At 39.3% G+C, this 126057-nt stretch overlaps 1 protein-coding gene across 2 annotated transcripts; it reads right to left on the bottom strand.

The window, feature by feature from the left end:
• Positions 1 to 6577: 6577 nt before the first annotated feature.
• Positions 6578 to 98135, bottom strand: cdh11 (cadherin 11, type 2, OB-cadherin (osteoblast)). Of its 2 annotated transcripts, XM_087850025.1 has the most exons (16): positions 97645 to 98135; positions 57588 to 57645; positions 39809 to 40223; positions 37802 to 37941; positions 36838 to 37132; positions 32944 to 33063; positions 31290 to 31457; positions 25529 to 25716; positions 17593 to 17706; positions 17338 to 17477; positions 16785 to 16921; positions 14846 to 14967; positions 14588 to 14705; positions 11061 to 11312; positions 9441 to 9592; positions 6578 to 9154 (listed from the first exon to the last, which is right to left on the bottom strand). In XM_087850025.1, the coding sequence occupies exons 3-16, from the start codon at positions 39957 to 39959 to the stop codon at positions 8789 to 8791; spliced, it is 2463 nt and encodes an 820-aa protein (XP_087706151.1). In that variant the 5' UTR covers positions 39960 to 40223; positions 57588 to 57645; positions 97645 to 98135; the 3' UTR covers positions 6578 to 8788. The 2 variants fall into 2 exon arrangements, with proteins under 2 accessions (XP_087706151.1, XP_087706152.1); XM_087850026.1 differs by lacking the exon at positions 57588 to 57645.
• Between the last annotated feature and the right edge of the window lie 27922 nt (positions 98136 to 126057).

Below are 126057 nucleotides of genomic sequence, written 5' to 3'. Positions count from 1 at the left end.
AGACATGTTCTTTTAAATCACTTAGTGGATCTTGCATATGGTCTGCTGTGTTTTACATGACTATAGTCTGTTATGTTGTGCAAAAGTGCATCAGGACTTTATTTATGCACTTTTATTTTGTTGTGAAGCACTTTGTGATCCTCGTCTTGATACATCTCATCATTAGGAGTTAATCGGTTGGCAGCGCAGCATCTTAGGGTCCAATACTAGAGTCATAGGTCTTGTGATGGAATTACAAAATCAACCTATGGTCTAGGGCAGCGGTCCCCAACCCCCGGGCCTCGGACCGGTACCGGTCCGTGAGTTGTTTGGTACTGGGCCGCGAGAGTTGAGGCTCAGGTGTGAAATGTATGGTTTTCAGGGTTTTTATTGGTTTTCAGCGTTATTTTGTTATCATTTTTATTGTTATCGTTTTTATTGTTAACTCGGTTTTCCTTGGTCTTTTCACGTGTGTTATGAATAAATCTTCTTTTTTCGGTACGGTACTAGTTTTATTTTGTTGTATTTATCCTTAAATACACCTTAAAGGCCGGTCCGTGGCGCAAAAAAGGTTGGGGACCGCTGGTCTAGGGTGTCCTGGTACCAAATGCACAGTTTTATGCTCGAAAATGATGGTCTTTTGTGGACAATCTGTGAATGGTGCAGTCCAACAATAGAACAACACGTATGCAATGAAATTCCCAAGCTAGGACAAAAAGGCTAGGAAGTGTGGGATGATCTGATATCGTCGTGTTGGTGTTGTTCCCAGATCATCATGAAAATGTTGTTCCAGGTTCAACATTGCAAGTGACCAATCACATTGTTGTGACGTTATTCTTTTGCGCGCCAAGCCATTCGTGCATTTATGAAATTTCAATGTTGCAAGGACAAGATAAAGGGAGGTAAACAGAGGGGAGAAGAGTAAAAGTGTGCAACGCCTAAAATTAAAAGCAGTTAATTATCGTGATAACGCATATCTTGCAATGTTGATCCTGGAACAACATTTAGTATGATGATCTGGGAATAACACCAACACGACGATATCAGATCATGCAGGAAGTGTGACCTGTTGTTGGCCCATAAGCTTTCCTCACTCAGGACCAGTTGGGCATAGGTAACCCTGCAGTACCAGAAGAAAATTGTCAACATAGTTCCTAGAAAATCCCGTTCACCATGGTAAAGTTATATTGTTGTTGTTTTTTTGGTTTTTTTTGTTGTTAATGAGGGGGGTAAGGTTTGGTTTTTGGACCAGTTTTTCAGCATGAATGAAAGTTTATGCTGAACGACTATTCAAACAATTTAACTGAATATGCAGAAGCTCTCTTAATTATCAAGGAACTGGTGGCCTCCCTAAATAACTAACTAAATTAGCATTTCACTTATTACCTTACTGACTGGCTGATGGGTTAATTTTACATGTGAATGGTTGCTTACTGTGTGCTTGTTTTCAGTGCATTCAAGGACATCCAGCTGATAGAAAACACTCCCCATGCACCTAACCAACTTACAGACGCCCTGGCAAACTGAATGAATAACTACATTACTGACTGGCTGTGTGACTGGTTAATTAACTTACTGTCTGTCTGTTTGTAGTGTACCCAAGGACATCCATCCAGCTTGTACACAAACTATTTCACTCACAGACATCTCTCCTCTCTGGAGTGACGGGAAGAATATTTCCCTGTTTACTCAAGTGCCACTTCATGATTAAAAACTAATCAGGCTTCAGCCAGGCTGGGATCCCCCTACACACTGACACAGAATGAACTGTAATTATCTTAACTGTGGAGTAAGAAGCGAGCGGCAGGGAGACATGAATAGAAAGAGAAGGGGGATAAAAGAGAATAAAGAAGAGGATAAAAACATAACTGTGAGGAGAAGGTGAGTGGTCTGAGCCAAAATAATAAAGAAACTGAGATAAAGCAGGGGTTGTGTCGGATGCCGGAATTTCTTAAAAGCAAGATAAAGGGAGGTAAACAGAGGGGAGAAGAGTAAAAGTGTGCGACGCCTAAAATTAAAAGCAGTTAATTACCGTGATAACGCATATCTTCTCACCTTAGCTCCAGCGTTTAGCCACACTGTGTTAATCTTGTGCAAGATTGCAACTTTATGTTTGGTTAAGCTGCAGATTGAAACTCAGCTCAAACATGTTTTCATCAGATATTTTTTCAAATTACACACGTATAGGTCAAAAGCTCATGTAAGAAGTTTAATGGTAAATGGGATGAAAGGGAAAAGATTATTTGAAAGCCTGTGAACTAGGACTACCACATTCAATGATTTGCAGTTATTTTTCCACTCTTCTCTCACTGAAGCTGCTGAATCATCCTTTTTTATTCCCACAGTGTTCAAATGACCAGGGTATTACAGCACAAGGCCTGCTGTGTGGAGACAAACTAAACGACAAGGATAACTACTTGAAATCAAAATTAGAATTATTTTTTGCACAAGTTACTCATCCCTGTCATTTGTTTTTATTTCTAGGGGTGTCACAATAACTGTGTATTTACCATAACACTAATGCTAGTATTTAAAAGCAAAGCATGTCAGTCGAGTCAATAATGCACACAGTCTGAAATTCGAAATAACTGTAATCTTTAGCTCATCCAGGCATTGGACCAATGAGCTAATGCCATTGAGAGGCAGCTGATGTCTGTATGTTTGCAATATACAAGAATTGCGACTTGTACTATAGTATTGATCAAAATGTAATTAAACTTACACACAATAATTACCTTCAACCAAAATGTGCTGAAGGTCACATTTGTCTTTCCCACTGATTTTAATCTTCATTTGTTTGTGCAATTCAGCCAATTCATGATAAGAAAACATTGATTTCTTTTGTACTTCACATTATATTAACCTGTGAATTGTGATAGATTGTGAGTCAGATGATTTACAAAACCAATTACGTTCAGTTTTGTTTTTGTCTACAGCATCACTTTGCATTTTATCCATATGTATTTGGAGTTTAATGAATTTGCCTGTTTTATAGATATTATGACATCTTTAGCATGCTTTTTTTTTGTGAGAAGTAACATAATGTACAAGTCTGATACATATCATATTTAGTCCTGTACATGTAAAGAACTTGGAGTAACAAAGCGTGGTGATTTAAAACCATGAAATAATAGTGAAGTACCAGCATTTCAGAATTTGCCACACCTTCTCCTTTCCTGTCTTTCATGTTCCATTTACAACTTAACCAGTTTGCATAGATAATTGCCATTAAATAAATAAATAAATATTTAAAAGGCAGAAAAAAGGAAAAAACACGCTGCAAGAAATGAGCTAATTCTAGGGTTATAAAATGCGTTAAATGGATGCAACATTTTGTCAGCTTGTGCAACACTATCTTGGATTCAGATCTCTGCTCTGCTTCCCACTGCTCCACTCTATGTGCACACTGAGCAGAGCAGTGGAACATGCACACAAACACGGCGAAACTGAGACCAAAGCAGAACAACAATAGAGACTAAGCAGAATTTTATATATATATATATATATATATATATATATATATATATATAAATAAATAAATAAATAAAAGTGAGATTGGCCAACAGTTTTACAGGAAGAGACTCATATTCAATGTACACAGGTGGCTGGACAGTCTACAAAAACGCAGGGCAGAGCCTAGGAGGATATTATTATTTAACTGCAATCAATCACTCTGCTTTGACTGCTGCTTCTGTCTTTTGCCCAAAGTGTGTGGCTCTGCAATTCTGCTAGCAGAGCTTCAATGTCCATTGACCATTCCTTAGTATATCAGCATGGTGGAAACAAGGGGTACCGACTAATGTCAGCATATTTAGTTTTCACAGTATAGGACTTCACAGATAAAGGCAAATTACTGCTGTACATCCAGGTGTGTGAAAGCAATAGCTCAAGAATCAGGCGATGCAGGCATTTGAAATTCATACAATTTCATATTATTATTTGTGCATCCACTAAAACTCTCTGATGAGTTTGAATCTTTTTCTTTCTTTTTCTTTTCTTTTTTTTTTTTTTACTGTCTTTTTATTATTTTTCTTTAAAGACTATACAGGGGGGTAGGGGTAACAACAAAACACAACAACAACAACAACAAAAACAACAAAAAGATAAATACAGCAGGTAGGGTACCAAAAAAAAGGAGTTTGAATCTTAGTAACCTCAACCTCAAAGTCAAGGTCAGTACTCTTAATCATCATCATACTGCACACATACTACTAAATGTATTTGTGTATGAAGCTACATAGGGCAATGATATGCTGTTCTTCTTATGGTTGTTTAAATTTCTAACATATCTGATTACATGCTTGACAAAGGGCACATTTAGCTCGTTTGCTGTTCTTTGTCTCTTTTCTGGAAAAAACTTTGAAGCAGTTGCCTTCATACATGGAGCTCCCTATGTGCCCTCAGCTCAGTATCCATCAGTTATAACAAATCAATATTTTTAGTATTTTTCTGCAAAATAGGAAAACATCTCTTATTGGTTTTCTAAATGTAAATGCTTTCTCTTCGTCTAGTCTAAACAGCTATCGATAACAAAACTGCATCTGCAACAACTGAAGGTATAACATTTCTGCACCAGACCTTTCCGTTCCACCCTTGTTATTCCCTGATCTATTTCCTTGCTTTTAATTCTCATCTTCCTTTGTGTCATCCTTGTGCCTCTCTCTGTTTTCACAGTATGCCCTCTCCATTGTTGCTCATCCAAAGTGCTGCCTGACCTTTCCCAGTGGTGCTCCCTTTGGAGTTGGTGAATGAATTCTCTCTATGTTTGTCTGTATATTTTGAGTGTATGTGTTTGCATGTGTGCTTGCCATTTGTTTTTGATTGAGAATAAATACAGTACTGTCTTTCCAAAGGTTGTGTTTTATTTAAAATAAAGTTCATCTTGTAATTTATGTTTCCTATTAGAGTAAAAAAGGTAGATAAAACAAGTTCATATGTGAGGGCAAGCGTCTCTAAGGGCAAGCGACTATTCACTATTGTATGAACTCTGTTCCATGCTCCGATCTGTCCTGCACATATCACATGCAGTTTGTTTTAAAAGACCAAGGGCCAGATTTGCTGTCTGTGTGCACACTAAACTTGAACTGAAAGGTTTGGTCACAGTCATCTTTGCTGAGAAGAATGCACATGTGTTTGTTACGAAGGTGAGTTTTTAAATGAAACTGATTTTTTTGTTTTTGTTTTTTGGTAACACTTTATTACACAGTGTATGCTAAAGTATGTTATTTTGTGCCTGCTGTAGCTGTGATAATTCCTGGAGCAAGACGTTATCAGAATGAGCACATAATTGCAGTGGGTGGATGGCTCACAGCTCTTAGTGTGGTGCCATAACTTTGTCTTTGTCCTGTAGTTCTTTACTGAGTCCTAAGCCTAAATGATTAGAGCTGTGCCTTGCATATTTCTAGTCCTCAGTGTCATAAAAGAACAAAAGTTTATGTGGAGTGTTGCTGGGTGAGGGAGAATAGTTCCCCCGTTAAAATGGCTGCGAGTCAAATTCTTCTGGTTGACTTAAATGAGTATCTGTGCGCGTAAACTGCTGTAGGAGAAAAATAAAAAATAAAAAAGAAGAACAATGTGCACAGTGTGCATGTAGGATGATAGCAGTAACTTCATTACATTGAACACTGGTCATGATAAGACCTTAAATGTTTACCTTTCTTTGGAAAAATACGGAGCTGTCAGAGTTATACAGAGAGTAGCAGCCCATGGTCCAAGGCCACAGACAGTATCCCTCATTGTCCAATTGAAGACTTTGGCTTTTATCAGTTCCCTTCAGTGGTGTCACATTGATCTGTATTGCCATGCATGCAAAATCTATACTTGTACTGTGTTGTTTTGATAAGCAGATTGCTCGTTCCTTGGTCAGGTCATTTTTGACCCGCTAATCAGGGGTGCTCTCGGCTGTCATGTCTGTGTTTATAAATTAGTGCATTGTTAGTACGTCCCATGACAGGACTTTACATTCCCATTAGTGTGTTTGGGACTTCATGCTAATTTGCTTTGTTTAGTCAATCTGACCTTAATCTTGCAAAGGCTAGAATGCACTGCTTTAAGTTTTAGGATGGGGTTCAGTAACCAATGGGTGATACTAATCAATTCCTGATAATAATGAATGAGGTCCAAGTGTTGGGCTCCAAGCACCATTGGGCTTAAGTGCATTGTTGATAGAGAGAGTTGTTACCATGTTATTACTCTTTTTTTAAGTTAAAATAAGAGAAGAACTTATGTTTGTGGCAGTGTGTTTTTCAGATCTGTGGTTTAGTATCAACTACATCTGTTTGTAGATCAGTAGCAAAAGTTGAGCCAGCTTTAGGTATGTCTTTATTAGGATTTTGCTGAAAAAGAACTGAAGTTGGTCTGAAGATATGTTTTTAATATGATGAGTAGCTTACAATTATGACTTCATTTATTTTCTTTTAAGCATAGAAATAATGGGTTTTGTGCATTTGACTCAAACTGAGTGGGTCCACACATGAAATGTGATTTTGTTTTTATATATACATATTTAGAAGACTACATGTTCCTAATGTTAAAAAAAAAAGAAAGGACTGCAGTTTCCAAAGTGAACACAAAGTTGACTCCCAAACACAGTCCAGTATCATTTTATAAAAAGAGCATTTATTTCAAAGTTGTTTTTTTTCTTTTTTTTCGCTTCGGAGATTGAAGCACATAGTAAAGCAACAGTACAATGTTCAGAAAATATAAGTGTGATGCTGTAACATTTTTTTTTTAATCTTTATCTTCTTAACACGTTTTTGTTGTAATACTGGAATATTCTGCATGTATACTAAAATAAGAACTTTTAAAATTGTACAAATTGGTACCATAAAACTTGACAGAGAATAAAAACGAGGCGTTCTCTCACTGCAACAAACACAAATTGCTAGTTTTCCTCTTGAACAGGGAGAAAGAACAAAGAAATGCCAAACAATGAAAAGAGAAACAAAAATGAAAGAAATGAAAGGTTGTATTGACACAGGCATAAACCAAGTCTGTTTAACTTTAAGCAGTAAATTTCTTACGGCAGCCTAAAAATGAGACTAGAATACCATGTAGTCTCTCCACGTTTAGGCAACGGTACAGATATTAAATCTGAGCTGCAAAGAGTTAAACCAAAATTTCTTCCCATGTAGCTGCAGCCAGTAAAAGAACAGTTATAATAATGATAACAATAATAATAGAAAACAACAATAATAATCATAATAATATAATAACATTAAAAAAAAGAGATTGACCAAGAACCTACACATTTAAAAAGGATGTTTTGGTTTCAGCCTCAGCAAATGTGGTTCTGAAAACATACTTATGTTATTTTCCAGTCTCTAAATAGCAACACATGTTGATACAACAGATGTTGCCGCCAACATGCCGTGCACGGTACTGGAAAAAGACACAATGCACATTTTACCAATCTACATTTACTGTGCTGGCAGACTCAGTACATCCCATCTAAAGACTGTGCGGGGCGCAGGTTGGATCCTCAAAGTGATATATCACGTCAGCACGTTGCTCTGTACACACCTAACATGGAGAATAGTTTGCTTTCTGAATATACGTCTCAAGTTACAAAAAGAAACAAAAGGAGAAAAAAAAAGAGAATGCACTGCGTTGCAAGAGTGTCTATTAAGTTTAAGGCGATTTTTAGAGCTCACAGGTTTGTACTCATTGTGACTGATCATCATCAGTGGACTCCAAATGACGAAGTGATCATTCGTTGGTAGACTCGGTATGGGGAGTGGTTGTTGTTGTGAGGAATGGGGACACAGGGTGAGGGCATGAAGAAGGGCAGCTTTTTCTTTTCAGGTCTTCTCTGCAGTGAAGAATGAAAACAAAGAATCATCCACAGTTTGAAAATTGAATCCTTGTTGAGTCTGTCTCTTTTGAGAGTAGAAAAATTGTATCTGTGTAGTATTTTCAGTCCTTGTGTGTTCCTTTGTCTTTGTGTAGCTACTGAAGATAGCATTCTCTTACTCCTTACTCTTGTTGTGTTTTTACCCCTGGAGTTGTTGTTTATTTATTATAAGGCCACCATACTGTGAAGATGCTGTGAGCATCTTCACAGTATCAACAACCCAGAGTCGGTCATGCCATCAAAACGACAGTACCTGCTGAATTCGGCACACACACGACACGTCGGCAAAATCATTCCATTTGATTTTTGACCCTACTAACACATCTGTACATTTTATTTCTATTTAATAACATCAGGCAGTTGCTGGAATCCACACAAGCTCTTCCTTTAATTAATTTATTTCTCTCCCTTCCTCTTTGTCTTTGAGAGATCAACAAAGGGGATTTTCTCCACGCCGAAACCTTTCAAGGGAATAAAATTTCCCTCAATAACCATAAAAGAAGAATGTGAATCCAGTCCACAAAAGTATATAGAACCTCTAATAAACTAAACATTTTGCTAAAAGCAAGTCATTTTGACCATACAGCAACGTTTTTTCCATCAAATTACTCCCAAACAGACAAATTGCTGACATAGCAAATCTCCCAGCCCTGCAATGTTCAAGTCTGTAGAAATAGAAGGTGGGAAAGAGACACAGAAAGGACAAGGGAGATTTGGGAAAACCGGGAGTGTTTCATGTCCAGATGTTCACAATGTGTCCATTGACAAATCATCTTGGAGGACTGGAGCGTTGCCATGGAAGGGGGAGCTGTTAACGTTTGTTGACTAATTGGCATGAACTGATCAGTTGGTAGTTGGTAACAGTTGGGAACTGGGGAGTGTTAACCCTCAGTTAACAAATCCTCATGGAATCAAGAAATCAGAAATCGGGGAGGCGTCCACTCAGTGAGACCACTGTTAAGAGTCTTCACCATCATCAGCATCATTAATGGAGCAGTCTTTGGTCCCGTACAAATCTGCCAGCTTCTTAAACCTCGGCCCCCAACTCTGCAGATAGTCATAATCCAAGTCGGACTCTGTTGTGACAGACTCGAGGGAACTCAATGACCCGGCCAATGATCCTCTGCCTTCATAGCCGTAGATCTGAATGGAGTCGTAAGGAGGTGCAGTCGGGTCACTGTCGGCTTCTGCAATTCGAGTCTTGATGAAGTCATCCACATCAACGCTGTTGGCTGCAGGACGGCCAATGCCGGGCCTGATGGGATACTGAAGTTCTGGTTTGATATCCTTTCTTGGCAGGAAACCGTTGGCACCATCTGGGTTCTGAAAAGTCGGAGAAAGAGAGAAAGGACACAGATGTATATTGCAGAGAATGAACAAACTTAAGAATTGTATTTATCTGCTGGCAGATAAGGTGGAATATTAACCAGATTTAAGTACTTGTAGGTTTTTAGTGTAATGTTTAGATGCATAAGCAGAAACTGACAGTCACAGATTGCTTTTGACCTGCCTGAGGCTGAAGCAGCAGACCCTCAATTTCCTCTTTTTCCCCATAGACTTTTATCTTTAATACCAAGATGGTTATTGCCACTCGTCCTCTCACCCTTACCTGCAGTGTGGCAATGTCGAAAGCCTCTGTGTCCTCCTCACCGCCTCCCTCGTCGTCATAAGTGATAATATTCTCCCGGATGTCTTCCTCCTCGAAAACTATCAGTGGCTCTTTCTTCTGACGCCTCAGTGCAACAAACAACACTACTATTGCTGCCAAATAGAAAACAAAAACGCAAGGGTTTATATTTCCATTTAATAAACATTTTACAAAAACCTTCATGATTACAGGTAGTAGACAAGTTAATCGTGAATAATTAGTGTGCACTGTGGGAGGTTGCACCTTGGACATTTTAATTCATATCATTATTGTATTATTTTATACACGCATGCCATTTTAATTCTAAATTGTCATCAACATGTCAAACTCGCCAAAGGTTTTCAAATGTGTTGTACTCTGTGTAAAATGCAGTGTAAATTGAGGTTGAAGAATCAGCTAATGGCTTGTGAAAGATTTTCTGTTTTGAAAGCATATTTATGATGAGATATAAGGCTAAAAATAGATGTGTTTCTATGTGTGTGTACTCTAAAGAACTGTCTTGTGTGCATGTGTGTTGTAATAAAAAAAAAAATTCAACCCAAGCAGACAGTGCGTGTATGTTATATATATATATATTTCCTGCGCATAAAGGATAACAATACAACAGCGACTATCACTGCTCTCTTATGATTGAGCTGCAGCTTTTCCGTCTGACACACACAGTAGGCAGCAAAGAGGCGGCAATGGAGACCAATTGAAGTGAAAGATACTATGTTTTTTTTTTTTTTTTTTTTTTAGTTGACAGCTGCGCTTGTTACTTGTAAGCACAATCAAAACCTTAGCGGCTAAAAAAAGCCTTTACCAAACTACCTTTTCAGCAGGCTTAAACACTGACAAAAGTGGTACTTTCAAGGTCTTCTATCCACCTAATAGGTACACACTGACTATGAAAAAACCTACAAACGCATCCCTGTGGCTTTGCCTCCTAAACTCTCCAGAAACCTCTGGAAAAGGCTAAAAAACATTAAAAGTCAAATGTTAATATTTTTCGTACGGTTTCTTTTTATATAAATAGTTACATATTAAAAATAGTTCAAATTAATTTAATAATTTGGCTGTGAATAATTGATCTTACTTTAATGGATACATTTTTATTTTTTACTGCACCACTAAAGTTCTTCATGTACTCCGAAATTTTTCAGTGTGGGGCACCTGTGGTCCTTGGACATGAAAGTAAATGTCAAGCCCTGCTATTGCAACATTTCCAAGTACAATGTGCGAACCCGCACTAAGTGATTATGCATGGATGGGGTATGAGAGTGATTCTGTAAGTGCTTATACATAAGTGATTCCTTGACCTCTACTCTTAAGAAGATCAAACGATGCAGCACAGTTTGAATGAGGAGTCAAAAATAGGAGGCGGCCTGAGTCAATTGCTGATGTTTCACCTCAGTGTAAATGTCAACCTTTTTGGTATTACTAGAAAGGTTTGCAGTTAAATGGCTCAGTCTATAAACACACCCTATGCAATTTTAGAGTGGCCTCCCTAAAATTTGATCCAGGAATGAATAAATGTCATATATTTTTATATTTTAGTAATTCCCCCCCCCCAAACTAACGATAAAGAATTTTGTTCCTTACCAAGCAGAATGACAATACAAGCCAGTATAGCTATCAGGGCTCCAGTGCTAAGGCCAGCAGGAAGGACGTAGGGCTCCACATTACAAGACAGAATTGTGTCTTTGCTGTCACAGGAGCAGACTCTGATGGTCAGGGTGTTGGTGCTGCTCATAGCGGGAATACCGTTGTCGTTTATCTCGATGGGAAGGTAGTAAACATCCTGGGTGAGACGACTGAATCCCTTACGGAGCACATAAATACTGGCTGTGCTGTCTGCAGATGGAGAGAGAAATAAGGTGGTGAATGTGATGAAATGATGGAAGGTTGTTCAACTTCCAAAGGACTATAAAAAACACATGCTGCTGAATGTTTTGGCTTTTATGTGCAAAAACGCACATAATCCACCTTTGCACACATTTTTCTTCTTTAGCATTGTCCACACACACAACCATTGCTGCCTGAACACAGCAGCCAATGAGGTGTGACTTTGATGACATTAGATTTATATTTAATAGTGGGTCCATTCATCAGTTCAAAAGTAATCAAAGACCAGTTATTGCTGTTACGACACCAACTTGCTGGCTCTGCCTTTGTACTACCCTCTTTTTGTCTGCCTTTTTTCCATCCCTCCCATGCCATCCTTTCGCATGTATATTTTATTACCAACAGAGGATTACACTATATGAGGCATTTCAGAGGCTATATCGCAGGAAAAACACTGTCTAACTTATACATTAAAAATAGATAACAAAGCCATACAGGTTAAGCATGTACAAACTACTGTTGTATAATAATAAGGTATAAATGCAGACAGATCTCCTCTTGGAGGCTAAATTTAGTATGAATTTAACCCTAAAACATACAAATTTTTTCAAGCTCTGTTCTACTTTTTTTTTTTATCACTGCATGTCATTTTTAATAATCCACCTTTAAATTTATATATTTACAATATAAAATCTTTGAGTCATGCAAAAAAATGTTACATGTAACTTCCAGTACATTACAGGAAAAAGAAACTGAAGATTAAAAAAAACTCAGAAGGGTTCATAACTGTATAATAATAAGGTATAAATGCAGACAGATCTCCTCTTGGAGGTTAAATTTAGTATGAATTTAACCCTAAAACCTACAAATTTTAGGACAGACAGCAATTTTTTTCAAGCTCTGTTCTTTTTTTTTATCACTGCATGTCATTTTTAATAATCCACCTTTATTTTTCCATCTTGCTTTGTGTTTCCTAAAAACCTACAGGTTATGCTGATTGTTCCTGAATTCATCATTCTTTTTCTTCTCTTTTCATGTTTCCCAGTTGTTCTTTACGTGTGATCAGGTGTAACGACTATCTAACAATTACACTTCCGTGAAATCTCGTAACATTTCCAGAGAGTTTACAGAGAAGTCAAATGGTAACTCACTGGAAGCTTTACTGTAGGTTTACAATAGTCATCCAAAAAAAATATGTTACATGTCACTTCCAGTACATTACAGGAAAAGGAAAAGGAAGATTAAAAACTCAGAAGGGTTCATAACTTCTAGCCAAAAGCTATGAAAGTTACTCCAAACTCCCCTCCCTGATAGAAACATCTTTCTGTTACTGATGCTACTGTCATTTGTTGCCTCCTGCCAACACAGCTACTGTCTGAAAGTTGTATGTCTGATGCAGTGTGCAGGTGCGTGCTTCTCAGTCCTCTGAGAGGCTCTGGACTCTTTTCTGTCTGTCTGCGTGTCTGTTACCTTGTGGTACTGAAAAGGTCACCCTTTTGCAGTGTTCTTCAATGATAGGAATCACACACATTTCAAGCTGCTCATTTTAAGAACACACCTAGACTTCTGATAATATAAATCTTAGTTCAACACATATCACATTTCCATTTGTTATTGCTTTGTACTTCAGTATTTCACAGCTTCTTCTATAAATAATAGGGCTTGTCAATATGTAATTTCAGCAGTGAAAAGGAAGGAAAACTAAAACGCATGCTACAACTTGCTGCAGCTGGCGAAATGAGTGAAGAACAGGAGAAAATCACAGAAAAAGAACATTTAGTTAAAAAGAAATGTATGGGTCTGTGAGGTGAGTTTAGATTGGACTCAGGCTCGGTTAGTTTGAGAACGCAAGAAATGCACGGGGTGCATTTCGCCTGTCTTCTCTCTTCTGCTTTCCCACAGCCATTCAGAGTGGGTTCGTTTGTGCATCCCACCCCTACTCTATTCAGTGAGGAGGCTGATTAAAGGCTACACATTACAGGTCTGCGGTGAGCCTCCACCTTACAGCGGAATTCTATATACTACTACATAGAGCAGTGCTGATGGAAGAAACAGCCCCTTTCCTGAGGAAATGAGACAGATACCTCAGATGAAAAATAAACTTCTGGTTTACTTGTGGTTCCTGAGATATTTCAAAGTCGAATGGGAGGCAGAGCCTTCATCTTTCAGGTTCCGCTTCTGTGGAATCAGCTCGCAGTCTGGATTTGGGAGACTCTACTTTCAAGATTAGTGTTAAAACTTTTCTTTTTGATAAAGTATATAGTTAAGGCTGGATCAGGTGACCCTGAATTCTCTCTTAGTTGCACTCGGTCTTTTTTCTCCACTCACCCTTTTCACTAATTATATGTTTATACACCACTCTGCATTAAATTACTAGTTATTATCAGTCTCTTTCACAGCGTGTTTTTCTTTTTGACCTGTCTTCCCTCCATGACCCTCAACAACATGTCGCAGCAGATGGCTGCTCCTCTCTGAGCCTGGTTCTCCCTGTTGTTCTTCCTGTTAAAAAGGAGTTTTTCCTTCCCACTGTCGTCAAGTGCTTGCTCACAGGGGGCCATGTGATGGTTGGAGTTTTCTGTATTATTCTAGGGTCTCCTACCTTACTCTATAAAGCACCTCCTGTGGCTGCTGTTGTGATTTGGTGCTTTATGAATTGAATTGAACTGAAGAAACACTGAAACTTCTCCAGTGTTTAATGTAATAAAGGTTGTTATGGGATTAAATAAAGGTCTTTACATACATACTATAGTCTCTCCAATTATTTTGGAGTGATTTATTCTTAAAATGTAATTTTACTCATCCACTTAAAATACCTGTATTTTCCATATTACAGTGTATTGAAACAACCTTTTTTTTTCAGTATCATGCGGCTTAAATCTATAGTAGTGTTCTCCGGATTACCTCATTCTCTTTTCCTTTTTTTCTCATCTTGCTCCCAGAACTAACAAAACTTAATTCAATCAGCTGGCCCCCGAAGATGTATGTACAGACGGACAGAGACCCCACCGCAATTAATACAGCCCGCAGGACATGTGTGCATTCATGTGCGTGTGAAATTCAGAGCACCTGCTGATTTCTACAAGGTACTGTAAGCCTCCATCTGGTTATGCTTTGATCTAATCTGAGTGAAAGGGGGAGAGAGAGAGAGAAGGAGACAGCAGATGAAGAAACGGTAAGACTGGCTAAAGAAAAGCATGGGAAGAGAAAGGGGAAACAATCAAAAAGCAGGGGGGAAAAAGCGAAGATTTGGAAGGGATGGAGAAAATATTTTAAAGGTCATCTACCTCTGTTGTCTTTGAGGGAAAAGTTATGGTTATGAGCAACTTCTGGAGCAAGGTTGAATGTGAAGTGTTGTCTGTAAGCCATCTCATCCTTGTCCACTGCGCTCAATGTTTCGATAACCTAATACAAACAAATTAAAATGCAATTGGAAGGAAACAAATGAATGTAAATACTGTTTCTGGATACATTTAGCTTCACCATCATCCCACCAAACACGTGCATTTTTTAAAAAAAAAATCATCTCACACAGAAAGCCTCACCTTTCCCGGTGCGACAGTTTCACACATGAGGACCTCATTGTTGGTCGCGAACTCTGGAGGGTTGTCATTAACATCTTTCACTTTGATGTTAACCCGCACTTTGGTGTCTTGGTGATGGCCCCCTGCATGTATAGTACACACAGTGCAGTGCAAAATCATCACTATTCTGCTCCATATAAAAATCCAAAGCAGTGTTAAAGTTATTAAAGCCAGAATGCCATTTTTATGTGAATTATTTGTGATCGTCTGCGTGTCTGCATTGTAATCCGCATTTGGCATCGAGTGAATGGAAAGACTGAATATTTTTCATCAAAATTGCCTGTCAATCAGTCAGCCACTCAGCCAGCTTTTTATTTTTTTGATTTGCAAAAATTATAGACGAGTTTCTGAGACATCAAGAAAAAATACAGTCAAACAGAATGGCACTCATCTAGTTGCAGCTCCCAGAAATGTCAAGTTATGCCTGCTGAAGATTAAATGAAGAAAAAAAAATGTGATGCAGACAGAATGATGTCTAAACAGCCAAAACAGACACAAATAATACAACATCCAGAATATTAACTCAGAAAGATGGAGTGCACTTTTCTTGCTTTTCATCTTTAAAAAAGAAAACCATCCATTTCAGTGCTGTACTGCCTTGCATATTTGCAATTCTAGTCAGTGTGATTTTCCACTACCCTGTCATTACTAGGCATTTATTTAGCTTCCCAGGGTCTGTGTGTGGTTAGCATAGCCTGCAATGGTCCTAGCATTGTGGGCGGCAAGTCCGTTTCCATCTGTCCGTCTGGCGTCTAGCACACCACAGGGAAACCACGCAGCACTCTGCTAGTTTGAGCCCCAACCACAGAATACCAGGGTGGGGCCTCTGTGGCTTGAGGGAGGGTTGTTGGGGCTAAAGCCAGGGAGGGAAAGCTCCGGAGGGCCTATGGGTTGACTGGCATCTCCCCTGTTTCTCCCCCACGTATGCACTACAGTCGACTGTTAGGGTGGAGCTCATAATTAAAAGTTATAGCGGTGCTTTAACTGTATTTACTTCTCTTTTCATTGCTGTGGAGTTTTCACCAAAAATCTAACTTTTATATAAAGTAAACTAAAAAATAAGCTCATTTAAAAAAAACAAAAAACAATTAAAATTAAGGAAAACAGTTTAGGTCTTGTTGTTGCCTTTTTTCTCTACTTGTTCTTTGCCCCTTATACATTTAACATTTATCAAAAGCCAGCTCAGTGTAGCAGATCTCAGTTTTCATTTCTGGCTAGCTGCATACACTAACATTAGACACATTCCACTGAGTTATAGATGGGTACACTTATCAGAATGATACCACTAAGTCTCAGCTGTAAAGCGTGAAGTCAGTTCACCCCCTCTGATTCCAGACATGTAATTAGTTCATCAAGATTTAGGCTTTTTGCTGCTGACAAACATAGCAAAAGGGTTAACTTTAGTCCCACCAAGAGGAGAAAAAAATTACAGCCCGCAGCTTGAATCCACTTAAAGTCTGTACATAAGATGTCATGGAGTGTATCCAGCACCGCAGGACGACAGCCCGGGTTTCGGATGCCAGCAAATGTACAGCCTGGTGGCTATCTGGGAATTTTCCATCTGTTTGTTCTTGTTTGACTTTTTCTTCTCATACTACATCAGCGTATGTGGTTTCAGTAAGAGAAATGACACAAAGGCTAAGTTCAAACACAGGGAGAAGCTCATTAACTCCCAGAATGGCTGAAAATCAAATAAAATTTGCACTTAGGTGTTGTTTCACTTCACATTCAGTTGTATCATAAGGGTGTCTGAGTCCAAACTGTATATTAACTTTTGCTATGCATATAATGATAATTAGAAGTGTGTCTGTGTAGGCAATATTTAACAGATCTATAGGGACTCATTTACCACACATCAGAATCAGCCCCAGTTGTCTTGTATTTCAGAGTGCATACATACCAATCTCTGTAGCTGACACAGATATATTATGCCAGGGCTGTGTTTCTCTGTCCAGTGGTCTTGTTGTGGTAATCATGCCATCTTCTGCGTTTATACTGAAGAACTGCTCTACATCTGTGTACCGAGGGATCATGTACCTACACAGAAAGTTAGGACTCATGAGTTATCGGCATTACACATACGAACTAATAGATTAAAAAAAAAAAATACTGCAATATGCAATACATATAGCATGCAGTGTTTTCATTTTGTACTATTTTGAGAGTCTGATAGTCTAAATCTATTTTTACAAAATGAGTCTTGTTATGCCTTTGTTGTCTTATTTTGCATCCTTGCTCTGTTGAAAACATCTTTAATAGATAATATTAAATAAAATATTCTACAGCCTAACATCTCTGAGTCATATTGTTTGCTCAGTGTGGCTGAATGAAGGCTGAAAGTTTTTGTTTTGTTTTTGTGATGTTCCACAGTGAAAAGGCAGTTTCTTTCACTGCTACGAGCCTGTCTCAATTAACGTGTTTGTGTGTTTTTATAGCGTGAACATCTCTGTTACCTGACAGGATTGTTGGCAACATCAGTGTCCTTAGCATGAACTCGCCCCACCGGAGTGCCTGGAGGGGCATTCTCCTCGACCTCAAAAGTGTAACTTGGAGCTATAAAGACAGGAGGCTCATCTGCATCCTCCACTGATATCTACGAGCATAAACACACAATAAGCAACAACCTGTAAGGAAGTTTCTCTGATATTTGTCTTTTTTTTTTTTTAAGTCTCAAACTCGTGTCATATATTTGTTGTTTTTATCTGTACCTTTATTGTGGCTTCATCTTTGTAAGGGCCCCAGGCAAGGAACTGGGGGTCAATGTAAGGGTTGGATCCTTCCACCTTCAGAGTGTATGACCTTTTTGTCTCAAAGTCCACCATCTGAGAAAAGGAAAGGAAATAGAAGCTATTAAAACAGCCCCCTCCTGTTTTTAACTGTAAACACTTGAAACCTTCTTTTTTTTTTTTTTTTTTTTGTCTTTTAATTAGTTTTATCTGCAGGAAAACACACATTACATCATTTGCTTTGTGAAGCGTATGTGCGCACTGTGCACTTTTAAGGCCTTGTGATAGGGGGAGCTGTTGCTGCACGAATAACAGCAGACACATTATTAGTTGCAGTACTACAACTATCACAGACCAACAAAAGTAAAAGTAATCCAAATACCAACTTTAATTTCCAGATGGTTTGCACTCTATGATATAGCATATGATATGATTATTTTGGGACCAGAATGAATCATTGGGTTGTTTCTTTCCTGGCTTTTTTTTATTTTTATCGCCAGATGAAAACAATACCTGTCTGCCTTTAATGAGCTGGGATTAGGTTTGGGATTTTGGGACACCACATGATAAAGGGAATGGAAAGCAGGAGATGAAGCTTCAATCTAAGACCAAAAGAACAGCAGGCAGGTGACAGTTAGATTATTTTATCTATAATAATATCATCTAAATATCCATCCTTCAGGTAGAGAGAGGTAAATTAAACCTTACTTTACCATTTAAAGTCACTGTCATTGATTTACAATACCACTGGCAAGATTTAATACGCTCTTATTGAACTCAGCTTCAGCTCACTTACTGAGTATTGGTAGAAAACCCACTCACTTTTAATAGCCTCGATTTTAAATTGATTTGAGTGTGTGCTTTGAGGTATTATGCTCAATGTCAAAAGCGTACATTTTCCTCACATCACATTTCCATTCAGTCATTAAATAATTAGCACATCAATTATAAAGCCATGACCCTCATCCAAATAGTCAGCCTCATGGTATGCATCTAATGAATTTTCCTCTCCATCCTACTGACTCCTTTTCTGATGTACAGGCTATATGCTACTGCAGGGGAAACTTTGGAGTCAACAAATGTGTTGGCAAGCATTGTATAAAAGCTGTGATGCCCAAGAGGTTTTCGCTGCTATTATTACGAGGACTCGTGTGTTGCCAACAGCACTTGGCTGTGACTTCATCTGCAGCCCCCTCGTAGCCATAATCATAGTAGTAACACTCTTCTGGGTATCATTGCTGTATTATAAACCCAGATAATAACCACTTTCCCTCGCTACTATTTTTCCAGCTGGTATGGGGACGTTAAACTGGCAAAGTCCCAGGAGCAAGCTTGATCTTTTCATTTTCAGGCTACCAACACTTAATGAAATCCCAGTGGGAGAGAGGGCTCATAAGCACAGTGTGAACCGTTAAAAGCAGAGAGAAGCTACTAGAGATTTATGAGGTTGACAAACTGGATGCTAAACAAGTCTACCGAAAGTAAATATTACGGATTTAAGCCGCTGATCGAAATGATTATCCTTTGCTGTGTGTTGAAGGCAGGCAGTCCAACTTATCGCGGCTACATTGCCGAATCTAATATCGCACTGAAGGGATAAAATCCAAATTGCGGTCCGTGATCCAACATGGACGCAGGTAGATAATACCTTCTCTCAGTGGATTCTTCCACACTCATTCAGTTGCAGTACTATTCCACTGCTGTTGTCAGTGAAGGTGTTTAGTGTGATGATAGGTACAATAGTAGTAGAATAGATGTGACCCAGTTCTTTCATTTTCCCTTTTGCGTCATACTCTCACAGTCTCGTTTGTGCACTCTCTTTTTTTTACCCCATATCCAGTATTTTCATTCTCTCCCTACTTTTGTAATCAGTGTGAGATGATAATAATAATAATAATTTTCACTATACTGTCCCCCCTTCCTATTGCCTTCTTGAAAACACAAGCAAACACACAGCTTCTTAATATTCTGTGGACTGGTTTCGTCAGGACACAGTTGAAAGAGAATAGCTGATTAAAGCTCATCCCTGTGTGTGTGTGTCTGCAAAGAAAGTGAGAGAATAGAGATTAGCGAAGGCTACTCTTGACGTGTGAGTCTGCACGCGTGCTCTTGTGTGTGCAAATGAGTGCCTTTAATTTTGCGTGGCACTGCCTTCAGGGGGCAAAAGGCATTGATTTCCCCCGAGAGGCATCAAGACCCAATAATCTCAAATGTGCACGTGCACGTACACAAAATTACTACACAAACCCTGAGCTGAGATGCCATCATCAGATTGAGAGGAGTGTAAGTGAGGCTAGCAAGGTGAGAGCACCTCTCATTTGTCCTAATGCTCAGTTTAAATCACCATCAGGCTATTAAGCTGTTATTCCAAGAGACACAGGGAACTGTGACAAAGGATGCGCATGTCAGTCAGTGGCCTTGCACACAAACAGCATTTAAATGGGCATGGAACTGTGATTAGCTCAAGGCCATAAACTGTATATAAGAGATTGGCACAGCTACAGTGACTCCAGACTGCTAATGTTAAAGTCTCGACATTAGCAGTCTGGCTGCCACTGCATTGGCTGTTGGAACCAGAAGTGACCAAATTTTGATCACAGGGCTGGGTGCTAAGCTAGCTTCATGAACTGTGTGGGTCGAACTCACAGACACATGCAACCACTAATTAGTGCTAAGTAACAAAATAAAGTACAAGACTTTCAGTCACCGAAACATAAACTGGTTACATGGTCTGCACCTTGTTATTTGTGGGATAATTCCACAAATTATACAAATACGGCAGTTACTGGCATTAGCATTGACAACACCTTGACAGCCATTGATGATAGCATGTCTTCACACCTGTCAATCAAAGTTTCACAGTTAAAACCGTATGTGTCTGTGCGGTTGTTATAAAGGGGAAAAGTATCCATGGAGGCCAACGTTATTTTAGCACCAGGCTTTAAAATCTGCTTTTAGTTTAGTTGGACATTTTAACCACAGATTGTAGATCAAAAACGGTCACCATGACATCACCCACTGGTTAGCGAAGTCCCATTGTGAACTCTCAAGCGGAGCATTTTTGTTGTTTGCTATCCTGGTGTTTCGGCGTGATGAGAAAAGGGAGGATCTGTCTGTCAAACCCAATGACAGAGCAGCTGTAGAGATTATATATCTTATCTCATTGGAGTAACTAAAAAGTGTTGCCGGGTAGAAAGACATTGTGCCTAGCATGCAGGTACTGTAGACCTATTTTGGATAAGTAATGGATGGAAATATGAGCAAAGCCTTCAAATGTTTCAATTTATTTAAATTCAGTCATTGTTTAAACAAATTCATGTATTTAAATGATTCTAATTTTTGTGTCACAAAGATTAAATTGTGTCTTTTTCTGTTCTTGCACACATGTATGCACATCTGCATATGCGTCTAACACTGCTGTTACAATGAGGTCACTTGTCTATACTTTCAGCTGTGTTGAGTAAGATGTTTGTCACTTTTAGCATTTCACAAGCAGAGAGGGTTCTTTGCGCTTGCTGTTGGATAAAGCCAAGCACATGTGCACACACAACTGCACCCACACAAACATAGTGCACCACTTTAGTGTAATCAGTTGATCTCATTTCTTTGATTGGAATCCCTTGCTTTTTTCTTAAAAGCCCAGCTAGGGCTGTAACATCTGTCCACCCAGCCAAGGGTTTCTAACAACTTCTTTGTGGGAATCATGGATAAAAGTGTCAGTATTTTTGACTGTTCCAGTCTGTATTTCAGATTCTCTTCAAATCTAATAATGCTCTCCTGAGAGTTTTCAGTCATAACCATGCTTGTATACTATTAGGTTATGCCTAAATTGTGAGTTAACTGCTTTGCTTCAGGGAACACGAATGGTAGCTATCAAGAGAGGAGAGCAGAATTATCACTCACTCATTTCTGTGTCTTAGTGACACCAGTGGGAAGAGTACTCCTAACCCTGGCAGTCTTAATGCCATCCTAGAGTTCTGACTTGGAAAGGATTCACTCATGCAGACAATTGTGAGGGAGGAAGAAAAAAAAAACATGAAACTGACTTGTATCGATTTATGCACACAGAGATTTTCCCACAGCATCAGTAAAAGCGAACTGCGGGTTAAGGGTGGCTGTTCTTTTAAGTAACGTCATTGCTGTCTGGATAGGGAATGCAACTTACCACAAATGGCATCGTAAATCATCCAAGCATATAATTACATATTTCAATATCAAGTCTTTTACTAAATTGGACTTGGTTTGGAATTTAGGAAGAAAAAAGTCTTTCTGTCCCATTCTGAACAAAGAGAGATTTGAGTGTACATTTCATTACTATTTTTCCTGACACATTAACAATATGACCATAAAGGCTTTTTCTTTTTTTTAACTGAGAGATTCAGGGGTCAGATGTCCTGGGAGGGAGAAACAGACTAGTGCAGCTCAGTGGAAGATTCAGCTCATAATCCTGACCTGAAGCTACATATACAACAATGCTTGTGTGTGTATATTTGTGTGTGTGTGTGTTGTTCGTCAAAGAGAGAGAGAAAAAGAAGAAATGAGTGAAATTCTGCGTGTCTGACAGAGCATTGTGTGCATTTCCGATGGCCGGATCGACGGGGTACAGTTGAGAGAATAAGGGACTGGTTGTGTGCAGGCATTAGAAAGACAGAGAGACTGAGAAAAAGTAATTGTGTGTGCTGAGCTGGATCACTGAAAGCCACAGTTGTACTGTGTGCATGAGTGTGCATGTGTGGGTTACAATAACAGTGCAGAAGATGAGCTCTGTGGCCTAGGGAAGCATGAAAGTTAATGCACTCTCACTCTCGCAGACACAACCATGGACTTTGGTGGTCATATCAAACAATATGAAACTGAAGGTTCAGGGAAGGAAATAGAACAACATTTCTGAGCTGCTTCAACCCTTTGCTTGATCTTTTTATTTCTTTTTTTCCCTTTACTTGGCTTCACTTATTTCCTAATGCAGTACTTCAACACACAAATATGGACAGTGGTTTAAGTCTGGCTTGGCTGAGGCTAACATTAAACTGCTTTTCCTATAGAAAAAGTGCTGACTCAACTACATTTCTCTGCTGGCAAATTGAAAAGTGTGCAATGACGCACGCATAGTTTCCATAAGAGCTAGCTGTTGAAGCAGCCACTGTCAAATAACAGACCTTTGACAAAACGTTCATTACCAGAAAGTCATATAACTGTAACCTGCAGTGTAAAAGGCAAGCAAAATAGAGTTAAATAACTTTCTAATCCGTTAGACATTTATATTTAACTGGAAATAAAACAAATAATGTTGAAAATGAGAAATGGCATTCTCTTTTTCCAAAACGTTCATTGCTTAAAAATGCTTAAAATCTATGTAAAAGACTGCATGGGTAAATAGTTCCAGATGAACATGTAATAATCTACCAATAGGAGCAAGTTTAGGGATTTCATCATCTAAACTATATAATATCATTAAAGGATTCAAAGAATCAAGACAAATCTCTGTAGGGAAAGATAACGTCAAAAACCAATAATGAATGGCCATAATCTATGGACCCTTGGGTGGCACTGCATTAAAAACAGGCACTGCTCAGTAATGGAAAACACTGCATGGGCTCAGGAACTCTTCAGAATTTCACTGTCAGCAAACACATTTGTGGATGTAACATTAAACTAAGTTAAAACTCAACTCAACCATGCAAAGAAACCGTTTATAAATAATGTCCAGAAAAGATGCTCCGATATCTTGAAGGACATTGAAGATGAACTCGGGTGAAGTGAGAAACTATCCAACTGTAAAAATAAAAGTTGAAAGTGTTTTTGGAGATCATGGAGGAGCACAAGGACAGGGATTTTGGGGCTTGTTATCTGCACCCATTTCTAAACCCAGCACCGGTGATAGTTCTGGATTACTTTATTAGTACACATGGGTATCTCTGTACTGAAGGAAGAACATACCAAAAGGCTAATCTACTACCAACTACCCAAACAGAAAGTGCTTAGTCTAACTTTTTCGCATGTATATTTACTTGTGTAAATTCTGCAGTAGTTTGCATAACATACTTCAACAGCCGGTAAGATGGAAGTAAAAATGTCAAAACTATGCTGACTCCAGTTTTCCCACTCCTCCCCTAGAACAGCTGTGAATGAGTTCAGTCAATTTTTTATTTTCTTTGGTTAACTACAGCCCTCCTCCAAGAATAATAGGAGATTGTACTGTGTTCTCACCTATGCGGCAAGGAAGAATATATTACTCCAATGGATTTATGAAAAAGCACCAACTATTAAAGGTTGGCAAAGAGTAGTGTTGGATCTAGTGCCATTGGAATATCTTACATGTATACTGCACTCAAAAACAGATCAATTCTTTAAGGTGTGGGAACCATACTTGAATTATGTGGAACCTGATGTTTCTAATATTATGTTACAAGGATTCTCTTGAGGGTTCAAACTGCAACGTACTACTGGGACCACAGGTATTGTACTGTATTGTATTCTCTCTTTATTTATTTATTTATTTTTTAGACGGAACTCAGCTGGTGTTCTGTGCTTAGTTATCAGTCTGTTTGTTTTTTGTCTTGTTTATTTGTTTTTGTTTTTTGTTTGTTTTTTTATTTATTTATTTATTTATTTATTTTTGGTTATGAATTGTACACTTTATTATGTTATGTAATTATGTACTATTTGTGAAAACAGAAAAACTAATAAAAATATATATTAAAAAAAACTAAAAAAAAACTAAAAAAAAAAAAAAAAAAAAAAATATATATATATATATATATATATATATATATATATATATATATATATATATATATAAAAATAAAATAAAACTACAGCCCTCCTGTGAAGGCACCATTATTACTGTCTAATTAAAAAGGCTTTAGAGGACCAAAAGATGATGTATTTCACAGGAAGTTTCCTTTTTTTTTTTTAGCACGACAGTATCAAACTGAACATTCTGATAAGATGCATTGCAATTCACTGCTTACATCAAATAAACATTCATCAGCCATTTTTTATTTGGTATACCTTTTCAGCTGCATGTAAAAGCAAATTGGCTAGTTACATGAGAGCAACTACAGCAGGTTGTCAAGACAACCAGCTAAAGTTCAAACTAAAATTCACAATACAGGGAAGAAAGTTGATTTAAGTGACTTTGAATGTTGCATGGCTGGTCTGAGACAGGCTGGTCTGAGTACTTGAGAAACTGTTGATCTACTGGGATTTTCCCACACAACCATCTCTGTGGTTTATAATAGTCGAAAAAGCCAAAAATATCCAGTGTGCGTCAGTTTCTGGGTTAAGATGCTTGTTGATGCGAGAAGTCACAGGAGAATGGCCAGACTGGGTAAAGCAGTCCAAAAAAGATTTGTCATAACCAAGGTAGTGACAGAATTTGGCATAGGCAACATGAAAGCGTCCTGCCTTGTATTAACTGGCTCAGACTGGTGATGGTGATGTAAGATGGCGAAGTTGGGGAATTATTTCCTCGCACATTTGCCTCTTAGTACCAACTAATTAGAACTTAAATGACACACCCTTCTTGAGAATTGTTGCTGATCATGTCTATTGCTTCGCCCCAACTTTGTGGTTTATCAAGTGATAAAATTAAAACAATCTAATAAAGTAAAAGGAGTTAACTCATAAACCCATGGGAATCATTTGAAAATCCACTGAGCTTCAAAATGAGTTTCACCCTATTGTTTGGTTGTCCAGACCAATGCGTTACTCCTTTGAAAAACTACTAAAAACCCCCTCTAAACTGTCATAATCAGCAAATACAGTTAGCATAGCTAAAGGGCTAAATATTTGAAGAATTAGTTGGGGTCTAAAGAGATGGCAAAATATTTAAGATAAGCGAGTAATTTCCATCTGATGGACCAAACCCAAGGGAGAAAATGCAGTTTTAAGTTGCTAAGTTTCTTTCTTTTCTTACCTTCTTCAGTTTAATCACAGCTTCTCTGGTTTCGGAGTCCGTGGTCAGTTCAAACATGTTGATTCCGTCTCCATCTATTAAGCGGTAGTTCACCAGCCCGTTGTCTCCAAGGTCGGGGTCTTTAGCTTTAAGACGGCCCACCTCCTCTCCTGCGACTTTATCCTCTGACACAGACATCGAGTACACACCTGGAATATAAAAATATGTGTGTCGGCTTCTTGGTGATGATAGTGGTGACTTTTGGTCACAGCTTGCTTTTGTATTCAACACTGTTCAATCCTTGGCTGGTTGCCACTGTGTTTACTATCTGAGGCAGGGTCAGTTTTGGAGGGCAGTGAGGGATTAACATGAACTATACCATCTGTCTCATATGGCCCAAAGGATATTAATATCCCCTGTAGTGTCAGGTGTGTGCGTGTGTGTGTGTGTGTGGGTATGTGAAGAAGCAGACACCTGGTTTCAAGAATGAGAACAGTATGACCATATGTCTACTCGCTCCCCTGTCTTTTTTTCCCTTTCCCTTTCCTTGTGCTCTTATTATCTCTCCCCTCAGTTCAACCTGAACCACTCATCCCCATTTCATCCAATTTTTCTTTAGCCTCTGCTTATTTTTTCATACACCCCCCCCCCCCCCGCTCTCCTCTCAGCGCTATTATCTTATTTATTTTCTTTTCCCAAATCTTTCTTCCTCTATCTTTTCCACGTTTTACTATTCTTGTTTGTTTTTTCTCAATTCCTCCTCGCCTCTTCTTTGCCCCTTCCTACACCAAGATTTGGGCATTGAACACAAAGTAAACTCTACATTTATGGGCTGTACACCGTTAGCGTGTTTATCCTGCTCGTCCAGGTGTGGCAAACTTGTGAATCATGAAATTCAGTCTGTCATGTGGCTTCTGAGCGATTCACAGGACTTGATCCATTCAGCCTAAATCCCCCCTGCCACCCTCAGGCCTGTTACTTTTTCCTCACATCTCCATCGATCTTCACCAAATCCCTCTTCTCCATCTTTCGTCTTCATCTCTGTCCCTGCTTTTTAAACTCCTCTGTGCTGTTTGACTCTATTTACTAAGATCTTTGCCCTCTTTATCTCTCCCGTGCTTCTCCCTTTTCCATCCTCCCAAATCTCGTCATTCATCCTCACCTCTCCTCCCTCATCGTTCCATTTCTCGCATCCCTGTCTGTCCTCTTCTCCTCCTCTTTTTATGTACCATTTTGGTTAAAAGCTCATTTCATCCCTATCCCCCCACTTTGCCCCTTTCCTCTCTCTTCTCCTGTCATTCTATTCTTGCTTTTGCTAAGTAGCTTAACATCAATGGCTTCTGGCGGCTGAGTTAAACATTGTATGACAGAACACACAGGCAGCTTGGCATACCTGGCTGCAGGCTAAAATGAAGCACGTCACATACAGGAAATGTACATTTACATTTAAAGATGACAGGGGAAGCAAATATGAATTCACTGAGTTCATTACTGCAAAAAGCCAGGCACAGGTTAGTCTCCCATACCAGAGAGAGTGAGAGAGATTTCGGCTACTGTCATTACTCCCACAGACTATAAGCTCATAAACCGGCCATGTTCAGATATAAACACTAATGAAACGTCTAATAAGTGTAATTTGTGTAATGACCACAATCTCTTGGGTCGGGAATTTTATCTGATGACTGACTTTAGAACAATGATGTCTTTTATTGCTCAGTGATTTCGTAGTCAGACTTGTGATTTTGATGTGTTGTGATATATGGAATTTAAACTCAGAAGCAAAGTTTGATGTCTGAAGAATTAATATGCCTGTGGTGTGGTTAACTATATTGTGGTGGGTGTGGACTGAGTTTGCAATTAAATAGTCTGTGCCTCAAAGAGCACATAAAGCCTGGGTTTATAAAGATTAACCAAATTGCATAACAGCATATTTGTTTAAACTATCAACAGTAATTCCATTTATGCACACGTTTGAAGAGATTTCTACTCAAAATAGTGTCACTCCTGATATTTTTATTAGTGTTTGGGCCCTTTATTTCATTTAAACAACTTGCATTTGAAATTACTGATTTATTAGAGCAGCAGAATACAGTTAGCGTTTGGGATTGGGGATTGACAACACAATATTGTCCCCTGGAGTCTACAGGTGGCTGCTGGGACTGTGGAGGGGTTTAATAGTGGGCAGCAATGGTGCTGACATGGCAGAGGGAGAGAAGGGAAACTCTGCAGCTTAAACAGGCCACCACATTTGGATAGGACACGATGAGAGTGGGGCAGATCACTATTGCTGTGTGATGCAATGCAGCTGTTTCCTGACTAAACTCGCTCAAAGTCTTCATAGCATTCGTGTTTAAAATGTTCTGCACACTTTGACTCGTCTTAGCTGACATAGACTTCAGCCCCCTGCAAGCCCACATTGGAAAAGCAGTTAAAAAAGTTATGCAATCTATTCTACTTAAATCTGAGAGAAGAGCTAAAACTAAAGTTCTAAGGTGAGTTTAATTTTTCCAAGATTTATGAGAATAGACAGTTCTGTAATAGAAGCCACTGAAGGTAAATGATGTGCAAATAGATATCGCCCAAAAGATCTTTCACCACTTCAAATGCCTTTTTATTATCCGCTTTGTTCTCCATTGTTCCTGTTCAAACAAGAATGAGAGAGAAGCGCTGCGGCTGACATATATTAACAGTATTTAACAAAACCATCTCTGTCATGTCAGCCTAATAAAGACTGAAGTCAGAGAGAGTTAAAGAACAATCAATTGCTATTTGCCTTTGTTTTTCTGCTCCTACTCCTGTCTGTGCTGTGATGGATTTTTCGAGGCTGCAAACGAATGACGCTTGATAATGAGGTGAAAAGAGAGAGAATTGCAGGGACAGAAAGTCTCTGAGAGAAAGAGATATCAAACCTTAGAGCGAAAGGAAAAAAAATACAGCAGCTTGAATGGAAGCTGAAAAGCTGCTAGACAACAAGAGGGAGTCTAGCTGTGCCATATATATGCATTATTTTTCGGTGTGTTTTTATCTTTTTTATTTTTATTCCATCTTTGTATCTGTTTTATTTTTGCTGTCTCTCAGACTCCGTTTTTGTTCCGTGACTCTTATCTCATTTTCCATTTTTTCTTCTTCCTCTCCTCTCTCTCACTCTGCCCAACTACTAAATAAGTAATCACTGTCCTCATTCACACCATCTGGGAGAATTTTCTTGCAGGTGGTTGTCCTGCTTTTACTTTTTATTTATTTATTTTTTGACAAGGGTACCGAGTTCCACAACATATTGTTATTTGGTACATTGTCTTGCATTGCAGATGTAAAACTGCCAGTGATGCACAGGCAAGTAATGTGGTTATTTAGACATAATGTGGCCTATGTGTGTGACTTGATCCTGTCTCTCGAATATTTTTCACCTGGCTCATGAAGAAAAGTGGATTGCAAAGCGCTCCATGGTTGGTAATGCACATATGCTGGCTTAAAGGAGATTATGGAGTGGGTTACTTTTTTTTTTTAGGTCAGTTACTAGTCTTTTGTTTAGAGTTTTTTACAAAATTTGCATTAGTAAATCAGCCATTTAAGGTTTTAGGCTCTCCCTTCATTTTTACACCATCTGTCACTATGTAAGAACATGTGGCATTATTAAAGAAACATGCATATGCCAGTATGGAAACTTCTATATATGCTTCTCGTGCTGGAGAAGAAGTGTTGCCTTTTGAGCAGTTTTTCACTGCTCATAAAACTCTCCATCTAAACTCCCTCAAATGTCCTTTTGTTGTGGTCTACAGCATCACATTTCAGCTTTGCATTGCAACACAGCTGTCAGCTTGTTATAATATACAGGAACCAGAGTGGTGGTTTTGACTTTCTCTCTCTCTGCATCTCCCTCACTGCTTCTGCTCATGTCTCTCCCTTTTCTTGCCCATTCAGCTTCTCCACAGGCTAAATCCTGATCCATCATCTCTTGTTTTCTCCCCATTTCTTCTCTCCATACATTCCTGAAGCTATTCTGCAGAATCTCTGCCAGGAGCCCTTCTGCTCAGCGCTATAGGAGGCGAAGGACAGAACGATGAAGGAAAAAAGAGCCATAGCACAAAATAGCAAAGTTGGATATAAGATGGAAAGGTGGACATGAAGGTCCGCTGGGAAGTGGTTGCAAAAAAGAAAAAAAAAAAGCATTGGTGTGAATCCTTGCTGAGGGTTAGGATGTTTCTCTTTGAGGAGAACCAGAGAGGTTAAATCGTTCTCTGAATATTTGCTATTTGGCCGTGCATGAGATGTGATCAGAAAGTTCAAAAAACCTTACCTGACATAAATTTTGCAAATCTCTCTTTCAACTTCTTCTCAGGCATCAAAGAAAACTTCCAGCATGGCTGCCATTTTTAAATATAAATTGCACTCTCTAGGTCCTGTTTTGACAGCTCTGTGCACTCTGCTGTTGCACTGTGGACCCCAAACTTACACAGATAGCAAACATTATCTTTTGTTTCCAAACTGATCTGAATTTTTATGGAAGATCATTGCTGCTGATGAGAGCTGGGTCTCCGAAGGGATTCAGTGAAAAAGTCTTGAGTTTCCAAGCCTGAAGGAAGCATGTTGGGTGTGGAACAAGACCCAGAGAATGCTTATCATTTTTTCAGCATTCACAGAGTTGTGCACCAATAATTGGTTCCTCGGGGTGAGACTGTCAACACAGAGTTTTACTGTATTGTCGTGAGGCATTTGGGGGAAACATTCAGAGGAAATGGTCTGAACTGTCGTGCATGTGCCATTATGTGCCAGGAAAGAGCACATTGAAAATGCAGGACTTGCCACACAATATTTGCTCACCGCTTGTCCCTGCTCTCCATATTTACCTTGCCATGATTTCATCCACTTCTGGAGATTTAAATCACATTGAAGGATCCAGCAGGATACTCAGAGGCACAAGCAAAAGGACAGGACATGGCAACCGTGCTGGAAATGGTACAGACTTTTGCAAAACTTGAATGGGAGATCATCATTATCCAAACGAGGTAAGGTTGATGAGTTTTAGAAGTCCATTTCCAAAACTTCCAAATCATATAGAATGGATTTACAGCAGATGGGCATTTTTTGAATTTGTACAGTATTAAATGGAACTAGAGAACTCACTATCATTGTACTGGTTGTGTATTTTGTCACTGAGGACTCGAAAAGAAAAGCAAATAAAATAAAATATTTTTTATCAGTTAATAGAATCATTGGCAGTTCTGTATCATCTGTCATACAGAGAAATAGATCCAGATAAAAATATAAACTTCTCATAAAAAATGTTTAAAAAAAAGAATTTAAAAAATATTCAAATTTTGTGCCTCTGTCTCCTTCCTCGCATCAAATCTACCGTTCTTCACAAATCCAGAGATCCGCTTTTTTCATTGCACTGCTAATATCTAATTCAACCAGTGCCCTAGGGAACTTCCAAAGACAGTCATACATGCCGGGGGATACTCCAGGATCCCAATAAAGACTTGCTTTTTTTTTTTTGCCTAAAGTTACCTCACTACTTTGTAAGTTGCAAACTAATGACACCATTGATGTGTATTGAATGCCCTTGCACTGACCTTTGGTGATTATTGCATAGTGCAGAAAAGGCTAGGAAGATGCAGACTGGAAGTTCAGATAAAGTGTAATAGCTCTGCTGTCATTTGGTAAAAGGTCTGACACTTTCACACCTCTAATGGAAATGCCTAACCCGAGGAAAATGATGTACAGCTACACAATGCAGTACATGTTATCGATGGATAACTAGAAAACGTAGGCGTTTACTCACTCTGTGGAAATTTTGGAGGGTTGTCGTTGACATCTGTGAGGGTGATTTTAACTTCTGTGGTCCCTGACAGCCCTCCCATGTGACCACCCATGTCTTTGGCCTGGATGACGACATCGTACTCCTGGCGGGCCTCACGGTCCATGTTTGGCAAGGCGGTACGAATTATACCTGAGCAGACAGAGTGGTAACATGACATTAATGCTAAAATAAGGCCTTCTTTTAGCCATTCTGGAAAACAAAACCACTGGAAGCTTGTGGGTGAGGTTTTATGGATTTTTGAATGATGAAAAAAGCAGCAGATGTCTGCATATCTACTCTTGTGTTGTGTATGCTACTGTACTTGTGTTTTGTCGCACCATGTACATCATGTGCATTTTACGTGATGTCATTACAAATTATTAAGAATTACATTAAGGAATTGTATACCTGTTGAAATTAATAAATGAAAATGTTAAACAAATTCCACTTTGAAAACACTATCATTGCTAAGTAAAAACTACCAATTTACAACAAATTTATTCCAAGATTCTTCATTTTGTAAGAGAACGCATCATCACTCATCATTTAAATAAATAAGAACTCTAGTAGAACATTTGTGAAGTCTTATTTTTATCTATTTCAAGCCCCAGTGATTTTTCTCTGTTTAATTCATCACCCACTACTCTCTTTCCATCTCTCTCTTTCTTTCTGCACATGTCTAGCTGCAGTGTCAGAGAGGCTTTCTGCTGTCATATTATGCCAAAAGTGTGTGCGTATGTCTGTGACAGCATGGAAAGCTGATAATCTCCAAACCAATTAGAAATGTGAGCTATGGATTTGAGCCAGTCAAATACCCAACACTGGTTTGATTAGCCAGATTTACTCTGCCCAAATCTCTCTGCCTCTCTGTGCCCTAACCACTCTCTTTCCATGAACTATCTCTCTGTAAACCAATTTCTCTCTCCTTCTCTACCATAACCTCTCACTTTCAGTTCTTCTTCACTCTCTCTGACCTAGCATAGCTCAGTGTTTGCCCTAACCTCTTTCCTTACATCCAATTTCCTCTTTTAATGCAAACCCAAATATTAGGCCTCAGCTCTGCAGGGACCAAAGCTGAATGTCCGCTGGGGACCTCTTTCTACAGCTTGCCTTCTTTTCCTCGCCAATTTCATTGGAAAGGATGCCTTGTTACACGATCCCTCTAGCACAGAGTTCTTGGCTTTTTACAGAGCAGTAGAAGATGGAAATGTGAAAGAATAAAAAAAAAAGTTTTGAGTTTGGTTTTTGCAACAATCAGTTTTGATGAGATGCCTGGCAGACGGCACTACAATATTAGAGTTTAAAGTCTATTGCATTGATTATTTTTCCTAATTAATTATATTCAATTTAAAATATTGTGACTGTTAAAATTTGTTCACTGTTTGTAGCGGTCTTAATTCCTATTGATTTGGCAGTTGTGCCCCCCCACATCCTAACTCCAGGTGATACAAGAACAACGTGCAGAGAAATAAAAAGAAAACGCATTGTTGTATCGTCCACGACAAGCTGTTTTTGTAGTTGATCTTAGACCTGTGTGCATACTACATCACTGTAACATCAAGGCCTTTGAGCCATTGTGTTTTGTTGTGTTGCAGACAATTATAAGCCTAGTTCAGGGTTTTGTTTGCAGCCTTACCTGTCTGAGGCTCCACAGAAAAATAGGGTTGTCCTTGCAGTATGCTGTACACCAGTCTGGCACTGTTGCCGTAGGTGGGGTCATCAGCATCTGTTGCTGTCACCTGCAACACTGACGTACCTACAGGACAGAAACACAGACATGACAAAAAAGTCAGGAGGAGATAGCTCTACCTTAGTGATTTGGTTCAGGAATGGTTTGACAAACAAGCTTGTCACAAAAATGTGCGCCGATTCACCTGCCTGCACCAGCCGGATGGGAAAGGGAATGAAAAACACTCTCCTGTCTCTCTGACACTGCGGCTGAACGGGCTCCTGTGGGGCTGGTCTCCACTATTATTTCTCTACATTTCATCATTGTCTGGTGGAAACATCCAGTCTCCAATTTTGGTGATTTTCATGTTTTAAATAAAACAGCATTTCCTCCGTGCTCTGACAGAGTTCAACAACCCCATGGATTTATGCAAACCTTTCAAAAGTCTTTGGATAATCTGAAAAATGCATGGTTGTTGAGCCCGAAACATGACAGTTTATCTTAGTCCCCCCCCAAAAAAATGGACATTTCACAGATATGTTTTCACCCTGCATCTGCATCCAGTAAATCCTTGTTAACTTGGCTGACACAGATATGCTGAGTAAATAGACCAAGAAAATTAAATTTGCAGAAGTGTGAAATACATTCTGTTAACTTTGCATTATTATTGAAGTTTTGCTTTTCCGATGTAACTCAGAAAGGTGGTTTCTTTTTTCGCTAGACCTGTGCTACTCGCTAAAGAAACGTAGTATTAAAAGTGCTTCAGACCTGTATCATTACCAGCTCTGATGAAATAAATAAAAAAATAAAAATAAAAACAGGCAAATAACATGTTTTGGGGTTTTTTGTCGCCACCCAAGTCCACATTTTCTTAGTTTGTGACTATAAAGTTATATTATTTTAAATTTTTTTTACACTATTAAATCAGGAAAATACAGAGCTGAGTCTAACTTCTTACTTTTACTTTTGTTGGTTTTAGTTTTATTTCATTTTTACATCTTTTTCTCTTTCTGTCCTTCTTCGATGGAGTGTAGGCTGTGAGATTAGTCAAGCAACTGGAGCTGCACTGCACGTACACCCAATACACCACACTTGTCACAAACCAAGCACAACTTCCCAATTTGGTGCTGTATTCAAACTCGTTTCATCTTTCCCTCTGGCATTTCAGTGCCAATACTTCCCTTCATTACCCCCTGCTGTTTCAACCCCTCCACCACCCCAGCATCCACCTGTAGGCCCCGGGGGGGATGTTCAATCATCCCTCTCCAATTTCTATGTTCTATTTGTGGGTAGTGATAAACTCAGAGCCTAGGCATCAAACTCCAACCGTAATCTGCTCCCGTGATAAATCAGTAATTTCTTTCATGAGCTTCAATATCCATGATGAATCTGATTACAACCTCCTTTATTTTGCATGAAGTAACCACGAGGGCCCACACAAGGACTCAAATATGTTTAAGAGCTTTGTGTTATTTCTAGTCTTGAAAGGAAAAAAAAAAACCCTCAAAACCAACTAAAGCTCAAACTCACACAGTTCATCTTGAGCCCAGAGGACAGAAGTAAAAGCTTTTGGTTAGCAAGATCAATTGAGAAAAAGTGAAAGTTGCAAAAGGTTACATAGGTGAAATGTTTTTTCATTTCATTTGTTTTTCCCCATAACCAAACAACCCCAGTAAATGCAGAAACTGTTTCTTTCAAGGACTAAAAGCTCAAAATGTTTGTTACTAAGTTCTTGCAACAGCATGAATTTGGCTGGAGGATTGGGTGCTTCACATCAATCATGTATTATTGAATTGTTCATTTGGCTTCTTTACAGCCTTTTTCCCACTACATCTTCTATTTTAATATTTACCTTTCCAGCTGCAGCCATGTGAGCACCACCATTGTTCTCCATGCAAAATTAACCAGGTTCTGCATAACAGAAAACTGCAATGAAATTTTATTCAGCATGGCTTTGAATGTGGTTATAAGTACACCGTGATAAATTACCAAGAATGATAATTTGAAAGAAATTGGCTTTTCTATCCATTCTAAGTCTGATATCCATGAGGCTACATAGACCTAGTTAGTCAAATTACAGCTTTTATTTCTGTTCCACTTCTGTGGTTGTGGCTCATGGCAACTGGTGATCTCTCTGTGCCAGACTTCTGCATTCAGGTTTCAGATTATGTAGCGGATGGGTGAAAAATAGCCTAAACAGAACTCTTTCAGACTTCTTTCTTTGGAAGTCCAGTCCATTCAGGGAAGGGATTTCTTATGCTTCCACTGTTTCAGGCTTTACCGCTGCCAGTGTGGTTCATTTCAGGTCAGTATCTAGAGGCTGAACACTCCAATACCACACAATTTTTGGAAAGAAAATCTTCCAAGATCAGAAGTTCTAAATAGGGAGGCTCTTAAGGGGGTGGTAGAAACTCTTGCCTGTGCCAATATGGTACTAAATAATTCCACAATTCTGCTTGTAGTTTGGCCCATCTTATAAGAAAAAAAAGGATTTTTCAGGAGTTGACCTGATATGCACTTCTGTCACATTTCCTGCGTTTGCATTCAGTGATTAATATAGAAATGGTGTTGTTTAGCAGAAAAATAATATGCAGACAAATTTTCAGTTCAACTACCAAAACTACTGCTAAATTAAAACTAAACCTTTTAGTTAGTTTAGTAAGAGGACTTTTGCCTCTTCTGAGAAAATACCTGTTAAAAGGCAAGGTTGACATTTTTGACGTAGGATTTGAAACCATTGCTCTGGTAATCAATGTCAAAACCAGGATTACATTTGTTTAATATTTATGCATTAAGGTTGTTATTAATTAGCTATTCTCAGACAACAACATATTTCTGTAGCCCAGGTATCATTCAACATTAATAAATGGTGGGCGATCGTGGCTCAAGAGTTGGGCGTTTGTCTTGTAATCGGAAGGTTGTCGGTTCGAGCCCCGGCTCCGACAGTCTCGGTCGTTGTGTCCTTGGGCAAGACACTTCACCCGTTGCCTACTGGTGGTGGTCAGAGGGCCCGGTGGCGCCAGTGTCCGGCAGCCTCGCCTCTGTCAGTGCACCCCAGGGTGGCTGTGGCTACAATGTAGCTTGCCATCGCCAGTGTGTGAATGGGTGGATGATTGTGTATAGTGTAAAGCGCTTTGGGGACCAAGTAAAGCGCTATACAAATACAGACCATTTACCATAAATGAAAACAATGACAGTGAAATTCTGTATTATATTTATTTATCACTTTGTATTTAATTTATGTCGAAATTCATTTGTGGTTGTTTTTGTTTTTTTTATAGTGAAGACTATTATATGTTTGCCTCAACTAAACAGTAGTTTGGGTCATCTCTGGTTTTGTTTAAATGTGCTATATTAGCACAAGGAAGAAGACGTGGCTTGAAATAGGGACGATGCCTTTTGATAGGCTTACAGATAAACCAACAAAATGTTGAAAAAGTCATATTTTTAGAGAAAGTCTCCAGTCTGGGGACTTTGTATAGATAGTCAGGCTTCGTAGATTTACAATGATATGGAGAAAAAAGACCTCCAAACCTGCTAAAGAACCGGTAAAGTAAAAAGTGGCCAATTGGGACTAATTGTGTTTCTTTATGTTTATCCATTATCTTTCTTTGTCACCATCCCTCACTCCTTGATGATGCTACAAATATTTTCCCAATATTGCGTGAATACGATTTAAAGTCCCCCAAATTGTAAGTTTTGCCAGCTGTACCAAACTTTTCTGAAGCTTTCTTACCAGCTGTAGATTTCTTAGACTTTTAAGCATTCTTTAATGTATCCCTTCCCTGTTTTCTTTGACTTTGTCTCAATACAAAACCTTGCTTCCCCCACATTTCTCTTAATGTTTCTTTTGCTACTTACCAACATTGGACATCTCAGGCACCCTGGCATAGTACGGCCCATGTGGAAACTCAGGAGGGTTGTCGTTGATGTCCTGAACTTTCACTATGAACTCTGATGGCGGCTCCAGAGGCTTATTAGTGTCTCTTGCCACAGCCTGGGCTGTTAACGTGTATTGGGCCTGCTCCTCACGGTCCAGAGTTTTTGTGGCGTGGATGTTGCCTGTCTTGTCATCAATGACAAAGATTGTTCCTGCACCTTCACCAGACAGGATGTACTTGATATTTCCATCGCCTGAGTCTACATCTGAGTGGAGCTGAAAAAATGGAGACAAAACTGAGTTTAGCTTGAATTACACGCACATATTTCAATATACGTGAAACTTGAAGAGAAAGAGAGAGGGACTAGCAGTTCCACATAAAGGCAGAAAGTCTGGTCAAAAGGCAAATTTGGAAGACACAGACTAGCTTGGCTGCCTGGCAGATGTCAGATGAGGTTGCAATTTCCCAAGTATACAAACTAAAGGGAGCGAGTGACTGGGACAGACAGGCTGGAAATGCTGCATGTCAGATGGGCAAACACTAATAAATTACTGACTTAAAATATTATTATAAAAATGAAGAATGTTCAACATTCAATTAAACTCTTGTTCTTCGTTTATAGCTCCTAGACTTTGAAATATGGTGCTCTGTAAACATCATTTGTTGTTTGTTATGAGAGCCGCTGCTCAGTTTGAGCGATGGTGTTGTTCTGGAGGAGTACCACCAATCATCTTCACCCTTGAATGAGAACATGACCTCTTTCATTTTTCTGTCTTTCTCCCATTCTCTCTTTGATAAATGCTAAAACCACATTTAAATCCTGCTGTCAGCTTGCACACCATGACTGCCACTGGAGGGCAACGTGGCTTTTAATTAAACAGTTATTCAGAGGCTAATTTTGTTTGAAGAAGGATTCTCTCTTTACATTGCACTGTTATACTCACCCTGCCCACCAGCACTGGGTCAGGTCCAGTGTACTCCTCAATGACAAAGAACTGATTCCAGACCCATCCTCGTTTGGACCTGTGGAGTACTTGGCCTTCCTTTCCAACCTTTTGTTTGTGTCTGTGTAGCGACAAGTGACCTACAAATACAAAAACACCAGTATACATATATTTATATATATATATATAAACCACATCTATATTTATCCAGTTATAACCAAAACCTTTTAGTTAATTTAATTATACTCCACAACATGTTTATTATGCATTGTAATTTCATGGTTAAACGTTAAATAGAAGGCCATATTCTCTATGTTATGTTGAATGAATTATCAGCACAACAGCTGTTATGTTATATTTTGGATATTTTGTTTGTTTTGTTTTTGTTGTGTGTGAGAGGGAGTAAGCAGAGTGGCCTGTTTTAGAAGTGTGGATCATTGGTTCAAATCCCAGCTGAAAAATGTGGGTGGACTGTATGAAGAACACATGCTTTAATGGGTCGATTTTTATGTGGAATCTTCGCAAGTCACTTAACCTCTTTTTGTTGTAGTGAAACTCCACAGTGGCTAGAAGGAGCAGTCTGTGGTTGCACTGAGCAGTAGCAATGTTTGAACATTAATATTTAAATCTTAAAGGGAAAATAATGAAGAAAAAAAAGATTGTTTTTGATCATAATTGCATGTTGGCAGTGTGTCTAGAGAGGGAAAAATAAAGAATGTGTCCAAAAGAACTTTTCATTTTTTTCAGGCTCTTGTGAGTTTCCTTGGAGTCTTCAGCTGTTGCCTGCAATGCTCAGCATACATCTGCACACACTTCCAGCACCTGAGATGGTGATATATAACCAAAACAATAGCATAATACTCTTAAGGATGTTTTGGTTAGTGTGGATAATCTGACCGTTAGCTTTATGGTTGCGCTCAAGGCCAGGGCCTTCTGATTATTGTCAAGTTGAGTCAGAATTGCAAGTTTTTAGATAATGAAACTCAGCTGACTTTATAGGCCTTACATTTTTATTGTCTTCTAACTTTCTCTGCTTACCTTTACTCATATTTAATACAGCTGAATTCAAATAAACCTGATCCTATTTGCATATTTTCCAGATTCTGTTGACAGATAACAGAGCAAGTATGACATAGTGACAGAAATGCACCCCATTATACCTAAGCTATTTCCAAGCTGCTGTTCTGCACTGCTAGAATGCTGATTTTATAACATTCTTGTCATTTGACAGATGCACCAGGCACATCAGTTTAAGACAATAACTACTCTGTGCTGTGATTTAGGAGGAACTTACATGTAAAATAAGTTACACAGATTGAATGTTAGAAGCGTCAGAACGTCTTTCTTTTTTCTTTTTTTCTTCTTCTCAGACACTCTTTCATGTCTACAAAAGCTGCCATGTGGTCCTGCCTTGTTGTGGAAGGGACAGCAGTACTAAATTTGCATTTAAAGCTACAGACTGTGAAACTGTTAATTTGGAATAAGGCTGAAATCAGGTATATACTTACTTGACAGAGTACCGAATTGGTTTGTATTCTGAGCTAGAACACAAAATGTTTTGGGGGTAATGTGTTATATATTAGGTTGATGAAATGGGTTTAATATGATATTTAATGATACATTAACTACAAGGCATAACTTGATAGATCACATATTTTGGGCTGAATCTACTGAGGATCATCTCGCTGGATGACCCGGTTATACAAAATATTTTGGAAGAAGCTCAGTGCAAACTTTAAATGTAGTGAGTTCTCAAATCCCTCATGTGATCCCTACATTTATAAAAAATGAATTATTTCTGTAACAATTGCTTTACCAAGACTGCCAAGACTTTGCAATGCCGCATGAAGAAATTCACAAAAGGTAAAAATCTGACAGATCTAATTGATCATATTAAAATATGAAACTAACACAACCTCTGAAAAGATGAGCAAAATGTTGTTTTTCAGAAGTTCACGGTTATGAATTCATGCTGCAAGATTACGTTGAAGCATTGCTTCGTCATACCTGGATGTCTGTGTCTGTGTCCCCTTTGATCCAAGGAAGCATTTCCTTTCCGAGTTCCTAATGCAACGCTACAAAGTGCAGAAACTCCCAGCAACACCAGGAAGACCCTCAGTAGCCCGAGGCCCTGCCGCTTCATCATCAGCGTTGCCATCTTGCCGAACCTTTGAAACTGTGCACTTTGCTCCGCCCCCTACTTTCTGATTCCTCTCAGTGGAGCTCTGCTCCCACTGAGGTGGTATCTTGCTTTTTTTAACCAAAATCTTGTTGATGAGCTTCCTAGTTCATTAGCTGAAATGGGGCCTGTTGTAGATACTCATCACCAGCTTGCCACGTCACTGCCTTTCTTCGTTTAGCTTTTCTGCCTTCTTTTTCTCCTCTCACAGTTTGTGTTGTCTTATTCTTCTTGTCAAACAGCCTGAAAGAGAGCAAAAGGAAAGCAGGTTTGGTCAGTGACACAAAAATAGTCAAAACAAACATAATATTTGCAGGCAAATATGGTTTGATGGTTTATTAAAATTCATGATTCCCAAACGGATACATTTCAATCAGACTAAATGCTCAGGTAAAACCTGGTCACTATTTACAGCTCTTTTGGATACACTGAAAGCATCATGCCATTTAATAGATCAGATCTATTAAAAAGCACACAGGTGATGACTCAACTATGCCAGTAGGAGTGATACATTTTTTGATTTGTCCATCTGTAGTGGTGAGCTGTAAAGCAAACTGCTTGGTCATTACAAGAAAAGACTCGATGAATGTCAGCAGAAAGCACTGACTGTAGTTTTAAAAAGAAATCTGTGGATATGAGAATGTTGCAAAGTACATTTAATAAGAGCAATGAAAAAATGTATTCAATCTTCACCTAGAGAGAGACTAGAGAGGACTGGATCTGCAGTGACGCATCATAGGTTTTGTTCTGCTGCATTTCTTAATATAGTTTGTCACTTTATTACACCAACAAACCAAAAGTTGAACTAATAAGTGATGGATTCAACTCAACTCCATTCATTATATATAGCCCTACAATAGACAGGTAGATTTTATCTGCAAAGATAAGTGAAAGTGTTTGTTTAAAAAAAGAACTGAACCACTCTACTTTTACTTGTGCTGCTATGCCATTACAAGAAAAGCTGGAGCCACTAGAATGCAAAAGGCAAATGTCATTTTAAGCAACCAATTAACACAGACGATAAATACAGCAGCTTTTTATCTGTTGTCTTCAGTTTGGTTTATGATGTTCTGTTCATGACAGAAGAGAGAAGGCAGTTTTTGAAGGTAAAACATTGAGGGGAAAAAAAAGGTCAAACAAAAGATAAAGTTTACTCAAGTGCAAATGTGCAAACAAGTGTGTCTAATTATTCTTCACTTAAGAAAATAATATCACTGAACTGAACCACATTAAAACCGCTTTTTTCCCAGCCAGTGGTTATATATTGATGCGCCATTTGCACCAACATGAGTAAGTCACCTGGCACACTTGAGAGGTGATTTGTGATGCAATTGCACATCGTCCGTGCAGCGATGCACGTAGGCCTACTGCTGCCTACTACTGTACCAGTGCAGTTCCAGTACCAGTTAGACTTTAGAGTGACTGAACTAGAGGTGCTAGTAATCTTTTAATTCTAACTGTAAATTCCGTACCGTGCTTCTTATTTTTCTTGGCATGGACCAATTGAGCAAAATTTGTATATGCACATGTGAATGTGTTTGTGTGTGGGTGTTTAATATTCAATAGATCAGTAGATGAGAAAATTCCCCCAGGGCTCATTGGCTCATGCTGACCACATGACCAGCCAACCAGGAAGTGTTGACAGTTAATCCCATACCGGCTCATCATCTGGCTAATTATCCTCGAGTCCTCTGATTGATGCACATATCTGTGTGTGGGTGTGTATGTATGTGTGTTTGTGCCTGTCTTCCATTTATTTGTAAAAGCCTCAGAGCTGTTTTTCTTTCACAGCTGCAAAAAATGGTGCCTTGATAAAAACATATCTGTGACTAAACCTGTGAAAATAAGGAATAATAATTCTTTAAGCTGAAAATTTGCCCGATAATTGCCTGAAAAAAATTCTTAATTGTACAGTTATAGTAATAAATAGCTGTAAAATCGAAATAAATAATGGTTGTTGACATCTTGTATTTAATAGAGAATAAGTTAAAACTTTAAAAACAGCAAAACAACAACAAAAACCCCGTAACTAATGAACTCTCGTTTGCACTCGTTGTGCAACGAGCTGACACCTGCTATGCAGAATCTATTAACAGGACCTCAAACTGTCACTGATGTGTCAAATTAAGTGTCAGCTTTATTTAACAAGTAAAAATAAATCAAGTCCAAAATAAATTGCTTTCCCCAGTATCCCGGTTCCCTGCTACAAGTCCGCTGTTATTTTTCTGAATAACTGTCAGATGCGTGTCAGGTCAAACAGAAGAAAAAAATAACAGACTAGATTGATAGCAGCAGACAGAGTGACAGCTCAGGAATGATCAGTGTGTATGCAAGCATGATATTGTGTGGTTTGCTTGGTGACAAATAAGTGATCCCACTGTCAAATTCAAACAAAGCACCTTTAAAAATACAGATTTTTTTGCAACTTTTCTCTCTGTTTATTTAGTTTTTATTTATATAATGATTTCAGATGAGTTTGTTGGAGCACCCCTTCAAATTAACTGAAAAATCTGTGGAGCTTCATAAAGTAGGTTCTTACCTTACATCTATTCAGGTATGTTGAGATCTGATTGTTACTCTCCTTCTTAGCCATTAGCTAGTGGTAGAAAGAAACAATATATTTGAAAAATTCCAGTCTGCACTGAAACAGCATTATTAAATTACGAATGGCACTGGTCTCATATTGCTGTCATCATACTTATGTTACAGACACTTAAAAATTCACATAAACCCATGTATGTCCTCCTCTGCATCTCTTGTATGTTGAGTCCCCCAGGGATCTATCCTTGGACCAGTTCTGTTCTCACTATATAAGTTATCCCTGAGCCACCTGCTTGATAGTTTCAAAGGCATATTATTACTATGCTAATGATACACTGCTGTAATTTTCAGTTGAGCCTAATAACCTCAACAGCCTTCCCTACCTTAATGAATGTGCTCTCTGCCTTTACTAACTGGACATCTTTAATTGCCCTTCATTGTAATTCTAGCAAAACTGAAGCTCTTCCTTTGACCCAGACAGTTTCTAAGGAGGTCAGTCAGTACTTTTACCCCCTCACGTGCCTTGGAAGTCATCGGCTAAGACCCTATGTGTCTTGGCCAACATTTGAAATTTGAACCTGAAATTTAAAAACTCATCAAGTATTGTTTCTTTCTTTTAAGAGACTTTGCAACTTTTGTTATTTTAATGTATTTTTCAGTCATCCCTTGACCATTTTCAGTTAGTCCAGAATGGACAGACTGCTAACAAAAATTAGCCAGTGTGCACATTACACCTCTTCCTGGTGTGCTTTAATGGCTTTCTGTAATAAAATCCATTTTAAAGTTGTATTCATAACATATAAAGCCCTATGTGGATAGGCCTGGGATATGAATCAGGGCTACTGAAACCTTATAACAGCAGTTGACCTCCCAGAAGAGCTCATCAAGGTCTTTTAATTGTTCCATGATCTTATTTTAAAACCAGAAGTTCTTCCGTGTTTGAGGTTGCAGCACCTAAACTTTGGAACAACCTCTTAGACTTGTAGGTCGGCTAAATGTGTGCTTTAAATGATAGCTGAAAACGTTTTATTTTAAATGTGTGCTTTTGTTGAAACGTGAAGCACTTTGTTCTTGAAAAGAAGTGCTTTATAAATAAAGTTATAATTAGTAGTAGTAGTATTTAACCAATGAAGCCCAGCTATCAGGGACAGACAGCATAGGGAAAATCAGCTCAGTGTTAGAGAAGCTGAAGCAGTTGGAAGGATGAGCTGGTACTGATGGTTATAAGGCCACACATTGGTAGAAACAGTACAAAACAGACGAGAAATGCATCAGAAAAGAACGCGCTCCTTGCTTACTTGTTCAGGATTTTAAATCCACATTGTTTGCAGGAAAGTCTGGACACAGATATCCTCTGAACAGTGTTTACAAAAGCTGCTCCGTATGCTAACCACCTTCATCATGAAGTTAACAGATGTGAAACAATCCTGTAGAGTTGCACTCAAAAGTGTACCAAACTGTTGCTCTCACACATTTTCCTGAAAACAAAATTCTCTCACTATTAATTTTTAGTAATTTTTTATTGGGAATAATTTTGTTTCTGTTTAAAATAATACTATTTCTTAAAATAAAACCCAAACCGTTCTTGAAGATTTGGAGCGCCAGTCTATTTAAAAATTAGATCAACTTCACAATTTATTGAATTTATATAATACGGCATGGCTGTACCTTCTGTGACTCATATTCTTTTGCTGTTTTCTTAAGTTTTCCGATATCTCAAAAGGCTAACGGTGCGAGACACGGAGAGAAAGCGAGAGAAGCAGAAAACGCAGCGCTGAAACAGACAGTGATAATGACTCCCCAGGGCAAGCATGCCTTTTGGCCAGACCGTTTCCTATGTCTAGAATACATGACTCAAGAGTCACGTTAGAATAGTGAACAGCATACTTGAGTTTGTGTGTGTTTGTATATGTGTGTGTGAACGCATATGCACTGTTCTCTTGGGGTTTGTAGAGATGCTGTTAATCCATGAGTCAAGTGTTTAAGTAGGCTACTGTGATTCATTGGCTAGCATGAGAGCGTAGCTCCACACGCTGTGTGTGTGCGTGTTTGTGTGAGTGTGTTGAATGTGTCACACAGAGGTCAGAGCATAGGGTTAAAATAAATCAATGTGACATGTCCTCACTCAACGGGGGGGGAGAGAGAAATATTTGCCTGCTTAAGAGTCTGAATATGTCTCTAAAGATGTTTGTATTTATATCTAATGGTGTGCTGTGAATGTGCATCTGTGTATATGACTGTCTGTGATTATGCAATCTTATTCATGTGGGCTGTTATGACTGAAACCCCCAAAGTGTGTTTACCATTTCTTTTCTTATAGTGACTAAAGTGAGCGGCGAGACAAACAGAATAAGTTCAGCGGTCTGCTTAGATTTTGCTCTTCTGATATTGACTTTTTGAAATTTGACTTGGTTTATTAATATTTATATTTCTTTACTTTTAACCAGAACTTAATATAATATGGAACACACTGTGTGACGATTAGGAGTCATATTCTTTAAGACTGAGATTTTGGGTCTTTTGTAGAAGTAGATGTTGAATAAAAAGTGTTTTTTCCCTCTCGCTCTCTATCGCCGTGCTCACAGGTTGTTTCTCCTGCTGTGTCTCTTTAGTCAGAGTAGCTGTACTGGCTGCCCTACTGGAATCACAGCCAGTACCTCCAGAACTGAAGCGAGGCACAAAAGAGATTCCCACCAAGTAAACAGCTGAAAGGCGACAATTACTCCACAGTAATAAATGTAAAGCAGTACTTTAAGCAGTCGATGCCGAAATCTTTAGTAACTAAGTAAATAAATAAATGAAAGCTCATTACTTTATCGAGTCATTGGAAAGCTTTACTCCTTTGTTGGACATTGATAAGTAAAAATGAAAACATAAACCAGGACAAAGACACAATTTCATTAAACATTTCCCCAAAACAAACCTTTCAGCCGCTGTACTTAATCATTGTATTGCTGTGTTAGACACAGGAGACTTGTCTTCGTAATGTCACCATTAAATAAAACCCGAGTATGTACTTCTTTTTCTCTCTGTCACTGCCTCTTCCTTTCTCCTCACACTCCCTGTGTCATTGTTTCTCTGCACTGTGCTTCCAATGCTTTCCCTCCTTTGTAAGCCAAACGTCGACAGCAGCATTAAAAGAACATTGGAAAACGTCTGTGAAGTATAGGCGAGGGGAAAAAATAGTTTGACCCCACTTTTTTTTCTCCTCTGTCTTCTCAAACTTTCCCTCACTGCTTTTCTCTCTAAGGGTCAGTGACAATAAAGGTGATTCATTCGTGTATGAAGGTGTATATACACCTCTCTCTAGCGTAGTGCACGGTGTGTGATTGTGCATGTAGCTGACAGCGTGGGTCTTTTCTCGCCTTTTCCTCCGTGTCTCCACATATTGCCTGTGCTGGGTAGGTGTAGGCAAACAATGGTCTCACTGTGCCTCGTGTGAAAAACGTGAACAAAAGGAATAAGACATACATGAGGGATGAAGGAGAAGGAATGAGATAGGTTTATATGTGCTGTATTTTCCCCTTTGCGGCAGCTTCCCTTTTCACATTGGGCAAAGCCTTTCAGCGTGGTTTTGAAAATCAAAAGCCGTCTGAATCATCGAAGAAAGAAAAAAGAAAAGACGCACAGTCAGGCATTTTTTAATTATTATCTTTGCATGTAAAGACAATGGATGTTGACTGTGACAAACTCTGTTGGCATGATGTTTGAAGTTTTAGCACATTTTAGCTGCAATGACTTGTGCAACTTCTATGTAATCCAGATGCAGACACGCATTCGTGAAGTTGCTGTTTTGGACTGACCTCGGTCAACAGCGGCCATCCCCGAGCTATGACACTAAAGGATTATGTCTGAATTAGCTAAGTAGCCGGCATGAAACAGAAGTGGATGCAGAATGTGCCGCTTGCACCCACATCACAGCCCGAAGGCGACATTTGTCCCTTTTGTGTTCTCACAGATACTGTGTCATTGTTAGTTCTTGCCTTGTTGGTGTCATTCGCCATGGTGTTTAGCCTCCTGACAGAAAACAAGGTGGCGTCCCAGCAGAAAACTGTGTCACCTCATTGCTTTAAACTAAGTCAAAGCAACATCTCTTAATTGTTTTACATTTGAATCGTTTTAGGTTCACACAGTTTCTGCTCCGCTCGATTGGATAGTTAACTGTGACATCTGTGTTATAGATGACGAACAATGCAACTTCACCCCCATGTGTCATCATTGCACCATGTAAATTAACATTTAAGGTCTTGCCTGAGGAGGTCCACTCAAGGACACCACAAAAATACAACAGTTGACTGTTGCCAAAACCAAACTATAACCACTGGACCCCTCTGTAACCCTGCACGCTATTCGAGCCAGATGTGATACATTTTTTTCCACATATATTCTGGGATGTGAAAGGGGGTCAAGGGAGGTTTAAAAAGAGATTTTCTCTTACTGTAAAAATCCACTCCTACTCTCCCATACAAATCAATCCCTTCACTGTGCTGTGGCAGACATAAAGCTTTGGACTGTAAAGTTTTTTTTTCCTCCTCCTTTCTTTTTTTGTTGTAAACTCCGACTCCTTGAAGTGACATATTCAACAAGGAGAGATTTGATAAGACAAAGTATAGATGAGATGAAACGGGACAGAGCGGGAGGAAGGAGGGAGACGGAGAGAGAAAAACAGCTAACAGAAACAAACAGGGTTTGTGTTTGAGTCCAACTGTCGTTTGAATTTTACACAAACTTTTGAGATGCTGCAAATATTTAACCCTGTTATTATTATTCTCCCCCAAAATGTGCAATACATTACTTAGACTACAACGTGTGATTATATGGAAACTGCAGATTACTGAGTGAGAGCCAAAGAGGTGAGCGCACAGAAAGCTAAAAGGTACAAAGACAGAGAGTCAGTGTATTAAAGTTCACTTTGGGGATCTTATTTCGGTTACCGGGTCTTTGTGGTCTGTTAAAAGCTTAAAAACAGAGCGGTGCTGAAAACAGACACCCAGCGTTTAGCTCACACCACGAAACCTGAGGCTTAATTGCCTTTCAATTAGAGGAACTAATAGGTGTGCGTGTGTGTGTATGTGTGTGGTGAGGCAATTACAAAGAAAGAGCTCCAAAGCTTTCTCAGCATTCACGAAAATAGGTATTAATGAGAGGCTAACAACTCTCTCTCTCACACACACACACAGAAAGGAGGCAGTCTTTGCTTTGAGTGTGTGTCTGTGCATGTGTATGTGTAGAGGCTGCTGATTTCTATTAAGCCATTAGTGAGATTCAAGTGCTAATTACCACCCACAAGAGCCCACGTTTGCCATTTTCACACATGTGCACATGCACACACTTGCTTTATGTACAGATCTTTAAAATCTTTAATCAACCACATTTCAACATCATTAATATCAAATTACTTGGAAAAGAATGAAGTAATGACTGTCCCGGCCCTATGAGATCCACAACGTGGATTTCTAAATTATATGCATTAGCTAATTGAATCATTATGTGATGGCGCTACGGTGCAGTTTATGTGATGCTTTCTTAACGCTTCTGCTTCATGAGACATTTGGCGTTAACAGAAAAGTCTGGGAAGAGAATGAAAGACATCAATCAAAGAGCAACAATTTGGATTTGATCTTGTGTGGCTTTTAACGAGCGAGTGGCACACAACACAAAGAGCGAGCGTAAGACGCATGGAATGCTGCACGGACCACAATCCCTGACGCTGATAATTCCACAGTTAGAGGTGCGTGACACAGCGGAAAAACAAGCATCAATGCACCGCTGGTAGATTTGGTAAGGATAAACATTAGTCTCAACCAAATCCTGTCACCTGGTATCCATCTCTCTGAAGCTAATGTGCTTCTTGTCATGGAGCTTTGATAGGTTTTTGATGGAGAGAACAGTCTGCAAAGGTTCAATTTCCACAGTGAAGCAGATCTGTTTCCTCTTGGAAGACAAAAACATCTTCCGCAAGGACACTGATGCCATCGTTGGGAAAGAGCTGAGTCACTGCGAATGAATATGGGCTCATTTTGCTTTGAAGGAATTAAACAGTGTGGCTCTTGGGGAGCAGCTTGTAAGAAAAGGTCAATGATCTGAGGAAAAGATTAGTAATATGTGTTTTTCTTGTTCTTGTTTGCTCTGGTATTGCTCCAGGAAGCAAGAAGTTAGAATATGCAATCACTTCTTTGTACCAGAGTGACTAAAAAGCCTTGTAAACTTTCCACTTCTGCCATTTCTTGTTCTTGTCAGCTGTGCTTTGACTTGATCTTTATTTTTTTTTGTGAACTCTTCCCACGATCCTTGTGTCTGCGTAGCCAGAAAGCCATGCAAACGACACCAGAGCAGGGCCATAAATTCAGCCACAGGCAGAGAGAAACCTGTTACCAATCTTCATCATCATTTGAAGATGCAGCAGCCAAAGTCTCCAATCATTGCTTTATGGCTCCCAATAACACTTCTGCACCGGATGTCAGTAACAGGTTTATAGGGGTACAGCTGAGTCATATCTTTAGACTAATTACAGAGAAACATATTTTCGATGCGCAGACTTCTGAACGGTAGGTTGTTGTTGTTTCATCCTGTCTGTGTCGGTTTAGCTTTAAAGCTGTAGAGAGCTCGTAATACTCGTAATATAGAAAGACATGGATCCACTTACTTTATTGGCATTCTCTGTGTTTTGACAGTTAGCAGTAGCACAGTTATGTTCATCAAGTTAATCAATACAATTAACTGAACTTAGAGGAATACATTGGAAGCTACAATAAAGTCGTGGTAGCGTGTGTTAATTTCAAGAATGAAATGAACAAAGCTGAAAATGAAGAAGAAAAACAATGTGCTGACAGCTCTGACATTTATTATTATTTTTTTTAATTTTTGCATTCAGCTAGCTAGCATCTAATTAAGTCTGATTCACATCCACAGCTAATTTATTCTGTCAAAAGAATTTTAGTTCATAAAGATAACACTCAGTTTACATGAAAACATTTTTTGTTTTGATTAGCATCCTCGTTTACTCCTTATCCTGTTAATTTGAAAATGATTATAAATCATGTGCAATCACAACATGTTTTCCGTGACGAGCGGAAGGTTGCGCTTTACATCGCTTCGACGTCATGTTCTGTGCATTTAAACATACTCTGTTCTCTGCTGCTTTAAATCACTTGATTCCTCCCTATCACGACAGCTGCCTTGTAGTTTGTTCATCAAGAGATAAACTGATTGCAACATACAATGAGAATTTCTCTCCCAAAGAGCTGATTGTGGTACCAATACAATTTTATTTTTTTATTTAGTTAGAAACATTCTTGTACATTAAATACTGAATCCATAGTTTTTGGGCACAGTGTAACAACAGCTGCTGCTGCTGCTGTCGACATCTTGCTTTTATAAAACAAGACAACAAATTTATAGAAGAAAAAAAATCATAACGGCAACATAAACAAAGGCGATAATGGGGTGAACGTTTCAGCGGGGTGCATCACTCTGTTGTTCCTGATTTGGCCTTTAATTTCATAAGGAAATCCTTCAGGGTGAAAAGAAGTTAATGACTCAACCAATCAACTCTCTCTGCTCTTCCAAATGAGCAACCAGAATAGACAGTAAAACAACGGGCGAGCTGATGAGATGCAGTTAAGCTCAAGGCAAGACAATGCAGTTCCAATTAGCCTGCTGACCACCGTTTATTGGCTATTGGTTTGCATGGGAATGCCCTCTTCAGGCTTTAACTTTGTGTCCCGAGTCCCTTTATTTCTGACATTGGGACTGTCTGTAAATACCTTGCAGTGACAACTGTGTTCCAATTGTCTCGGTAATCACTTATGAATGTGGTTTAGAAATTAATCTTTAATTAAACAACAATCAAATTCTTCCTCTCTATCTCGCCCTCTCCTTCTTTCACTCAGCCATTGTTTCTTATTGTTTTTCTTTCTATATTTTCCTCTGCTTCGGCTCACTACATCTGTCCCTTTTATTCCTTTCCCGTTTCAGTTTTCTGCCAGTCCAGTAGGATTCATTGTAGCAAAATATAGCTTTGCAATACAGCTCCAGAATGACACTGTAATTACTGCAGCAGACTTAAAAATGTACTCAGCCACAAAACATGAGCAGAGCCTCACAGGTTTGCTTCATTTTCATTTTTGTTTATCCAGTTTTTTCTTTTATCTCTCACTCGGGGAAAATGGCTCCTCAGACGCAGCCAGATATTTCTCTCGCGCGGCTATCAAACAGCCCCATTATTGTTTGCTATGTACACGCTCACATCTGGTTTAAGGGATTGAAGTACTTCAAAAACAAGTCATTGAGGACATCTGTAGAGGTTTAGAGTTCACAGTCAGACACAATCTACATCACAAGAGATTCATGACACTGTCACTGTATCCTTTAATCAGAGAGCTAGGCAAAGATAAGACAGATGAGTGTGATGGTGGGGGTGGGGGTGGGGTCATGTCAAGACTAACACAGAAAGAAAAAGGGACTAGTCAAGAAAAGATTCCACTCATTGTAAGAATAGAAATACAAAATTACATAGCTGCTGGAATAGAAATGGAAATGGGAGTAAACTTTGAGGAATGCATTAAAAAAAAGCAAGCAAAACTGAAACTTTGTGCCTCTCGCTCTATCTGACTCGGTTTCTTTGTGTGTGTGTGGTTTCTTTTCTCCCCCCCACTAAATGAGGAGGAGAAAGAGAGACAGGGCAGGAAACGGTGGCGTCTGGAATCGATTTGAGGCTAAAGGAAAAATAAAATACTTTGGATTCTTAAAGGCTTGAGGAGCAGGGACAGATGACCGCAAAGAAATGAAGAAAGGTAGGAGAGAGAGAAGAGGCCACATAACCACAAGTTTAAAAAGAAACCCAACATAAAATAAGGGGATACAAAGCTAGAATAAAGGATTTAGACCACTGCAAAAGATCTCTGAGCTCACCATAAGTATAGTGGAGGAAAAACTTGTGTTGTGTCTTTAAAGCACAACAACACAACGAGTTATACAAGACATTTGGAGAACTGTGATTTACACTCATGTCTCCCAAAAAGTTGATTCTGTTCAGTGAAAGAAACGTTTGTCGCTCTTCCAAGTGACTTCTTCAACAAATCTCCAACTTTGACAAGTTGGTGGTAGTGATAGAGTGAGCGAGTCAAAGAATGGGTATGTCCTAGGTTCTGTCACAGACTCCCGCAGCTGAGGAAGAAACATTAAAGGGTAAAATTGCTTCTGATATTAAGGAAACAGTAGAGGAAATATTTTATATGCACACATATGTTTAGGACACGGTATATAACTTGTGTGAAGGGAGTGAGGGTGAAGGTTGAATGGGAGAGACTGCGAGTAACCTGAGACATTGCTGCAGTGCCTTGAGATTCACTTTAAAACCCATTTCACACTACAGCTGTAAAACTGTTTATTTTCTATCCAATTTCAACAGCAGTGTGTAAGCATCCAGCTCTTTACTGTGACAGCTTCTGTGATCCACACACATGCTGATGTTTGTTTTGTGACAGTAGGATACAAACCGAGCTGAACAGGTGACAATGCAAAATGGAAAATAATAAACAATAATGATGAAATTTAAGGTAATCCTAAAGATAACTGTGCGCACGTCTTTGCAATATCTAATCTGCAATATTACTTTGAGTAGCTATAATGCATAGTTTTATAGTTTCTGTATATTTCTTTTGAATTTTTCAGTAAGCTTGATCAATTTATCATCCGAATTTAGCTATTTGATGACCTCTTTAGATTGGTATTTATAACAGGTAATAAATCAAATTAAAAAAATAGATAAAAGAGGGATACAGGAGAAACACCATTCAACCATGCAGTGAGTTATTTCGTCCACTAGAGGGCACTCTTTGCTGTTGATACATGCTTGGAATGACACAAACACAGCCATCGGCTGATCCGAGCAGAGCTGGCCAGATCATAACTAACTAAATAAATTAATGCACATAATAATTTTAGGGAAAAACGTTTATGTTTTGTATGTTGAAAGAAACAAATACTGGTATCGGGCTTAAAAATACTTCACTAAGTAAGGACAATCTGCTTTTTAGTAGTTTGGATAATCATTATGAATAATCATGAATAACACAATCAATGAGTTCGACTGGTAAAACTTTATCATTTTTTGAATGTGTGTTTTTAGTGGTACTGCATTATAACTCAACCTTAATTTTATATGTATACAGCTGAAGTTGTAAATCGGCACACTGCAGAGGACTACCGAAGCCGCCATTAACGGATCAGCAGGAAGCTAATTTATCTTATTAACAATGCTCGTTAAAGCCACCACAGCAATGAGTGCTGTTGTGTGTTATTGGCCCCGTGCAACAGTTACACAGCTGCCAAACAGTCGCAAATGGAGAACAAAGAGGCAGGTGAAAAGAACTAATACCGGCTTCGAGTCCGCGAGAATCAAGTAGCATTATGAGGAAACAAATAATGCATAATGGTAAGAGAGAGAAATGAAGAGATCAAGTGAAATTGCCAAGCAGTAGGGAGGGGGAAAAAAAGAGGAAGAAAGAGAGCAACTGAGAGGGATTTGTGTCCAGCTAGGTTAGCCATGTGTGCTAGTGCTTTGGCAAGCTCAACGAGTGTTCCAGCATGATGAATAGAGACTAAAGATATTAGAATATGAGACAGAAAGAGAGAGATATCAAAGGGAGCCTGAGAGGATAGAAGGTGGAAATCCTCTTTTTTTCCATTCTTCCCCAAAGAGAAATGAGAGAGTTAATCCTCGGGGGCTTACATTTGTTTTTTTTTCCTCTCTATCTCTCTGTATTTCTGTATCTCTGCTCCTGACATTTTCTCTGCTCCCTCCTGATTTTCGCTTTGCCTCAATCTCATTCTCTGCTTGTAGTTCTCAGCTCTGTCTCTGTTAACAATCATCCATATTTGCATCTCTTCTTCCAATCTTCCATATTCTTCTGTTGTTGAATTCCCCATTTCCCTGGATCCCTGTCTTTCTCTCTCTCATCCTTCTCTCTTCCCCTCCATCTCTCCGATTCCGTCCGGGATTTATGGGTTTATGATGCACGGTTTTGCACACATTTATCTGCTCATTCTTTCTGTTTCTTCTCACTCTTTTTTTTTTTTTTGCTCAGTTGTGTTTTGAGACGTGTGATGATGCTTATAGGATGTTTACACTCGATCTCTGCATGGTGTGCAGTGAAATGTAGTGACAGAACAAGAGAAAGAAACCGAGCAATGGAATGCAGAGCTGAACAGCTCAATGAGGAGCTGTGCGAGTTGAAACAGTTGTAACAGAGCAGTGAATACAAATTCAGGGTACAATAACACAGATAAATGCCAAAGCGGAGTAGAACGGAATTAAAATGAAAAGCCATCTAAGGTCTGTATGTAAGGGATCGGGAAAAATCTATTTATCTGTCATTTAAAATCTAAATCATAAAACTATGCCTCTGTCCGTCTGCCCATCCTATTTGAGCCACACATAATGGGCGATCTATGTTTTAAAAGCAATAAAAAAAAACCCAAAAAACACGACATTTGGGTCATAAAGTATTGTTTTTTTCTCTCGTTCTCGCGACAATCCAGTGCAGGTGGCTTTGTGATGGAAGGCTTGGTTGATCAAGCCGAGCCTGTAATCTCATATTGAAGGATAACTCCATTTCTTGCATCCTTTGAGCACCTAAAAGCAATTTCCCTCTCTTCCGAAATGCCATTTTCTCCTGATATTAGATCCCTTAAGCTTCAAAATTAAACATTGTTACCTGATGCAGTGTTCCCAAAGCTTTGATGATTGCATCATCACCTGTGTCACTATTTTATAAGCAATCATCAGTTGTCTGATTTTTCTCGCAAAATCACGCTGCAACAAAGAGGAACACCCCACTGCTCCTCAGTAAGAATTAGTAGGCACGCATTATTTGACCAACAAAGCTCTTTCTGTTTGTGTCTCAGCAAGCTCTCACACAGCCATCATTATTTCACAAGATTATAGACAAGCAGGATTCATATTTAAGCTTATTTTTCTTTATCGCTGAAAATGCTTGGTGGCTGAAACTGCAGAAATCGCATAACAAGTCTGCTGTGTCACTGGGAAAAAATGTCATAAAATGAAATGAGCAATTATGCCATTTGCTGAATAAATCAATTCACACACTCGTTTCATCATTTGTCACTTAGAGTCTCATCTAAAGGGGATAAAAAGCCCTCGCACTCTGTTCTAAAGCTGAGAAAGTCTGTCTCCAGGACTTCTGATACATCTTCATCAAGCTTGTTTTCAGCCATTAAGCTGATAGTGTTATTCAGAACACTCGCCAACAGTTTCCATAAAACTCAAACCAAACAAATCCACAACCATTACTCAACTCAAACCTTCAGTATTTTACTATTTTAGTGTGCAATATGGAGCAGCTTGAATACGGATATTTGATTTTGAACTTTTAGTTCTTAGTACCAGTCAAAAGTAGATTTCAGGTGTTTACTCACTACTTACTCACATCTCAAACTGTCACTGTTGCAGCTCAGTAGATCTCGGGAATAATTTATTTGCACGCTAGCTGTTTGTGTTTTTCTACAGGCTGGAATAGGGGTGTGCCTTTAAACTCTTCAGGTTTAGTATTTTATTGATGTGTGCTTTTCTATATCTGGTTCTCAATCAGTCAGACAGCTGGATAATCAATACTGGTAGAGGACATTAAAACTCTGCGTGTGTGTTTGTGTAAATCCGTAGAGAGAAATCTTCTCGTCCCGAATTCCTGCTTCTTATCTGTCCTCCCAGACCCCCATCAGTGTCACATTTTAAAGATATATGAGCCTGATAGTTAATGAGTTTTAACAGCATTTTGCAGCTCTACTTTACACTCCCGGGAATGGCTTATCAGTACTGGGTTACACCTACCGCTGACTCTGTGCTCACTGTGTTAACATTTATATTTTTCTCTGTTAAGAGCATAATTTGTCCAACTTTTATGGCTTCTTTTAAAAGCAATATGTTAAGACTTTCCTTCAAGCACACATTTGAGCTCTTTTGAGGAAAAAGGGAAATAATACATAATAATAATTGAATTAATCAGATGTCAGATGTACAGCTTCTGGTTGTTTTTGGGTGGTAGATCCTTGTATTTGTTGGGTGACATAATTCTCTTTGAATGATCATGAGCTCATGGCTTTTAAGATCCTCCAGATCAAATGTCTATTATACCCAAATGCACAACTCGTATAGCAAAAATGCTGAGAGGCGCAATCGTGAGCCCACTGGTGCACTTTGTGTATTGTAAACAGCAAATAAGTTACTTGATCAGAAAACTTTATAAATACATTGCGATGTAGATGTTTGAAGGAATTCCCACTTCAATATTTCATTTTGGACCTCATCTGCAATGATGCTGTTGTAAGCATTATAGTTTGTTAGTTTCTGCTTGAAAAACATGCATTTGAGTCAAAGAATGCGCTTCGTGTAAACAAAGCCAAAGTATGCATCAACAGCAGAGACTCTCGTGAGAAATCCCAACTAATACTTGAAACTACAACGTGTCTCATTGAACCTAAAACAGTTGTGCTGACGATTGTGCAGCAGAAGTTTGCAGCTCTGCTGCTTGACAAGATTAATTCTCCCAAGCCTCAAGCCTTTGGATGAGGCAAAGCTCTGTGGCTGCACTGGCGGTAAGCTGAAATAGAGTGTAATTTAGAAACTATCTCCCCGTATCATAAAAAAGCAAAACGAGTGAAGAGGGAAAATGAATGCTAGTCCTAATGTCCTGCTGTGTGAAACTGGTATGGAATGAGAAGAGGAAAAAAAAAAAAAGCAACTGAAAAAAATAGCCCAGGGCAGCCACATGCGTGGACATATAGCCATATAAAAACAGAATAAATTTGTTTTTTTTCTTTTAGAAGGAATAGGCAGAGAGAGAGAGAGAGAGAGAGCGAGCGAGTAAAAGAGACCTGAGTGTGACCTGAGAATCTTTCAGATACACGTTTTAGTGCAATTTCAGTTTCTTTTATTTTATAATGCTGAGCCACACATTGAGAGAACCCTGTCAATAAATTGTCATAGTGACAGAAGAGGTCATCTGGATATGTGTCTTCTATTATAGGAAGTGTGCTCAGATGCTGATTTAGAGGTCAAAAGGTTAAACATCCAATCAGCGCACAGCATAGCTAAAACCTTTTGAAACCAAGGCTCATAATGAGTTACGAGCATAATCAATAGTTGTGACTGGAGACACCGTTTATTGGAAGCCACGAAGCAAATTTAAGCAGATTGAGATGAAGGAAAAACTTTATGTCCAGTTTTAAAACCCATACAGACCCTGTGGTCCAGTAATAACAGAACAATTGGTTTGTCAAATTCAACTTTTGAAATTTATCGTTTTCCTTAACAACACTCCAAATAGGCCTTTTTCACCCTGAATATGTAAATGTTTTTAAGCCATCAGGCTTCTCAAATTGCTTGCCCTTCATCATCCACGGCATCTCAGTTCTTTTAGGCTTCATCAAATAATTCAAGCATTTGTTTTTATTGTTTTCGGGTCCTTCTGCATATTTCTCTTTTACCCGTCTGCAGCCTGCAATTGAATGATTAGACTGTGCCATTCTGGAATCGGCTTGTCAGCCTGCTAGCCACAGATAAGCACATTCACGATCGATTAGATCTGCCTTTAATCTATTCAACTTTTCCCAGGCAAATAGAAAAATGCTTAGTATGGAAGATGTGAGGTGTGCGATACAGTGACTTTCAGAACATGTGCCCAAAGGGCAAATGCATTGTAAGCTACATTTTCAGGCATGAGATCACATTAAATGTGAATTTTTACAAGTCCTCCTTAACAAGCTGCTGAAGGCAAATACAAGCTAAACATTTTTGAATAATTTTCTACTAATCATGAAGGATGGGGATCATTACTGAGAGAGATGGAGGCAAAACTGCAAAAATGTCTAAATGAAAGAAAGAAAAGAAGATGGGAAGGGTGGAAAATTAATGGAAGAGCGCCAGTTAAATGTAATGCTAAACAGGCTAGTGGGGCTGATGTCTTAATGGCACTCTACAAGCCTTTTGTTTTAACACACAAACACACAGACGTACACAATAGAGAAATAAATGTCAGGACGCACCTTTAGCTCATCACTGTGTTGAATACAAAGGCTTTGTTTCCCGTTAAGTGACAGAGATCTGCCAAAGAAGAGAGAGAGAAAATTTACATTATTAAGATGTAAGACCGGAGAGAAAGGAGCTGAAAGACATTACTTATTATATTGCCATGATGTAATTAGATATGTTTTCATTAGCTGTGCTGCATATTTCATCACATTGTGCATCAACGTATAGCTCAGGAGAAAGAAAAAGAGGATGCACATCAGAATACTGATGAGAAAAGAGGCAGAGAAGAAATACAGAAATAAGAAGTTGAACTTGTACATTTAAAATGTGCCTTTTGATGAAGCATAACCCAAAATAGCCGTTATTAATTTAAGCGCTCCACAAACAAGCTTCTCATAATCTTTACATGCTGAGAGTTTATTGCTGTTGCCCTTAATATATCCTGAAATGTACTGCAACTTGTGGCTACACATGGATGGAACGAGTAAGCGTAAATTAAAAATAGCAATTCAGTTGCTGACTTAACCACTTCTGTTCTAAACCATTGCCTGTATGTACAGTGCACCAGCCTGCAGCTGGTTTATGCGTTAGGGTTAGTATTCCTAAAACTTTGACCATAAAGTGTGATGTATGAGCACAGAGCAGACACACTGCACTTGCCTAACATTACAAACGAGTAACTTGGATCACTCAGTTCAGGTTTTACAGTTGTGTTCGTGAATTATTGCAGTTTATATGCCAAGGGGGGAAAAAAAAAAAGGGGGGGGGGGGAAACCCCCCGAAACATGGTTGGACAGCCCAATCTCACTCAGGTCATCAAATACTGTAAAAAAAACAACAACAACAGAAACCTCCACCCCCCAAAAAACCCTCCAAAACAAAACATGGAAGCTTGCGAGGTGTCCTTTGCTGTTGTGCCATTAAACATACCCTGCGGCAAATGGTGAGCCTGGTCCCATTCCCAGTTTGTTACATATGGGTTTCTGTTCAAGACCTGTGACATTTAAATGCAATGCTTTCAGGTAATTTTTCCAGCTACGTGGATCATTTTGTAAAGACGGTTCATTTAAAGCAGACCACAGCAAGTGAAAACAACGAGAAACACAATGCAAAGCACTAAGCTTCTAAATGTGACAAACTAGTGATTTATGCCACTGCCAACTGCCCTGCCCTTTTATGCAGAATTTGTTGCGCTTTCAAACAACACTGTTAGCTCCCTGCATTCAGTATTGCTGAATCCAAAGCACCGACACCGAATCTTTGTGACTCTCGCAGCTTCTTACATGGCAGCAATATTTGACACCTTGGGATGAAAACACATTGAGATAGGGGGGGGTGTTTGTTACTGTATAACCAGAATAGAGGTCTCCAAGCCCATGGGCTGGAAAAATTTAGTTCATTTGTGTTTATGGTAAAGGTTCACTTTGATTTGCTTTTTAAAATAAACAAATAAAATTGCTATGATGCACTAACTGAAAAAAAAAACCAAACTAGTAATGACTTTATTATATATGTACTTATAAGTCTTAGTTGTTTAGCCATAAACTCGTTTAGCCTGGTTGTTGCTCAGTCTTGTTGCTTCAGGCAACTAAGCCCCTTTATTATGGGCCTGTTTCTCTAACTGTTTCCCTCCTCAGAACATTAACCGATAAGTGTTTGACATATTGATTGCTATAATGCTGCTATGATGATGTGAAAACATCATCATAGCAGCTTCTATCCATTTGTGCATCAGTCCTCTTCCACGTATCCAATTCATGTTCATAGTTGGGCGTGACCCTATCCCAGCTGTCACGGGCCGGAGGTGGGGCACACCCTGGACAGCTTGGCAATTAATCTATATAGCTAACACAGAGAAACAGACAACAATTCACGCTCACATTCACACTTACGCCTAATTTAAAATCACCAATTGATCTAACATGCATGGCATGCAAAATCCCCACACAGGCTGAGAGAGAACCCACGAGCCTCAGCCGGCCAGTGGATTCAAACCCAGAACCTTCTTGCTGTAAAGCAACAGTTCTAACAACCCGCTACTGTTCCGCCCCCGCTTTTTTCTATCCCTTATTTCTTTTATGTTATGTTTTAATGCAGACACACTCCAATGGAAGCATCAGGGACAACTTCTGACAAGACAAGAGGAGCTCAGGATGAAACCAACCTCCAAATCAATAGATGACCTGCTCTACCTGCTGAGCCACAGCTGCTCTAATATTTGTATGACAAAAAAAAGTCATGAAGTGAGTGTAAGGCAGCAAGTCACAATATGGGATGTCTCTTTGAGTTTTGGGCCAAAACGTTGCAAGGTTGAAGATCAGAACTGGTAATGAATGGTTTTAAGGAAATGCCTTTAGCATCCATTGCATTCCCACATCACCTGAAATGTTATCTGAGCAGGGAATTGAATGGGAGGTGCTCTTGCCTCTGTCAGTAACCAGCACTGAGAAGCCCTTGAGCAAACTACTTAACCCTGGTCGGTCCCAGTGGAGCTGCTCCGGGCCTGTGCTGGTGCTGAGTGGCTGTACAGTGCAATTCCCCAGCATGAGTGTGAAGCAGAGTGTTGCTGAAAATGAAAATTAGTGATTTGTGCAAGCCTTCATGGGTGAATAAGGGTGCAAGCCAGTAGAAAGCAGTCCAGCAACATTAAATTTGTTCCTTTCCATCTAGTAATTATGTGGGTGTGATGGCACATGGGTTAAGAGATGAAGAAAAATACTGCGAGGGAGATATTTTATAACGTAATAGCTAAATATCAAAAGGCCAAAACTGCCTTTATCTTCAGTGCCACAATTCTTTTATCCACATCTTAATAAATGTGCAGTGAGAGATCACACAGCTCTAAGGACCGAGACACTGCAATAATTAACTGCTCCTTCATATTTTTTTCACAGGAACAAAAGATCAGTGCATGTAGCTTAGGAAGAAAATGTGTACAAGAAATGTAGTGCACCTGTTTAATGATGTTTTCAGCTTAACATTTATTTTTGTAAATTAGACACACGGATAAAATGTTGGTGCCTTGAAAGGTACCGGTGGTTTGAGCTTACACAATGACCCGTATAACCATAAAGGATATCACTCTATCCTTCGGGGACCAGTAATGCACAATGGCGTGCTTAATGTGGTTCGATCACAATAATTACATAATGGAAAATTCTGTCTGGGGGCAAATTTTATTCTTGTTTGTTCAAGGCTGTTGAATAAGTCGCTCAAACCCTTCAAAATTCAAAAAATACTTTAATAACATAACACCGCTGCTCATATGTCAATCATTTGTCGCTAAACATCGGATTTTCTTGTTTGCATTACGTGAAAGTGACAGCAGCGGCACTATCAAAAGTTACAACACCCTCAGCATCACAGCATCACTGACACGCCACAAACACCATCATCGGCAGAACGTAACAAATCATCATTATTCAGTGTTGGTAATATTCCTCCTGCATAAATCATTATAGTGATATCATTAGAATCATGTGGCTGATCGACCTGCTTTGTATGCACAAAACAGCCTCCTTTCACCTTGTTAAAGAAAAATGGATTTTTGTCAGAGTATTATGAGCAACATGTGCTGACACTGCACATGTACTTATAAGCAACAATGGACTACATTGTTAATAACACCAGGGGTACCTTTAAAATGAGGCATGCTTTCTGAAGCTTCGCACTAATCACTATTGTGTGATGTCACGGTGGAAATTTATACCAATGGCAATTGTGCTATTGTTATCATTCTCCAGCTAAATCTGCCTGCTTTATATGCAGAGACGATTGAGCTCAGTCCAACCATAAAATGACAGCTCGTTATGCGAGGGAAAATGGATTTTGCCATGTTGTGGTATTGCTAGGGACCCTGAGACAATACTATCAATACTGTCACATTTTGAATTGGTTCTTGTGTGAAATGTGAAATGCTTGAATAACGGCCTATTGATTGGTAGGCCACTGCCAGCAACTCCGTTGTGTACATGTTTGACTGCATGCACACAACCTCTAGAATGTGATAATAGTTTGTATTGATTTATTTTGATGAATTGCATTCATTTCTGAAAAGTGATTTTTCTGAAGATAAACACAAGGGAATGTAACGTTTGAGCTCGGCGATAAATAATACCCAAGGAAAAAAAACAACTTTGAAAGATGATATGATGACGACTACACTCCAACGGATGATCTGATATCGTCGTGTTGGTGTTGTTCCCAGATCATCATGAAAATGTTGTTCCAGGTTCAACATTGCAAGTGACCAATCACATTATTGTGACGTTATTCTTTTGCGCACCAACCCATTCGTGCATTTATGAAATTCCAATGTTGCAAGGACAATATCAATTCTGCTTACCGTTTATTAAAGGGTTAGGGTTAGGGTCAGGGTTAGGGTTAGGGTCCGTTGATCGGCGGACAAAGGCGGTTTCTCGCAGCTTAAGTACAGTTTTTTGTTTTACGCCGGTTTTTCCCGAAGTCGCAAAAGTATGACATCACAACATTCTGATTGGTCACTTGCAATGTTGATCCTGGAACAACCTTTAGTATCATGATCTGGGAACAACACCAACACCAGGATATCAGATCGTGCACACTCCAACATCTTCTTTGATGTACAGATTGTGTATTTTGATCTTAATTAATGCAAACTACATGGTCTGCATGCTTCCTGTTAGGACCGTTCAGTGCCTCTATGAGGATCTAAGCTACTTGTTTGCTCCGAACACATTTTTAGGAATGTGGTTGTCATGTGTTGCCGTATGATTCCTGTTCTCTTTAGTTAAAACAGAAAAAAAAACATAGACATGAAACAGCGTGGACTGCAGCTGTCAGCATGGGAGACATTATTTAAGGATAAAGACATTTCTCAGTTCCCCATTACTGCAGAAAATAACCACAAGTGTATTTTAATGTGTTTTTTTTTAAACTGGTCTGCAAATGCTGTAGCCCTGTCAAACTGCTCAAATAGACAAAAACAATATTTGCACACACACGTGTCATGTACAAATGCAGACAGCTTAAAATCGAGTCATTAGTGTTGTGTCTGTCATTAGCTAAAAGGCCTCAAGCTGGAGTGAAACCAGAATAATTATTCTGATTATAGTCCTCTAGCTGAGCTCTATCCAAACACATTATACTCCCCCAGATTAAAATCTGGTGTTTCATGTGGTTTCTAAATCAAGATGTTAGGATTTATTCCATGATAGCAGCCAACTGGAATCTTAGCATTACAAAAGTGGAGGAAAGACCGATTTTATGTAGTCGTATAAAAGCAACCAACAATTTTTGATATTTTGTCTGGCCAGGAGATACACTTTGAAGGTACTATTTTTTACTGTCTGACTCTTCACATAGCTATTGCTCTCTGGCTTTATAGGGCAGTGTAACAGATGACCTTTACATGAGGAGCCTGAAGACATTCCTGACTCAAAGTTTAAGAAGCATTTTGACAGTAATGGATGTATTGAGAAGGGGTTGTCATTTCAAACTGCCCTGAAATACAAACCTTCCCCCCCTCTGGCACTCATTAAAACGGCTTAAAACACCAATGAAATGTAATAATCATATCTCATGTCAGCAAATGGGTTTGTGTGAGACAGTGATACGCATGAATGTGAGTGAACACGGCCTTGTAACTGCATGTGTTCACAAGTTTGATGCTGTCAGGATGACTGCAGTGAAATGATGCAAGCAGAATGTGATAGCGGCTTTGAGGATCAGCACAGTGGACGCAGCTGGTCGCCGTGCACACACACAAGCGCGCGCGCACACACACATATATACCCACACGCATTGGCAAGGACTGGTGGATCCCAGCTGTGTCAGTATTATACATGCACCAGTGTGCATTCACAGGTGCATGCGGACACAGGCAGGCCCACATAAACTCATGACACTGTATGAGTGCATAAAAGTTGATGATGCATTATCATATAGTGGTCAGCGCACACCTAAACATACACGCATGCTCATTTGCTGAAGCAAAGGGTCAGACAGGCTAGATGCCTGTCCATATTTAACATCCTATTGTAAAATAAATACATGCTTTTGTTTAAACTATATTGCCCTTCTTTATATACACTCTTTCAACTTATTTTTGGTGCACAGTTCCTTTTAATAAATGTTATCTTCAGGCAGGTATCCTCCTCCAGCTCGCCTCTACCTCCTCCACTTCCTCACACCTCCACTCTGACTCATTACTGAGTTTAAAATAAAACGCAAAGGAGATGCAGGTGCAAGTGGCGGCAGTCATTTTGCAGGGGATTGGTTGGTAACTATAGGTCTATTTTTTATCTTTGAGCTCAGACGGCCTGCTCCTACTTTAGTGCTACTCCTACAACACTTGCTCTAGACAGTCGTGCATTTTCCACTTCTCTGAAAACACTTGTTTCTTTGTCAGCTACTCTGAATTATCTCTGTGGTTAGATAAGCCAGAAAGGCTTTAGTCAATATATTTTCTCCATGTCCAACAGCAAGAACGTGTCCCATGTTCAGAATTTAGATTTTCACTGGCTTGAAGTTATACAGAGCTAATGCACAGCAAATCAATCGTTTGACTCTGTAGTTGTTAGCACTAATTTACAGTGGGGCAAAAAAGTATTTAGTCAGCCACCGATTGTGCAAGTTCCCCCACTTAAAATGATGACAGAGGTCAGTAATTTGCACCAGAGGTACACTTCAACTGTGAGAGACAGAATGTGAAAAAAAAAAACATGAATTCACATGGTAGGATTTGTAAAGAATTTATTCGTAAATCAGGGTGGAAAATAAGTATTTGGTCACCTCAAACAAGGAAAATCCCTGGCTCTCACAGACCTGTAACGTCTTCTGTAAGAAGCTTTTCTGTCCCCCACTCGTTACCTGTATGAATGGCACCTGTTTGACCTCATCATCTGTATAAAAGACACCTGTCCACAGCCTCAACCAGTCAGACTCCAAACTCCGCCATGGCCAAGACCAAAGAGCTTTCGAAGGACACCAGGAAAAGAATTGTAGACCTGCACCAGACTGGGAAGAGTGAATCTACAATAGGCAAGCAGCTTGGTGTGAAAAAATCAACTGTGGGAGCAATCATCAGAAAATGGAAGACATACAAGACCACTGATAATCTCCCTCGATCTGGGGCTCCACGCAAGATCTCATCCCGTGGGGTCAAAATGATCATGAGAACGGTGAGCAAAGATCCCAGAACCACACGGGGGGACCTGGTGAATGACCTGCAGAGAGCTGGGACCAAAGTAACAAAGGTCACCATCAGTAACACACTACAACGGCAGGGAATCAAATCCCGCAGTGCCAGACGTGTTCTGCTGCTGAAGCCAGTGCATGTCCAGGCCCATCTGAAGTTTGCCAGAGAGCACATGGATGATACAGCAGAGGATTGGGAGAATGTCATGTGGTCAGATGAAACCAAAGTAGAACTTTTTGGTATAAACTCAACTCGTCGTGTTTGGAGGAAGAAGAATACTGAGTTGCATCCCAAGAACACCATACCTACTGTGAAGCATGGGGGTGGAAACATCATGCTATGGGGCTGTTTTTCTGCCAAGGGGACAGGACGACTGATCCGTGTTAAGGACAGAATGAATGGGGCCAAGTATCGTGAGATTTTGAGCCAAAACCTCCTTCCATCAGTGAGAACTTTGAAGATGAAACGAGGCTGGGTCTTCCAACATGACAATGATCCAAAACACACCGCCCGGGCAACAAAGGAGTGGCTCCGTAAGAAGCATTTGAAAGTCCTGGAGTGGCCTAGCCAGTCTCCAGACCTCAACCCCATAGAAAATCTGTGGCGGGAGTTGAAAGTCCGTGTTGCTCGGCGACAGCCCCAAAACATCACTGCTCTTGAGAAGATCTGCATGGAGGAATGGGCCAAAATACCAGCTACTGTGTGTGCAAACCTGGTAAAGACCTATAGTAAACGTTTGACCTCTGTTATTGCCAACAAAGGTTATGTTACAAAGTATTGAGTTGTATTTTTGTTATTGACCAAATACTTATTTTCCACCCTGATTTACGAATAAATTCTTTACAATTCCTACCATGTGAATTCATGGATTTTTTTTTCACATTCTGTCTCTCACAGTTGAAGTGTACCTCTGGTGCAAATTACTGACCTCTGTCATCATTTTAAGTGGGGGAACTTGCACAATCGGTGGCTGACTAAATACTTTTTTGCCCCACTGTATATGCCATGCTGCAGAATATCAGAGCTTTAAATTCCATTTATCACACAATACAAGTACATGTTAGAGTGCATACAATTAAATGCATATTTAAAATTCAGCTGCTGAACGAAGCTAAAATCACTGGAAAACTTAACTCACTGCTAACACTAAATCTGCAGAAGGTGTGAACAGCAGGCGCAGGTGTAAGGTCACTGTTAGACATGTTGATACCGTCTGCTTTTAAAAGGAGAGTTTGATCTTAACAGTCATGACAAGATGGAGAACTGTGTAGTTTCAAGAGTATTGATTTTTTCCCCTTCAGAGCCTCTAATTGATTTATTTTTACATTCTTAAAGTATGTAGCAAATCTGTTCTTCAGTAATACTTCAGTAAAACCATTAGGACCAAGTACAACACCTGTAACGACTTTTTCCTCAAACACCATACATTGCATGCACAATTACAAGTTCACAAAATCCATTAGTTTTCCACCAAAGTGGGCAAACTGCTCATCCCTGTCTGTAAAAATGTGCTGCTCTACCAGGCTGCACAAGCAAATTGTCACTGTGTCTTAATGACACTGCAGGTTCGTTACGTGACATGAAAAGTCTACAAGGACACTTGTCCTGTGAGCTGATTTTATTGCCTAGACTTTGTAATTACATTTCAAGTCCATGGAGCACTGGCAATTTGATGGCAACATACTGTAGATGGGCAATTTGGCTGAAACCCGAGCTATCAGTATTGTCTTCGGAGATGCTACATTGATTCTGCCCTCCTATTTGATTTTGTACCTGGGAGAAAGTACAAAAACCTCTTTTAAAGTCATCGTGTTCCTCACACTCAGCATTTCAATGCTTCTTCATTTTCATTAATGTACAGAGCCTTAATTAGCAACTGCACATTTGTATTTGGACAAAATGTTTTTTGCTCTCTGTATATCTGTTGTTTCTGCAGGTTTCATCGGATTAGTATTTCCTCCTTTCCATTTATATCACAGATTAAATACAATAAGGGAAGTATAACTCTCATTTTACTATTCAGAGATAATTATGTGTAAATGTGGAGTGGAGGATATATTAAAGTGGGACACCAAGCAGTTTGAACAAAGTTTTAGACCTCTAGTTTTTTTTTCTGTATTCTAATTTTGTATTGTACTACTAGAATATATTATTACTATAGCCTGACCAGTATGTCAGTGTAACTGGTTTACTGGCTTGCTATTTGCTGATATGTTGGTTTTGGCACTTATAACAGCCAACAAATGAAAATCAGAAAAGGTAAAGTAGAGACAAGGGAAACATGCTTGATAATAATAGTTTTATCAACGCAAGAGGGCAACATGTTTGGAACACGACAAAAACTAAAAGCAACTGTCAGGTAGAGTGTAGACAGGTAATGCAAGACTTGTAGCATTAAAACAAGAATATCTTTAACCTTTCTTGCCATATTGCTTTAGGAAAAACGTAAAAAATAACTACACATAACAAATATCAAGAAAATCTGTTTGTTTCATGTGTCGGAGAGAAATAAATTGCCGATATATTGGATTTTTAGGCCACCAAATATCTGAAATTATGTGATTTTTTTTAAAATAATATTTGCACATTGCTAATTCCTAAGCAACAATATAACACTAAGACAATACAAGGCTTTCATTACATGTTCTAGTTGCATGAAGGCAGAAAACAGGTCATTGTGTTCTGTTGCTAGGTGGTTGCCAGGCACCTTGATGTCTAGAGGTTTGCATAATTGAGGTTTTGTGGATATAAATGAGAAGTTATTATCTATGATATAAATATGTTATTTTTATAAGGTGTTATAGTGTTGCTTCTTTTATGGAAAGGTTACGGTTATTTTAGCCCATTACTAACAGTTTGCTTGGCAACATGCTGTCATCAAGATCAAGATGTGCATGTGTGCCAAGTTTGGTTTCTCAACTCTTGATTGTGTTGGAAAAGTTGGCAGACAAAGAAGCTCAAACACAGACAAAGATTTTTTTTATATATATTATAGTAAGATGTCTGTAAAACATTGATAAGGATTAAAGTAAAAATTAATAAAATTAGTCAGTGAGTAATTAATTCACATATTTTTTGGTTTATTTTGTGCTGTCGTTTTTGGCAGTTTAATAAAATAATAATACCTGCATACTAAAGTATCCTTGTGAGGCTTTCAGATCATTCTTACACAGCTACTCAGTTCTCACAGAGCTGACAACGCTCACCTTCAAGTTGGCCTTCTTTTTAATTTCAACCACACACACAAGTTTCTCAGATTCATCTTATGTGTTAGTGACACTCTCTAGTAACAGATACAGACTCAGTAGGTGGAACAAATGACCAACCATGTGGTCACATCATCATTGGTTCCATTACTGCTACCAATGCAGTGACGTTCAAAAGTTCTCTCTAATTTTACTCTGCATCTATGTGCAAAGACTGCAATCTACATGCAGCGAGTACTTACACAAGCAATTAATGAAGATGTGCAATAGTGACAATACGAGTGAAGGGAGAGATACATTGCAGGTGACTTGCTGACTTAGAGAGAAATGAGCAACAGTCGTTTAACTGACAGGCTGAGAAGGAGGGATGAAGAGCAAAGGAAAAGAGAGGTGGTGGATAAAGAGAACTCAAGAGAGAAGAGGAGAAGAACCCAGGAGGGGGAAAAAAATGCTTTTTACATATTGAGTTCTGCATGGCTGGACCACTTATGTATGTATGTGCACACCCAGTTATGACTTGCCTCACTTGTCAATGATTTTCATTTAGATAGTTTGTTATTGTATGACACGCTCTCTTACTCATATAGCAGTTCAGGCACAAGTTCACACACAAATATGTACTCGCATGAATATATGATAATCTCTCACAAAACCAGCTTGGCAGTGTGCAGTTACTCGTTAAAGTCTGTTTGTGACATATAAAACGATCAGCCAACCTCACATCTGACTTAAAAATGAAAGTCTGCAATCATATAGCTTCGGCTGACACAGCATCACATGTGTAAACATATGGCAACATGACATCCACAGATATCTGGCAACAGTGGGAAGGAAAAACTCCCCTTTAACAGGAAGAAACCTCTAACAGAACCAGGCTCGAGGAGGGGTGATCATGTGCCTCACCACACCCCATGGGGTAAGTGGAGGAAGACAGGACAAAGATATGGTGTGCCTTGAAAATGGCAAGCATCAAGAATCCTTCAGTAGCCACTCATAAGTGCATCCAAGAAAGGCTGCATAGTTTAGTAGTCAGACTACTTTGGTGGTTATAGGTGTAACATTCAGTATGTTTTGACTTAATCAACTAGTAAATAACATAAATAAGAATATGTGAGATCAACACGTTCTCACTCCCAAAGCGTAACATTTTACGCTAGTTGACAAATCGTCAACATATTACGTTTTCGGCTACCCACCATGTTCGTAAATGACGACCTCGGAAAAAATGAGAAAATATGAGAACCGTATGGACTCAATCTACACATGTTCGCTCTTTTTCTTCAAATCGCTTAGAAACACGCTATTTAACATGATTACAGTCATGGTTAAGGTCAGGAAAAAGGTTATGGTTAGGGCTAGGGATAAGGTTAGGTTTAGGGCTGGAATACAGGGCTGGAACGTCTATTACTGCGGGAGCGTCATTGCACTGGATTTCGGCCATAACCCGCCACGTACTATAAGAACGCCGAAGGTCTCTTTTCGAGTTCCTCAGGAACGCCGCGGGACGTGACAAAACGTGGGCATGTTACGCCTCGGGAGTGAGAACGGGCTCGTGAGATTCTGTGGGCCAATACAGTGCCCTGAAGAGTAAGAACATTACTCTGCTCCCAGAACAGCAACAAAAGCCTGCCAGCTTTTCCATCAGTTTCAAACCCGTAAGTATTTATGCCTCACTAACTTTTAAAGTAAGCAAAAGTAGCAAACACTTGAACGTAATATGTTATTCAATCACTGTGTTTTTTGTTCCCTAAAATGCTTCTCACAGAAACTGTGTAGTGTGCAAATACATAATTAACTTGTGATCATGTAGGTATTTGTTTTCTTTACGATGATTGCTGGTCTGATATACTCAGCCCTAACCCAGCTTTTTATTTACCGCTCCATCACATGGGTTCATGTAAACACAGGCTATCATTGTCCTGCCCACTAATTAATGAGTCCAGTCAGAGTGCTGGATGCCTGCACGCGCATTCTGCCTCCTCAGAGAAAACTGCAGACAGCCCCGTGAATCACTGCATTCAAATAGTCTCATGGTAAAAGAGCAAAAATGATTGAATACCAAAAGGAGAAATTCATGAGCCTGGATGAGCGATGATAAATGTATTAGCACCAGATGACATTTCCATCACTACCTCATCGATCACCTAGGGGACATTTTAAATTGTGGCCCGTGTGTGCGTCTTTGTGTGTGTGTGTGATATGCAGAATCAGACTGTTTAAGAAGTGTGCCCCATACTAAACACACGCACACATTGTGACAGATATGGGTGCAAAGAAGATGTGGAAATTTGAGATTGCTACCGTGACCCTGATGTGTATGTGCCACCGATTTGTCTTAATTTTTCACACCTACTCCTCTTACGATGTGGAGAAACTTCCACACATTGCAAAGTGGCTGAAACTTTGTACATGCAGCTGAATACACAATCACTCTGATCATATATTCTGCTGTTGTTTGCAAAAATTTTCCATGCATGCAAATGAAAGATAAAGGTGCATCTAACTCATGACAAGGAATGTGATCTGCAGATGATAGTCAAACAGCACTTTGAGAGCAATGGGAGATTGCATCCTCCTCCAATGCAAATCCCCTGTTTGCAATTTTTGAAGCTTTAGATTTTGATCTGATTATGTAGGTTATTCCTTTGCCCATGCTTCACCTCTTACCCAAATTTTATGATATTCGGCTTGGTAGTTTTCGTATAGGCTTGCCAACAGACACACAAACAACAATGACATTTCCCCACTAAGGCAAGATGCGGAAGCGTGAAGCTTTCTAGCCACAGGATGAGTTTGAAACAAGGTGCAAATGGCTCAGTAAATCTGGCTCTCACTGGCTCTCCACTCTGGCCTCTCTCTTGTTCTTTCGGTCTGTCTCTTGGTATGCAGCGACCACTCTCTTGCAGCTCAGACTCTCTTATCTAAATCTCCATTCAGACTGAGAAAGAGACAGAGCTGGGGAGAGAGAGTCAGAGATAGATAATACAGGTCACTCTCCAATGACAACTCTAAAAGGCATCTGGGGAGAGGAGAGAAAAGGAGAGCAAGGGAGCGAAAGGGGGAAAAAAGAGCTGCTGCAAAACGTTTTATGGATTTCTGTTCTAAGCTGAGACCATGGAAAACATGCAGACTTAATAAGTAGCTTGATATGAAAGTTAGTGTACATCTGGTGATTTTCCAGGCTCACAGCGTCTTAGCCATTTATTTTAAGATCCGCTGAAAGCCTGTGGCATTGATAAATCAGCAAAAATATCCACCCCGTGCCCGAGTAATGGAAAGCTAAGCTGAGCAACCATGAGCAGCATTAATGCTTATCAATGCAAGAAGGAATTTGTGCCTTTTGTATCTTTTGTTATTTTGATGCCATAAATAAGTCCTCACTCGTTTTGCAGCAGTGCTGTTTTTCGGTTGTTTATTCCTTTCCTAAGGTCATTTTAGTCATGTTTAATTTACCACCAAAGATACGTATAAGTATTTTTATGACATCTGTTTTTTTCTCTCTCTTACTCGTCGCACCCTGTGTTAATATTTGTGACTGTTGAAAGGGAAAACTTTGTCAGTCATTTCTCAAAATAGCTGCTGATCACAATGTCAAGCAGAACCAGATGGCCTGCTTGCATAATCCTGTTTTCATTGGTAATTTTCATTTCGCAGGCATCTGTAAAAAGTGTAATAGTCTAGCATGTAAAGAAACAGAGGTTGCAGATGTAGGTGTATAACTGGGTGTGTGCCAATTTTAAATGTGCAACAAAACATATCCCGACCATAATATTCTGAGAAAGGTGAAACTGGAAAGTCATGAGCTGCACTGTGACAAATTGTGTTATCTTGAATGTTTACAGAGTATTGAGCTTTTATTGTTTCCCGTCAGTTTCTATCATATAAACAAAAACTTTATTCTTATGTCATCAATCATGCTGAACGTTGAGCTCGATGTCCTAAACATACATATTTACACTTCATATTATACTATGCTTCAACACAGTGTTCACACACACACAGTTTATACTATTCACCACCATCCACCCCTACCCCCTATTTTTAATCTCCTCTTCTCTCATACACATGAAAACGAGCTGATGTAAAGTGGAACTGATATCTAACGCTACACGTAGACACTAATATACATTTAAAGAGACACATACACACACCCGCACTATTTTTGAGTTATGTTTGGTCCTAATCTAGAGAAGTAGTAGAAATAAGAAAGGACCATTAGATGCATAGATGTTTGTTCTATAATTCAGCTGCTCACTGCGGCACAGCTGAGTTGGACGGCGTTTATAGATGTTCATTTATCTCTCCTGATTACTTTCAATCTTCTCTTTACTTTACCTGCTTTTCTCTGCATCTCTGGCAATACTTCTCCTCTGTCTTCCTCTCTTTCTTCTAACCTGAGGCAGGCAGTAAACTCCTAACTAAATTGAATTTGGCATGTTCTCAAACTGCTGTCGAATATAGTGCTGGAAGCAAATGCCAGTATTTTCATTGCTCCTCCAGATCTTTTCCTATAATGATGTCTGTGCCACTGAAGCAACTTGGAAGTTGCAGTGAGAGCTATAACACGACTAGCCGGTTCCTCAAAGACAGAAATCAGCATATTAGAATCAGACAAATTCAAAAACACAATGATGAACACAGAAATCATGTTCACCCATTGTAGGCGAAGCTGGCTAGTCTGCCCACACTGCAGGCATCAAAGCCTAAACCAGGACAGTTTACTGTGTTCCAGTGCAGTAAATCTGGAAACAAATCTACTTCGTCAGGCTGTTTGCTGTTACTTTTACTGGCTTTTTGAGTATGCACTGAGTAGATCTACACCCCAACACAACATTGCTTCTCAGGTATCTCTCTTTTTTTTAGCATATTGATACATTTTTAGTCATTTTTCCTTCATCGGCCACCCTTTTTCTTTTCCCTTTCCCATCCCCATTCTCTATAAGCTCCTGTCAGACGGCTAAACCATGAAGTCAGTTGTGATCCATCTCTCTTGCGTCTCATTCTGTATGTGCTATCAGATCTAGTTGGTATACCTATAGTAAGCCCTCGTGTCCAGGCTGAATGATTGTTAAAAGCCTATTGAGTTTCTTTGCGCTGTCCTTATACAGGTAATACGATGTGGTGTGTGCACTTAGTTTTCAACTTGCGTATGTGTGTGTTGGGGATCTGCATGTAATATGATGCAGTCTTTTAATTTAGGAAAGGAGATGCAGTCAGCAGGTAGAGGTTATGACCTCTGTTAGAGGACACACACTGTAACTGAACATAAAATTGATTTCAAGGTAAAGTATCAGAACATGAGAACATAATGCAAATGCCGGGGGAATATGTGACTGCGATCTCACACCTCCAATTATTATATAAACTGCACATATAATCTGCCCTAGAAAATCATTAATGCAATGCATGTTATCTACACATTTCTCCCTGCAAACTAATTGATAAACTTTGGCTACTTGATGTATGACAAAAGAGGAAAATGTTTTTATCCTCAATGAATTATTTTGCACATTTTAGGCATTATTAAAAGAAATAGTTATTAATTGAATGTGTTTAATTTGATGAACCTCCAACAGGTCTTCGGGTTTTGATCAACCTGTTTTACTCCACCTAAGAATTGCTGAGGACTTGATTGTGGTTTTGCATTAAAGTCGGTTTTGGAGCCACACTGAAGCTGTCGTCTTCTTGGCAGTAATGACTCAGAGAATCACTCGTAGAGAGCTGAGCAGCAGCAGTAACTGGATCAATGAAGAGACTGCAGTTAGAAAATAGGGGTCGTCGTAATCAATTAGAACCTTAACTGCTGCTGGAATGATAAAACATCAGCTACTGGAGCATCTCCGGCCACATATGCATTTTTTTTTTCATTTTGAAAACGCTGCTTAAATATAAAGAGATCGCCCGAATAAAATTACATTTAAACCACTGAGATATCACTGAGTTATGCCCAAACGTATTCACATACAATGAATAGTTTATTGTATCGAGTGAGAACTTGGGATATCTCAGTTCATCATCTGAAACAAGCCATTTCAGCTCTTCATTCTTTAGGGCCATTTTTCCTTTAAGCCAAATTTCTTCTGATACGACTGCCCCCTTCAGAAATAAAAACATTTAAACAGCAGATGAGTTGTGGTTACAACTTTGGTCGTGTTATAATGGACACTGAGTATTGTAGCTATAAAAGACCCTCTTCAATTTTTAAATTTTAGGCCCCAACTTTCATTGCTTCCAAATAACAGCAGGGCAATTTGAAGTCAAAGACTCATTTTGCTGCACCATGCAGCCCAAATCAAGACGTTGTGTACGAGGTAGATTTGCTTTCAGTTTGGGTGTGTCCTTCAGCTTTATCCTGCACTGCTTTTAATTCTTTTTTTTTCTTATTTGCCTGATCAAAAGGCTACAGGCCAGGTCCAAACACCCTGCAAGTTTCAAATATTTTTCCACTTAATTGGCTGCTATTATGCTGCCTCACATCAACACTTTGTCATGTTTCTCTTCTGTCTGGAAGTTTAACTGCCAGTTATCCATCTGTAATGTTAATGGGAACCTGAAGTTATCTACACATGGTGATGCAGCAGGTGTGAGCCTACCTTTGCTTAAACAAGTAAATATGTTTCATCGTCTCTTTTAAATGCACCGTGGCAAGTAGGAAGTTTTTTGCAAATGCATAGTTTGCACGTGGGGAACGTCATTTTTTTTTCTCACTTCAAAGCAAAATACAGGAAATTGTTTTCTGTCCTAACGCCCTCTGCCCAACTCTAATCATACTTTTTCTCCTCTCCTCTCCCATTAAAAAACAATCTCATCATTCCATGTGCCCCGTGCCAAACTAACCTGAACACAGGATTTAATGTCAATAGCAATCACACACACACACTGCCGGCACTCAAACGCTAGGGCAGCACTATAAATGGTTTATGTCACAATCTTTGTCAAGCAACGCACACACCCAGCACCCATCACAGTATCATACAATCTCACACACATACAAACATACACACACTCCCTCAAGCACCAGCCATGGAATTGAAAAGCACTTCAGAAAAATAATGGAGCTGTGGCAGCCCTGAAGCATGTAAGTGTACATTGCTATGTGTGGGAGGTTTTTTAAACTTATGAATGTGCGTAACTGAGTGTGTGTATGTGTGCGCATTTGTGTGAGAAAATGTGCAATTTTGTAGTTTTACAGCCGTGATGCAATAAATGGTTGTGGTCAACAGAAGCAGTTGACCTATTTGCAAGGACAGTTGTGCAAAGGTGTGTTTGAGATGGACAGCGTGCGAAGGTGTGCGAGCTATGATTTGGATGTACACACATACAAAATATGTTTCACAATTATTTCTTAAGTTGTCCCATATTGATTTTGCATATAATAAACTTAATTTACAGCTTACAACCACTGTGACTGTGGAATTGACTGACTTTATAATTGATTTTAAACAACACAGTAATGTTAAGAACTGCAGTGGGCCGAGAATACTCCTGCGACCGCAGAAGGTCGTGTAAGACGAACAAAGAATATAAAGAGCTTAGGAGTAAAGTAAAGAGGATTTTCTTTTATCTGTCATTATTCAGACACATCAGTTAGATAAATAGATGGATAGAGAGTAAGAGAGAGAGAGGGATGGTTGCTTTGCTTGCAGAGACTTGGCTGGTGATGAATAACCCCATCTGCTTGTCATTACTACTAGAGCTACTAGTGCTACACGCGCGCACACACAGTAGAATCTGTCACAGATCCCTTCTAAACAGCCTCGGGGGATCCAGGGAGAGAGTGAAAGATAAAGAGGGGGGAGAGAGAGCAGAGATCCTGGGTGTGTCCTGGGCCGTGGATAAGCACAGAGAGGTTCTGCTATGGAAATAAAAATCAGGACAAAACACACTAGGAGGGTATACACCTGTTCCTCCCACTCGTAGCGTTTTCAAGCAAAACTATCTATTTTTAGTGGGCCATTAGACCAGATCTTAAGGGTAATTGTGACATTAGCTGGCAGCCTGGTATCATAAAAAAGTGCATGATTAACATGCCAGTTTCCTTCTTACAAAATAATTGTGCATATTTGGATCTATGCCTTTGCTAAGAGACAACGGTGAGATTATTAGCGAGTTAGCGGTGGCCTTTAGGATCCCTGATAGCTTGTGCTGATCTACAACCTTTTGAAATGAAGCCTTTTCACGAACTGATTGAGCTTGAAGTATTAGAGGTTGATTATGGAGGGACAGGACCAGAGATCAAACCAATCTAAGGGAGGTTCACAGTGGGTTCACACTCCTACATGTCCAAGCATTTTCAAGGAAGATACTGATATTAAGGCTGTTATTTATCTGTGTCAGTTAGGAAGTGACACTGAATTCAGATGAGGAGTCACCGAGACACACAAAGAAACTCATTTTCTCCGTGCTCTACCTCAGTGGTTTTACATAGACCTATATAGCTCATTAGAGTGTAATCTCTAATAGTAAGGTAGCCAATATATTATTTGATATGGCTGCTTTAGGCAAGTGAAATGTAGTTAGAATAATGTTCGCTTAGGAAAGAAATTGCTTCACAATAGACGAAGGAAAAATTCTCATCTAGACAGGTGAAAAATGCTGTAAAACATTTAATAAATGAAATTAATTTGGAGAAAAGTTTTCTTGTATAATGTGTTAGAGCATGAACGCCTTGGTGTTCCCCCGGATGAGCTGGAGGAGGTGGCTGGGGAGAGGGAGGTCTGGGCCTCTTTGCTTAGGCTGCTGCCCCCGCGACCCGGCCCCGGATAAAGCGGATGAAGATGGATGGATGGATGGATGGATGGAGCATGAAGAGTTTTCAGCCTCTAGTAATAGAGAATTAAAGGAAATTCACTCCATATTTTGCAATCCCACGTAATTTTCTGGGGACCTGCCGATTGTTTTGGAGCTATTTTAGAGCTTGAGGTATTTTAAATCCCTAAAGCTGTTCTTGCTCCACTGTAGTCTTAAAACAAAAGCCCAGTTCAGTCGTCTTCTAATCAATCCAGCCAGTGGACAGCTTGTAGCCATGATAATAGCCAACACCTGGAGGACATGCCAAGAGCTGAGACCGTGTTAGTTGTGTGTTATGTATTAAAAACAGAGACTGAAACATGCCCAAAGTGAAATAAAAAACTGCCTAGTAGCATTGTATCCATACTGATGTGCTCAAACACCCAGGTTATGCACTCTTTTTGGATTAAAGTTGCTGAACCGGAGTTTAGAATAATGTAACCACCCAAGGAAGAGTCAATCAAAGTGGTTGCAGAACATCACAGCAATAACTGGCAGTTATTTTTAGTTGTCGTTTTTCTGGCCTTGTGATGATGAATAACATGGCCTCACCGTTAACTTGCCGTGTGTGTGTGTGTGTGAAGTAGATGTGACGCAAGTATAGGAAAAGTGAAACAATTAAAGGAAAAAGCAGCAGAGCCATCCAATAGCTCCTCCAAGGACACCATAATTACAAACGCTGGCTCTTTTAATGTGACTCAAAACTTCAGCTCTCTGTCTGTGCTACTCATACACCTCCACACTCCCACACACACACGCATACACGCACACCTTACTGTTTTCTCTGGTCCCTTTGTGGTGAGCGTACAAACGGTTTTGAAATGTTTTATATGTGTAGAACAAGGCTACTTTGTCTTCCTGTGTCGTACTTTTCTGACACACACAAAGACAAAGATAAGGGGAGAAGCATCATTACCTGTGAGCGCAAGTAGGTATGATGACATCCATATGCAATACCTATCTATTCACATCTCTGCCTGATCTCCTGCCAAATACTGATGTACAATATGCTGCAAACCCTACCTTAAAACGAGCCAGTAGCTGATCCCATTGTTTGCATTAAAAACATAGTTTATAATCTATAAAGTGATTTATAAAGTTTCATTAAAAAGCCCAAACTTCAGCATAATTCTACAAGAGCAGCTCCAGTTCTCAAATAATTCGCCAACACAGCAATGAAAGCATCAGTTTTCTAGACTTGTCACATCTATGGCTAATCTTTTATTCAGAAGTTGATTGTACAGGTGCAGGGCAGTAGGGCTTTCTCCAAACAGTCAACCTCTGTTCAAATGCGCATCCCACTGTATTGCGATACAACACGAAGTTCCCTTTTCTGATGTGTTGCAATACACTAGGTGACCAAACAAAGAATTCAAATAGAAAAGACTGTTCATATTTAGACACACATTCACATGCTTTGTAATGCAGACAGTCTGGCTTCTTCTCTGTCACTGTGGAGGGAAAAGGTTGAATGACAGGGGGAACAGGGTGAGCTGCTCCTGACTGCTCAACAGGAACAAACAGACATAAAAAAGGCCATGAAAAGGACAACCATTTACATCACAGTCAACTCATTTGTTACCCATTTACTATTTGTGTGTGTTGTATTCTCTAACCTCCTACTGTGTCTCCCTGCGGGTCTGGCACACACACACCCACACACCCACCCACACACACAGACGTACTATTAAAATAAGTGTCCCTTTGACTGCAGTAGTGTTATGTAAATGAGTGACATCTCTCACACGCCAAGCTCTTTCCTACTTTACAGCTTTGTCTTTAATAGCAACCCTTCACTAATATGAATTGGTAGGAAGTCTTAACCAACCACTGTTTCCATAACGATAGCCCGCCTCCTGCAAGACCACCCACACTCTCCTGTTATTACTGACATAATAAATTTCAGTGTCCATTAAGTTCCAGCTCTTTGGCCAGGTGAACTCAACGGTTTTTGTTTTTCTAAAGTTTAGTTACATTCTAATTTCTATGTGTTTTGTTGTACTGCTATTGTGAACTCTGGAGGAGCATCGATTATATTGTTCTTATTGTATAGCAGCCAAGGTGACCAATAGGTCAGTCATGCACAAACCTTCATTGTTTCTTTAAGGCATGTTGAAAAGGCAAATGATCTGCTGAGAGCAAAAGTCTAATTAGGTGACATTAGAGTTGGCATTTAAAAACGTCTCATAAAGGCTTTCCCTGACTCTATTCATCAGTTTGAAGTTTGCCTCTGTATCGCTGAAATCTTGAAGATTCTGGACTTCTGTTCACATTTGAGTGATGGTGCACATGATGCACTTTGCACAGCAGTGACTGAATGCAGATGAGGACAGTGCTCCGTTATCTTTAAGGTATTAATTAAGGTCTAAAAGTATTTTTTTTTCTTACTCATATTGTATGTGCTTCAAATCAGTTCATCGATCATTTATTAACCCTTTAAGACCTACCATAGAACCAAGTCCGCCAGAGCTTATATTATATTTTTACATGTTGTGGAGCCATTTTTGGGAGCATTTCAAGTTGCTATACATCAATACAACCATTATAGCCCAAATTTTAATAATATGTCTGCATTAAGTGCATAGTAATTACATAAATTGCAAAAAAGTGCAATAAACTACAAAAAAATTGAAAATCATTTTTGTTTTTTTAACATATATTTCTAGTTAGAGAAATTTAAGAGGCTTATCCCTCAAAACTGTAAATACCAAAAAGTTGCACAAAATAGTTTCCCACCACAGGAAATTTATTTTGAGTGTCTTCATAGTTTTATTTTTGAAATACACCAATTTTTATACACTGCAGGAAAAATGAAAATAAATATTATACTGCAAATTTGCAAAAAAGCAGCATATGCATCAAAATAAACTATTTCCAGCAGGGCAATATGAGTCCTAAGCATCCCAGAAACGACACAGAAAGTCATAAAGTCAAAGATAACTTTTAAAAACACCAGTATAGGCTCATGAGGCTATATGGTAAAAAAAAAAAAAACTACGTTTCCGCGAAAATGCCGTCACTTTTGGGCAGGTAATGGCGGACATGCAAAAGTTCGCGCTGACGTCTATTCCAACGTAGGAAGTGTTATGAACAGCTGATCGGATCGGCAAAGCGTGTTTCTGGAATATTATGTTTTTGTTGCTGCAAGCGCTTTTTATGCAGTTTTTACAAAGCTATATGTGGAAGGAAACTGTGACTTAGGACAAGCTGATGGCATAAGATGTAAGTACAACTCCTCCGGTTTCATATGCAAAAATAATTATTGCGCTAGCTTACGTGGTTGCAGAGCTACCGGGATTTAAAAATAGTTACGCAAAACAGAGCGTGCCAGCTCCCACCGGTTTTAAAGGGTTAAAAGCAAATGCCACTTCTTTCACTGCATTGTGTATGGTTATATTTTGAGTCTAAAAGTAGGTAAGTGGAGAGGTAAGATTTCCAAGAAATCAAGGGACTGTATGAAATATGAGAAACAGTGGTGGTGAATAAACCCAGACTTTACTTAGCATGTCCAACCAATCAGGAATGCCAAAAATAGCTTGATCGTTATCCAAAACCACACACGCGCTTATGCAAGTTGAAGAACTGGAGGCCCCAGCCATGGAAAACTCATCAAATTAGAGTCTGAGAGGGCCAAAAAAAACACGTCTGCAAGAAAAAAAGAAACGGAAAGAAAAAAAAAAGTCAAAATGGCATCCCCTCAAAGCTCAAAGCAGGTACTATGAGTGTGTGATTGCTGTCAGGCTTGGTTTGCCTCAACAGAGGTGTTGGTAACTTGGAAACTTAAAACACACACACACCACACTCAGATGCTCAGTGATCAAGTAACGCCTGCACTTTGTTCCCTTTTTGCATCATTCTATTCTTTGTCTCTTCTCTTTTCCATTTCTGTAGTCCACCCTTTCCTTCCTCATTTTATGTATTTTTGTTTCTCTCTCCTCCTCTTCCCCTTACGTATATTTCTTCCATTCCTGTTCCAAAATTATATGGAAAATTCTGATTAGTAGCTATTTAAAAAGCCATAGATAATTTTGAGTAGATGCGGTTTAAGTCAAATCTTTCTTTAGCTTCACGGATGTAGAAATAACCTTTCCAGTCACATCTCCAGTCATTCATTTCATTCGTCACTCATTCTTGTTGGTTGAAAACCCGCCTCATCAAGAACTAATAAAGCGTTTCAGCCCCGTCTTTTCCCACCTGTATTTGCCCTAATATGCTCTTATCTTGCAGCTAAAAGCTTTTCTACTTCACTGCGTTGCTCTCATTTCCCTCCTGTGGCTCTGACTCACTACACTTCTCAGTACTCAATGCTGCTGATGTTTGTAATCTATGAATTTTACAATATTTTGTTATTGCTGTGAGTGTCAGTTCCGTGTAAAACACACACTCTGGACACGATATTTTGTGTTTTTTCCCAGAGCATTCTCCGAGATTGTGTAGTTCCTCTGATGAATAGAAAAGCTTTGATATTAGATCTTTCACACAATGTAACACTTTCATTTAAAGACAGCTGAGTTTCAGCTGAGATAAGGAAGCAGATATTATGTATTGACATATTGCGATTACAATTATGTGTGTTTAGGCCATACCAGTGACCTGAATTACACACCTCAGTATATCCAAGTCTGTCTGTCTGCCTCTCCTCCTGCTGTGTGTCTGTGTCTTTCCTTTCTCTATTAGTGTCTGTGCCTTCAGGCTTCCATCTTTTATTGTTCTGGACAAATAAAGAGATCACACAGAAAAGAGGCCTACAAAAATCACTCCCTCACACATGGACACGCACACGAGCACGTACACACACAATCAGATGGTTCTTTGGATGAAAGGGGCATTGTGGTAGCATAGCTACAAATCCCGGCAGCCCTCAGCACTCAACAGCTAACACACACTTACACACAAACCCCCCCCAATCACACACACACACAATTCTTATCGGACAAAACGTTCCTTGTCTTAAAGCCTGACCCGTCTAAACACACAACACTCACACATACACATGCACACAGCTTCATAGAGGTAGATTACCCTCATTTACAAATGTATGGCTTTGTGACTGACCCGTTAGCAAAACTAGAGGGAGCAGTACCCAATGAATTATTCAGTGCCTCCTTAAGGGTTAAAACAGGCGGAAAATACGCTTGTTAAGATGTCAAGGACCAGGAAGAATACACTTTTGAAGAAGGGTTAAAAAAAAAGGGTAGAAATTTTCAAAAACTAAGAAATCTGTTTTAAAAAATGTTTTGTTTTTTATCAAAGATAGTTTTTTGGTTTTAAGATATACAACAGATGGACAAGGTTTCAAAATGAAAGCAACAAACGACGAGTATTTTGTCCTTCAAAAGTTAGAACAATATGCTGCATGAATTATTCAGTGCTTCCGTAAGAGTGGAAACAGGTGGAAAAATATCACTTGTGAAGTTTTTGAATGCAAGATACATAAAAATATAAAATACTAAAGGACAAAATGAATGACGAAAAGAACATGTAATGCCAACTCTCAAGGGTTATTAAAAGAACAAAACAACAACAACAACCAAAAATGGGGAAAATAAGACCAGAGAGCGTTAAATTGTTTAAAATGTTTCGACTTTATTATAAAAAGAGAGTATTTCTATGAAGATCTGAGAGTTGTGATGAGTACTATTTTTTTTAAATGTCAGAGAAGGAAAATGCAGCCTGTGTGTCACCTCCAAGCAGACACATGAATGAAATGATGAAATGACACATCTCTTCCATAAAGACAAACGATCAAAAATCCTTCCGATGATTACATGACTCGGTGGCCTTGGAGATGAAGGTAAATCAATCAAAAAAATAAAATAAATAAATTCTCTACTAAAGCCCCTTCCCTCCCCATCTCTCTCCCACTCCTCCCCTCCATCTGTCCTTCTCCTCCCTATTTTTGTCCCTTCTTTCCATCCATCTCTCTTCCCATCGAGCATCTCTTTTGTCTCCTAGCCAGCCTTCTCCTTTCTTAATGCTTTGATCTCTCTTTCTGTATCCATCCAGGCGTATATGAGTGAGTATGGCAGGCTTGCTCGGTGTGCCTCTATGTGCATGGCTGCTTTAGACTAACAACCCCCCCCCCCCCACCTAATATACTTCTGTCTCACACACACACACACACATTCAAAAGGCCGTAGAACTTTTTGAAAGTCACACCAGATGTTCCGAGCTCCATATTCATGCAACAACATCCTCTTCTTATTGTTTTGCCTGCATGTTTCCTTTATCTCATCTTCTCGTTTCCCCTTCCCCCCTTTCTCACTCATCTGGCCTTTTATTCATTTGTTTTCTTTTATAGAACCCCCTCTAACCCCTCTCCTAATCTTGCAGTTTTCCTTTCCCATCCTTGTATTCATCGTTATTGCTTTTAAAAGCCTCCTCTTCACTCCATTTTCTTGATTTTTGTTCCATTTGTGGTTTTGTTATCATTGTATCTCTGGCGTGCTCCATTCTTACCCCTCTCTCGCTCCCTCATCTTCAATTTGTTTGGTTGTTTGTAAACCATCTTCTCATCCTTCCCTTTATTCTGCCTCTCTTCCCCTTCCCTATCCATCTCCTCTTCAGTTCCTCTCCTCTTCCGCCCCATCCCTTTTCTATCAATGCAGCCCTATAGTCTAACTCTACAGTCCATTCACTTTTCGCTCAATCAGCTGAAAATGTCAAAAGGAACAGCAGCTTTTTACTAGTGAAAGCACACCCATTCACAATTATTTCATTATATTCTGGATCTGACAGATGTGCAAAAAGAAAACAAAAAGGTTTTTATTAATATCGTCATCCTTCCTTTTCCACTCCTCTTCATGTCTCGTCCTTCATGCTAGTCTATCATTATTTTCTTGATTCTTTCGTCTCTCTTGACTTAATTGACTGAACAGGCTTTAGACTGCGTAGATGCATCCTTCACATCATTCCCAAACCTTGCTTGAATATCATGGCATGTTTTTTTTTTATTAACCATCTGCATCTCCATTTCCTCGCTTTTCTCATTTCCTCTCATTTTTTTGCATCATTTCTTACCCCCCCCCCCCCCCCCCACACACACACACACACACACACCCCTTCCCCCATATTCCCATTACATCCTCCACCTCCTCTCTCTATGCCTGTCATTCTTTCTCTGAGGTCTATTGATTCTCTGCTGGGGCCTTTTCCCCCGTCTTTCAGCTGTCAGAAGGAGATGGGATCTTCTGATGTCCCCAGCCATGATAAACAAATTGTGTGTCTCCTGCAAACCTCTTTGGAATACAGAGCACACACCCACAAATAGGTGAAATCAAAACAGATGGGACACAGAGAGTGATGATCAGAAAAGATGGAAAACGGGAGGCGGTACAGATTTGCACATCTATTCTTTTTTCTTTCTTTTCTTTTTTCTTTTGCATCTCTTGGGGTTTTGAGTGGAGACTAAGCTTTATTGTGGCGCATATCTTTATTTATCTCTCTGGATATTCTCTGCATTAGCCCCTTTCATTTCCACAACAATCGTTTTTGCAGTTTTCTTTCGTGGATCCACCTTTTTGTTTCATATATACATTTATCTGCAGCAATCATTCCCAGTCTTTTACCCCAGTGATTTCACGAGTAACAATATCTTACACGGTCCCTGAGTTTCTTTAATTTTCTGCATTGTAAATCAGTTCAAAAAATGAACACTAGTGTTCCAGAGTTGCGTCCTTCCCAATACTATATCCATCCTTTTTCAGTCCACAAATGCTTCCAATCTCTATTATCCCTCTCACTTTTCTTTCTCCACCTTTTTATACCTCCATCCTACCACATTTGCTGCTTAGTTTATCCACACACCCAGCATCTCTCACAGTCAGCCTCTATGCATGTGTCTGTCCCACGTTCTCCCACACCCTCCTTCTCCCCATTCATCCAAGTATTGATTTAGCTGTCCATGATACGCCATAGTGATTGACAGCTACTAATTGGCTTAATCCCACCCCCAGGGGTTTGTGGCTCTTTAGCTGATCTGGATACAGCTGTCCTATTGTCCAACATCTGACACCGTGACCCCGATGAACCAGTGAGGGGGGATAAGAAGGAATATTTTCATTGGAATAACATATTCTTGGATCATCCCCAAATCAAATGAAAGAGTATTGTTGTAGTGCCTTGGTACTATCTGACTCAGTGATTTAAAAAGATTCAGTGTGTAGTAATTGGGAGACATTACCTGTATTCCACAGTGTGCAGAGAGAGGAAGACAGAATAAACAGACCTCTGTGCACTAACAGCAGGCTTTTGCCAAGTGGTTTGACAGATGAATTCCTGGCTCAAAGGTGAACACTTCTTTCACTGCAATACATGTGCATCAGCAAGCATGTGCCCAGTCGGGAGTGTCCTTGAGCGAGACGCTGAGTCTCTTAGGTTGAAATGGAAAAGCGAGGGAGAGGGAGGGAGGGAGATGGTCACCCCAAAAGACGAAAAAAGCAGCCCTAAGCAGCCCCAGATTAGCTTTGCACTATTGAGGAGGCAAGGGGCAGAACATAAGGTCTTAGTGGATATCACTAAGCCTTTAAAGACCACCCTTCAGCCTTGGATGTACTCCCCCCATCGTATTTATCCAGTGACTGACGCACACTGTTTACATTCAAATTAGCCCATGGAGACCTTACAGGCTGAAAACTTTGCCTCAAAGGCAGGTCATGATCTGTTCACCTAGAAGTCATTAGTGAGTTTAGATCTTTGAAGCCGTTTTTATTCATAATGATAATGTGTGAAGATGGATTTATTTTCAAAGATGCATGTGCATCATTCAACTCGTAAAGGCCTCGAGATAGCCACAATCTTCATTAATATTTAATAGCCACTTATTCTCTCATGTCAGTTGCTCAGTGTCGGTTGCGCTTAACATGGAATAAAATTAGAAATTAGAAACATTTCTAATTTCTAGAACAAGTTCTAGAACAATAAGCCTGAGTATATTTTGCATTATAGTTCGCTTCCTGATCGATTTGGCCTTAAAGCTTCATTTGAACATGACATCAATCAGTCATACCATATTAGTAGAGTCTAGTTGCTTGGCTTGAACATATATACCATCTATACCCGTATTTTTCAAATGATGACTTAATTTGGAATCGACTCTATAAAGATGAACGAGTAGACAGAAACTGAGGGTGGAGGTAAGCAGTAGAAATTGATCAGCAGTGTTGCGGACCATTACATCTACCATGCATGTGTAATGACCCTTATTACCACTCTGATTCATATATCCCACCCATTACCCACAAACCACTTGACTCGGTGACAGACTGGAAGACACAAGGGTCATTGTGCCGAAACATCCTCCCATGCTAAAAGATCCCCTCTTTTCTCTGCCTCTATTCTCATCTCCCTCCCCGGTCTCTGTTTTCCAGACCAACACATGGACAAGCTGAATACTTGATAGTAACCCCCACCCCTTTTTTCGTTTTCATTCCCACATGGTTGGTGAAGCCAAGTCCCCTCCCTTATTTCTTCAGGTTAACACAGAGAGACCTTTGTTGTTCCGAACTGAACAACAGCTCAGAACAACATACCTCAATAAGCCTACACTGTTGGTTCTCAAAGTTCCCTCAAGGCAAAGACACCCATACGTATCCCAGGAATCTGGACGACTCCTCAAAAGCAGTCCCTTTTGCTAAATTTCTCCCAAACTGATGTTTGTTGGTTTAGCTGATCTTTTTGAAATTTATACTGACAGTCAAACATTCCCAGAGAGGCAAAGCGATAAAGTAAGACATGCATTTGCATAGAACATAACAAAATCACTCTATAAATTCTGTGGAAACAACTTAAGCAATTCATTCTTATTCATTCTATTATATTTGAAATTCCATTGTATCCTTGAGGACTGTAAAAACCCCTTTATGAAACTCAAAAAGTGTCCTTAAGTACCTGAACCTGCTAAAGTAAATTGTTTTGAATGAAGGTGTTAAAGTTACTCCACCTGAAATATGAAGAAAAAAGCGAGCGAAAATGGAAATCCTAATAAATAAGAAGGTTATTTTACACTTCAAAATGTCGCAGCAAGATATTTCCTTTGATATACTTCTTTTCATCTTGAGAATGAAACCAGATGACATTCAGCTCTTTTTGCGCTAAACAGAGCTTAAAGATTGGTGCACCGTCTGGTTGAGTAAAATATAAACATGCTCAGTGAATAAAACATCGGTAGTATTTCCTTATATACAAAGGTCAAAACATCTGTTTATACATTGATCGATCTGTACCGATGTATGCCTGCCCTCCAGCACAAGCACAGACACACACACACACACTCGCAAATATACTGTTATTACAGTATATTTGCAGGGACTTTTATGCAGACTACATCCACTTTGACTCCTAATCCACACAGTATCCTTCACCACTCAACCTAATGCCACATTACTTCAACAATCTCAGAAGACTTTGTTCAAAGCTTCAACCTTATCTGTATTTTTTTTTTAAGTCTTTCTGTGCTTTTGGAGTCATCTGGTTCCTGTAAAGATAAGAGTAAAGTGAGATGCTTGCTTAGACTTACACCCACACGGAGCTTCGCATATGACGTTTGAGCACCGAGTGACCTTGCACCTTCAGATGACATGGGCTCATGCAGACAGACTGCCTGAAATGACTTTTATTTGTTGCTGATGGTGATACTCAGGTGCAAGGGCATGGGCACACGAACGTGCAGAGAGGGTGTGTGACCTTGTGTGGTCAGCTTTAGCAGTAATATCAGAAAAGCTCACATGCATGGACACATTGGACTAACGCTCACACATACACGGTGACCTTGTTTGTTCAAAGTGGCCACTAGAATCTAAACAATGTTGATGACATTTGCTTTCACGATATCACAATAAAAATAAACATGGCTGTGACAAATGTGATGTCATCCCACATAAACACTGAAAACGCAATAGTTGATAATGGCCCCGAGGAACTGCTACTTCACTGCATTTAAAAATAACCTCAACTGGGTGTAGTGGTAATGACGCCCACTGCCATTTTGCAAGATGATTTAAAAATACAAGGAATATTAAACATCTAATAACAAATGTTAAATATTTAGAGGTGTAAATATTGGGTTAAATGTAAAAATCTCCAACCTGTACAAACAATCTGTGATAGTGCATTATTCTACAGTGACACATTAATCCTACTTTATTGTCAGCACTGCTTTGGCTTATGTTAAAGTTAAGAGAAATTAAATTCGCTTAAATTCTCTTCATGTTTTAAAGAACCCATAGAACCTTGTTTTCATTATCCTCCTATGCAGTACTTTTCACACAGGGATTAGTGGAAGTGTGAAGAAAAAGTGTCAGTGACTGAATAGAAGAGGATCTGCCTCATATCAGTCCTTGTACCTTTCCCTATATATAGCTATGGCCTTCTATAGCGCAATAACAATTAGTCAGTCCTAGAAGTGGCAATACATTTTGCTCACCGCTTCTCTTTTCACTGAAAAGGTCAATGCAGTCACAGCACAACTAAACAGAAAGTATAAGAGAGAGCTAACGAAAGTCAGAGGATGAGGAATGTAAACTATTTAGATGAGGGGAGACAGGTAAAAGAAGAGAGGAATAAAAATGAAAACTTACAAGGAGAGATGACAGGGGAAAAAAAATGATGTTGCTCTATAAAACTGACCCATGGTCAGGGATTAAGGCATGGAGCGGGGAGGGAATATACTGAAGTCAAACCAGTCGAATGGAAAAAAGTGAAATTAATAGTGTCCAATGAAGAAGCTGCAGTCATATTCAATCATATTACACTATTATACGTGTCACGGTCAATGAAGCATGGCTAGGGAAAGGGAGAAGAAAAAGGAGAGAAAGTATAGCAAAGGGGTGGAAGACATTAAGAAAGAAGGAGAGGGACAGAAAAAAAATGAGTAAAAATGCAAAGAAGGAATGCAGGGTTTTAGCCAAAAGTAATGACACAGAGAAAGAACGGCAAATAAAACAAAATAATGCAGAAGCAAAACAGAAAGTGACAGAAGGAGGAAAATGAAGAGAGGTTATTATGCTAAAGAGGTCAAGCTTGCAGTAATGCTGTCTTGTAGAAAAGAAAACGGGGTTTTCCTCTGTAGGCTTAGTACAACAATATGTGTCAGCATCACATGTACACTGTTATCTCTTTTTTTCCACATGTCTTTTTGTGTGCGTGTCAGTGAGCCATCATCTGGTGTGACACCATCAAACCAAAGCTGGTAAAATGTAGATTTTACCTAGTTAATCTAATCTCATGGATTCTTCTGTGGCACCGGTGTGAGTGATGTGCACAGAAAACAGACACACCTTCGCCTCTCAGATCGCAGTATCTCTGCAAGGATTCCGAAGAAATTCAGGGTTCTGCGAGATTGGCTCATTTAGTGAACTCACAAATTATGCAGCTAAGAAAAAAGCATAATTCATGCATTCTAATATGGTGCATAATTTAGCAATCATGTTAAATTACACAGAAAGCTGCTATATGTTGTATAAGTGAGAAAAAAACTCTATGTAATACATTTCTGCAGGCCGGGTTTATTTTTGGAAATTTTTCAGAGAGTAACACTTGTGTTCATTTGAAGCACAGTGGGGATAAATACAGGTGGGGGTGAGGGGGCTGAGGTATACTGAAGGGGACAGGAGGAGAATGAAATGTGGAGGACAGGAGAAGGGAGATAAGTAAAGAGGGAAAGGAAGGGGAGGAAGATGAGGACTGAGGAAAGAAGGAAGGAGAGGACAAGAGAGGATGAGACAGAACTGGATGAGAAGCTGTAGATAAGTCCCAGTGTGATCAAAGCATTACTTTGACATCAAATGCAGGCCTTGCCAGCATACTGACTGGTTAATGCTAGAAACACTTTGAAATATTAGAATATGTGTGGCTAAGAAGCTTCTCCTCATATTTGTCCACTTCATAGGGATTTACATATTGAGATTAATGTGTTATAAAGTGATAAACATTTTAACTACCTGTGGTCAGATCTAATTGTCTTTTAGCTGTCCAACCGTTAACAGTTACGTGCATTCTGATTGTCTCCATCTAATGACTTTAATGTGCCTTAAAGACAGGTAAATCGTGGTTTAAAATCCCATTACTGAACACCCACATCATTCACATCACAATACAAGAAAAACAATCCCGTCATAAATGGCCCCATATGCCAGCAGACAGGACAAAGAGCCAATTTGTTGCATGAAAAACTGGTGTCCATTACCGTGTTTGTTTAAACTGTTTTAAAATAATTCAACCTTGAAAGCAATTTTACTGATAAATAAGCCAAATATGAAGGCATACAATGTGACATAAATAAAAAGATAAGAAATAAGTGAATGTATGCAACAGGATTATTACGCTACTTATGTTCACAGAGCTTGTTTCGGCAAATAGGTGCCAGAGCCCTTCCTCTCTCGATGACATAAGACTGCAAACTTAACTACTTTTTTGTGTATTCCGCCTTCGAGCTACATCTTCAGAAAGCTTATTATGCCGCATATGAATTGTGTCATCCAGTTTCAGTTCTCATGATCAGATTTTCTTAAACAGTAGAAAAACAACAGAAATGCATGCAGGGAGGGACAAATGATGAATGTTCTTGGCCAGATGGAGGTCACAGTAACATGGTTTTTAGACTGCAGAGCTACTGAAATGCCACATTTTAGTTAAACTATTTATCAGTCTGATCTGCATGTCTCTTCAACACTCCCTCTAATGTAGAGTCCTCTATCTAACCCTGCTTATAATCAGATAAGCTATATGCAGCATTTGCTTTTCTGGCCGGCCACTGACACTTTGTGTGTTTGTGTGTACGTTCAGCTTCTGGTTTCAACACCACTCGCTGTGTCTTTGTCAGCACGTGTCCTGCAAAATAAATAAATTTCCACAATTTAAACCTAATTTGAACTGATTTGTCAGCCACTAATGTGCACAAAAGAATGCACATATCCTCACATATATAAAGTATGATGCAAACAGAAAAGCATGGACACACACACTGTACCTTGAAACCATAGCTAACTGTCCATAAAGTTCACCTTTACAAATGTGTTCCATCAGCAAAATTAACTCGCTACAATTAACATAACCGTGTTAATTATGGTAATCAACAGCACACCCACTGCAGGTACATGCTCAAACCTGTGCGCGCATGTGCGTGTTTGACAAGTTTAGTGGAGATAAATGATAGAGGGAGTGAGAAAATGATGGCAGGGACAAAGAAAGGAAGATGGGGAATGAGACTGATAGCTTGAGTTTGACAGATGATTTAAAATAAAATAAAGTATAAAAGTCAATTAACTGTTTAAGTTATTTGTTAAATAAAAATACCTAAAAGTAATTAGAAGACACTGCTTTAGGCTATGGAAGTTTTTTCCATGACTTGTTGCATGTAGTATCACAACATATTAATTGATGACAAGTGTAGTAACTTATAAAACATAATCAGTTTGAGGGAAAAAGGTGGACAAGCCCACTATGAATGACTTTATGACAACACTTAATGGCTATCTTGCTGAGGATATTCTTAGACATAGATTTAATGCATTTTCTTATACTAACATAAACATAAAGCCTAAAGTCTTCAATATCAAACATGCTTTTCAACAACTATCCCAATGTGGTAACAACCCAAAAGGTCCTCTGCTTTCCAAAATGTCCTCGTGTCAATGCTCTAAAACTCAAGCTGGTGCTCACTATGATAGCTGGACAAGTACAGACACACACACACACACACACACACACACACACACACACACACACACACACACACACACACACAGAGTTAATTATTATCCTGAATAATGAGAAGCAAATGACTCATTAAATCTCTCCTTGACCCGCACGCAGAAACTAGCCACTGTTCCACACATTCTTTCTCTCTCACTGACTCTACAGTACCTCATACAAAACTTGTCAAACCAGACGCCTTTTCAGCTGTGAATTATTAATTGGCATTAAAGAAAGAGCCTAAATTTCTCTTTGACCCCAATCCCGAGTACTTTTGTGCCAGAGCGACCGCAAAATTTAAAGAAAATCTCCTGAAATTCATAATTGAGATGAACTTTGTTCTCGACCTTCATCCCTTATTTCCTTTCTTTCTCGCTCCCTCACTCTTTTTCAGTGTCTCTGCCTGTGACATGCTGTCTGCCAAAGCAGAAATATAGTTACATTTGACTGTTTAAAAAAATATCAAACGTGGTTTTCTTTTTCCTTAATGTGATTGGTGTCCATGAGACATCAGAGCACCTGACTGGACCCAAGGACTGTCACAGAAAACAAATTACACTTATTTTTCAGGCCCACTCTGTCACACTCGTGCATACACCTACAATACAATATATCTAAAGCATATATATATATACAAATATTTTTAAAAGAATCAAATGAATGAATGAACAAATGAATATTCTGGGTGAAAGGTTCAGGTGCCTATACACGTGCCCATACAAGGTGTTCGGATCAATATAAATCGCTGTCTCGAATAATCAATTTCCATTTCAATACAATCAATATCAGTGTCAACCCTGTATTCTGATCATCAATGGTAAAATCGATGAAATCACTCATTAATCCTGAATTAACATTGATCCAGACTCCACTGTTTTTGCAATTAAACTGCAGCCTCATCGCCTAGCAGTAAATCCACGCAGCATTTTCTGCCAGTGCTCAGCTCTTTTATGCAGGAGTGAGAAGGTCGACCATGCCGAGGATCGCTATTCAGCTAACAAAGCTTTAATACTGGAAACCGACACAGCTGCAGCTGCAGCATGTGGTTTTAGGTGCGCAGGATGCGAGGGCAATTAAAAGCGAACACCTAATTGATGATGTAGCCTCTCTGCGCTGCCACATGTTTTTGTTTATTTGCTCTAACTGGTGTCCTTGTTGCTTTGTGGTATTACTTGTGGTGCAGTTTCCCATCTCTGAGTACTTGCATGCACCCCATCCAGCTTTAGTCTGCGCTGCCTAAATTACTTCAATGTGACTTTGCTTATCAAATAATGAGAACATGGGACACATTCATGAATCACGCTGCTTGTTAGTTTGTTTCGGTCAACAAAATTGAAAAAAATTCCCAATTTAGTGATTTTTCACTTGATATTTAAGTTATTGGTTTTCTTTTCCTTTTTAGGGATACAGAGAACGGAATCAAAACACAGTATGCGCTACGTTGAAGGAAGGGAAACGGGCCAAAAAGTAAAGAGTAGTCAGACTAAAGTGCATGAACTGGAACGGGTGCACTGTAATTTAAAGTCGCTGGCATGTAGACCAATTGAGGAATAATTGAAACCACATGAGCTCAAGAAAGAAAAAAAAAAACATACAAACGCCATGCTTAAGGCCAAAGAAACTAAACCCAGTATGTTATGCTGCATGGGAACTATGTCAACACTACTAAGCCACCTGTGTTGTCTCACTCTTCCCCACGTGCACCAATACCCAGGAAATCATCAAATGCAGACAAATTAACGTGCTCCCCCCCTCTAGAGAACACGTATGGGGATTAGAGGTCAAAGACACTAATTACTGACTGCCATTTAGTCTGGTTGAGATGAAAGATTAGAGTTATAATCCCATTCCACTTCCATAGGAAATTATATATCAGCCTAACATCTATCTGGCCTCACATTCTGCTGTTTTAAATAGATGAAGATTGATTTAAGGGAAAGAGAGAAAAAAAGCTGACGTTTAACCAGTTGTGTGTGCTGACTCTGCTTTCTATTGAGCCCATGGAGCAAGAGGCTGGAAGAAAACAAAATCCAGAAGCAGAAGGCAGAACTCAATTCTCCACCAATGTTCCCCCGCCCCGTTCTCACTGGGAGGTAACGTGAATGTGAAGGTAAGAGAAACCAGTCACAGTGGACAGGCTTATCCAGACAGACAAGATTTGCGCGTGTGCGCGTGCGGGTCTGTCTGTTAGGGGCGTTCATATTGAATCCTGTATCCCTGGGGAGCCTAACTACCTCTCCATCTCTCTGACTGGCCCCCTGAGAGAGACAGACAGAGCAGGAGAAAGGAGAGAGATTGGAAAAAGAATTAGAAATAAAGAGCAGAAAGAAGGAAAAGGAGCAGTGAAGCCAATACTGCAGCAAAGCCCAATAGCTCCCTCTGTCGTCACCTAGAAATGATCCAGTAGCCCTTCCATTCATTTTCCCCTTTACTGTCTTCTTTTTGAGTCCTGTTTCTTTATCTGCAGGATCACAACTTTATTCTATCTTTTAAGCCTCTCTTTCATTATTTAAAAATACTACTTTATGATCACATAACTTACGAGGATGAGCAGTCGGTGCCTAATTAAAAATAAATATAATGATTACAGTGTAATAAATTAATCCCTCTATTTTGTTTCCTCCCTAGGGTGCTACATCAGCACTGCTTGCGGGCAGATGCCTTTAAACTCAATCCAGAAAGCAAGGTTGTTTTCTTTTCATTCTCTTTTTAAGATTCTGTCTTACTCATTTCATGAATGTGGAAAGATCAACATAATTAGTCCCCTCAAATCTTTAAAAATCACTCAAAGCTGATCAAAATTAATACTTATAAGTAAAAAGCAAATTTTATATTGTCTGATTTTTCTGCATTTTTCCATTAATTTAAAGAACATTTTCAAATGCTGTTTCTTTTTCCTTCTTTTGTGAAACCCTGAAGAACGTCAAATAACATCAACAGGAATTATTGCTACACACTTGGACTGACTCTATAGATACATAATAGGTAAACCTAGTGTCTAATGTCCATAGTGTCTAAGATAAGTCATGAGAAAGTTCCCACAGATTGAATTCTGAGTTAGAGAGTTTGAACTTAACCTAAATATCTTCTGGTCTTCTCATGTCCTCTCACACATTCCAGAAGAAATGCTAAAGCTCGTTAAGCTTAATTCTATCTTTACTAACTATAACTAGCACAGCTATGATGCACAGTATTTCCAGTGCCAGGTTCTGAAACCACTTCAGTAAAAAACCAACAAATCTGACGACATTTCTGTGTCAGTTTCTGTGCAATTTCTTGGCTGAACATCAGGGAAAAAATCTGATACCTCTCCCACCCCGCTTTCATCTGTCATCCAAGCCAGGTTTCTGTATGCTGCTCACCCTAAATAGCACAAAGATGTACTGGTACAAGGGAATTATATGTGTCTGCCCTGCTTTTAAGGTATACAATCACTTCTGCAGACATAAAACCACATTTTTGCAGGAACTGTTCATTCCTGCAATGGCTAAGTGAAGGCAGGCAGTTTCTACTCGCAGGTCTCATTTCAGCTCATACGGCAGTGACTCTCAAAAAGGAATGAGACTGACTACTCTACTGATAGACGTCACGCTGCCCTCCTCTCTTGTCCACCACCTCCTCCTTTTCTTCACATCCTGATAGGAGTCGTGCTCTTTTCTGCTCAGCTGCTGCTCCTCCGACCGTCTGCCCCGTTGTTTCTCTCTGCCCTGCACCTCATCTCCTCTGCAGACCACATCCCCTCATTTCCTTTCCTGCACCTCTTTTTTTGCCTCTTGATCTTTCCCTCTCTTTTACTCTGCCCACGCTGTATTATTGTTCGAGTGAAATATTGGGAGCTTGAAGAATTAATTGGTGAATTAAGAAAACATCCAAAAGCACAAGTTGAGTGATACTGTTGTGCTACTTACAAAAACCCTTTGTGGAGCCAGAGAGCGACAGCTGTGATGTTGAGCTCTGTCATTAAGTGAACATAAGAAGCAGCAATTCAAAACTACAAAATTAGGGACCTTCTTTGTGTGTAATGTGTCTTTTAAGTGGCCAGTGAGCCACAGTGTCTCAGAACTAAATATAAAAAAGGGGAATTCTGCTGTTCTTCGCTGCAGTGACTGGTCTGTAGCTAATTGGCAAACAATAAATAAACAGGGAAACGCTCTCTGAAAAGTAACCACATAATAAGGAAGTGTGGGGGGAACCACAACAGCACAGTTACAACACTTGTAAGAAGGGAATTAAAAAATAAAAAAAAAAATGCCTGTCAAAAATATAACACAATAAGTTCCAAACCCTTTCCCCCCCTTATTTACTAAACTGCAGTTAGAGCATCTAATGGATCCATTTCTCTGCATCTTTCCTGCTCCATTGTAGACTGCAGACTTTTTTCAAGGCAACACAAGAAAACATCTCTGCAAACCAGCCAAGCCTGGCTGCTAGGAACCCCCTGTCGAATAAATACAACAGCAGCAAATGATTTTCTCAATGGCTCCCACAAGACTGAAGCGCACAGACAGAGTCGGGGAGATTGCAGTGTAGAGAAATGAAGAGAGAGGGAGAGGAGGGCGAGAGAACGGTGAGTTGGAGGGGGTTGAAATGCAAAGGGGAGAGCAGAGGTACGGGAGAGAGGGGAGACATTTTATACAGCAACAGTGTGGGAGACAGAAGGGGGAGAGGGAGAGAGAGATTATTGCCTGCTTGAGAGCAGCAATCTTGAGTTGTGCCATGAATACCAAAGATACAGCCCTGGAGTTAACGCCCCCCCCCCCCCCCCCCCCCCCCCCACACACACACACACACCTCTCTCGCTCTCTTTACTCCCCCATTGAAAACGCAGCGGAATTGCAGATGCCCAAAACTACACACCGATATCTCTCTTACTCTCTGCTGAAAGCGGCTGAGCAGCAGCCCAGTTCCAAATCCATCTGTAATTATTCATATCAGACCAGCATGCGCACAGACCCAAACGGTACGGACAAATCTACTCTACTGAGCAGATTTCACTGGATGTCTATGCAACAATTTACAAAACGATCTAATGTGGCCCTACAGGGATGCTAAGCCAAATGCACGGACCAAATTGAGTGCAGAACGAGCCTGAATGAGCCTATGGGCAAGTGATCTGTATGCATTTTTTATGCAGTTTCACCAGCGCTGGCGCACACCAAAAGGGCAAGAACGCCGCTCCGCTTCAAGTATTCAAACGGACTGAATACTAAGCTGCGTGGAGTCTTCAGGGATTCACATTTCAAAATCACAAAATCAATTAGCTCCCAAATCAGTAATGACCCCGCAAAAACCAGAAAACGAGAAAGGATGAAAGAAGGGGAAATGGCGAAAAAGGGGGAAATATTGGGGATTGAGAATTTTAAATATGCTGTTTTGATTTTACAGGAGGAGGATAAGTTGGGGGAAACGCTTTCTGGAAGAAACAGGAAGAAATATGTTAAATAAATGCAGATTAACTGTAACACTAACAAATATTTCTTTCCTGGAGTAGGCTAAAGGGACGCAGTGAATTCATCTGTTTACCGAATTATGTGACCGCAACCCCCCCTCACACATCCAGACTCTGTTGATGGTGATCCAAGGAAAAGTTCTGCGTCGCAGTTACGCGGAGCCGCCGGGAGACACGGAGACAGCGAAAGGGAGCTTACTCCTAGATTAGCTACTATAGGCTACGTGGGCAGACTCACAAATACGCAAACGCAGTTGGATGCACTCGCAGACCAAATAAGTAAAAATATGCAGAAACACTGCAAGAGAAACTTTAGTGAATCCACGCTCTGTTATGCGAAAACCACACAGATCCAACCGTCATTCAGCGGCCCGGAGGAACGAATAAAGTCTGCACTGTTACTGGCAGCAGCACAACAAATAAAACCAAGTGCTGTCTTTAATGCGCAAAGGATCTTTGGGTTTTGTGAGATTTTGCATAGTTAATCAAACACAATCAAGTCCGATATCATCTCCGAGTAATCTTTCTATAATGTATAAGAAGTGTTTGTGCGACAGCTTGGTTTAGTCAAGAGTCTAACCAGAATCTCCCCAGCATCCCGGGAACCTAAACCTTTAACTTCGCTGGCTCTCGTGTGTTTTGCGCTCAGGAAAGCCTCTGCAGAAGAGATGCGCGGATAGTGAGAAGAGAGACATACGATGGAACTGTGTTGATGTAACTACGGCAAAATCCCAGTCCTTAAACTCCAGTGGTCTTACCTTGGAAGTGAGACTCCGTGCGCAGCTCGTTCACCCAAGTGTCCTCAATACATACAAGCCAGTAGAGATCGGCCACTTGACTTAAGTAGTATTGCTTCTTTTACCAGATGTCCAACACATCCACTGATTAAAAGCCCAGTTTTTCTATGTTTACGTGCGCTTGGAGATGAGAGGGTAGAAATGAAAGCTGAGCCAAGTGGGTTTCCCGCTGGAGCTCAGTGGCAAAAAATGAAAAAAAAAAAAATAAATAAAAACCAGTCAAGCGAATTTAAAGATAAACTGAAAAGAGAGGACAAAAATGAAAGAGCAGTCATGCGTCTTGATGAGGTCCGAGACTGGAGTGATGGAGAGGAGTGGAGGGGATGGTGAGGAGGTGGGTGTTGGAAGAGAAAAAGAGAGGAAATCACCGTAGCATCCCTCCCTCCTTCGGGTAACAAATCCGGTACCGTCAGCGCCGTTTATCCGTCCTCCCTCCTGGAGCATCGGAAGCGATGTGAGGGAAACTGAACGGCGCGCAGCAGCAGCAGCAAGAGAAGAGAGAGAGGGAGGGAGAGAGAGAGGTGTCGCTGCCGTTGGAGGGCGTAGGAAACTGGTAAGCCTCTCTCTCCTCATACTTTCTCCTGTATGGGTAGTAATTTTGTTATTCGTCTGAATTAAATAAGTGGCACCTCAAATGACAAACTCAAGTGGGGCAAACCTCTCAATACGCATTAACTTTTTCAGATTTTATTACAGTAGAAATATAATTTGTTTAGTTATTTTTGACCGTGGTTGCAAAAAGCATTTGCGCTGAGAAGGATACGTTGTTTAATGAGGTTTAAGCCACATTATAGCTTTATCTGTATTGTAACACTGTACATCCTTCCCACATCAAAATCCACCCTGAGAGGTTACAGCAGAAGAAGCCCTGCAGGAGGGTAACTGAATGCAACAGTTGCCATTTCCTCATTGGCTAAGAGGAGCTTCCAACCGCTACCAGCAGAGATTTAGAATTGCACAGAGAGCCAATGAAAGGAGAGGAGGGCAGGCCTGCTATACACAGAGTGTGTCGCCTACAAAAGTCCAGTGTAAACGATATAATTGGCCATAAAAAAAAAAGCTGATAAAACCCACACCTGGAAAACTAAATTATGAATGGTTTGAAGGAGTATTTCGTAAAGCAACGCTCGACTTAGTCTCAGCTAAAAATAGATAGTGTGTGCATCAATTACACTAACCCAATGATTGTTACTTTTGATATTAATGTTTTGATATTTTGAAACATTCAAAGTCTGCTTAAATGAAGCGATTTCACACAACATAGACACACACAAGAACGTATAAAACAATAATTTAAAGCCTTTAAACCAATACATTTCCAATAGTTTTATCTTTCTCAGAAAATTAATTTTATTTGAATCCCATCATGACTTTTCAGCCTACTCAAGTTGTTTATTTGGCCAGTCCTAACAAAATCTTAACCACTTTCACAAGTGATGACACATAAGTGCCACATCGAGCCATTCATAAATGCCTGTATCAGCTGCCAGTTGCTCACCCCCATCTGTAAATTTCTGTATGTATTTTGGATGCTAATAGCAGGAGTAAAAAAAGGCTCACAAGCATGGCTCACTTGCAGGGGTTCTCATTCAGTGGGGAGCAGTAGATGATAATGCATATTTTCATTATAGCATTCAGCAGGCCTTTATTACTTTGGATGCAAAATGACATAATTAGATTAAGATAAAGGGCAGGTTGTCAAATGTAATTACAGGGTATTTCTGGCCATAATGAGTGAAAATGTAAACAACTGCAGCCTTTTGCGCACAATTTTTCATTTCATAGAGTCTGGTGCTCTGACATATTACAGTTCGTTTCAATAAAAAAAAGTCAGCCTTTGAATGTATTTGAAATTCTTAATGCACACTGACTTCTGGTTCAAAACCCAGTCTTTTCCATGCCAACAGCCTGCAAGGGACAGCGAGGTGATGCTACAAAAGAAATGGACTTTTCTCTCTTCTTCAAAGACAGAGAAGTTTCATGTTTTTTGGGGAGTTATATGCACACTCACCTTTCTCACTGCTGCTGAGTGAGGATAAAATGGTTTTGGAAATTTTCAGCACAGCAAACATTGAGGCCATAATGCATTGGTTTTACATTTTTAAATCTTGATATATATTTTTTTCAAGGTAAAGCTTCTAGCTGGATTTTTCTTCATATAAGATACTGTTTCAAATAAAATAAAAAATATACAAACCCTTTGTTTGTTTAAAATTAAACATAAAACATGGAATCAAACCATGCTTACAGTTCATCTTAATCCTTCCATATATTTTTCTTTCTATTTTTAACTTAGCAGCTCGATGTAGAGAAGGATTTGTAAACCAACCGTAACTCAAGGGTTATCTGCTTTCCTGTATGGTTATTCTGAAGGTTCCCCACGGCTGTGAAAATCTCATATTAAAAAAAGGCAGTTTGTTTGATGTAAGCTTGGTAGTTCATGAGTCTGTAGAGGGAGAAGGTTAGTGAGCTAAAGACAGAAATATCAGGCTATTTTCTTTCTTGTGGCATATCTGATACTGTAGCAGCTGATGATTGGAAGTGTGTCGCCAATCAGTCTTCCATGCTAAGCCCCCTTTCTATTAGTACCTACTCGGATCGACTCACCATGGTTCATCACAGTTTTCAGGGTTTTCCATTGGGTCATAGTACCTGTTACCAGGTAGTAAAATAGTACCTGCATGGCCAAGGTTCCAAAGCCCCGTTTCTATTAGTACCTACTCGGATCGACTCTCCAGGGACTGACATGGCTCAGCTCGGATCAACTGGTTTTCCATTACAACCCAGTATTTCCTTGTTTGCATGCTTGTCGTCTGCGTGTTCCGCGATGGAATTAATATGGGAGACAATTGCTACAACAAAGGTGGATGTCGAAGCAAATGTATACCTGCTGCTCGGTCTGTGTTTTTTTTGTCAGACTCAGGCGAGCACAGCGTTGTTTTTTGTAGCCATTTCCCTCATTACCGAGTTTCAAAAATGGCGTTTTGATTTTCAAGACAGTCTCATGACTCATCGAGTGACGCTACTGATCAGCCAATCGGTCTCATGCAGTCTGGCAACGTCACATTTTAGTACCTGCTCGGATTGCTTGGAAACCAAAGTACCAGGTACTATGACCTAATGGAAAATCCTGAAAACCATGCCAAATGAAATGGGGAACAAGTGATCCAAGTAGGTTCTAAAATGTGACACCGTCAGACTGCATGCCACTGATTGGCTGGTCAGTGGCGTCATGAGAGCATCTCATTCAAGAAAATCAAAACCACCATTTTTGAATTCCGGCAACGAGGAAAATTTTCTACAAAAGATAACATCGTGTTCCCCGAGGCAGACAAAAAGCCACAGACCGAGCAGCAGGTGTATCATCACCTCAACATCCACCTTTGTTGTAGGGTTTGTGTTGCATACGAATGATGTTATGGCGCGCTTTGTCATTTTGCTATAACGATTGACCACATACATTAGGTGGTACTCGACCTTAATGGAAAACCAGTTGATCCAAGTCGAGTTGTGTTGAGCCGTGGGCAGTCGAGCTGAGAAGGTACCAATGGAAAACGGGCTTAACCTAGAAGAGTGGTTGGTGACCATCAGTTGCTACAATTGCTGCTACAGAAACAGCTGGTGATCAAAATGGATTGCTAAAGCCTCACTCGGGCAGGCCCAAAGACCAATGACGGTAAGTAAAAAGACAGTGAAAATGAGACTAAACACACAGTTGAATAAAAAGAAACCAAGTGCAACATATATAGGCTGAAGCTGGGCGCAAGCCATTATCCTGGCCAAAAAACCCGGGACCTTTGCCACCTGTCAGTTATGCCAGCACCACTCCTCCAGTCTAGCTATGTGAACTTTGTAGGTTTCTAAAGCAGGGCAATTATCTCTCAGCAGCCAATATGTCTGTGGCTGGTCTGTCCAGGCACAAATGCCAATGGACAACTTGCTCATAGCAGAGAGATGCAGGTGACATCTGCTGAGACTTCATCATCCTATGCCCTGAGATAAGATCATATTAGAAATTTACAGTGAGGTGCTTTTTGCTGAAGAAAATGATAGAAGATGTAAGGTAAGTGACCTCCAGTGACCACATGAAAAAGTCACTGTAGAATGTGTGATGAGGAGGAACTTGTCACTCTGGAAACAGAAAACAAACTTTGTAACATACGCTTAACTATGTAAAACGGTACATTTTAACTAACACATTCTCATCCTGGTGTGTCAAATACTGCCGTTCTGTCAGAAACCGTTACCGTCACAATAATGAAAACACATTTTCTTTTGAAATCTGAGCTTTTATGCCCTGACTGCAGAAATATTGGATGCTGTTTTTTAAAAGTGTGCAATATGGATGTAGTGGGGTTAGAAGAAGTCAGACTTTTGTCTTGACAAAGTGAGTGACAGTTGGGAAAGTCTCCAGCCCCTGCTGGAAACCTGAACTGGAATAATGGGGAAAAAATTGACAGATAGAACATGTTTTCCTTATCCTCTACTAAATAGTTTTGTGGGTTGCTGTTGATCAAGCTTTAAAGTAATGTGTTGTTTTATGTTTTCAACTTTCAACTTCTTTTCAACTATTATTACTTTATTTATATTTCTGGTTTTATCATGAAGCTCTTTGTGATTTTTAATCTTTGAAAAGTGCTATATAAATACATTTTAATTAATCGATATGAAAGGAAAGAAAAGGGAACACAAAAGAGCAAATGACATAAAAAAATTAAATATGGTTCCAAATGAGACACAAATTCCTGTCAGTGAGATGTATGTATGCATTTTTGTACCATCGCCATCCCTCCCGTATCCTATTGTAGACTATGGATATATGTTTTCTATAATATTTTAGAAACGTTCTTTCAGAAGTAGGCCTGTATTTCCTTTTCTGAAACATATCCATCAAAACTACTGATTCTAATAAAAAACAATCTCATCATCAATTTTCATCCCTCACCTGCACCCTATCATGACACATGCACGTAAAACTGTTTTTCATTCAGGTTTTATGCCACATTCAGTGTGACACTGACATACTTGTTTTCTTGTTGGTGTCTATCAACATGCACCCCAGAGTAAAATAATGCCATATATAGTGAGGGTTGTCAGGAGTAAACCAAAATTAAATAGAAACCTGACTTATTAGAGTGTCATTGTGTGGAACAAATTGCTATGAATGGCTTTGAGCTTGATTTTCTAGAGCCTCTGCTTACCTGATTTTCATAATGGAGTGATGGACAATGGAACTGTTGATAGAACTGATTTTCTAATCAGCATCTTTTCAATAAAAAACAAACAAACAAACAGACTAATGCCTAAAAAGATGAAATAGTATTTCAATCTTCCCTGAAAATTCAATACCACCTATTGACTCCAAGCTTTTTTTGTTAATTCTTTACGTGATCACTGACTCTAAGGAGACATGGTGCTTATGCTAAATGTATGCGATGAAGAGGAACTTAATTAAAACCTGTGAGCATATTGCTCATAAGAACAGTAATGCTATATGCAGTGGCCACAGTGAGAGCCTGCAGCCTTGTGTTGTAAGCATTGAGCTGAGGCAGCACTTCTGAGAGGTCTGGAGACGAAAGATGTGTGTTGTTGTACATGCTGACCCACAAACCCCAAACAGTAAGGGATTATTCACCGTGACCTGGGCCACCCACAGGATATACACACACACACGCATACAAAGATGCATATAAATAAACAGACACTAGGACTTACTGAAAATAACAGAAACACAAGATAAAAATCAATATAGACATAAGGAAATAGTGCAAGAGCAAGCAAAATAAATACAGAGGATGTGAAAGGGTGACACGCTAAGCTACAGCCCGGTAAGTTAAATGGAAAAACATGAGTGTTTGACCCTACAGTAAGGCAATACTTTGGGCTTTTGGGGTCTTTTGCTACCATGGTTTGGGTTCATTAGTTTCCTTACAAATGGGTCACTGCAAATCAATACAAAGTTGTTTTGAGTTATCACCTTTATCCTATTATGGACCATTTCTATCTTGATGGCAATGGCCCTTTCAAGGATGAAAATTCCCCAATTCAAAGGGCATGAGAGGTTTAATGACTATGAAAATGAAGTAAAATATATCATAATGCCTTTGCAGTCACAAGAGACCTGTATGATGAAGCAGGCTTAGGATTTAGGAAGGTGACTAACTTCATGCTTAACCTTAGGTTTTCAGTGTTATGACGGTGGGTTACTTCTTACTGGGATTCATCATCATGGTAACTAATGCCACAGACCTAACCTGCTCCAGAACACAACCTGCTCCAAAGCAGGTTGTGTTTGAAATAAAAGATCAGCAGGTAAAATATATTTTCTCTGGAAAAACATTGTCACTGTTCCTGGAAGATGGGATATGGACAGTGATAGTAATAGAGTCTGAAGTTGCTTTCTTCCTCTCTCTTGATGTCATCAGTAAAAGAAAAAAAAAGATCTTCCTTTCAGGGGAATTCCCTCGTAGCTAGATTATGAAACCCTGATTGACTTGACAAGGTGATAGCATTCATTATGTGACAGCTTCACCTGTTCGGTGATGTTTGGGTAAGTGAAGCCTAGTAAGGAAATGTGTTCTGCATGCCCTGGTTATGCTGAACTCGATACAGGCCCCGGATATTAACCAGCTGAACACTTATAGTACGTTTTGGACTGCTGTGAACTGCTGTGAACAGTCCAAAATGAAGAAGAAGAAAAGAAAACTAAGGCGTCATTCTTCTAGTAGACTTTCACAGATGAGTAAAAGATGCACTGAAGCAGTCTTGCAGCACATGTTGGCTCATCACTTTATGCTGAATTTAATTTAAATTTGTTACCCATGGATCAATCAAAAGAGCCAGTAAATGCTTGTATGCTTGGGTGTTTGGCTGCAGCTATGTAGATTTTATTTTATTTTACCCATTATATATTTTTAAAAGGGGGCATTAAGTAATAAACAGTGATATGTTTGTATGTTTATGTGAAACTAATCCTGTCATGTTCGTATATTTAAGCCTCAGATTCACTAATACCATCTTGCTAGTCTTTTGGACAAAGTTGTGCCATTTACTTATGGATCATTGTACGGTGCAAGAACAGGTGAGTTTTAATTGATCTGCTGCAGAGAATGACTACTGAAATCCCTTTACAGCTGGAATGAAAACAATCAGAGGTGGGAAGCAACAAAGTACAAATACTTTGTTACTGTACTCAAGAACAGGTATCTGTACTTGAATAGTTTTTTTTTCTGTCTACTTTTTACTTTTACTGTCTACATTTAAAAAAAAAACTTCTGTACTTTCTGCTCCTTAGATTTTCAGAACAGGCTCATTACTTTTGCTTTAACACATTTCAGGGTAGTTATTTTGTGACGTTGACCTGCCTTCAAACATCAAACCGATTTGATCCTAAAGGTAACATATGAGTGGCAGTCCTGTTCGTGTATTAGTCACCAGAGGATCTGCATAAAAAGAGATTACGTGTGCCAAAGTCAGGGGTTAAAGTGGGCCGGTGTTTTTGTTGCTCAAAGAGCTACTTTTCACTTTTACTTGAGTAAACAAGTTGAATCAGTACTTCAACTTTTACTGGAGTATTTTTAAACAGTAGTAATTATACCTTTGCTTAAGTATAGAATGTCTGTACATTTGCTAACTCTGAAAACAATCATACACTGTACAAAGTCACGAGTCACCTTTTATTTCTTTGTATTTTACTGGGAAAATAGGGAATGGGTGCATTTGAACCTGAAAGCCAGTATTTGGTATGACCACCTTAATTCTTCAACACATCCTGAACTCACTTAAACATCACTTATTGTAATTTCTTTAAGTAATCTTCAGGAATAGATCTCCAGATTTATTTTTTCATTCAAAAGCTCTTCTTTGAATGTGGGCTTCCTTTTGTTCTGATTCAACACTGCTTCAGTAATCATGTTCCAATATGTGTTTTTCCCCCTTTTTTCTGTCCAGGTATGCTTTCATTGTGCTTTCATTGTGTTAGAAATGATTGTCATGTAAAAAGAAGAAGTGGTAGCCAATCGGACATTTTCCAGATGCTCTTACATGGTGGGAAACAAATTGATGGTCCTTTTCTGCAATCACAGTTCCACCAATTTGCACAAGATTCCCAACACTACTGACTGAAATGCAATCTCAAACAATAACAGAACCTCCACTGTGTTTTGTAGATTGCTCTGTTTTGACCTCCTCTGTACATACTGATGAGTTAAAAAAATAAGAAAGTAATATTTGGATTTGTCTGTGAAGGTTCTCAGTCATCCAGGTCATCGTAGTCCAAGGAGCTTTCTTTCCAAGCTCCTTAGACTAATATTTGGATTTATCACTCCATAAGACCACATATCTTATTGTTTTTTTCTTTTGCCTGCTACTTCATCTTTGAAATCATAATTCAATTATTGAGAGATAAGGATTAAGGAGATCAACCAGAGCAAAAAAAACATTAAGTAAACTCCTTGAAAGAAAAATATAAATTAACAAGAGCACTCAAAGAGCGCATCTCTCTCTGGAGGTCAGGGGCAATACCAAAACTTTGATGTTTTTATTACAGCATGGTGACATCATTTTTTTTTGTTTGTTTGTTTGTTTTGTTTACAATATGATGACATCAGCCAGTTATGGTGTCATCGTGACACTGTACAGTGTTGTACTGAAAAAATAAAAACATGTTTTGTATTACTTGATATGGTTTCTTTAATTTTTTTTCATGATCAACTTTGACCTTGGTCGATAACAGTGAAGGTCAACCTAGGTACTTGTATCCTCCATGGCCTTGTATATTGTTGTGAAGTTTGAATATGACCCATAAAAAAATGTGGGTAATATAAAGGTTTTACTGATCGCTGTCTTTGTTCTTGACCCGATTTCCTCCGAAATTAAACCATCTTGAACTGTTTTTGGTATGTGCCATCGTAAAACATTTGAAAAGGACACGTTGAAAACTCTGGATGATAGACTGCCAACAAGCATGTAAACAAACAAACTGAATTGATCACATGCTCCCTAGGATGGAAGTATGAGGGAATGGGGGATGGCTCAGTACTTTTAAACAATATGAGTTGTGTCGGGAAGGGCGTCCGGCATAAAACTCTGTCAAATCACATGGAGTGACCCACTGTGGAGATCCCCTGTGACAAGGGAGCAGCCAAATGTGGCTGGTCTAAAAGAAGACATATTACACAATAAAATTAGCTCCAAATCTCAAAGTCTTTGTGTGAAGTCTAAAGTTGCCCTTTAAAATGTTCACCTTTTTGTGCCTGAACACCTTAACCTGTGGAACAGAGTAATTGATCAAAAGACCGTAGATACTAGCTTGAGTTTCCCATTGTTTTGTTCTTGTCTTGGGCTGAAAAGACATTTGAACCTATTTATGTGGCTTTAGTTTATTTGAATAAAAGCTCAGTCGATATAGTGCTGAGTGGTTTCCTAAAAGGTCTATTTTTTATGCAGTCTGAGTTTACTACAGTTGATATGTTTGTTAGACACAAAGTGCTTAAAATGGGACATAAATCTTAGAAAAGAATAATATTTGTTGCAAAAGGCATTACCGGACCTTTCAAACCTAAAAGGTTTGCTTTTTTCTTAAAAAGAAAATGGTCTGATGAATGAAACCATAGCTATATAAAATTCATTTTAAAAACCCACATGCACTAGTGTACCAATCTGTTGCTAAGTTAACATCTTTGCATTATGTTGCCATTGTGGTCTTTAACTCTTTTCACCACCTCTTTGCTTATATTTCCATATAAAAAGAAAAAATATGTTCTCCTACTATTCTCCAGATACATAAACAGACGTCATTTAGACATGTTTCTATAAAAAGACTGAGCTTTCTCTTAATACAGGTGACCGCATTGCGGGGGAAAGTAATGGTGTGCTCCCAGTTGGTCTATAAAATGAAAGCTTTCAGATTTTTTCCCTACAACTTGTAGTTTTAATAGCCTTTTCCTCCTTTTCCCCCTTTTTTTTGATATTTTGCAAATGCTGCATGCAAAACAAACTATAGCTTTCAAATTAACCAATGTTCAAGATGATATAATGTTTCAGCTTTTCTGCCTTTAATGTTGAATCCAGCCAGTTCATTCTAAACAAAAACACATATGTATTTCTCTGTTTTTAGTCTTATGTTTTGGTTACATGTGGTGAGGCTGCCTAAATGATTACACAAGGATTATGAACTAGGCTTTTAAGGGCAAGGTTGTTTGTTTAAGCTTGGGCCTGAAGGATACCAGGAGATTTAGGAGATAAAAACAAAAGAGTGGAACATAAATCTTGTTTTATTCCTTTAACCTATGCCTTAACTTACCCCTTCCCTTCTTCTGTCCTTTCTTACTTCCCTCTTTGTCAAATTTCACATTTTACTTACAATTTCTTTGACTTAACCCTCTATCCCCCTCTGTCCTCCCTTCTGTGTTAACTTAATGGAGGCCTGCAGTGACCAATCAGTAGCCTGGGATTATCACACAGTTTGCAGTAATTGAATTTGGGCTGCCGGCACGGTAACTGAGCTTAGGAAATTGAGGGAGCTGGGACTGTCAGTGGCCAGAGCAATGGAGAGAGATGGAGTTTCATTTGGAGCTAGACAAAGAGGGAAGACACATAAGAATTGATCATGAAGCCAGGAAGTAGTAATAGAGAGGGGGGAAAAAAGATTCATATCTTCATATTATGTGTATTTTAAAAAAAAATTGTAATGAAGTTTATAAAGACTACAACCCCCCAACCCGCCCAAAAAAACAACAACAGAAAAAGCAAACAGGGATGGAGAGATGGAAATGAAGCTTTCTTTTTAGGGATAGCAAATCAGAGTGACAAAGAGAATCAGTCAGGCAGAGGGGCAAACATAGAGAATTAAAGACAGAGATGAAGAGATGGAGAGATGGAGAGATGTGGAGAGAGAGAGAACAGAGAGAAGCCTTGTGTGTGAGTTAGCAGTGAGGAGCAGAGCTGCATAGCAATCACTTGTTCGCTATGCTTTAATCAGACAGACAACGCTAAACATTAGCTCTCCTCCTACACTCTCAGCTCATTTAATAAGAACTTTAACTGTGTGTAAGTCTTCTCCTTTTCCTCATGGAAAGGGCAGGGGAGAAGTGGGCTTTAAAGAGATGTATTTTTTAAAAAAAGAGAGTGAAAGGAACAGACAGAAAGGAATGAGGCTTTTGACATGTTGCTCTTCTTTACTAAACATGTCTACCAGTCGAATAAGGGGTTAACCTGATGTGAAGTAAGAATAAATAAATGGTTACAATAGTGGGTAGACTTAAACACAAATTCTAAATACGGTTTATGGTGTGAAACAAATAAATTTAATACATAATACAGATTAAAACTGTTAAATGATGCATTTAAAGGATAGCATTCAGTACAACGCATAGAAGAAGGAGCAGCTTTTGGAAATGAAGGCAGATCTTCACCTTGGAGAAAAGAGGACACTTAAAATAGACAAAGTTGAGTGAGTGAGGTTTTAGAGTGAATGATTTTAAAATGCAACCCATTTTTGGCCACCTCAGTGTTACTATTTTTAGCTCTGTTTTTGGTCTCCACCAACTTTTACCAGAAATAGCTGTCTCTTCAACTGCTAAGCGCTATACAGTAAGTCTAGCTAATCTTTAAAGCTGTTTTAACACACATTACGCGGCTTAAGTCACCCACTCTAAATTCCAGCCTGTCTTCGTGACAACAGTATAATATTTAAGCCCTTATAGAGGTACGGAGACCCCTCTCTTGAACACCTTGGACAATTTTCTTCAAAAAAGGCAGACATGTTCACTTGGACTCCAGCATGAACTGTCATGATATTGGAGGTCAAAGGTCAAGGTCGCTCTGACCTCATTGCTGAGAATGTGATTTAGCCAGATCCATTTATTTACAATCCAACTGCTAAGAAACTCAAACAGTTTCCATGCATTTCATCTTTTATGATGCTCTGGGGAGCATTCTTTAACTCATGCACCTCAGCAAGTTTTATAGTTTGTTTTAAGCAGTGCAATTAAGTTGTCAGCTTTTTCCAGCAATGCATTGCAGGTGCTTTCACATATGATTTATTTCAGCTTTAGTTTTTGTGCCTAACTTTTAGACTAAATTATTTTTTCTTCTAGTAAAACTTGCTTGGTTCTGCACAACAATCTGTGCTCCGGACGGTCAGTGGGTGCACTTATTTCTTCGTCTGTCTGTTTCTCTCTGTTCTTGTCTTCTTATCGTAATGGCTGGTTAGACAGTGGTGTGAGAATTAGGCCAGCGCTTCCTAAAGCAGAAAGCGGCAAACGACACTATGGTGTACTTATATATTCTAACACATTTGCACAAATACATGTGGTGTTGAGTCTTCAACTCGCACTTTTAATGCGAATCGTTAAAAAAAACAACACAGTATAATATTTATAAAAACAACACTTCTTACAAGGTTTCACCCATCCAAGGGGTTAGAACAAGAACTGGCTTTCTTACAAGATAAAACTAAAATCCTAGATGGAGAGAAGAAGCAGGGACATAATAAACAAACTCCTTTAACACACGTTCAAACATACACAACCAAACACACCGCACCGTACAAAAAAAGAGATTCTCATATGTTCACCAGACATGGGAGATTAGGCTTCTGACAAAATATTGACAATTGGATTTCACAGTTTAAGTATCATTCTCTCCATAGCAACTCTCTTTCCCTTCTCCTTAATCCAGCCTCTCCCCCCTTCTCTCCTTGTCTTGGTCTGTCATTCTCTCTATCTATCTCCCTTTGACTTTTTCTCCCCCTTTGCTCCTCTCAAATTTAGAGACACAGCATGACCTTTACCATTTTCTACCTCAATTCATCCCAATTAGAAAATATTGACTGGGCCTCGCTGCTGATACTCACTGGAGTTATGCAACGGGTTGGGGGGTATGTTTAGAAGTCCACATACCCCCATCATCATGGTAGGAAAAGATTCCTACCATGATGAACTCTCCCCCCCTCCCTAAAACCACACTTTTCTTCCAGACATGTAAAATATTTTCATGCTGTTGTGCTTGAGAAGTTGGCAGCAGTGGTCAATTTGCATTTGGTAGTCACTGTCAATAGGAAACCAAAGTGTTTCGCTCTCAAAGCCACATGCAAGCTGTTTCATTTACACTGTTTGGTTTCTCTTCAGTTGTTCCATTTCTTCAACAAAGGTTAACTTATTTAAAAGATACCAGCTTTCAGCAGGTGGCTGGCATTTTTCTAGTGGAAGTCAATGGGGATCCAAAAACAAACTAGATGTAAATGTTTTCCAAAATTGATCGAGCCACAGTCGCCGACTCCTAATTCCCGTGGAAGTGCTCGTTCCTGCTGATACTCTGCATAACCTTGAAAAACAAACTTTTGCCAGTGGCTTAATGTCAACATGAATACCAACTTATTTCTCACTTTAGCATAAATAATGAGGGATGAGTGCTGCTGCATATGTGACATACAACAGACATTGCTCTTGTCTAAGCCTGTTGCGATGAGGTCTTTGAGAAAATTGGAGGTGTTAAAAACACCACAGGGTATTTAGTTCACAGTTAGATAAAATAATTAAAACATTTTATGTGGTTGATAATAAAGTGCTGTTACGAGCTACATTAACTTTTGTTGGATCTGTTGCAATCTAGTGCAGTTTACTGCTCAAGTCAAGGCTTTGCTTGCAAAGACTGCATTGCACTTAAGCTGATGGTAAGCAAATTTGCTTTTCAGGCATTCAGCTGACACTGTAAATCACTACACATAAGTGCAAGTCAGTATTTATGAATCTCACCATCACAAATAGCCTGGAGACAAAGAGGTTCATGCTAAGACCTGGACACTCTTCCCTTCAGGGGAGATTTTCTTTGCCTTCATCAATAAATAACAAGCAGCTAAAATCAAACTCTTCAGTGTTTGCCAACACTGTTGAGCTAGCTTTGAAAAACAGAACGCCCACCTTTAAGCTGTCACAATGCCCACATTTTATCTCATGATCAGCCGCTCAGTTTGATGATGTGAAGGGTGTGTTTGGATTTTCACCAGGTTGTGAGTTTAGATTATTTTAAAAGCAGCAAAGTGAATTTGAGTACTAACTTTGATTAAACTTGGAGGTTAATCGGAAATATAACCATCAAACTAGCAAAAAAGAAAAGAAAACGTCCTTTAGATCTGATTTTCCACTAGGCTAGTTAATGTGTGAAAGTGCCTTGTGCTTCCTTGTGTGTGTGTGTTGTATGTTACTGGCTAATGTGTGAAAAACACTTCTGTTTTCTTTAGATGTAGCCCCCTGCTGAGCACAGGCCAAACAGGACACACACTCACACAGACACTCCTGTGTTTTTCTTGCATCTCCTCTCACAGCATGACTCCTCTCTTCGTCCATCTCCTGTCATTATCTTATCCCTCACTGACGGCTGAGTGGAGCATGCCTGCATATGTGCGAGAGAAGCTGATAAAAAAAGGAATGAATGAGTAAACACAGGCACCTTGATCCCACTTCCTAATATCCATCAGAGCTGCTACATCTCCTCCTTTAAACTGTCTGCTTCTCTGTTTGTCTGGCTAGTTCGCATCATGAACACTTAGTTTATAGCACTTTTATGCCCTGTCTTCTCTACAACACAGTTTATTTTCCTGGCAAAGAGTAAAGTTGCAAATCACTGCCCCTTGGACTGCTCAGTGTAACTACCGCCCACTCCTACTGGCCTCTAAGCAACTGCACTGGTGTGTTGCTTTGCTCAGATGCACTTAGATGTTAATTGTTCACTTTCCCCACCCACATTTTTCCCAGACAGACACTTCTAATACCTGTGGTCAAGCAGAATTCTTTAAACAGCTCCTACCGCTAAAAGACAAATAAAGAAGCTCCTAAAAAGAGTTCAGGTCTGTGTTGTTGGCCACAGACCACTGCTCCAACTAAAACATCTGACTGTTATTTCATCACTTTGAAGCTACAGATGCTGACCCATTGAATCATACAATTTATGCACGAGCTCTAGAAAAGCCATATCTTAAACATGCATCAGTGGAACATGATACAGTTAGGTCTGTTGATTTATTGGCTAAAGAAACAGTGTTGCATTTTTGCTTGTGTACAGGACCACAGTGGATTTTAAATCAAACAGTCAAGATGTGATTGAACTGCAGGGGTTTAAAAACTTTTTTTTTTTGCATGTTGAGGATTTACAGTATTTTTTAAACCTCTGCTTTAAACCTTTTAAACTTCCGTTTTCAGAAGCTCAGAATGAACAATTTGAACTTTTAACGAATTTGCCAAATAACTGACTGACTGGAAAGCAGTTTCATGGCCAACTAAGATGATAATTTAAGCAGGCACAATATTTAAAGTTATATTGTTGAGCAGTTGCCATCAGGCTGAAAAAAAATAAACTTGTCCAAATCAATAAACTTCTGCTTAGCTACACCAAAAAGTACGTGATGACAGAATTGTTTACATGGTTAAAGGAAAAACAGCGTACTCCAAAAGTAACCTAAGAATTTCTTTAGGCAAAAAAAATGAATACTCTTCAGTGGCCAAGAAAGTCATTTGATTTCAGCCCAGTAGGGCATGCTTTCCAGTGCAAGATCCAGAAACAAGCAGCAGCTGGGGGTGGCTGCAGAACAAAATCTCAAGGGAAGAAACGCAGCATTTGGTGATGTCCATGGGATTTGAATTCAGGCAGTCACTGACTACAAAGGATTGTCATCCAAGTATATTAAAATCAGGTCTTATATTTAAAATGATGTTAACTTATTCAATTAAATTTGAGGCTCTGAAAATGAGAGGCTATATAGAAAAATCGCTGTAATTCCTAAACAGTTAATGCTATTTTTTTTTTTGCAGAAGTCCTTGAATTAAAACTGGAAGTCTGCACTTTGATTTAATTCATTGATTTGTTTGTTTGATTTCAAATATTCTGTCTTTATCAATCGAATTATGGACCTAACCGTATGAGCTAAAACACAGATTTGATGATTCTGGCACCACCTGTAGAAACAGAGCCTCGGTAGTCAGGGTTATGTGGGACCATGTGACAAAGTTTTTTATTTCTTGTGTCTGAACAATAAAATGGCATTGATTTTATACTAAGAAAATGTTCTCCCTACATAAAGTGATTGAGTGATGACTCACATGTCAACATGAATATCCGCTGAAAGCTTTGTCTGCAACCTCAGCATATAAACATACAGAAGTCTTCTGAATCTAATCCTGTGGTTTTCTTTTATTCTTTAATTAGAGAATTACACTTTTATCACGGAGGACATCTGTGGGAGATGCTGTAGCAAAGAATAATTAATGAAGTGTTGTATAACATGAACCTTCTAAGGCTCACATCTAGAGCAACTAACAGCAAGACACCACCAAACTGTACAAACACACTCAAACACTCACACATGCATAAACAATTACACTTATTAAGAACTGCAAGATGTAGACATCTCTGGGTTAAAACTAACATTTACACAAAGAAGAAGAAGAGAGGACCACATTAGTGTGAGAAAGACTGACTTTAAAACAGTGAGGAATGAAGAAGTACCGTAAATGTCGGGCTGTAAGCCGCTACTTTTTGCACAAGCTTTGAACCCTGCGGCTTTTAGTCAGGTGCGGCTTTTCTATGGATTGTCCATGATTTTTGTCATATCGTAAGACGATTTGTTTTGTTTGTTCCGCTGTTGTACGGCACTACGTTGCCTGGCGGAAGGGCATGTGATCCGACACACAGTATCGGGGTTCAAGAGTGGTATGTTGGTCACATGTCCATCCGCCAGGCAACATAGTGCCGTACAGGTAGCGCGAAAAACAAACTTCAAAGTAGCGCTGGATGACGAGCGGCGATAAACTTGCGAAAAGCAAGATATGTTCAACTCCACCGGTGGAATCTGACAGCGTGGAAAAGTGTGAAAACATCCATGATCACCAACGGATTTCGAAGGGCTGGACTGCTGCATGATGAAGACACCGCCACGGCCCTTCTGAGGGTGTTCGAAAGTGACAACGAAGGAAAGAAGCTGAGAGTGGATGACGAAGCTATCCTGAGCCTGTTCGTATCCGACACTGGAGAAGAGGACTTTGGTGGTTTTAGTGCGCAGGAAGAAGAGAAAGATGGTGGTGAATGACTGACTTTTCTTCTTGTTAAAGCCGTGTCACTGCACCTGAGCCTAAAAGGTAGTCCGAATCTATTTTTCTGGTGTGCTGTAGGTTATTGTTATGTACTACATTTGTTACTCATTTATGAAGCACAGTACATGTTTCATACTTGTATGTACCACTACTTGTACATATACCTAAAAAGTTACGCAAATATGTACCCATAACTTGTTTTTCAAAATATTAATAAAAGGGGTGTGTCTCCAAACAGCCATCTCTTTCCTGACAATTCCCTTTGTGCATATTCTCTTACATATGATAAGTCAACATTGAAACACCTGCGGCTTTTAGTCAGGTGCGGCTAATGTATGTACAAAACAGGATTTTCCCCTGATTTTAGCTTGTGCGGCTAATATTCAGGTGCGCTTTGTAGTCCGGGAAATATGGTAATAGAAAAACCTTTTTTTGTATTAAGTTGTCTGATGTTATACTCTGTAAGCATGTTTTTATCTGTGTTTTAATGCATTTGTGCTTGTGTGGGATTTGTCCAGAAAAGACGGGACATGTAATAGCTGCTTACTGATGCACCCAGGGGAAAGATTATACAATTAAAATGTAACAAGTGGATATACAAATCTTCAAGGGAACAAAGAACAAGTCTGAAAGGTCACATTTAAAAGATTAGTTGCACGATAACCCATCTTGATCTTGAAGAATTATAACTGGTTGGTATTCCTCAGAAACATGCCATTTATATTGAATACCCCCCAAATGATGCCGCAGATAGATTTATTATCTGCGTATTAGGGGTTACGTTAAAGATAAGATGCTTTTGTTTGAACAAAGTATTGAAGTCAACCGTTCCTACTTCCAATGAGGCATCTCCCAATGGGCAGCACTTAATTGCCACTTTAGATACTAGAATGAGAGTGCAAATGAGATGAAACTGTTCAGCTGAACTTAACTTCAATTAATTTTTGAGGGTCAGTACAATCAAACCAGCTGCATTACATTAAGAGCTTTAAAAAAATCTATTATAGATTTGCCTTTAATGACAGTGTTTTAGCCACGTGCTTATTGTTTCAACTCACTTCAGCGGATTTGTGCATTCCCTTTGGGTGACAATTAGCTCACAACAAGCGCTTGTATTCCAGGCTCGAGGGACAATTAGTGAGCAGTGCGTTAGCGATTTGTCATGTTTGTAACACAATAGCATAACACAGCCACCCACTGGAATTGGTTGAGTTATGAAGCTGCCGTGTAGAACCTCATAAGAAGTCACACCCTCCCTCTCTCTCTCTCTCTCTGTCTGACACACACATATCCACAAATAAGTATATAAATAAAAGTGGCATGTTGGGTACATGAGCCTGCCACAGGCCACTGATCAGATGACAGGACAATGTGAAATCATTAGAGCACGCCTCTGTGCAAAAGCTCAGACCCTCAAGAAAGCTTTAAGTATAAAAAAAAGGAAAAAGAACGTGGGCTGTAGGAGCAAATCAGCCATTTTTATTCATTTTTATCCATTAAAATTCATCTTTGTGTCGACATTTTGTGTAAGACGCAGACTATCCCAGTGCAGTGTTGAAATGATTAGCATTCATCCCTCTCGCTGCACCCAGTGACTGTGAGAAAATGTCAGACAGCCACTGCTAAAGGAAAAATGCCAGAATTGCACGGGTGTCAATTGGAAAATCGAATCAGAAGTTGATATTGTTTTCAAGTGCCACGAGGTGTGATAGAAGCAGCAATGTGCATGTCTCCCATTTACCTGAAGTGTTTCTGTCAGGCAGCTTTGTGTGTCTCTTCAGCAAGCACTTTTAAACATGTTTCTCTAACCATAGCTGTCTGCTTCTCAAGAACAGTATAGCCAGCAACAGATGAGTGAAGAAAATGCCCCAGAAAAGTTGCATCACTTACTCTGCCAAAGTTAGTGATGCATTTAAAATATAACTTCAGGAGTAAAGGGCCTTTGAGGCTATTCTTTATTCATTAAAATCTATAATTAAAAAAAACATTTCAGAACATACTGTTAACATGTAATATCTTGGGCACAGAAAGGGCTGATTGTTATGCAGACCATCGAAATACCCGATCATTAAAATAAAGCTGTGCACTGTGATATCTCTTTTTATTTCACCACTGATAGCAACGAGGAGATAAATGCCCCTATTCTGGATAAGCTTCCTAATCAAACATGTTAAGACTTGATGCAAAACAAGAAAATTTCTTGTGGCAAATATATTTTATTAACAGATATTTTAGTTATTTTATTAAGTGTCCAAGATAAAAAAAAAAAACACACACAAAAACAAACAAACGAAAAAAACATTGTATAATATACAATGAAAAAAGATTGAACCATTTGATTTCTGCCTGTAAGACAATTTTATGACTTTTGAGAAATATTTTTTTTTTGTAAATTAGATATTTTTTGTATCAGCACTGCCTCCTGATCATCATAGGTGACAACTGCTCGTGTGTTTCACTGATTTCACCCCTTTTTCTTTTCTGTAGGAAAGATGACAGAAGACATTTGCATTCACCATGAACTGATTTCCAGGAAAAAAAACAAAACAAAAAAACCCCCGTTTCAGACCTTCAGAAACTCCTGGAGGTTCAACTAGGCTAATGAAATGTTTCTATGGCTGACTAACTATGAAAGGCTCACTGTAAATGGACTTGAAAGCACTCGTTTGCCTAGCAACAAAAAGGCTACAATACATAATTCAGCACTCTCCCCCATAAGAATGTAATTGTCTATTCCTCATATAAAGATCCCCCCCCACACACACACACACACACGTTTTCTAACCTTATTTTTCAGGGAAAAGTATTATATTTTTTGGTAAGTGCTCCTCATCTGTAGTAGTAAATTATATCACAGTTGTTTGTAAGTAACATATCTGCACCGGGGCTTTGGTGCTACAAATAGTGGTCTCTGAGAGGGCACAAACAGCAAAATGCAGACCAGTGGAGTTTTCAGTAAAAGTACAGGGTGATTATAAAATTCCTGAACTTGGATGGTAAAAATCACAAAGGTCACTTAATTTAGATTTGGCAAGTGTCCCTTACAAGGTTATCTTCTTCTGCAAACCTGAAACTTTTCAGTGTAGCTGGTAATATTTGATTGCATCCTTGAAGTCCTATTCTATGCCCAGGACCTATGTCTACTTTAAAAGTAGAATGGATGGATGTGATAACGAGTCAAATTTAGTGAGTGAGATCAATGTAGATTGTGGTCAAAAATATATGCAGTGAAACAAGATATAAAAAAGTAAAGGCACTTTCCCAGACTATCCTTGGCTTATCAGGAGAGGAATATTTTTGGTTGAACTGAGGTGGGGACGTATTCTGGGTACAATGACTGCTTAAAAGAATGTCAGCAGTCACACTGAATCTGATGTTTGTCTGTTTGGGTCACCTTTTCAAATCCTGAAATGATTGACATCATCACCACTCTCATATTCACACATTGAAAATGTTTTCTCTCTTTTCCTCAGAATTTAATTTCCCATGTAACTAATAACACTGTTAGTGCTCAGAACTAATCAATACAAACAAATATAAAGAAAATAAACTGTAACACAGTCACATACTGTAGACGGTTATTTCTTTCTTTCTTTTTTCCCTACAACAGTGGATTTTGTTTTTGCAGTCCCCAGCTGGAACATAACACACAAATGAGAGACATTTTACAGCTTGGCCTCGAAAGAATTCTTGGCATTTGACTTCTTAATTATAAAACAAACATTTTGATGCTCAGTTGCATGGCCCCAAATTGAAGAAGGGTTGTGTAAACAAACTGTTTTCTCTTGGTATGTGTCTCGCTATCTCCTCTTTTATTGTCTTCTTTGCTAAACTGTTGAGTAACTTCACCCTCACTCGGTGGTTTTGTGTTTCTCTCTCATATTCTGGCTCACTCCTCTGCCTCCTTTACTGTCTCCTTCTGTCCAAGCATTTAGTAGCCCTTGACTCTCTTTATGTCTCTTTCTATGTTTGGCTAGATCTCTATCTTTATCTGTCTAGTGATGGATGGCTCAGGGTGAGGGCCGGTGACTTCAGCTGGACGGAAAACAACTGGCTTGTCTCTCTCTCACTCACACTGACACCGGCACACACACATGCAGACACACACATTAAAAGATTGGCCCTGGGTGGTCCTGTGTTTGTCTGTGTGCTTGTGGTCAGGCCAGTTATCTAAGTGAATGACAGCTGGCATCCAACTGCCTTAGATAAAAACCATACATAGACTGCAAGAGACAGAAAGATGCACTGAGTGCAAACCAGCAATCTTAGTGCTCAATGTAGCAGTAATGGTGTTAAATCTAGAGGGTGAGGACTGTGTGTACCGTCACCTACTGGTGCAACCAATAATGTGTGTGTTAGTGCTATCAGTACTTGCAAGTTGGGAAAACCTAATACTCTGTTTTCAGAAAAATTAAGGGAAGTTCAGCAGAAATTATTTTTCAGTCCTTTTATTTACTGTCTATTCTGACAGCAAAGAAAAAAAAATAGAATCAGTGGCTGCAGCCAGGCATGTACAGTGTTTGATGTACACCACACTATGAACAGTGCAGCTCTCTTGCACTTACACTGTTGCTGTTCACCTTGAGTGAAACACATCAGGTATTTCAGGGTCATCATGCTGAAACCTTGTAGTTTATAACATATATATTTAACCATACATTCTTGCATTTCTTTACTGTATAAACTTCACCCATGTTACCTATTGTGAAGATGGGAAAAAGGTCATTTAAGAAATTACTTTGAGTGTGGCAATGTTGTTCGTGCCAGGCAGGCTGGTGTGAGTATTTAGGGTTTACAGAAAAAAAAGAAAATATCCAGTATCATGTCTGTTCTCTGGGTGAACATGCCCTGTTCGTGTCAAAGGTAATGTCCAGACTGCTTTGATCTGACAGGAAGGCAACGGCAACTCAAATAACCACTCGTTACAAACGTGGTAGGTAGAACAGCATCTCTGATCTTCTGCATACTGGTGCATCTACTGCAGCATCAAATGACCATACTGAATGTCACTTCTGTTAACTAAGTAATGGAATATGGGCTCCCCAAAATTCAACAAAAGAACTTCAGGAAGATGGTGCCTGTCCTGATGAGGCTTGATATCTGACGCCAAATTCAGATTGTAGGGTCAGAAATAACATGAAAACTGGGATCCACCCTTATTGAAAGTTCAGAGTATGTCTGTGAAGGTTCTCAGTCATCCAGGTCATCGTAGTCAAAGGAGCTTGCAAAGAAAAGCGTCTGGACTTCTTTAAGTTGCTTGAAGACGTTTCACCTCTCATCCGAGAAGCTTCTTCAGTTCTAAGGTCAAATGGTGGAGAGTCCCAGATATAAACCTAGTGGGAGTATCCCTCCACAGAGGGACAAAAGAACTCCCTGATGAGCCTCTAATCGCCTGAGCCAAGGTGTGAAACTGGGTGTGGGTCCCAATCAGCCAGAGGGTAAGTTCATTGTGAAACCAATGTCACAGCTCAAATCAACTCAAACTAGTTTCTTGATCGTGAATACCTTTGGGATGACTGTGGCAGAATGGGAGATTCACATCATGGATGTACAGCTAATGAATCTAGAGCAACTGTGCGATGCTACCATGTCAATATGGAGCACAATCTCAGAGAAATGTTTTTAGCACCTTGTTGAATCTATGGCACAGAGAAGTAAAGCAGCTGTGAAGGCAAAAGGGGCTTTAAGCCAGTACTAGCAATATGTACCTATCAGAATATACAGTGAAGGGATATAAGCTAACTTTATTGGCTTGGCTTATGTTTAGAAAAAGAAAACATAGGCCAGTTTGGGGAGATTTAATTTACAGCAGAACACTGAGTTTGTGATTCAATCTGTAACATTTTTCAGAAACTGTAGTGCCAATGTTACTGTTATTTTTATTCTCACCTATTTTTGCTTGTGATACAGTGTAAAACTATATACTTGATTCCTAAATACCATCTGGAATTTTTCAGTGATCTAACTGGAGTTGTGCCTGACAGCTGTGTATGCAAGCATGTGTGTATGTGTTGTCACATGATTGGATTCATTTTGTAGTGAACATTCATGCATCAGTCTCTGCTAGCTCAGTTACATATGATTATGTAATCAGGTCATTGTACACTGAAGATAAAACAGACATGCATGCACACACACACACACACACACAGATAAAATCTATGGGACCATTTCAATCTGAATGCCACTTCTTATATCGCACCACAGCACTGAGCTGATTGAATCTATAGCAGGACTCTGATCGCTGCTTCTTTAAATTCTACTCACACAAACCATTCATGCTTTTCCTGCGTAGATGACTTATGGCATAAAGAAAATGTATTACATGTCAGCAGGGTTGTGCACAAAGTTCACGTTCTCAATTCGGGATAGGAATATTGGGTTTGTATTGGCACAGAAATTCAACATTGTTATGTCTCAAGGCCAAACTAAGCCAGAAAATGTTATTAAATTAATTATTGTTGTTATATTGTTAGAAAATCCTAAACAATCGATTTATTTTTTTTTAAATTTGCACATTGATAACCTCCTGCAGACCCTTCATCAATTTTATTTGTTTTATTTGTTTTACATTTAAACACTTCCCAAACTCGTATGCGCCGTGCAAAGCCTTTTTAAAATTCTTCTGTTGTTCACAGTCTGTCATTTAGCTGTGCCAACACACTAACAGCAATTGGTTTTGTAAATTAATTCAAGAGTAATGAGCAATACTCTGACAACACATGACAGCTTTTAATTTCAAATTAGACAGCCGGCATTTTAAAAAAGTGAAATGTCAGTGACACCAAACAGTAATGAAGTGAAACTTTAAAAGGGTGACTGTAATTTGTCCTTGACTGCAGGGATCAGACCGTGTCTGTTACAGAATCTCTGTCATAGTTAAAAGGAAATGTGCATGAAGAGGGAGTATCATCTTTGATGATAGACTACATCCATATTTAAAGTGCTGAGGTTCACTTTTTTCTATTATATTCCTTTCTGTGTGCATCCACCCTCTGTTCTATATGATGTCTGGATTTAGTTGATCAATGCAAAGCAATACCAGAATTCACTGGTCACATAGTGTTAATGATGTGAAATGATAGAAAGATATTTTCAATAGAGATGGTGCTGAGTAAAAAGACAAATGGTATTTCTGTGCTTTAGGTCTCTGTGGACCAAAACTGGGCCTTTGGAAGAATGTACTGGCTGTATGCGACTGTATTAGGGATCTTCTTTATCATACTTTTCAATTGGCCAAATCCTCCTGCCTATCACTGAGCTTGTTGTCTAAATGCTTTCAGCATTTACTTGTTTTTGGTTATAGACAATATATAGGATTGTTACGTAGCCTTCAGATGTGAAAAGTAAAGCCACAGTAAAATATTTTTATTCCTGCATTAATTCAAATCGAACATTATAAACTTGTAAATTTATAGTCTTGAAACATAATACTTTTGTTTCAATCAAAAGTGAGTTTTATTGTGTCTTTATTGTGTTTTGGTCCCATTTAGAGTCAAATAGACACATACATGCTTAGGAAGAATACATTTGGGTTGACGTTGTGAAGATGGATGACTTTAAACACTTGGGGTCAAGTATCCAAAGAAAGTAACAGTATACAAAAGAGTCCAGCCAGGGTGGAGTGAATGTCAGGGTGATTTGTGACAGAAGGATAGCAGCAGTGAAAAGGAAGGTTAACAGGATGGTAGTGGGACAAGCATGGTTTGTAGACAGTTGTAGTGACAAAAAGACAGGCACGATCTGATATCGTCGTGTTGGTGTTGTTCCCAGATCATCATACTAAATGTTGTTCCAGGATCAACATTGCAAGTGACCAATCAGAATGTTGTGACGTCATACTTTTGCGACTTCCGGAAAAACCGGCATAAAACAAAAAACTGTACTTAAGCTGCAAGAAACCGCCTCTGTCTGCCGATCAACGGACCCTAACCCTAACCCTAACCTTTTGATAAACGGTAAGCAGAATTGATATTGTCTTTGCAACACTGGAATTTCATAAATGCACGAATGGCTTGGCGCGCAAAAGAATAACGTCACAACAATGTGATTGGTCACTTGCAATGTTGAACCTGGAACAACATTTTCATGATGATCTGGGAACAACACCAACACGACAATATCAGATCATCCAAAAGACAGGAGGTGGAGATGGCAGAGTTGAAGATGCTAAGATTTTTCCTGGGAATGACCAGGTGGGACAAAAAAAATGAGTGGTTAGAGGGTTGAGTGGAGTGGAGACAAAGTTAGAGAAGTGCAAAGAAAGATGACAGAGAATGTTAATGGATGTAGTAAAGGAGGAGAGGGTTGGTGTGAGGATGTTAGGGATAGTGTGAGATGGTCTACAGTGGCGATCCCTAAAGGAAGCAGCCAAAAAACAAGGCACATGCATCTTTTGTTCAGTGTCTAATACTTGCCAAATCCTAATTAAGATCACAGTTAATAAAGCATATTGCTCACTGTGACAGCGCTAGCTCATAAGCTCCACCTTCTAAAGCAAACACACCCAATATGTCAAGAGCCAAAATCCTGTGCTGCGGGCTTTAGATTGGTAGTAAATAAATGAACAAACAATGTTATAGTGTCTACATCCATTTTTAATATAGAATTTCTGGTTGTAACAGCTGCTATTCTACTATGTAGAGAGTTAACATACTGTGGTTTGCTGACTAGACAACAGAATATAACGCACAATTAAAACTAGTTTTAGCTGATTTTTCCTATTAGATTGTAAACATCATCCATTACTGTCCATCAAAATAAACTTTAATGTTGATGACCTTCCTGAAAGTGTACAGTATAAACAAATAAATGGGGGGGGAAAGTTACTCAGTTAAGTGTGTTAGCTTAACTGAGTAAAGGAGCCGGCAAGTTCGGATGTGTTAATTGTTGTTTTAGAAAAGGCTTTAGATTTTAGAAAAATATACAAATCTATGCACAAAAAATAATTAAAAAGATGAACAAAGTCGTTCATTGGTTTGGTTTATTAGTTGATGAAACTCTGATCTTTAGCATGAACGCTAAGGGTGACACGTTCCCAACAACTCTCCCATCCTCTACATCCTTATTTTCAGTCTTGCTATATAAATAGCACACTACATCATGCAGAATTTGCAGTATGAATGTGTCCTAGGGACACTGGGCTGGAGGCAACGCTGCTCGTGTCCATAAATGACCTGTATGCCATTGCCTATAATTTGTCCAATTACAATATCACAGTCTCTATGTAAAGCCAGAGTCATTTGTTCAAGGTGAATTTTACCACTGAGAAATAGTTGTCCTACCAGGTTTCAAAAGGGATTTAGAGCCAAGGAGAGGTTTAGTCTATTCAGTGGTAGTGCTGGATTTACACACATCAGTGCGCTGAGAGTATGGGGGGTGTGGGGACATAAGGGGCGATGAAGAGGAGAAGAGGGAGGAGAGAGGGGTGGAGGTTTTCAAATGTCAAGTCTAGGGAGATTAACAAGCTAGCAAGGGAGGACTGAGCTCGGTTTGAGCCTGCTGTCTACGTCTCCCCCTCTGCCTCCTCAACTCGAACATGCTGTCTCCAACAGGCCGTCTCAAGCGCGTTCCATCTCCCTTTCCTCTTCCTTTTCACTCTTCAACATCCCTGTCTCTTGCACACAGTCATAAGCATGCACACGTTCTTGTGTCATTCCTCTTTCCCTCACTCACCGTCTCTCTCCTGCTTTCTTTCCTTCTTGCGACGGATATTTTAATACCCTTACAGTGTGGGGATTTGGTGAATGAGAAGCAAAGAAAAGGGGGAAGAAAGTCTGCATACATTTTAGAAAGGGGTTAGTGGTGGGAACAGAAACGTGGTCCTCTCATTGTTATGCATGAAAAGTCTGGCAGACAGAGAAGGGAATGTGGAAAGAACAGAGGGGTGTAGAGGAGAGAACCAGTAGCAGTGCTTTCTATGCTATTAGTTCATAGAAATAATCAATTGGATAGAAAGGAAGACTGCATTCAAGGACACCCCCCCACCCCACGAAAAAAAACCTAGTTTCTAATAATGGCTGATAAAAAGTGTTTGTAAAGATGACATTAGACAGTTTATGACACAGCACAAAGAAATGTGATAAAACGAGTTTCTAAATGGATAGAAATAAATAGAGCAAGTGAAGGCGAGAAAGCTCTGTGTTTTCAGTTACGTGAATGTCACTCTTTAAACTCAATATTTACATTTACATTAACTTGTGCCATTTGTTTGATTGATATTTCAATGCATAAAGACTTGGTTATTTTTTTCCTTGAATGAACTATAGTATGAACCATTTGTGTAGCCGGTTCAAAAGAAAAGCAAGCCAAGCAGAGAAAACAGTTGAATCTGCATTATTCTGGAAATGTGTCATATGTTTGTCATGTAACTGTTGTGTGGGGATTTTTGTGTCCCCCAAATAGGGGACTGTGTATAAAAATGGCTGGAATTCCCGAAACACAAATACAACACATGTGTTAAACCACTTGAATTACAGCTAGAAGATTCCACTTCAGTCGCGTGTTGATGGTTTGATTTAAAAAACCCACTTTGGTTTTGTAAGTAGACAAAATGTAAAAATTTAAAACCGTCCAAACAGTTATTGATCTAGCTTTAAATCACAGCATAATTTGTTGTTTACTCGCTAGTGCTTCCTCTGTTACACATGCAGAGAAAGCCATGTTTATTGTAACTGATTTCAGAGCCATGCAAGCTAAGGAGTGGCTTGTCTACTATGTTGGTCTCTGTAGTGAAAGACCACTGATTTAATACACATGCATACACACATCAAAAATAAAAAAGTGGCTTTTCCAGTGACAGTATTAGTTGAAGGGACATAGACAAGCTTGTGAAAAAAGCTAAAACTATGCTAGTATTTTCCAATAGCTTGTAGCAAAGCTAGCTATCAGTAGATGGTAGTAACTGCAGCTCTCCAACTGCAGGGAAAAGATGGTAGTAATTTAATTTATGGATGTTGTTTGAGCTCTATGGAGAGAGACTGCTTCTCTTTTGGTATGTTTTAACTGATGCATATCTATAGATTTCATTTGGTGTCCTTTGAATATTATTGGTTGGCTGCAGATGCACATGTGTGCAAAGTTTTCATCAGGCTAATCTCAGGTCTCCTCAGATGCAGGCCAAAAACCTGATTAGGGTTGGATAGACCTAAATGTTTTACTTTTATATACTGTTGAAATTTAATGTGAGGCAGCATAGTGGCAAAGTGGTTAGCACAGTTGCCTCACAGCAGTAAGGTCCTGCTGGTCCCCACTTAAAGATGGGGAGTTTGAATTTTCTCACAGTGTC

Source organism: Neolamprologus brichardi, chromosome 13, assembly GCF_056152115.1.
Source record: "Neolamprologus brichardi isolate AB-2024 chromosome 13, ASM5615211v1, whole genome shotgun sequence".
NCBI classification, from domain to species: domain Eukaryota; kingdom Metazoa; phylum Chordata; class Actinopteri; order Cichliformes; family Cichlidae; genus Neolamprologus; species Neolamprologus brichardi.
The sequence above is the reverse complement of the archived record's forward strand: the minus strand, read 5'-3'. Positions and strand labels throughout refer to the sequence as shown.

Bases quoted from the DNA above. Each gene is read 5' to 3' on its own strand.
- cdh11 (XM_087850025.1), bottom strand. From the start codon at position 39,959: ATGGCAACGCTGATGATGAAGCGGCAGGGCCTCGGGCTACTGAGGGTC. The intron at 31,458-32,943 runs GTAAGGCTGCAA...CTGTCTGCTCAG, and splicing joins TTCTGTGGAGCCTCAGACAG to GTATAATTCGTACCGCCTTG. The intron at 11,313-14,587 runs GTAGATGACCTT...CTCCATCTGCAG, and splicing joins TTCCCTCAAAGACAACAGAG to ACAGCACAGCCAGTATTTAT.